This window comes from Varroa destructor, unplaced genomic scaffold, assembly GCF_002443255.2.
Source record: "Varroa destructor unplaced genomic scaffold, Vdes_3.0 BEIS01000004.1, whole genome shotgun sequence".
NCBI classification, from domain to species: domain Eukaryota; kingdom Metazoa; phylum Arthropoda; class Arachnida; order Mesostigmata; family Varroidae; genus Varroa; species Varroa destructor.
Window position 1 is genome coordinate 35,641,441 of NW_019211457.1, and position 144,179 is coordinate 35,785,619.

At 40.9% G+C, this 144,179-nt stretch overlaps 7 protein-coding genes and 2 long non-coding RNA genes across 25 annotated transcripts in view; 5 read left to right on the forward strand and 4 right to left on the reverse strand.

Moving 5' to 3' along the window:
• Positions 1-3,268: 3,268 nt before the first annotated feature.
• Positions 3,269-50,540, reverse strand: LOC147756133 (uncharacterized). The gene is made up of 2 exons (XR_015326293.1): positions 49,172-50,540; positions 3,269-5,130 (listed from the first exon to the last, which is right to left on the reverse strand). It is a non-coding gene; the product is annotated as an uncharacterized LOC147756133 (long non-coding RNA).
• Positions 11,520-58,601, forward strand: LOC111250387 (uncharacterized). Of its 15 annotated transcripts, XM_086986885.1 has the most exons (8): positions 11,520-16,403; positions 18,353-18,413; positions 19,235-19,397; positions 30,029-30,045; positions 31,200-31,389; positions 51,343-51,406; positions 53,702-53,745; positions 54,041-54,232. In XM_086986885.1, exons 5-8 carry the CDS (start codon positions 31,310-31,312, stop codon positions 54,093-54,095), a joined length of 243 nt encoding a protein of 80 aa, XP_086843011.1. In that variant the 5' UTR covers positions 11,520-16,403; positions 18,353-18,413; positions 19,235-19,397; positions 30,029-30,045; positions 31,200-31,309; the 3' UTR covers positions 54,096-54,232. The 15 variants fall into 15 exon arrangements, with proteins under 15 accessions (XP_086843011.1, XP_086843007.1, XP_086843008.1 ...); XM_086986876.1 differs by lacking the exons at positions 11,520-16,403; positions 18,353-18,413; positions 19,235-19,397; positions 30,029-30,045; positions 31,200-31,389 and adding exons at positions 50,612-51,005; positions 52,369-52,508; positions 54,765-58,601 and having other exon boundaries at positions 51,343-51,585; positions 53,373-53,745; positions 54,041-54,561; XM_086986881.1 differs by lacking the exons at positions 11,520-16,403; positions 30,029-30,045; positions 31,200-31,389; positions 51,343-51,406 and adding an exon at positions 54,765-58,601 and having other exon boundaries at positions 18,374-18,413; positions 53,373-53,745; positions 54,041-54,561.
• Positions 36,202-41,938, forward strand: LOC147756134 (uncharacterized). The gene is made up of 2 exons (XR_015326294.1): positions 36,202-38,805; positions 39,067-41,938. It is a non-coding gene; the product is annotated as an uncharacterized LOC147756134 (long non-coding RNA).
• A 527-nt stretch (positions 58,602-59,128) lies between the features above and the next one.
• On the reverse strand, positions 59,129-72,469 carry LOC111250386 (uncharacterized). The gene is made up of 12 exons (XM_022805562.2): positions 71,832-72,469; positions 68,543-68,689; positions 68,004-68,167; positions 66,184-66,262; positions 65,519-65,764; positions 65,016-65,273; positions 64,479-64,562; positions 63,880-63,981; positions 63,420-63,674; positions 61,081-61,356; positions 60,109-60,720; positions 59,129-59,974 (listed from the first exon to the last, which is right to left on the reverse strand). The coding sequence occupies exons 1-12, from the start codon at positions 72,069-72,071 to the stop codon at positions 59,732-59,734; spliced, it is 2,706 nt and encodes a 901-aa protein (XP_022661297.1). The 5' UTR covers positions 72,072-72,469; the 3' UTR covers positions 59,129-59,731.
• A 2,182-nt stretch (positions 72,470-74,651) lies between these two features.
• LOC111249766 (kelch-like protein 12) lies at positions 74,652-97,630 on the reverse strand. Of its 2 annotated transcripts, XM_022804061.2 has the most exons (12): positions 96,958-97,629; positions 90,907-91,048; positions 88,577-88,772; positions 85,349-85,530; positions 84,566-84,723; positions 82,355-82,605; positions 81,303-81,473; positions 80,779-80,900; positions 80,432-80,597; positions 80,211-80,281; positions 79,560-79,690; positions 74,652-79,324 (listed from the first exon to the last, which is right to left on the reverse strand). In XM_022804061.2, the coding sequence occupies exons 1-12, from the start codon at positions 97,353-97,355 to the stop codon at positions 79,186-79,188; spliced, it is 2,127 nt and encodes a 708-aa protein (XP_022659796.1). In that variant the 5' UTR covers positions 97,356-97,629; the 3' UTR covers positions 74,652-79,185. The 2 variants fall into 2 exon arrangements, 1 of the variants encoding a protein (XP_022659796.1); XR_015326282.1 differs by lacking the exon at positions 80,211-80,281 and having other exon boundaries at positions 79,185-79,324; positions 96,958-97,630.
• Positions 97,631-104,556: 6,926 nt separating this feature from the next.
• Positions 104,557-107,861, forward strand: BEAF-32 (Boundary element-associated factor of 32kD). The gene has a single exon (XM_022804704.2). The coding sequence runs from the start codon at positions 105,589-105,591 to the stop codon at positions 106,696-106,698; it is 1,110 nt and encodes a 369-aa protein (XP_022660439.1). The 5' UTR covers positions 104,557-105,588; the 3' UTR covers positions 106,699-107,861.
• Positions 107,862-117,471: 9,610 nt separating this feature from the next.
• Positions 117,472-118,971, reverse strand: LOC111250071 (prefoldin subunit 6-like). The gene is made up of 2 exons (XM_022804705.2): positions 118,630-118,971; positions 117,472-117,787 (listed from the first exon to the last, which is right to left on the reverse strand). The coding sequence occupies exons 1-2, from the start codon at positions 118,816-118,818 to the stop codon at positions 117,572-117,574; spliced, it is 405 nt and encodes a 134-aa protein (XP_022660440.1). The 5' UTR covers positions 118,819-118,971; the 3' UTR covers positions 117,472-117,571.
• Positions 118,972-119,206: 235 nt separating this feature from the next.
• On the forward strand, positions 119,207-122,460 carry LOC111249119 (protein dj-1beta-like). The gene is made up of 5 exons (XM_022802528.2): positions 119,207-119,451; positions 120,834-120,932; positions 121,110-121,166; positions 121,363-121,509; positions 122,241-122,460. The coding sequence occupies exons 1-5, from the start codon at positions 119,209-119,211 to the stop codon at positions 122,400-122,402; spliced, it is 708 nt and encodes a 235-aa protein (XP_022658263.2). The 5' UTR covers positions 119,207-119,208; the 3' UTR covers positions 122,403-122,460.
• Positions 122,461-126,249: 3,789 nt separating this feature from the next.
• Ptp69D (Protein tyrosine phosphatase 69D) overlaps positions 126,250-144,179 on the forward strand; it is a 577,123-nt gene continuing 559,193 nt past the window's right edge. For both annotated transcript variants that reach the window (XM_022805022.2, XM_022805023.2), the window contains exon 1: positions 126,250-126,997. In XM_022805022.2, the coding sequence (XP_022660757.1) occupies positions 126,868-126,997 (130 nt within the window). In that variant the 5' untranslated portion in view covers positions 126,250-126,867. The remainder of the gene's footprint in view (positions 126,998-144,179) is intronic.

The window sequence follows — 144,179 nt, forward strand, 5'->3', positions numbered from 1 at the left end:
ACGGTTTGGAGGGTATGACGGTTGAAGCTATCGCTCGATTCTGTCTTCGTTGACCTGGAAGGTGACTGAAAGACGACGATCAGCGTCGTGCGGTGTCGTCAGCTAATTACATTGTTTGTTCTAGACTTCTAGGCCATTCATTAATGAAATTCTTTAGAGGTCCGAGATGCTTCCTATCGGACTAATAAAATCTCCAGATATCCATGCAAATATGGCTTAGCTTTAGTCTATTCAACACTGCCGGCGAAGACGTTTTCTGTCCTGTCGGACGGCTTGCTTTCGGGCCTCGTGGTCCAATGCTTGCACTAGGTTTTGACGAATTTCATTAACGCTCTCAACTTCGAAAAATCAATTCGAGAACTAAGCTTTGATTGTTACCACTAATGTATATACACTTGATGTTATATGAATTATTATTCTTACTGCCGCGGTCTTCTGATTATAGCTACAGATATATAAAAACGAATTTTCAGAGTTGTTAAATCGTTACCATTCGCTAAATAAGTCTGGTTAGGCTAATACCTATAAACGATTTCACAAACCCTTTAGGCACAAGTACGTTTAACAAAGAACTATTCTAAACGATGAACTTCTGACTGCTAAGCTTGTCAACAAAAAAATAGCACGATTCAGCTGGCAGTTCGTCGTTGATGAACGCCTACAAAAGAAGATCAGAAATAACGATATATCTCACGAGTTTTACTCTTTCTTAATAGCCGAAGCCGATCGATAATGGGAACAAGATTCAGGTTAACTTTCTAATAAGTGAACAGACCTAGACAGCCGGCTCAAACACATTTTTACACTTACTACCACAAATAAACGATCGATCTTTGGACACACAAGTGATGATTTTCAACGCTGTAAAAGGTGCATCGGATACTACGTTGCTATCTACCGTTGCTAATGGACGTTTTGTGATCATAGGCGTTCATCTGTACTTCTTCAACTTATCCAAAAAAAAATTGTTACGCGTAAACTCGACAGTAAATCGACAATAACTAGAGGCATAATAGATTAAGATAGTGACTGGTCTAAATTATAATCAAAATTTCTATGAAATGTGTAGGGCAAAAAAGGATAAAATGTCCGTATTGACAGCCAGATAGTGAGACTCGACCGTTTCCTGATTAGCGGAAAACCGGAATTAACGAAGTCGAAAGAATTGGGCCTATTACCGGTGTGATAATTCGTACGATTTATATCAGGCTAAACTTATTCTGTTATGCGATTGTACAATTTCCACAATTAAGATTTCGTGACAATTTCATAGTCACTACAATGGACATATAATTGTTATTAAAATTATAAGCAGAAAGTATTACGTATAATTTATAAGCGCAAATTTACGTGAATAGCTAAGGAATGGCTTTAGAGTTCATACGAAACAATGATGAATCATGTTTATTTCTGAAGTCATATTGTTGATTAGGCAGGAGGGAACTTTTCACTTAATCAGAGATGTTTTACCTTAACCATATTACAGAAGCTTAAAGTTTGAAGCTGTTTCCTCTAAAATGTGCTCTGTTTGACATAAAGCATGTGAAGCCATTATTGGGTCTAGCTTGCCACGTGAAACATGGAATGTGTTAAAAAAAAAAAAAGCTGGAATACATTTCACATGACATTTTAAAGAAAATCATACAGGACATCTACCTCTTCCTCGTGTTTTTATGAGGTAACACCACTCGAAGTTCTCCACAAGGCGTAATAACTATTACAAGACTTTAGTAGAGCAGGAAAATTCGAGATGGCCTAACATAGCAATGAACAACAAGACTAACTTGGTGTGTGTTTCTTAAAAATCGGAAATACAACCCGACAAAAAATATTCAGTTGCCACGCTTAGGTTAGGTTAGGTGTACGAGCGAACTCTAGTCAACCTGATATAAATTTTCATAAATCAGTCCGAACCAGAACCTGGGTATGAGCGATTCAGATAGCAAATAACTATTGCACTGCTCTAAAAAAGGGCGCTATACGCGAAGGTACTCAGTCCCGATGATGGGTAGCGTAACGGGTAGCTTGTCGATCTACTAAACTTGAGAGGCGCCTAGTGACTCGGGTTGAAATCCAAGCGTGGACACATTTTGTCTCATGCAGGGAGCCAACCGTATGATAGAGTGCTTAACGTTGACATTTACTCGAAACGTCAAAATGTTCGTTTAATAACACCGGCTTTCCAGAAGCAGAGCGTCTGGTGCAACAGAGGTATTTTTCAACCGAATTTCATATTCAACGAAATTGAAATGATAATGATATTGAATATATGAGTCGTCCTTTCCCGTATTCGTTGTGGCAGTCTTCAAACAGCGCCAGGATCCTTGTTTTAGTTTGAGATCGCGGGCTGAACCCTTTGCACTCTCGACAATATGTTTTAGCAAATCGCAGACATTTCTGCTTTTAACAATTGGTCCACCAGAAATGATCGCATAATTTTTGCTGCTCCATGGGTCGAGCTTACGAATCGTTCGAGTCATTTTGCCATGGGCTCGTAAGCAACGGTTCTACAAACACCGTAAGACGAACCGTACAAATCAGTCAGAACCACGTAGATCCCCTTGACGACTGCCTGAGAGTCCGCGGTTGAGCCAACACGGGAACAGAATCAGTATTGTTGGTCCCGAGTAATTATCATTTGGTGAATTTCTCTTCGACAATATAAGAGACGCTTCACAGCAATGTCCCAACACTTCAGGAGAGGAAACAGCTCCTTCTTTCTCATCAAATGAATAACACAAACGTATATATTTTTTTAATTTTGTAGAAGCGTTTGTTGCGCTCGGGAATATTCGCTGTATCCTGATAAGGATGTTATTTATACAAGGGGATTCATAGCCAAGATACTTATTATTGAAACATTTTACGTGATTACAACTTCCCAGATTAAGTAACATCATCAGCACGTAAAACTGTACAAGTATCCATTTTGTCACTGCACGTATCACACACTTTAGTCCTGCTACGATGAGTAACAGTAAAATAAGCGTATTGTGTTCTTCTTTTAAAACACTTCGTCCCTCAAATAAAAGCGAAACGGAAAAAACGTGCTTGTGTATTACTATCGATAAATTCGAGTTGCGGAATCAAATTCTAAAAGAGGATAATGAATTCGAATGGTAGCACACTTCCGTACCTAACATAGAGATCACTTTCTTGTTGGTAAATACTGAAATGGATAAAGCTACGTGTGTAGAAGCTTCCCGTCAGACGACGCACTACCTTTGTTAAGCAATTCGAGTTTTCGAAACAGATACGAAACACACACTTGATAACACTCAACATTTTATTAAATGGTCGAAGTACACGTCCGGTCGACCGTTCAAGTCCTTTGCAGGTCCATAGTCTTCGTTTGATAGAATTCAAATCTCTACGACTGTTCAATCTAACTTTGCTAAGCTCTCCTGAAGTGCTGGAGTTAATGGCAGATTGAAACAGCGACTGAGGTTCTCGGTGGAGGATGGCCCAGCCGTTAACAGATGGAAAACGATGTTTCGCGTTAATCTGTGCGATACCACGGTTCTTCTAAGGAACGTAGCCTTCGTCCAGTTCAGTCGTTGGGATAATCCGCAGTGAGGTGCTTTGAGACTATGTTCAACTCGTATTTGTCGATCGGTGGAGCCTGGAGGTCGAAAAGTCTTCAAGTAGCTAAAAACATAATTGTCTGCATAAATATAATAAAAAATAAAAACATAAATAAGAGTATCTGCATTTTCGCCTGATAGGCTGGAAATATCTGCGGTTATTGTTAGAAATTGGTTAACATATGTTAACGATGTGCTTCACAGGCGGCGGCTTTGCCACTTCCTATTGATTTCTTTGCCTCGGTTTCGATTGAGCTGACAGTCTGATTCGATTCGGAGGCGACAGAATGTAAGCTGGCTGAGGCTTGCAGCACATGGAAACTAAGCTAAGATTCCGTAAATAATTAAGTTGTCAGCATCTATGGGAACCATCACCATATTGTGGATCTGAGTATTATGTCAAGGAGATTTTTAAGCGGGACTAAGAAAAACAGAGAGCTCAAGTTATCATCCTGGATCACACTTGTAGCCTAAAAGAATGGTGACAGCTCCGAAGCCCTGCCATCGATTGTCATCCTGTTTTCCTGGAGAGTAATTTTTATTACGTTAGGCAGGTTTGTAGGAAGGCGGAGTCGACTAGGATGTTTACATTGCCAAAGGATACCGATAGTTCGCTTGACGTTGGCAAGTAAGATATCGGTCAAACGATTTCTCCTGAATCTGCGGTTTTCCTTGGCTTTCATACTTGCACGATCCGAAAATTTGTTTAGTCTCCTTTTCGACAGATACGAAAGAAGTTTATAGCTTTTGCAATCTTTGATTCTGGTCGTCTTTGCCTTCAGGAATGGCGAGGAACCAGTAAGGAGAAGGCAGTCTGGGACAAAGACATTTGTCGAACAAAATGGCCCAGTACTGTGCCAGCCCTAGGGTTACCCAGAGGCCGTTATTTAAGTCGATGAGAATTAATGGGCTAATGGGACACGATTGATCCGTATCATTTGTACGGGTAGCGCTCGGCTTCTTTTATAGAAATATTCTTCTGTTGTTCCAAATATTTTTCCCGCAGGGCAGCACGTGTTTTCCGGCAGATCATCTGGTACGCTTTGCCTACGGGCCTCTTCATGGATTGTAGTGTTGTCAACACATTAAATACATCCTGGGCATGGCAAGGAGGGCTTCAAGTAAAATCAAACCAAGGCAATTATCTTTAGGGGGCCTTGACAAACGAAGAATTGCAACGTCAGTTGAGTCTGGACTTGGGAGCACTTCATATGCCAACTGACAGGCATTTTGCACGTTAGGTTACGTGGTAAAGGCTTATCTCTCGGACGAGCGACAGCCTCGGCGGAACCTCAAGGTCCAATTAAAATATGCTGCTAAGGTAGTGTTCTTTCAAAAATGAAGTGATTCTCTCCGGTGTATTTGATTTTATTGCAGCGTATTCAATGCAATGGTATATATCAGGAGACTTCTTGCAGAAACCTACAGCGCTAAGATTGACTATCCAGCAGCGATGCTCCACTACGGTGTTTCGAAAGGTTGACGCACGATTCGAAAGAAGTTGTCCTAGGCGCGTATTGAGTGTCCTGACACGATGACAGAAAAGCTGGAAAGAGAAAGGCCACAAAAAGCTTATCCGCAATGCTGTACGCTCTTTATCACTTGGTCACACGCCACAGTTGGCACACCTAAGCTACACAAACTAATACCATTGTCTCTCAAAAAGCGTATAGTAAGACGCTCTACTCTATAATTACAAATTACTGAGCTCCGCCACTGGGACGACCATAGATTGTTGGCTTTTTTTTTTTCTACTATTTTTGGCCATGGTCTATGTCCTATGGCCACGATCAAAACCAAACTGAAAAATTGTTTGCTTATCCTCACGAAAAGAACTGCGTAATTAATCAACTGTGTACATATACAAACAGTTGTTAAACCTGTAAATAATGTACCACGATAAATTAGTAAATATATATAAAAAATAAACAAGTAAGCCATTCAAACATTGCGAATGGTTTCGAGCATTAGTCAAACTAAGTGATGATAAAGTACGAGTAATATGTCCTGCCTATAGGTCCTCGGTCTGCCTGAGTTTTACTACAAATAAATATATTATATAGAATAATATCACAAAAAAAACGACCTAATGCTACTGGGCGCCTTAATGCAAGAGCGATTCAAATATTCGAAAAGTAGCACCCAGAAATGACGGGATTAGGAAATAATGCGCTGACTGATTATGTTTTCTGCAATTAGACATCCGAAAGTTATAGCAGAATAAAGACCAAAGCGGGCAGCAGTCATGGTGGCACAGAAGCACAAACCAAAAACCGAAATAAAAACCAAAGGTATAATAGAAATCCAAAAAAATCTGGTGCTCACAATTGGACCGAGTTCAATGTGGATTCTATTCGATGACTGTGCACGTAAGATACAGACGAAAAACAACCTGGCTGGAAATGATTTGATAACTACCAGTCGAAATATCTCAAAGAGGAACAGAGCATATTGAGGGATATGCTTTAAGCCTTAGTAAAAAATATCTCGAAAATAAGAAATACATGCAGTAAAATAGTAACTTAAACTGTTGATTGGGGAAAATTACCCAAGCAAACGTCTTCTTCTGTATGTGGAAAAGATTACGAGCTCAAAAAAGAGAAAAAATAACTTGAAACATCAGAGTTTACGATACAAAAAACTGTAAATACTCAACAATCAATAAAATAATGTAATATAATACACCTTGTTGGTGCCACCAGAAACATTGCAGAAAGTGCATACTAATGCTGCTTACGAACTTGTAGCAATGACTGAAGTCCATCCATCCAAGCTGAACAATTGTTTAGTAAAAGGCGACGATGGGATACCGAGCCGAACGAGCAAAAACGATAACCTCTTTGCTTGCCTTTTTCAATACCTGTGCAAACCCTGTATTGAGCCGGCTGTTTTCGACAACGCATTGTGAAAGGGCAAAAAACAACTAGTGCCAGCAAAAACGATGGACACTTAACGCTTAACAACCTTCGATCAGTAGCAGTTCCTTCTGTCCTTAACAGGCTGCTGGAGAAAGCCCTAAGGTAACTTTACTTCTAGAAGGAGAAAGGTTAAACCAATATGCATTCAGGATGAGGTGAAATACGGCAAATACGACGCAAGCAACGGAAAAGTAGTGTATTTTTAAAATGTGGATGGGGAAAGCAGTCGACGGTGTTAATGAAAAGCCATTAATCAACAATCTAGCTGGCTTCGGCATACTTGGCTGAGGAAGAACGATAATCGGAAGCTTATTTTGCATATAATATAATAATAAATATAGGGTCCTATAGAATTCGGCAATGGAAGTTGTGCTTTTCGTTATGTATGGAAATGACCTCGAAGAGTTCTGCACTGACCTTGAAATTGTGCAGTTAGCTAATCATCCTTGCCACAAGTACTGCAAAGTATGAAGGGACAACAACTCTAGACGGCTATCAAATATTAACTACTGGCTCATTGTAAAATACCGCTCTATGAATATTTTTAGGATACCAGTGGTCCCCTATAGACGTAGCTCAATTAGATGTGATCTTACATAATTACAGATCTTCTAAGTGCTGGATAATGATCTAGGTGAGGCTGTTCTGGAATCTACGTATGGTGGTAATAGTCGTTATACTTAACCATATCATCTACGTTTTCATCAGTAGGTGATTCTAATTATTCGACTCTACAGAACAGGACAATACATAGAAGGACTTAGAAAATGACCTATCGAACTAATTTTAAATGCGACATTCATATCTAAAATGTCAGGCAAAATTAAGGACGGGTCGTAGATGTCTTATTATCCAAATTAGAAACCTATTGTCGACTGGCCTTCGTGAAAAAAATCCATTTCTCTTTAATTTAATCGTGCTTTAATGTGGCATTAGAACGCTCGGAGTCAGCGGCGAGGCAAATATACCACCTCGCGTCAGTCTCGATATAAAGGCCTTAAAAATGTCAAAAAGCAGCGATACAGCTAGGTAGTCTCGCAGATTTTCCAACATAGGTCGGTTATTTATGCGAATAGGTAGAACCTCTACAAGCAGCATCTAAAGGACTTGCTTCAGTGAAACAAGGAGGCCTAGTTACCACCTTATTAAACCAGCAAGCAATTGAACCTAGCGGCTCAGGCGACACGTGACTGCCGACTATCTGACCTCGGAACATCCCCAGTAGCTGGCTATGGCGTAGAGTTCATATGCAAAAGCTCCATTGTTGTAAACTGCGAGCAACCGCCTTAGTGTAAAGCCATGTTTTAGGTATGTTCGTAGACAAAATGGGTTAGATTACCCACTCGCTGGAACAATCTTGTTTATCAAAGACTTGACACACAGATAGCTATGAACCGCTTAAATCACATGCGGGCATAGATTATATCCCATTTGGAATTTTCATGAACGAAATAGCCACAGTTTTGCTAATTAGTTGCTCCAAGTAATTGCTCCAAGATGTTAATTAGCTAGCTGGCACTTAATTGAATTACTAATAAGATAAAGTAAGCTAAAATTGTGTTAAACACCAGTTTGAGACAATACACTGATAAGTGCTCGTTCTTTGCCAAATAAAATTGCATTTCTTAAAAATCATCACAGACTACAAATGATTGACAATGCTAACGACAGTTACCTTTTTGGTAGGTATCGTTAGCACTATCAATTATTCGTCATCGTTCGGAGCCGTAAACCTTTATTACCGTCTAAATAAAATTGCGATCATGTGTTTAAAGTAGGTAGAATTGTTAGTATATATAATTTTAGTACAGAGAGAAAGAGTTTCCAGGCGCGTCGGTGTATCTGGCTAGCTCTTAACGCGTTGTCCAGCGGAACATACGGCGCAGTGTAAAAAAAACAGCGCCGTGAATTTCGCCAAAGACATTTCCGTTAAGAGAGATTCATATCGTTCATTTTCCCACCTTCCCAGCCCGCCACATATAACCCAATCATACGTTCATTTGGAATTCCTGTACAGCTAGTCGGCATTATAGTAAAAACAGTCGAGCTCATCGATTACTGGGACACTTCCACATCTCTTTACAATATGAAATGGGAATAGCATGCCCTTGGACTCGTCATCGACGGACATAAAACTGTCGCTGGCCTAAAAGCGTGCATTTGACGTAATAATCTGGCTGGAAATGGTCACCAACCGAAGGAGGACCGCGGAGGATGCTATAAGTGAACATAACAATGTTAAATATCATTCGTAGCGCTGATCGTCCCCGATAGGCGTTTATCCAGCGATCCGAAGTCTACATTTATGGCATGGGACGTGGTAGAAGTCATTATTATTTAAAAATGCATATATCCAAGGGTTGTGGCAAGCACTGTCCAGTAATGCACTACTTGACATACCCATATTCGCCATGTTTTTCTCGAATTTAATATCGTTCGTAACGAGTAAAATTACTACTGGGTACTCCCTCGTCTTCGAATTCGTTTGCGGTAAAATTGCACTTTATTCCCATGGTGCGCCCTTGTCAAATAAAAGCCCAGTTGCATAGAAAAAACGTACGAAGACGATTACAAATTGTACGTACATACATCACTTAGGAGGCTCCAGATTTCATTACATCATCAATCCTATGTCAAAGATTCATCACAGGAGTTTTTGAGCACAGTCCAGACTTAAAACGCACCCCTGTTAAAACGCCCTGTAGATAATTAATAATAATAATAATAATTTTGTAACTCTCTTCTGTGAATGTACAGCACTTGTAGTTATATTAGGCTTTGCGAACGAAAAACAGCGTACGCTTTTATCGCGAACTGCTATACTTGCCCGTTGCCATAACTGGCCCATGTCATTTCAGTGCATAGTGTATGGAACCTACTATAGACAGTGATCTTGTTTTACCAGAAGAAGAACGCTACCGAAAAATTTGGATGCGCCATACATCCTAGGACCGAGTTGAAAAGACGGAACATGAAAGGGACACACAAGATTCAAACATCTACGAATTCTATTGAGTATATAATAGCGTTGGAACTAGTTCACAGTTATTCTTTATATGTAATCAGTCTATGGTACATTATCCCAGATGCGATTGGGGAATTTCTCACTTTTAGTTACTTAAGTACGTTATTTTCGTTGTTGATACATGCTACTATTTAGTACAACGAACAGTACAGGCGGCAACCATTGAGCCTTATTAAACCGGGCAAAAGGTCATGTTAAGAAAAGGACAGGTTTGGTGTCACTTGATAAAAACTAGGGCTTCGCATAAAGGTTCGGATACTGTATATGTTGTCTCTCACATCTAGCCTCGACTTGGATGCTCTAGAATTACGCTACAACCTCGAGTCACCCATAGGTAATACCGAAATGGCCGTTCTTCTCAGTAAAGGAACAGTCCCGAGAGCTCAGCATGTGAGCCAGTACATTTCGTGCTTTCGAGGCGTAACAGTAAAATCATAAATAGAAAAAATAAAGCAAGCGACGAATATTTGTATCGGCTATTTAAATCATTGAAAACTTTGAATAGTTAGATTTTCATTTCAAAGTAACATTAGCAGACGGAATTTCGTAAATACTCACACAAAGGATTTAACTACCGTAGGCTATGTGACTACCATCCGAAAATAATAAGTTTAAAACGCACAATGACGCTCTGTCTATTGCTTGAAGGCGAGAATGCTGGTTACTGTGACCATTGAGGCCTTCCAACAACATATAGCAAACACAATACACTGTCGGGCTCGATGCGGGATCCTTCCTGAAAATTGTAATGAAAAAGCAAAAAATTTCTCTCGATCTGAGTCCAGGACGCATAGAACCATATGTGGTGCACAACTTGAACTGCTACCGTCGGCAAAACATGAGTCAGTCCATGCATTTCACCAGATAAGCGAATCATGTCAGCCAAAAAAAACGAGCGATTCCGATGACAGTGCCGAACAGATTCAGCCGTAAGCTGCCGTTAATGTTCGCAGAGGATATCAGTGACATTCTTGTTTACGAGATATTGCCCAAAAAGGAAACAAACGATGGTGCTGGATGGATGTGAGGCGTTCGGCGATGACACATGACCTCTTCGCCTTGCCTGAAGTATGGCCTGAATCAAAAAGAAGAAGCAAATAATGACTTCAGCTTCATTTCTCTTAAGTGCAAAAGTCGTGATCTAAGTTCCGATCATATCCATGCACTAAAGAGCTCGATAGATGGTAAGGCGTCCATTTCCCTTGACTTTCTCAAACAAGGCATATCGAGACTAGCTATGGTAATGAAAGTCGTATGTACATAGCTGTTGAGAGAAGCTTACAAAGTTCAGCGTTCAATGCAGAAACGGCATGGGGGCACTCACAATGTACAAGAAAAAATAGTTTTCCGACCTGGTTGGTTTCCCGCATAGTTGGAAAGTCTTTTAGCTTTCATTCTTATTGTCGTATAACCATTTATACATTCGTATAACCTACGGATGCGTACGTCGGCACATAGGAATCAGTTGAATACATACGTCGCCTTCAGTTACACCATTCCGTCTAAGATAAGTGTTTCATTTTACAACGCGTCAGATGTTCTAATTAGTTGTCTTTCTTTATTTCTGTAGGTTGGTGCCTATTGAAGTCAACATAAAGCTCTTGTGAAGCGGAACATCCGCCAAACAGATCCTTCTAGGCACTTTACATATTTATATGTATTATAGCTTATAGCTAGAGTGGCGTTTGTAGGCACACAATGGCCAATCACTATGGCTCATTTCATGCTTCAGTGCTCGTTATTTGTATAACACCAATAAGCGCACCTTCGTAATTTACGAGAGATCCTTGGTTTATTACTATAATTGATCGAAAGAACACGTCGGTGGAACGGCAGTAGACAGAGAGAGACCGCTAGCCAGCCATTGTGTCGATTCACGCTAGTGACGGACTCGTCAACAATTTTTTTCTTTCTATCGCTACTGATCGTGCTATGAAAGACGCTTTTTTTTCCGCAGAATAGCGAAAATGTCGATATGGCAATTAGGCCAGTCGAAGCGCCACGAAGTCGCCCATCATCCGTCGCATGTGATAAATAGCTCGTGCTCAAGCCTCACTAAGCGTATGTGAGTTCGCGTCTGGTATTATCGTTAGCCTTCGTTTTACATCATCGCAATGAAATTACCTATGTAACCGTAACTGTCAAATAATACCACCAACGATAGATCACTGCAATATAAAAGTTCTAATAACTTTTGGTGCTGCTTGTTGCCGTTCTCAGACGGAATTTTACAAAAAACACCTTAAGTCAGATTTTAAGTGTATAACTTCGCCCTCTGCCGTCGGCTATAGTAGTTAAAAAGATATCAGCCATATTTTTACGTAATAGTAGGCCTCTTCCTCTTCAAGTGTTGCAAATCGATTGAAAGCCTCGTTGTTGTCAACGAAACGGTTACGTTCGAGACTCCGGTCTGTTAAGTAAACTGTAGTTCCAAGTATATTTTATCTTGAAAAAGGTCCTTGGTCTTCTGCAAAGGATGACCTACGAATTGACACAGTATAACACAGACGGCAAGAAAAATGACGCTTCAATATACATAGAGGCTAAGTACTGTTCATTTCTAAAGCCACATTGACCGAGATGTGAACTAGATTCAATGAAGATATACGACCAAACAAAATTTTCCCCTATGAATAAGGTTTACTGATACTTTGAGGATCGAAGATAAATAAACAATCTTTGGCTTAGAATATGTTATTTCAAGTGATGCAAAATCCTCACATTTGAAAAATACTCTTTAGGGGTGGAACTTCTTAAGTCAATATTTTGCATTGAAGGCATCTTCGCTACTACTTGGTTTCGAAATGCAGAGCGAATAAATCTATACCGACTGGAACTGTGGTTTAATGATAGCGTGTGTTTTTTAAAAATTTAAAAAACCTATCCGGAAGGAAAAGGTCCAACATCGTTTGAAGTTTTAGTCGAAGATACATGACCATAGCAGAACAACGTCTTCTTGGAAAGTCTATCCTCCCTACTCGTCCCCTATAACATCAGATGCGGTTGCGGCTAAACAAATCAACTTAAGCCTCTTCCGCCTGTTTCTATTCATGCTTCATGAAAATTATTATTCCCAACTTACCAGACAAACGCAGACTGGGCCTTAGTCTGACAGGAACTTGCTAATGCTTCGTTTTACAAAAGAAGTTCCAGCTAAGATGAAATTGTCTCTCATCTACCCGACATTAGTAGTCCGGCCTAATCGTATAAGGACAATTCGGTAAAATTTATTCATCTTCTATATCTAGATAACATAAGCATCATATAATAATATTTTGTACATACATATCTTGCAACAGTTCTGAGAAGACCAAAAACGATATATTTTTGTGATGGTTAAGGTGCCATGGTTTCATGCGAAGTAACATACGGACATTGAGAAGCAAGCATAGTACCTATTACACTGCTCCGTGCATCTGATGCATATGCACATTCAATTAGTTCTGGAAGGCGGACCGGACCAGCACGTAGCTCATACTGGAAGCATGTACTACGTGCCTATTTGTGACATGGCAATCTGAGCCCAGAAGAACGATTGGCAAGCTTTCGTGGACGTACAAAAGGCAAAATTCGGTATAGCTGGTGCAGGATGATTTAGAAGTCCATACAATCGGAAGCAACAATCAACACAGTTACGGTCTTAGACTCAGCTTTTCTATTGAGGAAGAGTAATAATAGCTTACAAAAAAAAAAAGTATATCCCGTAAATACGGGGACCGGGGCAACACGGACGTCAGGGTTTCTACAAAGGACGAAATATAAGTAGCATCGTATGAGCCGGTGCCCTATTGCCACAAAGAACTTGTCCTTCCAGAGTTTGCGTCTATGTTGGCAGACAGGATTAATAAATCCCCTTAAAACCTTTAAACAGCGCTCCACAGTTTCAGGAGAATCACTCAGTAGGAACGCATAATGTGTAACGTTGTAACAATCTAGAAAGACTGACAAAGGAAACTCTTATCTAACCTGGGCTTTGCAGCTCTTCACGGTCTGAAATACCTTCAAAGCGGCACACTTATAATGCTACTTTGTATCCACATCATAGATGTACGTAATAACACAGTGGCTTTAATCCGGTCCCATTGGGATTACGCGAGGCTACATTATCCCGAGAAGGTCATTATTTGCCGCCACCATACCCGCATACACACACACGGGCTGAACATCTATCCGTGGTGGACCAACAATTCGCTCTTCGTGCAGAGAATGGAGTGATAATGAGTCGGACGCAAGCACCAACTAGTTGACCGCTGCCTCACTTGAGGTAGAGACCGAGATCAATAATCATAATTAATCTGGGTGGGCACCATAGAAAAATATTGCAGGCCAGACAAAAGGTAGACACAGAATCTGACATAAATGATTTTTTCGTTGATGCTTTACCCAACGGCCGAACTCCGGAAGGGTTCGAGTTGCATATGTACAAGAAAATCCAGGCCTGTGCATGGCGGCACCGCGAAATATTCCCATTTTCATATTGTCAACTCCCAGAGAGGCGCTATGCTAAGCTTGTTTCTGAGTCTCGTTAGACGCACCACGCCTAATGTGGCGAATAGAAATAATTGTCGTCAGCCATTAGGTAGAAAGGCCGACTAGCCAAACTAATGCGTTTGCAGCCGTGTTCAAGGACTACTATACCTGATATTACGAATGCTATTGGTGGGAAGGGTCCCAAGTGCTAGCAAACCGTTCTTTGGGTATTTTACAGAAAGGGCATGCAGAAAGGGCACCGCATGGAACCAGGCGGTATGAAGAAAATGGAGCGACCTTAAGTGTTTCAAATGGTTACCACAATAATCATGTACGAATCAAAGTACCATTTCTTGCGTGAAAAAACAACATAATTACTAGAATAATTCGAACTAAATAAATAAGCTTAGCATAAACAGTGCACTTTGCCGAATTTCGGTGACTAGGGAAATCGGGAAGCCTATATACGTTTTCCGGTTCTTAGGAGCACTATAGAACGTTTAAACGTACTTCATGTCGGGCTTGGCAATGCATCAAAAGCTGTTCAAGAAGCGAAGTCTATGCTCTTCAAAGACGAACAGCATGGTAAACAACACTGAGTACGTTTTTATCGTAAGCGAAACACAAACACTCGGTCCCGATCTGAGATTTCTCATCAATTGCCACCAAGTAGGTCTGATGCTGACACCCGCTAAGATACAGTTAGCGAATAATGTAATAGAATTTCAAGAACAATGCAGTTGTAAACTAACGCTCTGTGACTTTAACAAATGGCCATGCGTATCTTAGCGTGTCTACCTGGCCGAGTATGAACCGTCATTGATTCCTTGAAAATTCATCGATTTTTTTTATGGCTATCCATCTTGTCCATTGGCTTGTAGTCATATTTCAAGGCGTACACGGCTGTGTACGCATTCGTACCGGCCAAAACCGTTTAAGTTAGCCTGCTAAGGCTGCACATCAAGCTAAGCCAAATTAGGTTCTCAAGAATTTCAAACAAAAATCTAATTAACTAAGCCTAATCTATATGATGCTGTCCCATTTTCAAAGTTCAACAAAAGCGGCAAAGCAGAAATTGTAGAAGATGTCGTAGATAGGAGTTTGTATAGTTGTGTGTGCTACACTCCTGGTAAATACATGCTAATGACCGTCGTAGACGACGTGCTTCTATCGGTTGATGCTTTCCATTTGCAGTGAATCGTCACTGAACACTCAGGAGCCATTACCGAGGCTCACATACATGTGTATTTACATACAAACATACATATGGGACTCTTGATGCTATTCTAGTATTTTATTGTATAATAGAAAGGGCTGCCTCTACACGTGGCAAGGAAAACGGATCTATCGCGCGAGAAGCGTACACAACTGCTGCCGTATGCCCATGCGTCAACGGGCTTAAGCTGCTAGGCTGCATTTGCGAGAACCATTAGCAGCGGTAGCGACGGCATCGCAGCTCTGTTCCTCAGACTCAATTGATCGAAGGATCGTCGCGGTGCGTAAGGAAGCAAAACGCACATAATAATGAAAGAGACCCATGGTGCGAAGACTATAAGGGTATAAGAAAGACTCAGTTGTGCACCATGCGGCGCCAATTTCTATAATAATAATAATAATAACAGCGACAGCAATGACAACTGCAGTTGACTTACCGATTGTCAGTGTTACCGTTATCGCCGTCCATCTGTTGGGTCGGCTTCCTTGTCTATCTGTCTGTTCGTCTGCTCCCGTACCAAGCACATGGACGACCGAAACCCTGACGGCGCGGACGCTGAAGGGAGCGACGAGAAGCCCTGCATACGTGTACGGTTGTCGTTAATTTCAGCCAACTAACAACAGCGGGCATTACTGCACCATGGCACCTTCAGAGGATACGTATAATGGGAACAAAACTGGTCGCTGCTGCGGTGGGAGGACCCGCGTGGACGAGTTGTTGACTGGTTCGTTCGAAGAGGTCGACGGCGCAAACACATCAGACATCTGGCGCGGCTTATGACTGAAAGCTTACGGCTGGACGTCTGCATATCTGCCTGCCTGCCTGCCAGTCAGTCAGTTGCTCTGATTGACTCGTCAAGAATCGAGTCGGGAGGAACGCGGCAGTGGCCCAACGTTAAAACGGGTATGAACTCCTACGACTTCGATCGCTGTGATCTGGAGGACTGAACGGATTTCAGCACACTTATGAAGCTATTAATCGATAATTACGAAGCTAAAATTGAGCTGGATGTGAGGTAACACACGTCCATTTGAATCGCATCTGAAGCACCTCCTAAACAGCGCTTGAGCAGATGCTCCGTTACGACCAGTAGACCTAACGCAGAAGACAATTTCAGAATAATCTGGACATTGTCTTTCGCCTAGCCTTTTTTATTGTTGAGGTCTCGAACTGCTACCCCGCAGCTGAAGGTAAGGACTTCTACTCAAAATTATGAATATAATTTAAATCATTAAACCGTGTGTACTCCAATGAAGTGTTTTAAGGAGCACTTGAACCTGAAACAATACCTAGATGGTCTCGTACAATACCTAGATACGTAGATTAGAGCAGAGTCGAATGAAACGTAAGGCTTTATGTGATAATCAAGATTAGAATATTTAATAATATTAGTTGTTTACAAACGGAAAGATAAAAAGAGCCATTGGATCTGTTAACAGGTAAATTATTGTTAGCATTACCAAAGTAAATAAGCCACATATGAGCAAAAAGATATTGTGGCATCAAGATATTGCTGGCTTCTTAGTGTAGTTGACATAATAATTATATTGGTGCTAATATTTGAAGACGACAAAAGGTCTACCTGGTCACGTAGAGCGCTGCTCAAATAAGTAATATACGTAAATAATTAAACAGGGAGGTTCAGACGATCCCTCGTAGCATTCAGGACTGGTGGCTTGTCTTATCAGTCAGTCACCATAGTCACACTTATTAACCGATTGAAGCAATCTGGACGAGCCTTAAGCTTTTACACGGTCTTTGTTATAGACGGACTTGACAGACATTAGACCACCATCGAATACGGGGTTACACCAAAAATAAACTTCAAAGATAAAAACAGTTGACCCTGACAATGGAGATATTCTATTGATGAGCAGTCGTTGCACCACGAGACAAATTTTTCTAAAAGCCTTTGTTCTAATTCACAAGTTAAGAAAAACGACACGCATTCAAACATATTTTTCCCCGATAGAAAGGAAAGTTTTTCCTATAGGAAAATACTATATTGTTCGTTGCATTAAGATTTACGGGAAAAGAGAACAGTCGTTTTATTGTGACGCGGCACGCATGGGGGCGGCCACACAGCCAAATCGCCTAGGTAAGTGCGATACAGAGCAACGACTTGCGGGTGGCCACCATCTTTTGGAAAGATGTTATGTTTCAACTAGGACAAATATAGTGGCTTACGAGACTTCGAGGTCTAGGAGTTGATGCCTAATAGCAGGTCAGTTAGGTCTGCCACTTCTGCCACTTCTGCCAGGTCAGTTAGGCCACTTCCTAGAGTGACATTTAACAGCTTAGCAGCGCTTTGTAGTAGAGAGGCTAGAGAGAGGGAGAGAGAGAGCTGTTGTACAATGCCGTTCCGACTATGTTAATTCCAGCTCTCTATAATATAGTTTCTATGGACGAACTGGAAGATGAATTCTGGTTGAGGACAAGCAACTGCCTTCTAAATCAAGTCAATTTGTCCGCCAGAGCTACGGAAATACAGCGGCAAATTAACGTTTGTTTGAAATTAGCTGACGAACGGTCGTAAAGCAGTCCGCGAGTAACTTGAGAAAGATGTCGCTTGTTTATGTAATAAATCTGTGTTAGACGCGGATAGTGCGAAGTGAGCGAGCTGATTCATACCTGATACGGACGTATATTCACGCGACACTTGTATCTGCCAGCCTGTACCTCACTCAGCGACACAGTCTAAAAAAACTAGCGGTATTCTAATAGATAGATTTGAGTCGGCTTACTATCTGCCTATATGAACACATAGTCTACCGGATGCTTCGTGCTGCGCTGTGCGATGGGGTATATGTTTGATCTGTACCTCTTGGATTCATATTGCATCGTAGCACTGCGTTCTTATTGTAGACGATACACATACAATGCAAAGTGTGCGTAACCGTAACAATTTTCGGTGTCACTCTTGTCTAATAAACTGTACCCTTGTTATTTTCTTCAAAATGGGCTCACAAAACATCCTTAATCATCATTAACATTGTCAGGCGCCGGTCCCCTATGCGGATAATAGCCTATCTCTGCATACACTCATTGATAAATTCACAACTTTACGACTGCCGGTATGTGTAATATAAACAAATGTTTATACACTGAAGTTGACGCCGCCGTTTCCCCTTTTTCCTAGGCACGCAAGGAGCCCGCTGAGCGATTCTGTAATAGTATGCCGTCAAACGCCGTTAATAATAGTGAGTGCTTTACAACAAGTTTCTACAAGGGCCCTGTAGAGCCCACCACTAACCTTTGCAATATTGAACCTTTTGTTCGGGTCACTTGTTTTTAGTGTAAGTAAACGACGATTAAACAGCTTTGAAGCTGTCTTAAAAGGATTCATCATACGAGTTCCAATGGTTTGGTCTTTTTGTCATAATATGGCATGACAGAGGTGTTTCCGAACCAGTTGCTGAAGATAGGGGTCCCCATTTGAAAAAGGACAAAGTTTAATATTGAACCACCATCTAATAGCAAATTAATTGGTAGAAAAAATAGAGACGTAAATCATACGGTGACTATATGCGCGTCAGTCACTTTATCTTGACTACCCTAGCTGAAATAGCGAGGACGGTCTAGAACCATCTGAAATTACTATGAATTGTAAGCCATGCTCTTTTCGCTTTATATGTTTGATTGAAAGGCACTGTTATGATAATATACATCGTATATATATACTTAGATCGGTAATAGAGTTAGCAGGTGAACCTTCGCCAACACATTTCAATGTTCTTTCTACCATATTACAATTGACACGGGCTATCTATATGCTTTTTTTTTAAACGCCATTGTGTGACGGTTGCATTTCATATATATATGGAGCTAACTAAATAGCGGTTTTACTTAGGTGAAGATACTAGCTCTATAGTGAACACGTACCCCCCAGTCCTCGAACCAAATTCAATTACCATTCAACAACACCAACAACAAAATTTTTAAACATGCTCACATAATTCCTAAATTATTGAGCAAAGGCTGCCTGACATGTTAATCTTATATGTTTATTTATTTATTTCAGTAACGAGGTCACATCTGTACTTTTGGCAGACAAAAAGGGGAGATGTTCTGCAACAGCTACTCATAGAAGACTAGCCAGCGGGATGCGCCTCCTGTTACGTGTGGTCTATTTTACAGTTGGTCGGCCGACTGGGCATGTGTTACCACGATCAAATTGAATTTTGGCAAGTAATTTCACGCTTACCCATCACTAAGTAGTATGCTAGAACATCATTTGCATGCACGGCAAGCAGATTGAGTTTACTCACTATATTTATTGATAAGAATTGTGGTAGCGACTAACAAATGGAAATAGAATTTTCGCTATTCCAATCGTAGGATCCATTCAAGCGTCAGATGTTGTTATTGTTGTTGATGACGCTAAAGACGTGTTTGCCATACAAGAGGCAGCCCTCCCTGGCCGGTGGGTTCTGTTAAACTGAAGGACATTTGACATCTGTCGGCATCTGCTGTCGGGCCGCTGAATAGAAAATGAGGGCCTTTTCTAATCGTCGCCTGGGGAGACGTCGTTCTAGTTTTTCTGCGTTATCGGTGTCCAGCTAGTCGGTTGTTCTGGCCTCTCTATAACGTCAGTGGCAACGATTGCCATGACTATAATGGCAGTACCAGCAATATTGACGAAGGCGGTAGCGACGCTGTCGTTTCTTTCGGCGTTTGGCAACCTGGCGCCGCGCTGGCGTTGTCCACTACCGTCGCTGCCAGCCGCAACAACGGCTGGTAAGTCCGTCAGCCAACCAGCCAGTCCGCTTCTCTGCCTCCCACTTGATGTTTATTTCGCTGATGAGGTTTTCGAATTCTAGCGCCCCTGCTTTTCGACGGTAGAGCACTACAAAGGTGCCTACTACTTTAGGGTGTAGAAGGCATCTAGAGGTGTAGAAGGTTCTATTCGGCAGTTGATGGCTTAGGTTACATAGCGTATGCTAAATAGTTTTTTGGGATGCTATTTGGCGTAGTACTTTGAGCTCGATTCATACAGGTGTACCCGTTTGCAGTGTATATTTGATTGGAACCCGATTTATTCACAGTAATCAACCAGCCATTACTGCCACTGGCTCTGCCGACCTCCTCGTTGCAGCGCCATCGCGGCCGTCATCAGTGCTACCGAAAAAGACGTTTCATTTCAAGTCGGGGGTTTAGTACGAGCGATTTGAGGGGTGCTGGAGAGAAAAAAGGACGTTTATACCTGCACCATTTTCATATGAACGCTGCGCTAGTGTAACATTTTCCCTAATGTCGTCATGGTTACCACAGGGAATGCATCGCGCCATTTGCTGCCGCTAGCTTTGTTTCGTTTACATACATTTCTTACCATGCCGCTCCGAATTAACGCTGGTAAAAGGCAAAGGCGGGATACTATGGGTATGGATAGCAGGAACTGCTGGTGCTGAATAACACAACGGCAGTAATCAAAATGGCGCCGATTGGAGTGCTAATCCCCCTTCTACCCCACTGCTTTCGCGGGTACTGCTGATGCTATTAGTGCTATCTGTGTGGCGTCGCCCCGCAACGTCTCGTCTATCCTTACTGAGCCGCTGGCGACATGACACTGCTGGCTCTGCAACACGAACACTGTAGCTAAAGCACCATCAACAGCATTAACAGTTTGCCCCATCACATTATCTGCTCAATAAACTAGCAGGCAGAGGTTTGCCCGCCTCCCTGTTTGTGACCTGCTCTACTTCTTGCAGTTGGACGATTGCCGAATTGAATAGGTTAATTGGCAGACCACAGGTGGGCCGCATATGGCATATATTTTTAGATTTGCTTTTTATTAGTTTTGTCGTATTACTACTTTCGTTGACCGGTGAACCGTATGAAATACAGGTTTACGAGATCTCTAAAGAAGGAAGGACTATCGTTTGTAATAGTAACGCAAAAGATGATGATACAAACGTAATCTATAGGCCAATGATCTTCCTTGCCAAAGGTTAATTTTTGGATGACAACGCACTGTAAGGGTCGGCGTCCTAGTCCATAACATTCTAATTAGTTCGGCTCATAATGTACATTATCATGACGCTTTGGTCAGCCATTGATTCACTGATGTAGTCGTTAAAAATATGGAGGCTGCTTGATAAAAACTGCTATTCATAGCAAGCCGAGGGCGTCGAACGACTGCATAATCTATACGTGAAAAGAGCCTTAACGTAACCAAGTTTCGTACATTGCTGCTCAGGTGCCAAAGTTGAATTTTACAATTGATCCAATGAACATATTGCCATAAATGACTCTCTACCCTAAGCCACGGACGAAATTGTCGATCACTTAATTTGACCTCTAACCCAACCTCTTCGCACTCTCTCATCTAATTATAGAGATATCTACAAGCAAAGATGGCCCATAGATTTTTTAGCATCCGACAAAAATCTTCGATGGCACAGTAGGGCAGGAAAGTACCCCAGCCCTCCTCAAGTCTTAGAAAAAAATCAACAGATGTCGACGGCTCAGTAATTTTTAGGATCGATTTCAGTAAAATGAGCGAGAAGGGTTTTTGAGTTCTAAAGTAGTAATGTTTCAAGTTTGACGGCCGGTACTGCCGTTAAGGACTGCTTCAGGCGGTTGGCTTCCAGCACAGTGTATGCACAGACGTGTAACGACGATAGGCTTTCAACCTAGGCTATCATGTGCTTTCTAGTTTGACAGGCAAACACCATCACGGGGACCCGATGTAGATCCCATCAGTCGCATCTCAACAGGGTTCTGCTAGATAGAATATAAGTTCGCTTATCAAGTTCTCAACAAATGATGAATATTATATCAGCATAATGGTTCAACTCGTCTGCCAATGAACATTAGAGATACACTAGACGGAGTCATGGGCGTCGCTCGACAGTTGTTTTGTCGTTGACTTAATTCATATGGTTTATTAACCAACATAACATAAAGTATAAGATCTACTTCACCCGTTGCCCTGTTGCAACGATATTATTTGCCTGCTCTAATATATTCACCATATGAGAGATTTTTTTTAGTATTGGCTAAGGTCGATTTCTGTTCTATATGCCTTTGATAGAGTCCGCTGATCCATTGATTCCCTTTCTGTGATGTTACCAAATCTTGAAAGTTACTTTATAATAAGTAACTATAGATTCTACTAAATTATATATATATATATATAGATGTTTTGTTTAGCATATTGATTCCCAAGCCGTCACTATGGCTTAAGTATGTTTTTCTTTTTATGATTTTCTTTAAGCACTAAATAATTAGATACGTACTATATTAAACGAAGACTTAAACACCTGATATGTCTCGATCCGCATATTAATTGTAATTCTAATTACTTGAAGATTGTTTATACTTTGTTAGACATTGAATTTATATATTTCTTGACGTTATAGGTTCTTTCCTTTTTGATAAAGGTCAACTTTACCACTTTAACTTTCCAACTAACATTTTAAATATTTGCCAAAATAATTACTGAAACGCATTTTCTTACATAACCAAGCTGATATAATTAGTTGGGTCTTTGAAGTGTTCACTCAAAGATATCGATTCTAGGTATAAGGAGCTGGCTTGCATTTTCACTCGGCTCGTGAAAATCTATCAATCCCGAAATCCCTTATATAAAGGACCATATTAAGCTTTCGCCCGCCAAGGCTTCCAATGGGAATTTTCAACCTAAAAAAAAAGAGATTTTTTCATTTATTTAGACCTTGCTTGACGGGAGCTTTCGATTAGTATTAAAAACGACCCATTCTACATAGACTACTATGTAGAAATTTGATTTCCATTTTACCCATATAAAAAAAAAAAAGAAAAATAAAGCCATCAAAATATATACATACATATCTTGTCTTACCCCCCTACAACTTCCTCTATGCTTTTTGCAAAAAATAAAAAAGACTGAAAAGGATAGGCATGACAAAAGACGACCAACTTAGCTCCTAGGGATCGAAAGAAGCAACTACGCAATTGGATTACTATTTTCTTAGTAATCCAATTAAGAATCTCAAACGTTTCAGACGGTATCTTACCGAACCGCCAAAAACCTTCACAGAGTTGATCACAAAAGAAGAATCGGTTCAGGTTAAACAAGCAAACAAACGTAAAGTTTAAGCAATATATAAGTAGATGCGAGGTGCATTGACCTTACGTCCTTCGGGTTTATGCTATCATACAAGGTTTATGCAAGGAGGCCAGTCAACCGTCTGATTAATGCCTAGCGACGGTTACGGACGTAAAACTTGAAGCATTTAATCTAATAAGGATCAATCCCTTCATCTGTAATACAATTATCGCTCTTTTCTTTACTATTATCTACTGATTCATCACGCAACAGTCTTTCGCGTCGCCTGCAATTCTTTAAAGCTCCTCTCTTTAGAAAATGCGATTATTCCTGCTGTCGCCTCTATTTTTCCTAACAGTCGCTATTATCATTTTCACGTCCATTGTCTTTTCTAAATGTCGTCCCGGTTTTCTTTCTCGATCAACGGTAGTTGGCCGGATAACTCGTTCAGGCTGCAAAAACAATGCAAATAACAAACACGACCGGATCCACTGACCCGGATCGGATAGGTACGACCCGCAAATGTAAAGCAGACCTGCCTGCATTGCAAATAAGCAATATTCTTATTCTTATGATGCGGCCTCCTATGATCTGTGTGGAAAGCAATAAACCGCACTTAATTTCAATTTGAAAAGACCCAATGCCAAGAGCTTGAAGAAGAAGAAGAAGAATAAGAATCATCGCTACGCTGTCGTCAGATTTCTGTAAATTTTTAGTCAAAGATATATTGCGTAGCTGCAATTCGTAAGCTGCAACTAGGTAAGACGACCTTAGTTTTTATGTAAAAGGGTATTAGACATTTGCATATGAAGGGTGGATGTGGATGAATCGTACAAAGATTGCGATGATAAAGGGGTCATTCGACTAGCAAAAAACAACGGGAAAAAAATAGCTTTATAACACAAAATTAATTATTTTCTTTATAGCAAAAGAATCTAAAATCCCTAGCTTACTAGTAACTTATTCCATCTCAGTACTACAGTTTTATAACCTATGTTACCGTTATCACAAACAGTAGCTATCTATCATTGTCGAAGCTTGGAGGCATAGCTTATTACGGCAACTCGATGACCAATCAGCATGGAGGGAAACGCTCAGGTTCTTGTTGCGTTTGTTCCAAGGGCAGGTCCGAATGAATTCGTAGAAGAATCGTTACCAAATTCGATGGACCACGTATAGAATATACCCCCTGTCAAATTGTGTACTCCAGTGCAATTTTTTCACCTAATAGGGCGTATTTGCGATCGTTTAATTCTGCTATCGTTCTATACTTAACACAATGGATCATTAAGCAAACGATATTCTATTAAACAGAATTCGTCTCACTGAACGGTAAACTTATCGTACTATGAAAATTTCTCCAGCAAGTAATCGCAGTTACTTAGATACTACTACTCATTATTTTACGTATATTATCCGCATACATATATATATATATATATATATATATATATATATATATATATATATAGCCAGACTTAATGCACAGAAACCGTACTTTGGATTGTAATAGAATGAAATCAGCAATACTTTTTAGGGGTCAATAAAATAACTTAAACGAGTGCAATAAATTATATCTATGCATCGTACTAGATTTATTGAAAAGGGGGAACTATGAATTGCCGTAAACATATGTATTGTAGAATCGCGGGGAAACACGCTGAGTTTTTAAAACATAACTCAAAAATGGGTGTTTTCACACTATTAGCCGGAGATTAGCCGGAAGCGTGCATAGCGTTCGCAGACCTAGTACTCATTAAAGCCAAAAAAAACTTAATAAATAAATTTTTCGAGCCATTTGGAATATTTTTGCATTATTTTTCTTGCTGTCCTATGCCTTAAAGGTTGACTGTATAGTAAGCCTTTGTACCACTGCCTCGCACAAAAAAAACGTACCCATCATAAACTGTCTTATCCATGACGCAATTACCCGGACGCCGGAGATCGCCTTCTCTCCCGTATGGCTCGAATGCAACAACTAGCGAGAATTTTGGTAACATCAGCGCATTGCAAAGTTGTCCATTAGATACTTTGACGTACAACAATGTCTTAACATGACAGCCGTCTGATTGCTAGAACCATTCAAAGACTAGCTAACTCAAAAAGTCATGATGGATTGTCACCACCGTCGGTGACACATCTTGTTTATCTGGGAATAGGTGATGTCTGGAATGGCTCGAGGGCTTGCTGGGCTGCACGGCTAATACTTCAGCAGACACGTCAGTGTCCGACACCAAGACCGTGACGTTGCAGTGCTAAATTCCTCGCCCACTAAACTTAGAACTAGCCATGTAAAGCGATGCCCAATGGTAATATAGGCCGTAATAACTTGAAACGTTTAAACACGTAGCCCGTTACCGACGGTAGGGAAGAAAAAGCGTAGCGCCATAGGTAGCCTACTAATTTGCCAGACCCAACATAGCTGAGAGCTAAATAAAATAGACTTCTGGAATCATCACCAAGCCGGCCAGAAACGGCGACCGCTGCGGAGAACAGGTCAAGAACTCTGCGCAGACAAGCAAATGGCAAAATAACGAAATCAACCGATTCGACTGTTTGCGTAAGCTTGATTTACCAAAATCCGGCCCCACCCACGCATGGTGTCACGTTTTCCCTTCAGGACCCAAAGCCTGCTGATTTCGATGTAGAAGCAGACGTTGATCGGGAAGCTTGCGATTGTCACTGCTTTGTACGATACGCGCAATGTAATTCAAGCTAACTGGACTGTGATCTGCTGTGGGTCGTCATCTGACTACGTTGCGCTAAGCGAGGTCTGATATTTTTTAACATATGCACGTTCTACTATGAAGAGTATATAGGATTTTTTCGCTCGAAATCTATAGTAGTCAAGTATTACCTGTTTCGAAAAGTGGTCCAGTAATGTCAACTGACTGAAATTAACAACAAGCTATTACTGCTACTGGATTCCCAGACGAGAGGGTATACATTACTGCTTGTCATCGCCTGACGAACGATGCTAGAAATGCCGTCGGAGCTAATAGTGAGTAGAAAGCTAGTCTATTTACGACTTGAATTTCTGTGAAGGAAAACTGTTGGTCAGTACAACAGCTAGGTTTTTTGGTATATTGTCGACAAGCTGCAAATGTTACCTGTATCATGAGCATGTAGATGCTGTTGATGTAAACTATTCCCGATACTTATAGAAAGCGCATTGTTCATTCTGTCTGTTCAAATCATCGCTTGTGCACTATTGGGAATCGATTCAGCCTCAAATGACTGAAAAAGCATTCATATGATATTCTAAACCTACCGAGTTCCTCCTCAGGGAACAATTTATGTTTAAAATTGCAGCTTAATTCAACATGTACAGACACTATCTGCCAAACATAAACAACAGTAATTCGACAGGGGCTCAAAATATGTTAGATGACAATGGCTAGACGCTAATTTTAACCAAGTGCCAAAATACAGTTGCGGCTCAGTAGAGCGGTTTTGGCCTCACAGGAGCGCCATGCTGGAAAGTCCTGTTGCTTTCACTATCCGCGGTTAAAAGATGACTGGAAGCTGGAAAGGGACGGAGAGTTCATTCGCCGAACGAGCGGCTGATAAACAGGAAACGGCACGCGAAAGCCGTCTACAAAGGCTGCCTGATATTGTCACCTAGCAATGAGCCCCTGCATGAGGCCAAACCAGTTTCTTCTAATGTGCTCATAGGCTGCTGATTTGTTCTAACTATCCTGAAATAACAGATTTGCCTGACGAAGTAGTATATCTCTGACAATCAGTCGATGAACGTAGACCTTTTAGAAAATTATGAACTATACAATTTCATCTTGGTTTTTCTAACATTTTTACCTACAATTGCTATTTCACTGTAATATTGGCTGTTTTTCCCTTTCAATATATGCACTTATTGTAAAGGCACATTTAAAATGCTCACTAATGGTGAAGCGGACAGACTCATATCGGTCACAGTCGACGCGTACGCTGCCATACCAATTGCTAAAATACAACGACTTAAACAACTGGATGTTATTCCTATAGGTGAAGATTGCTTCTAGTCTTAATTAGTCGCATAAGAGTTCGGAAGGCGGGCCTAGCTACACATGTGTATATATCTACATATATTGGCGCGGATAAAATATTTAAACTTTCACATATAAGTGAAGGCCCTATATAAACGCAAAGCGAGCGCCTGTGAAGAGCCCGTCCGTCTCCTCATAACCGGCGCAGGGGAACGTGGTAAGTAAAGTCTTCTACCTAATCGACCACATTTCCCTTGTTTTTGTTTACTGGAAAAACATTACAGAAAAGTTGAGGAAACGTCCAGTGAGCGGCAAGCTGTTTTTGTTAGATGAGCTAGGTGTGAAGAAAGTGTTCTTGGAAGGCATCTGAATAACGGCAAGGTTAACCTGGGACGTGTTGAGCAAACTACGCCAGTGCGACGTTATCCGACTCAACGATAAAAGTACAGCTCGAACCACTTGTGAGCCCACAAGGTTGATCAGCACAAACCTCTACAACGATGCCGACCTCGTGACGCACTAACTACCAATATGCAACGGAAACATTGAAAATACGCGTGTCTTACATGAGCACGGCGCCCTTTACCGTTCCAGTCAAAAAAAGTACAACCCGTACTGCTGAGACCTAGGTGTCTTCAAACTATTATTAGGGTCATTTAAGCGCATCGAGAACTGTCGTCTGATGGCCAGAACGGTCTAGACAGTCGTGCGTTTACAAGGTGCGCAAGCTTGCGAAGAATGTCGCCGAAATGGGTCTTTTATTAGTTGACAACGTATCTGGGGATCGGATTCGTTGCTGGAACAAAATAAACCTGGACCCTATTGACAAGAGAAAAAACGGAAATCACTGCAAATACTACCGTGAGAACGGGATATACGGCAGGACAACAGGTCTCCCATGGGCCTGTTTTTACAAACTGCTGCAAGACACTTTCGTTCTTGCCACCCAACGATAAAGTTGAGCTAGTCTATTATATATACATACCGATCACTAGCACGAAAATTCGGGGTTTTTAGAATGAGTTTTCATGAATAAGCCCTACCTACGTGCTCTGAGACTGTCAACAATGTTGATAGTTAATCTCGTACAAGCGGAAAAATTTATCATTTGGATTATGCACCAGCGCGTATATGAAGTTAACTCATTTTTGAAAGATCGTACACTAACATAGCCTCATAATAGCAATAGTTATTTCTGCGTTTAAGCATACGCAGGCTCCACTTGCAAAAGACGCAATTTTGAGCAACAGGTCTGTGTATCGACCGTTAATTGTCTAGTCAATCTGTTGGCAGACACCTTAGTGTCCGCTCGAGAGCTTCGAAAGATGTCGGCCTCCTAAATGCTGACGCATATAGCGTGGTGATTGCGAATCTAGGAGAAATGCTATGAGTTTACCCGCCATACTGAAGCCCGCGCTCACAGATGGAACGTCGAAGCGCTTAAATTGAGTCGATCACTGTAATACAATAAGATTAACTGCTCTTGGTTTCTACCATCTGATGTGTGAGTCCTAAAGGCATTATGTCTAGTCTTTTTATGCATTTCAAAACGCGCTTTGTAGCGTTAATTTTTCCGCGCACTAGACGCCCTAGTTAAAGTTTATCTGTGTAGTATTTGTTACGGAATATTTGTCAAGAGACTTTTTATAACTATCAAAGAGCTCTTATTCTACCCTGTATATCGTTTATCCGTTGCCTGTGAGCACCCTCCGTCATGATGTCGCCAGTCTCAAGCAAGTAATAAAGAAAATTATAGCAAACAGTCGCTTTTGTTCATCGTGCTACAGAATGAACGTTGAACCTAGCAAATTTGTGACCGATCAAGCAGAACTTTGTCTGCCAATGATTCCATTGGCAATTGTGAGGCTACCGATATGTAGAACAAGCCGGTACTTTTTTGATGTGACAAAAATTGAGCATATAGGGCACAAAGTTGATGAAACTCGATTTAATGCAAAAAAAAAACAAATGATTATGCAGGTATGTAACAGCGTATATGATTTGCGGCATAATGACCTAACCCTTTGGTAATCTCTTGCGCCTCTGTAACCGTTTACTATGCACCTACTTAGTTTCATTGCTAGCTGTATAGCTTTATCGATAATTATGCTTTATATGGGTTTAGGGCAAACTCGAGACGAACTCAGGGTTCCCATGGAAATTCTAAGCAATGGTCACCGAGGAGATTGGTGTAGATTTGTGAAGAAACGCGACGACGAAACGGACGAAGTCTAGATGTCTGACATTGAGATAATAGATGCCTGGAACAAATGAAACCTAGGATGGCAATGGCGAACGTATTCTGCTTAAAAGTTCCCGTACAATGCAAAAGAATTCTCCATGGAATGCGACCCATCAGCTGTGGGTCCCACGAAAAGTTGCTACATAGTCATTAAAAGCATTGACCAAAATTTCCAAATCAGAGAATCCTTATTAACAGATGTCCCACAATAGGAATTTAGCTTTTGGATTAACAACTTACAAATTGTAACGGTATTATATATATATTTGAATATATTTGATACATATTGGAGTATATTTGATACTGTAAGAATCTATCCGTGACCTATAAAGTTTCAATGAACGTCGAAGTTGGTGACCAGAACAGCTGTTAAGTTCATAGGCGTTTACTAAAGGAGCAATCAAGTCCAGTCGTGGGTCACATAAGATTAATTATTACGGTGTATGGCACGTGCAACCACCGTGACACCGAAGGCTATAACTAGGCATAGCATATCACAGAGAAATCATCTACGACATATTGCAGATTTCTAAGACTCATTATGTAAATCAATTTCAGGTGGCTGTGTATTCAAAGTAAGGAACGCCTCTTCTCTCGGAAGCGTTGCTGTTACCGTTATCAATAACGCGAATATTTCTTGCAGCCGAAAAAGACGTACCCCCCCCCCCCCCCCCCTCCATTGATCTTCTCACTTCTTCTCTGTTCGAACTCTGATCTCCACGACCTCGTTCGTGTTGCTTGAAGTCAGAGTACCAGTTTCAAAATAGAAGACATTATTGTCTTTATTACTGAAGCTGCTTCCTAATTTCATATGCTCGTTTTAAGAGCAATAATCACGGTGGTGTATTGCGCTACAGTGTGTGTGTACCAAATTGCAAATACCTTTTGGTCTCATCGAGACCGTCTATATTGCTCTCGTCTAGAGAACTTTAGTAGCAAGCAATCAAATGTATAGTTGTCAATAGACCTGGTCATTCTCGTTGTATACTTTTACCCTGTTAATCAGTCATAATAGCTGTACTGAAGCCTAGCTGGAAGACTTTTAATTTGTGCTAAGCTGGCTGCCAAACTGTGGCTGTGGTGCTTGGCCAGAGCCGCCTTCTGATTTGGGAGTACACACGATATACTGCTCGTCGACAGCTTCTCTTTCCATCTGTACTCTATCGTTTTAACGTTACTGCTATGAACGAGCCGGAGCTTTGGGACGGACATCTGTGTTGGCAGCGACTGTTGCAGCGCCTTCCGAGGGAAAGGGCCCAGACGAGTCTGGTGCTGTCCGAGACGGTCCTTTCACACGTGTTGTGATACGGAAACCTTCCACTCTTTGCCCCTATCTTACGCCCCTGGTCAGGGGTCTATCTGTTTACCCGATTTACCTTCGCCAACCTCGCTTTCCTTCTGGAAGCAACCGTTAAAACAGAACGGGCGGCTAAGCCTATACCTTCAGTCCCCCAGGCTAGAGTTGATCTTTCCCTTCGCTAGACCCATTCTATTTCCTAGTAGCCCTTATCAACACCAACATTGCCACTGCAAGCAGTAGGTATAGTAGAAGGATGATCATCGCCGAAGTCTACACGAACACGGGCTATTAACCTTAGCCCTAATCGGGGATGTCATTTAACTTTTCCTGCTCTAAGCCATAAAATCGTATATATCGCTATTACCAAATAAGGACACCGATAACACACTTGTTTTCCATCGTTGGCTGCCTTCGCAAACTTGAACATAGAGCCAAACGACAGTTCGAGACGCCCTCTGGTGAGGCCACCTATGGTTACTTGAAGCTGACAGCAGCACCCCAGCAACAGCAGTAAATGAAGCCGCAATATTCCCTTTAATATGAGGCCCAGGCCTCTGGTTGAAAGGAAACTAGAATGGCGGCTTCGAGTCCCGCCGACGACACATATTTCACAACCTGCGTGAGTAAATCTAAATATCTATTTCTATGCGCCTCAGTATGCTTACAGCAACAGAAGCAGCAGAAAACCTAGCTTTCAGTAATAATCCCATCACTTCCTCTTTTGTATAGGTGCAAAGTTAGTTAAGCATTGCAAGACACCAGATGACCAACAAGTAGCGTATTCGTGGCAATAACTTATAACACCAATATTAAAATTTCAAGCAATCATTTTAAATGCATATATAAAAACTTGTTAGCCTCATCTGTATCTTCTTTGTTACTCGTTCTTTTCTAATTGCATTGCTTCTTAGCAGATTATATGCCGCAGACTGATCCCATTTCTCATTATCCGTCAGTATCATCATGAAGATCTCCTCGCATCAGCTCCGTATTGAATATATATACCGAACGGCTTTTCTAAATCCGAACTTTTCGGCGCAATACTTTGTTTCTAAATTATGAAGAAACAAAAATTGATATTTCAACAAATTTTCTGCATGTATTAAAATTATTGTTCAAAACAGTTATACGGTATATTCAGTATAACGAGTATATACTTGTTTTACAAATGCGCAAACGACTTCTTGTTAAAGTTCAAACGGATGTGCGAAAACCTTCTTAACAAATCAGCGTGTCGAGGTCGTTGTGCTCACACTTATTGGACTTTAGCTCGATAATGCTCCATATATCAGTAATCTGGCGAATTCAAAGCTGGGCTGTACGGCGGCCATGGGGGCTTGTTCTAGAATACGCTTACGCAAGCAGTTCCGCACTAGTCAGATAGTATGAGCCGATATGCCACCTTGCTGAACCTACTTTAGGCACTTTAGAACACGTCAAGAAACCCCTATGTTGACACACAGAAGTATGCCAGCATGACGTTCACTCACTAACAAGATATCACACCCGGAACACGAATATTAGCCGGGAAATCGCTTTCACCTACGATGCACGTATCTTCTAGATGGTGGGCAGGCCAGTGACTGTTCTGCGATTGCTTTTTGCATAAGTGGTAAAAATCCTCAGAACTGTTTTTGATAACGACTTTACAGATCAAACAGATCAATCGACAGAAATGCACTTTTGGACGGCATCGGTTAACTGTCGAGTTCATACTGGATGTTCCACTGTGCTGCGTTAGAACTTACTTTTACTGCCCCGCCCTCGTAACCGCTTTTTTACTTATAATGCCCCAGACTATCGATGTGGGGTGACAAAGGTTACAGCCTTTGCACGAGTTAGTTCAGCACGACAGAATTGGACAATAGCTGCTTTTTGCTTCACCTGCGAAAACTCCGCACTGTTTTTCCTACATTGAGCTTTGTACTTAAAAAACAGCTAATTTTTTAGTACCACAAATAACGAATAAGTGGAAGTCGGCCTTGGTAAACAGTGTATCGAGGTTTGTCCAAAATACATAAGCAACCCCGTATATATATTTATACATCCCTAGGAGTCTCAATATATTAAACATGTTACATCAGTTGATTGGTGTCGCGCCATTTGCCAGGTAAAATATAATCATTCCGGTGCTTTAAACTGAAACACCTTGCCCTTCTCTCTATCTGTAATACAGCAAAGTATTTTACCATGTTCAGACAGAGCAATTTCGTGTGACCTCAGTTTTGGCAAATGCGTTTATTTATAACTGGTACTAAATTAATTGTTTCATATAGGGTGGAGTAAAGAAGAGACCAAATCCAGCACCTTTTCGGGTTACCGCATCCCATCTATCTAGATCTAGACATACATGACAAAGACCAGAAGCAAATAGTGTTTGAAGATTAGTCCATACAGGGTAAGGGGGCGTACAGATCGGCTGTGATGCTGAGGCTTCTTGCTTTTCTTGTGGAATCGCTACTGCTTCTGTCGGTTTTACTAAGAAACATCGCCGCTCTTTCTATGCGTCTGTGTTCGGGTGTCTGGGTCCTTAGGTTCCTGCTATCACGCATCAATATACCCTAAAGCATAGAACAAAAAAACAGAACACTTTTTGCCCCCTTGTCGCCCCTCTCCTTTTTCTCACGTTTTTTTTTTCTGACGTTTTCCCCTGCCCCCTCTAATACGGACAGTTTGAATTTCAGCCTGGCTACCCGCATTTCTTTACGTCTGCTCCTTCGATTTTGCACGGGACATCAAGCGGAGTGAGTCAGACATAGTAAGGCCCGGCCTGTGGGGGAAGTCTGGTAACCGTCTGCTCGGTGCTTTAGCGAAGAGTACGTACGGTGCAGAGCAAGAATTGCGGGCCTAGGCACGCGAACGTCATTTCCCTTTGCCTGTCATTTTTTATACCACAGTTATCTCCTTCCACTCTGCTCTGGTCTGTGGAAGCCGTGTGCCACCAGCTTCTTCCGGCTGTCGGCCTACAGATTAGCTTATCGACTAGCTCAACGAAAAGCTGCAGTTGAGAAAACCTTCTGTTCTCCGACTGAGCTTCTAGCTGGCTCCTGTGCTCTGCTTTGGGCTGGGTTCAGCTGCCAGAGTTGCCGCTTCTGCAGCTAGAGGGGAACCGAGGGTATGCTTTTGCAGTTGCAGCGTTTACTACTGGTACTGAACAGTGGTCTCGACAGATATACGTGTGCCTCACATGCCTCTTCGGATAAGTGTGTGTGCATGCCTGCGTATCGTTCTGCTAGCCTTCTGGAATGTGGAGCGAGAGATCCCTGTGATCCTTGGCGTCCTAAGCTACCTTAGTCCCGAACGTTACATCTACCTATCCCTGTATAAATTGTTTTTCTGCTGCAGAACAGGCCGAACGGAAAGAAGCCTGAGAAGACGCAAATAGCGCCGGAAAAACCGACACACGAACTGAGAGACGTAAGCTCGATAGACAGGTTTGTCATCCTTCGTTGGTTAATTACGTTAGACGCAAAGCGCGACTTATCCATTTTCAGCTGCCTAGCTATTGGTGTGCGGACCAACTATCTCGTGAGCGTACGTTCTGGTACGAGGTTAGACTCACAGTGTGTGCGCCGGCCTACCTCGTTAGACCTTTAGCTGCTCCCGAAGAAATTTCTCTCTCACTTACTGCTTTGCACTCGCATCGTCTGCGTTTGATGTCGTCGTTGATTTTCGTAGTCGTTGTCGCGCCGCAGCGGCATCTACGATGTAGCGGGAAGGGCCCACTATCATCGCCAGTCCCCAAGGCGGTTAGTACGGCCTCTTCCGCTGCCGTTACGGTCGCTGCTGCTTTTACCAGGAGAACGGCGAAGTGGCAAGGGCTCTCTGGCGGCTAAACTGAGCGTGATCCCCCCTCTCTTTTCCGACACCCTCATTCCTCGTCACGTCAACGGACGGGGAAGGGCTGCCGCTCCCTCAGCCGCACGTGTCGCCATCCGCTCACCGCTGCCGCCAGACCGTCGACGGCAAAAGAGCCGACCCGACCCATAGACAGACACCAGATCGCCACAGCTCGTAGACTGAGAGACGAAACAGACACGATCAGCAGCACCGTCGTCGTCCTTTGCCGTTCCCGTATAGAGCAACGACAAGCGGACAGACAAACCCTATCGTGCACGCAATACGGCGACATAATAACAACCCTAGACGAAACAGACGCAGACACATAAAAAAGCTATAAACATTTGCCCAGTTGCTATCTCGTTGCTTGCTCGCTTGATCGGTTACTGAAGCGCAGCTTCGGCTGCTTAGAGGTTTGTTCATTCTTCCATCCTGAAATATTGTTACTCACTGTTGGCTTACCACTGACAAACTACTAGCGTCACTAGTAGCGATATATATAACCAGATAAGCATACAAATATATAATCTATAGGCACACAACTATAAAAGAGCGGTGGCAGGTTTCGTGTACGGTGAAACAAGTGCTGCTGGTGCCACTGCAAATTGTGCACCTTTGCCAATCGGACAGGGGTCGTTCCAAAAAGCACCAAACAGGCCAGCTAGCCAATGAGGACGACAGGCGGCGGCGGCGGCTGTGGTTTCTATTGATACTTTCGCGAGTAGCAGGTAGGAACCAAGGCTGCGACGGAGAATGCAGTAACCGGTCGGTCTCTTTCGCGCCGAGAAAACCTCGAGGATTTTCCACTCTGCGCCGTAGAAATTTAGTGTACGAAAACAAGTGCGAGGACAGTGAAGTGTGACGAAAGTGGCTGTACGTGCATGCACGCGTATCCTTCTATCTGTGTTGCTGCTGGTGCTACGAGCACCGATCGTGAGCTGATTTATTGCATTGCGTGATGTGTGTAGATATTATGCTATGATGGTTGGCCTCGATTGTGATTGTATTACCATTTCTATATGTACTGCCATAAGAACTGCGGTTGCTATTCGTTATGGTACGTTCGTAGGTCCCACTTTTAATAACAGTACGCCATGTTATTGGCATCGCTACCTTGCCTGTCGGTAGTCCGTGACCGAATGCTAAGGGTCACCACATGAAATGACGTCCCTGTGAAGAAGCCCAACAGCAGCGACGAAATCAGGGAGCAAGGCAACAACAGCAGCAGCGGTAACAATTCTTACCATAGCATTTAAGTGCTGTTGTCGTTCGAGTTCAATCAGCGTCCCTATCGCTGGCCAGCGTCTGGTGTGCAAAGAGAAAGCGGACGAAGACGTCAAATGGAAGATATGGTGATCTCCTATGATCACTACCGCTACTTTTACAACCTCTGTTCAGGCTAGTTACGGATTATCGATAATAGTCGATATCCTTATAATCATTATTACATAAATATTATTATAGACAACAAACGCCACCATCGTCAGATTGTGTGTCTTCTGACCAGATAGTTAGATACTGCTGTTAGGAGTCTACTAAAAATTGGACGTTGGCTACCTGGTTGCCACGGAGGAAATCTAGTACAGTGAGTATTACTTGCAGATACCATTAGATAGCAATAAATAGAATAGAATAGAATAGAAAGGGTTAGGCCAAGGCGCAAGACGCGAATAAAGATAGCGCGGTAAGGGACGCCACCGTCGGCGTCATCTTCTGAGTCGTCAACAACAAATTTATTACTCCTCTTCAACAATAAAAAATACTTCTCGAAATACTGTTAGTCCGCACGACCTCTGCATCGGCAGTTTGCTAGAGAATCTGCCTGTGTGACATATGCGAGGGTATTTTATAATAAATGACACAATTAGATGACAACGAATGTGTCGAGCGATCCTTGTTCGTGCATGTTCTAGTCTGTATGTCTATGCCGTTGTGTGGGGGTTAGCTTCTGATCGAAGTTCAGCTATCGCAAACGAAAGAGAAAGAGCCCTGAACTGGGTCCTGATAATGTATCAGAGTTTCGTTCGGATCACCTGACACGATTGATGCAATCTTCTTGGTTTTCGGCACGGAATTACTATATGATGATGATGATGGGCCTGATTGTGAAATCTATTTTTTACTGCGTAATCTTAATTTAAATTCAACGGTGAGCTGCTCAACGCTAATTAATATACATATCCTTACACTGTTCAGAGCCCTTTATAGTTCTGGATAGCGAAATAAATTTTGAATAGCTTTTCACCTAACCATACATACTTAGCAGAGGAAATTTGGCAGGTACTTACATCAAGTTAAGCTATAACTTTATGCTGATTGAACCTAATCCAAGAACAATGAGTTTACGCGAAAAGTTATCGTCTAGCGCTCAAAATCAGTGCTCCATGATAATTACCAGCAAAAATTCTGCTCGGAGCGCACCATTGACATGGACACAACATGAAGTCAGTCTGTTCTATCATCAAGAAGGGTCAGAAAAGGGAATGTTATCGAACAGAAGAGAAAGCGATTTCAGTGACCATAATGTATTTAAATAGATTCAGCTGTAAGCTGATGCTTATACTCGCAATGGACGTCAGGGTCATTGTTGTTACAATATAGAGCTTGAAAAGGGAATCGTCGATCCTGCCAAGCATTCATAGCTGCCGTAGAGCCTCATAGATACGTCGTCAGGAAACAGACAGCCTGCCAGAGTGGCTATTCGATGACAACGCACGGGCCCATCGCTACGCGTTAATTAGGGCCCAGATCTAAAGAAAAAAAAAAGAGATCGTGTGATCACTGTAGCTTGTGTATTCTCCAGATTTCAAGACTTGAGGTGGACGTTGAGAAACACACCGTATCCTATAGTCGCTTCTTTCAAAATAACGAATCGATCACGACTGACTATGGTAATGCAAATCACTCGTAGTATATAGACAAACAATAGATTAGAACACATTCGCCATATACAAAAAACATCAAACGAATGTGCTTTGAAACTTATCAAGTTCTCTCAGCAGTTCCGGGAGTACCTAATACAAACTAGACTAAATCCATTGATTCAAACTATGTTCTTAAGTTCGCCCTTTTAAAGCTTCTCAAGTTCCAAGGGTCATATCGTAGAACTGAGTGAAACCATGACTGAAATATTCACGACATGTGGAACATACTTTTCGCATTATGGAAGGTCATAATATGTTCATTGTTGAAGAAAGAGGCGACTACTTTCGAAGAAACAGCCGATCGGTCAGATATGAACTTCCCGCTTTTATAAGACAGGAACGAACTTGGGCTATATGTTTTATTACAAACCTTATAATTTGGGTTGGTCATTTAGCAGGAACAATACACAATAATACGTTGAAAATCATCAAAACCTTGAAATTCCGTTTTTACTTTGTAGGTTTCTTAGCGGATAAATTGAAATTCCCGCCTTTTATTGAATAGTCATAAAAGCTAGAGGCAAGCTGCAACATCGAGTTCCGCTCCTAAGCATAGGAACGCTTGAACTAAATGGCCAAGCAAATTCTGTGCAAAAATTGTGTTTAAATTTAGTTTCTACTTTGCGATTTCATTCTAGAAACTTAAACATGAATTTGTTCACTAGTTAATTCATACGAAGATGAGTATCCCCATCTGACCTATAATAGGGGTGGCAAGGAAAACGAGGACGCGCACAAGGCCCCGTTCTGCCTTGACCCGTTTCGTTGCCCAGTTGATCTGACCAGCTGGCGCCAATGGTGTTATCACCGGTACAGCCATTGCCCCTAATCAATCATTGGCCATCGACTGCCCCTCGCACCGGGCCTATGCCAGTGCGGTTGGCTAACGTTGCCTATCACGGCCCACCCCTATCCCCCGACTTGTGGCTGCCGGTATCCCACTATCGTCCAACAACAGTGGCGAACGCGGCAATCACCATCATCATCATCATCGTCGTCGCCGCCGCCGCCGTCGGCGACGATGGTATAGGAGACAGGTGAGCAAGTGTCATCTGGTTGCGTTGCCAATGGTTACATCTCTCCTGCTACTGCTGTGTGTCCGCGGTAGACATGGAGTGAGCGGCCTGACGCTGGATGACTCCTTAGCACTATCACACTCACCAATGCAGCAGGCATCAGTACGTGGGACGGAACGCCGTCATGTTTCTGTTCCGTCTCGCGTCACCGTATTCATTATGACCTTCTATAACGGTTGTATACATCTAACCATGGTTCGTTTTTTTGTAAAATAATGTTTCGAGTTTTACGTCCAGTGCTCTCGTAACTGACGATTTTCCCGCTCACTACTACAACTTCTATCATTATTATTCATTGTCTATGGTGGTACTACTATAAGTAGCTGGCTAGAATAGTTCTGCGATACATATTTGCTTTACAAATATTTTTCTAGTGGGTCCATCAGGTAACCCGTAGTAAGGTCGAATGAAAGTGTCAGAAGGAAGACGGTAACAGGAAACAGCTCTGTGTTTCAGTTGCTGAGTCCATTGCTACGGTTTGGCTCTTACAGCCGTCCCTGGGGTTGCTTTACTTTTCTCAAATGTTTGATATTCCGTGGTGGTAATATTGGCCGTGGCGGACGTTCGTTGTTGTGTCTATGTCATAGTAACCAAACAGCTCATCTCTACCAGCTAAGCGAGCACCCGTCTGTCAACTCGACCGCGCGCCCCCTTGTCAGTTTATTCATCTGCTGTTCACTTGTCGTCATCGCCGTCGTCGTTGTCGTCGCCGTCGTCGTCGTCGTCGTCGTCGTCGTCGTCGTCGTCGTGTCCACGGAAGCGGCAGGCAGCGGCAACAACGACGGACGCAGCAGCTTTCGCCGCAGGCACCAACAATGAACAATTCCCTTAACGCCGGTACCCACGGCTGTAACCAAATGTAACTGCGTGATCATGCTACTTGTTAAGCAACAACTTTAGTGGATGATCTAATTAAACTGATACAGAAGAAACAGTGTTGGCTTGAGCATTGTTGTGACCTTTTTACTATTGAGAGAGGGGTCATTGCTTTCCCACTGCAGTCATGAATGCGCTTTGTGTCTGGTATTTTTCGGAAATTGCCTGGAACTCAAATAAACTTTATTTTCATTCTGATGGGAAAGAAAAGCGACTTCTCAAAGTGGGATTTTGAAGTAGGCGATCTACCCATATATCACACGGCGTTTTTGTTTTGCAAAGTTGGGTTTCTCTTTTTGAATCTGTCTTCAATAAGTGCTGTTTTATTTCTATTGCACGGACGGTAGAAAACAAGAATAAAGTACACACGCACTGTGTCACGGTGATGAAATGGAGAAACAGATTGGCTGTGGATCTGCCTCTGTCTGCGAGAGACGGAGGAAAATATATACATGTAAAAGGCACGATGTTTATATATTCTGAGGCGGCCCGCATGGATAATTTTAGGCACTCCCGTTGCCATCACTATATAAAAACGACGTGTTGCTTCAATAGCTAGGATTTATATCGGCCTATCAGCCATCATTATATATATATATATATATATATATATATATATATAGAAGCATTTGACAAAAATGTATGTATATTGTACACCTGTGAAGCGCAAACTTGAATTGTCAAAAATACTCTCTCTCTGTCTCTCTCGCCCTCTCTTTGCCGTTATATATATATATATATAATTTTTGCTCTTTGTCTAAGTCTATACAAATTATTATAGTTGGATAAAACATCTCGTGTATTGCCGGGTTTTTCCAATTAGCTGAAGCTCGCACCTCAAAACTGATTTTCTGAAGTTACTGTGACGAAACCTTTTCTGCCATGAACAGGGCGAAAGACATCTTTAATAACGTTTCAGGTTTTTAGCCACAATTATTCAGTAGTGTATACTACTATACAATTTTGGACGTTATAGGAAACTTCTCTCGTTCTTTACTAAAAAGCAACAGTAACGTATGCTGAAATTTTTGATAATTAATTTTTTGGCTGGCATTGAAAAGCCAAATAATTGCTGCTATGCTTACTGCTACAAAAATTGCGGCTATTTTTTTTTTGTAAATTTTTAAATCGTCCGTTTTTTGCATAATGTCTTTATTTCTTCACAGAAGTCACTTTGCTATCATGAAATCCTAATCTAAAATGTAGAATATTTTCTAAGCGAAACAGGTGCAAATTTTCGATGAGTATTCCTTGGGTCCTTAAACGGCATAATATTGATACGAGATTTTAGTCATTTTGACCTGGCTGTAGTTAGCAAAGAGCTGGGTAATATGCTAACGGTAGCATAGTAAGAGCTTAGTAACAATAGGATTGTTGGATAAATAACGTGATGATAACAGAACGTAAACATAATCGTGACGTAACTTAAAAATCAAAGCATGATCACGATAAAATTCCTATAATAATAATAATAGTAATAACAATATTACTAATAGTATAGTATTTGCTCAGATCCACCCTAAATTCAAACTTAAATGGTACTTTACTTTCTTAGAGCTTGATTTTTGTCTTCGCACTAGAAGAGCTTCGCGACGCGTTAGAGATATGTAGGCGTTTTAAGCACGCGTTATATTTAGAACTGCCACCAGGTTTAGCTAGTAAAAAAATTCGCATAGTTTACCGTTTGACTAAAATGACATTGACGTAAAAAAACGTCCCAGCGTTACAACTAGCGAAATTTAGTAACTTTATATTTGACCGACCAGGAGAAATAGTAGTTGTATAGTAGAAATTTTAATTGGAGCCTATAATAGTCGATAAGCCATATATGGGAAATCTTATATCTTAGAGAAGATCTTAAGTGAAATCGAATAACACGACGTCAAATGAAAACAATTTACCACAATGTGTTGAAAGTTAAGCAGAACTGAAAATAACACCCGTGAAGATCTACAAACTTAATATTGCTTGTATTGTGTCCCACTATCCTACTTAATATATATATATATATATATATATATATATATATTAAGGGCTTCCATTTCTACCGCGTTTAACGATGAACTCCAACTAAATGCAATTGTTGCTTTTACTATTGAATTACATATATGATAAGGCCTCTTGTACAATCTTACGAATCGCGCTTCTCCACGCATGCCGCCATTTACGTACCGCATTCGGAAGAGCCGGAGACTTTAATGCAACATCCACTTTCATATTAGGACCCTTTCGTAACCGCTCATAGATCGCAACGCTTAGCATCGTACTCTGCGGCGTGACATTTGGCTAAGTTAGTTGCTTTCGGTAACTGTGCAGCAACGGTTCGTAAAATATGCCCAATCCAAAATTGAGAATTTTCGACGTTGAACGTTACCTTCTAACGTTACGATATGCGGGGACTAAGTATTGGCCAGCCAATGAATAAAACGTTTATAGTTCTGGATTTGTTTTATGTGTGTTTGTTCAATCGCTCAGTTCTGCTGAAAGCATGGGTCATTTTATGTTTAACACTATGATCTACGAGAGGCGTTTTGTAGAAGTTTTTTTTATATTAACAAATGCTTATCAAAAAAAGCAAGCCCGTTATCAAATCGATCACTGTCGTTTCGATAGTAGGCGCGTCTGCTTCAGTGGCCCTGTAACGGGCCACGATCCGCTCGCTTTACTGAGCGTGCGCGGCCGCGACTGTTGAAAACGAGGCACGTCAACGTGAGACGACACTTTGCCATGAAATGGTGTCAACAGCAGAGGCAAATAGTAGCGAATAAACCCGTCGACCTTCGCTGCCTCTGTCGCCACAGCACGAGCCCCGTCTGTAGTGGTAACGGTATAGCGAACGTCGAGTCACCTACGACAAGCGCTGGACCATGACGCTGTGCGATTGTGTATTGGTTTTGTTGTTTGCCGTCTATTGATTACTCAATGCGATACGAGCTGCCACTACTGCTCTTAACACTCATTGATGGTGGGCTTATCACGATGCTTCCCATGCATCCCTGTTAACAAGTTAAGCATTCATGATGCAGCAGCTGATGACGATGACGACGACGACGACGACGGTGTTTAATCTGTCCCAGCTCCGGCCTTCGTTGAAATCCATCGACAGCATAACCCCACCATATATAGCTGCAAATGGGGATAGGAACAAGCCCGTTCGGCTACCTAGAGGAACTTCAGAGAGTATAATAACACCACTGGCTTGCGCCTGGGTAACGCTGCAGTTCCATGCGACTGATAGAAGTACACATTACTGTGAGCCCTGAGATTCAGGCAGATTTTCATTATATTGAAATTTACATCCAGTGGCCTATACGTGTGGGTAAGGGTCACATTACGAGTTTACCTTATTTCACTTTACGGTGTCAGAAGACACTCACCCAGTGCTTAGTCCGCAACAAGTCTTATATTTCAGCTATCTATAGCACATATTCTGTATGTTACGGCGAGCCAAAAAGAGAAACAGTCATCCAAAGCTAGGCCATCGGCTCGCCTAATTATGATGATAAAATCATCTATCGGGACAAGAATATCAATCGTTACTGCTGAGGTTAATAGTAAATTAAATAGCAGCCTGCCGGAAGCTAGTCTCATACTTAAACTAGCCAGTTTCCTTATGTGACTCAATTGCTTTCCTAACTAGAATCAAGACATTTGTCGATCGTTATCACAAGCACTTCTCCACGCTTTGGTGACATTCTCTAAAATCAGCTCTCTGAATCCAGAGAGCAGCAGACCTTGTTAAAATACCTATGAGCCTTCTTGTTATGACCGTTTTGTAACATATATTTGGCTCTATGACAAGGATACATATATTTGTAGTTACTAGACTTCTGAACGTTGGCTAAATTTTCGAACATACTCAATTCTGTCTAACGTTTGCAACGTCCTAGAACTGATAAAAAATATGGGGACCGCTGTTGGTATAATCAATTATTATAGAATTCTCCACATGCTACTGACTGAAAATGGCGATATGCCGCTAACAGACATTGTAGTGGTGGGCAACTGGGTAGAAACTGCTGAGACAATAACCAGGACACTGCCGGTGCTGTCGTTATTGCGGTGTTGCCAGTCGTCGTTATGCCAGCTGACCCGTGGCGATTACATCACAAATTCTAGTCTCGGTAGATGGCATTTTGTTTTTGTATGCTCCAATGTGTTTATCGAATTCTCATTGCGAGCAAATACAGTTCTAATCCATTGCAAACGAACGATGCTCATCGGCGTGAACGGTTCTTGGGTCTTCAGCAGCGAGTGGCGCGAGGGAAGACTTTCACACGACGACCAAAACAACAACAACAATCGTCACTGTCTCTGATTATAGTAGAGCCGTAGTTTCAAATTTACTGTTTTATTAAGGATAGCAAATAGCCACATTAATAGATGTGGTGATACTTAGCTTATGATATTGCTACATGTTTCAGTGCAGCCTACTGTTTCCGCTGCGCGTTGCTTGACAAGGGAACCCGCAGCCCTTCGAAACAGATAACAACTATAACTTGTTAATTTCTACTCTGAGGTGGCACGAAATACTGTAAATCGATCAGTTTGTGTTGTCGATTAATTTTCGAGTTTACACAAGATTTGGTCTAAGCTGTCTGTCTCTCGTTGGCGTAGCCGCTTGGAGCCCCGTCGAGTATCGTCAGCGGCGGTCTCTCCACACTTCTTCCGTGAGGGCTCTCCAACACTTGAGCTTTCTCGTTTGTCGTGTAGCCCGTAATGTCGATGTGAGAATGCGCAATATCACCTTGAAATCGGTCGGTTGATAGCGGTAAGAGGGTGGAACACTACAAGGCTTTTCTACTGATTTACATTAAAGACGACCGTATTCCGCTGACAGCCACCTCGCGCGTTGCGTATTCGCACCTCTACGATACTTGCAGCTCTGGCAAAATATAACGCAGGCAAACAGGGAAAGGGCATTCCCTTGCGAATGGGTTGCTAGACAAACGGGCAGACAGGCACTCAGAAAGTACGATTTCTGGGAGATTGGCAAACGAAGTCGTCTATTATTACTATTCACTAAACGACACGTCGTAATGATGAAGGTGTATGTGATGACCGCTGCCTGTCCGTCGCTTCTTCGCTGAAGCTTGCCTTTCTGATGATTTGAAACTAGGCATCATCGCTGTGTCGACACGACGACATGCCACGATTGCTGTAGGCTTGTTCGACGCTCGTATAAAGCAGTAACGCGCGGCACGATGGTCTCGTGCGCCCACATGCCCTGACGACTCCGGTATCGAGCCATTTGGGCAGGAAAAAAGGAGCGTCTGGTGATTATAAGGACATAATCCTATTGTCGTCGTCGTCGTCGTCATCATCACCACAGTCTGATTCAACCTTTCAACAACAGCGTCGGCTCAATGAGCAGCTACAAAATAAGATATGCGATTATTTACAAACGAAATGTTATGATCGACCTTTGAGGACTGTAAGTCGAGTTCGTCGAATAATGATTTATTCGACCTAGTACCTGCAGGCTATTTTAGCTGCGGCAATGGTTTCCTACAATATAATCGATTAGCGCTTTGTTATTATGCGTTTTAGGGATAAGAACGCTTGAAACGCACTCTAGATTTAGTTCGGCTGACACGCCAGCATCCTCCTGTGTAACACTTAAAAGATTTATTGCTGAGCCTATCTCGAGAACTAGAGACACAAAGTGAAACACCCAGGTTGGCCGACAAGCTGGGCGCATCATCGCCTGATTTTTCCTTTTTTTTTTTTTTCTTACAAGGAAGCTAAGGATACGGTGTGTGGCAATTGTAGCGAAGCGTGCGTTGTTGGACTAAAAAGTAGAGAAAATCAGTTTCAAAGCGAGCCACGAAGACCAGATAAGGCAGGACATAGCAGCATCTAACGAGGCAGGCAGGGTAGATGGGATGGATAAAGATATGCCCGTATACTGCCTCTCATACACAGCTCGCGTCATCATCCTCAGTCGCTACGCCATTCTGCCATGGACCGCTGCGTTTAGTCCTATGCGGGACTGACTGAGAGCTTGGAGAATGCTTGCTTTTTTTTTTTAATACACTCCTCTTTAGTGCACTCGATAAGATGAACACTGAGTAAATTAGCACGCTAGCATTCCACAATAATAATAATATCTACGCGACGCTGGCCCGCACCCGAATCACGATTTCGAACCTTATGCAGCGCATGTCGCCCTGAACTGATGTAAACTTTGGGCGTGAAACGCGTACTTACTCTACAGTATGATGTGCGCCATTGCTTGAAGAAGACCTAACTGGGATAAGGGGCAAGGAGTAGACAAGTTCGATTTCGTCGTCTTGTCCTCCCCATCTTACAGCTTCAAGTGAAATTCCCTTCCTAAGCATCTGCTGGACCCTTACAAGGGGATCCGGAAATCGTCGACTGGCCGTGATCAATCAGGTGGCACCTAGAGGCATTCCCTGGCAGAGGGCCTTGACTGCGAGAATTTTATTGACCCCTCTAGTCGGTTAGAATTAGCCATAACTGTTTTGTCATAATGGCTTGTGTGTTTGGTAACCGTAGGTCGGTGCTGCCAGACTAGGGTCGATCGAAGACAAACAATGTGCTTTCTCAAAACAGTAAACAAACCATGAGACGAGTTGGACTACATATACGTCTACGTACGGTCGGAATCGATAGTTAGCCATCTACGAGTAAGCCCAGCTGTTGTGTTGAGTGTAACTCAACGGATGGTGTTTCCTATAAGACAAGACAGGTTATTCATTGTTCTAGACAAAACCCTATCTATTTATCTGTTCATTATATCGAATGCTGCAGCGGGCGCACAAACTAATAATTGGAAAAGTCACTGATGGAACCTTGAAAGTGCAGCTCGTTGCGTAGGCAGATTACGATTCTCGGGTGATTGTATCACAGTTCGTATTCTGCATAGAAAGGATACACACAGTTATATACATACTAGTATACATGTCCCTATAGCAAGCTAACCGGTTTGCACTGCACACGTTTCCGACAGGGAAGGCCGTATGGTACATGAATTTGCACGATGACAATTCAGCATAACGAACCAGCATCCGTTTACGGTCATCTCTTCAACGTTTTCTACTTTCCACTTTATAGTATGAGCCGCAACTCATGTACTGCTTGCTAGAATCGTTCAACAAAGCCTAACGAGCCCCACCATCGAATACCGGCAGAGAGAACTTCAAACCAATGAATACTACGATATATCGTAACTTAAACACATATCATTACTATTATTATTAATTAATAAGTAATAGTTTGCCTTATAAGTAATAATAAGATATGTATTAAAGCAAAAAAAATTCAAGAGCTCTAGTGGTGAAAACAGTCAAACTAAGATACAATTTGACCGCTGCGGTCGACGACACAAACGAGAATTTTAAGAACCTTATATTGACTTCTTCAGCCTACGCTACTAATAACAACATCTTTGGAAATAGGTAGTATGACTAATAGGTGCCGACCAAATGAGGTCGACGCTAATTAAGGGTTACTTCGTTGTCGTCTATGGGGTTTCTAATGGTGGATTGTGGTTTACGGAGGACCGGTCACCAGTAATAATAACATTATTATAGTTTGCTCAGTATAGAAGTCCCACCTCCAGCCGAACTGCTCGGGCAGTTCTACAGTTTTAAAACTCTTCTTATTAGAGCTAGTTGCCCGCGTGGTGCGAAACACATGCCCTATGATGGGGAATCGCAATGGTGGGGGGGAACTGCATAAAAAATGATATAATGGGAGATAGCTTGATAGATTAACGAATAGTCAATGTAAATAGGCAACATAGCAACAAAATACAACAAATTTTTGTGTCATGGAGACTTTAATAATAGCTAGTGATAGGGCCATATGGTAGCACTGCGCGGACCGTATTTCACGGAAAACGGAAGAGCAATTTGAGCATTGCAGATCCAGCGTATGTTATTTTGGCTCCTATAAACATCTGTGCGACATCTATGTACAGAAAATTTTAGATCGAGTTAGTCTATATACAAAGAAATATTAAAAGATCGATGAAATTCATTGTATTCGAGCAGACAAGCAAAAGAAGCGGCATGGCGTTCTCCAGTTTGAACGCTCATAGAATTTGCTTAGATACGGTTGTTGCGCTATGGTTGCAGATATTTACGTTTACCTTTTCAAACCAGCTAAAAGGCTGTTTTTGCGGATCTACCTCCGATTGCGGACGAAGGGGCAAACATAAAAGCGTACCCATGCACTATTCGTCAGGTGCACTATTAACGGCGCGTCAATCATTACTCTGGACTTGGTTTGCATACACAGGAAAAATAGCCCACGTCTGTGATGTTCTTATCCGAGTAAGCAGGATTCAAATTTGCTTGTATTCACAGCCCTTTGACCCTGTGTTCGTTTTCAAATAGGAAAAAACTACGTACGTAAAAGTGAAATTGTATTTTTGAACTTTTTTTCTGGAAATTTAATTTTTAAGCAGCCCGAACTACTGACTATGACTGAGAATAGCACAATTTAGGAGTTACAGCTACCAATCGACCTACGCTGAACATCGAATAGTATCCAAAATCAGTTGGCCATCTTTTGAACAGCTCAGTACCTTATTGAGCAATTGATCAACGTTCATAGAAAAAAGCATGGATCGTCTTGTATCGTCCGAGTTGAAGGTTGCTTGTCTTGCCGGCCTATTGGAACGTATATGCTTATGTAGACATTTCCAGTGTTTTAGTATACTCCTCGTACGTTCCGTTAAGCAATTAAAAAAGAAAACGTTCCTCGTACGAACAACACATGCGATTCAAACGTTTACAGAGCTCACCCCATGCGGGCATTGCTAAGCACTTCCGTCGAATGGCACCTGATGGAGGGTAAAACGCCACCGACTCGCCCCCCTAATGCACGTGATAGATTAAGAGTGAGATGTTGGGTTAACCTCACTGATACGAGCAATGATCTCTATTCAAATGCATATGTACCAGCTTAGTTTGGAGGAGGGCGTTGTTTCGACTTGACAGAATAGACGGTACATTTTTACTGATCCTATTATGAATTTATGAAGAAAACATTCGCCGGTGGTATTTAGGTATACTCCATAGTAAACATCGTTTGTGTGGCCTTTATGACATAGCATAACGTCAATACTGTGACGATGTGTAATGGCTTGACTGCCGCCATCAACCCTATTATAAAGAAATCCTTCTTTGAATTTTACAGCTGTACAATTCTAGTATGGCCAAACGTTGATCAGCAGAGGCAACAGGTATGACTATCCCAATTTGTTTTTTTAATAACAGCCACTTGGCAGGCCACCACTAAGAAAGGACGTTATCTCATTAAAAAAAAAAAATTAATATCGCTTTTAAATATTTTTTACATTGAATAACATTCGTATTGAAAATAATAGAGAACATTTCAATACTTGGCCTCAGCTGGTTATGGATTCTGAACCTACGCGGTTAGATGTCACTGCGATCTTCAAATACAAAAGTCCATTGTCTCATATTACGACCTTAGCTCCTGCCAGTAATTTTTCTTTCGGTGTAAAAATAACTATAGAAAATTTATTGGTTGGCAATGATATATCATTAATAGCAAATACACATCTACCAAAAAATATGTAAAAATACCATTAATTATGATCCCATCACACTAAATAGGCAGACATTAGCTGATACGTATGACAATGATAATGATGTGCTCCCCTGTAGAACTTAGCTAGAAACTGACTTACTCGTTAGAAGCTTTCGAAACCCGGAGAAGTCAAACAATCTTGACGTAGAATTAAGAAAGGCAAGCTGAAAACATACGCTTCTTCTACGCTGTTGTCTAGTTAACCGGAATAAGTTATCGGTAGCCATACATTTGATCATCAAGCACAGTGTATCAAGTAGTCTTTCGAACGCAAATGTTCCCTATTTTTGGCGTTCTCCTGCCGACGCTGTCGCTTTACTATCTCAACAGCAGCAGCAGCAATGAGAACCGATAATACTGAGACTGGCCAAACTGTCGTCGCCTACTGCGTCATAACATGAAAGACACATTGGAATTAGATACGGAAGGATGTATAGCTATCAGGCAACGAATAAATCAAGCAGACGTCATTCCGCTGAACGCTATTTTTTTCCGTATTTTACGACCGCTGTGTCAGGCATTATGCGAGATGGCTATCTACCAACACTAACCGAAGTGTGCCTATTCAAACCCAGACTAGCACGTATCCCTAAATTTACACATTAAAGCATTGTTACAATTAAAAACACATTACTCACTGCACTATCACGGGGACACCCCAACGACCATTGGCCAGTGGTAAACGGCCATTGCACCTAGAAAGGTAGGAAGGCGAGCAGATGCATCGATGGACAAATTAACGAACGAAAATCGTCTCTCACGCTTACCTACCCCTAGATGTCTATTGAGTCCCCGTGATAGCTTAGTGGGAGACGTATTTGCTTGCTAATCTCAGGGATACATTGTGGTCGAATGCTTAACGGCGATACCGGACGTAAAACTCGAAACACAGAGATCTCTGCGAGTTGCTTTCTTTTTATACCATCTTGTTTATAATTCTATTGATACTGATCTGTGCCTATTGGCAGCGGTCCGTAGCTGCCTCCGTCATTTTATAGCTACGACGACGGTGACATGGGAACGACAAAAACGACTGATCAATAACTGCTCAGTATTTACACGACCGGACCTCTTTTACCTTGACCACCGGTGTCGACATCGATTCGAAAAATGAATACGATGATATGAAAAGCCCACATGCAATGGCAACACAGACCACAACGCTAATTTTTCAAGTTATTTATCTACGGCTGCATTAAGTTGAAGTAGTTAGTTCTCTATACTTTCGTTATAACTTACGTAGCCATGAAAGAGAGAATAGTCAAACGTACACCGATATGATTAATATCTGCGTTATAGTTAAGTTCCGCAGCAGGTACAGCGACACAACGAACGTTCCATTTACCTCATTACAATATAAAGCGACAAGGCTAGTTTTTTGTGACAGTTTATACTCATGTAAATTTACTTATCCCTTTCCATACATTCGATGATAGCGCATACACCAAAAATGAATACACACCTAGCATGCTCCTGTTTAAAAAGAGGTTTCGGAGGCTCGAAAGGAAGATCTTGTTTAGAAATGTGTAGTTTCGTCTGCTATGAAGTGCAACGAACGCTGCTCTCCACGCTCACAAGAACGTCACAAAGGGCCAAAAGGACTAGCGCGCCCTAGCCGCCCTTTCCTTCGGCCGAGTCACAGCCTGCGGTGCCTGCCCGCTCGCCCCGGCGACTCTCTTTTCCCGGAGTTATCTTTCGCAGCTTACGAACTGTGCCTAGCTCCCGTTAAACAACGAAGTACTAGCTCGTTTCAATGTAGCTCACCACTGCTACGATACGACGAAGTTACATGTGAGGGAAGAACTGTTCTCATGTAAAGATACAGACGCTAAAAATATCCAATCAGCATGCGTTAATATGTATGCATATTTGTGCAATGTTACCAATAGCAATTTCCTTGATTACTCCGTGTAGCTGGCCAGCATAGGGAAAATGTGAGCTTTTCGGCTATAATAAATTTTCAGTCCTTCCATTTAGCATCACATTGTAGCTTAGGACGTGCTCAAATTCAGCTTTATGTGTGAAATTTAAATGTCAGATACGTTTCATGTCTGCAGGGAGCTTTTTATTGATTTAAATAAGTACTTTGTCGGTGCAGTGTATATCATACATACTACTGGTGAATCGGTAGAGAGTGTAGTCTTTTTAAAAGGTCCGAAGAGAGGGAAGCGGTGTTCCATTAATGCATGCAGAGCTTACTGTGTCAGCCGATATAATGGGATGTTTCAGTTAGACAACTGTCTAACTCGTATCGTGTGTTCTTGCTATTAGGAGTACCGCCAAGCCCAAACTTGCAAAGTTCAACACGCTCCTGCTAGTGCAAGTCGAACCAGAGGTAAGCATCTTCTGGAGCTATCCTCGATGGTGTATACGTGGAGGCTAAAGAGGCATCGTTAAAATACTTATTTTCGGCTGAAGACCTATGCCGCCAGGCTACTGTGACAACCAACTTTCCTAATTACAATCCTAATTCAGAGCCTCGTAACGTATGCTTTGTATTTTAGACATCTTCAAGTGAGTAACATCTTACTAATTCAGTTGTTTTCGGACAGTGTTTAAAAAAAAAAAGAGTGCCGATGGTTTGTGTCTTAAGACTTGAAGTTGAGCCCATCCAAAACTACCAGAGAATCAGCTCATTACGAGCCGGATTTGTGCCAAAGCGTCATATATAATAACGATAAAAAAAAAAGCGCAACCGTTTTAACAGGATGTTCAGACCCAAAAACATTGTAAAATCTACGTTAAAGACCATATTTTTTCGCACCGTCCTTTTGACTTTCAAAAGATTCATGGACATGGATGGTGGAATAGTTTTACTAACACCGAAGCGTATTACTAGTATTTACAAAACATGATATATCGTATTATTGTAGGCTAAAATAAGGCAGAACAGTCATTGGGCCTTCACCATGAAAATGCATCGGCTATTGCTTATAGTATCCTCATACATGGACGTGATGTTTGTATTGCTTCAACCGTGAGCGTAGCATGGTCAAACATCTGTTACTTTTTCTATTTACAAAGCCTAAGATACGCCTGAAAATAATAAAACGTTTTAAAATGGCCAGGGAAGCCCAACAAAAACGAGACGTAGAACTAAGATCCTCATATTTCGACGACTGTTTTAAGGGCTGGAAAAGTAGGGGATACAAATGCATTGAATCTGGCGGGGATCATTTCGAAAGGGGCATCTAGGATTTCCGGTGATTGAAGTGTGTGTGTAGTTGATATGGGAATAAACTTTGCTCATTTTTTTTTTTAGAAATAAGAGGCTGAAACTTTGTCGATACCTTTCAGCGTACTTTTCAGACGGCGAATTTTAAGCAGGAGATATATACACTGCTAGATGGCACATCACTAAAAAAGGAGTATTGATATCGCGCCAGCGAACGAGTAATCAAACGTGGGCAGGACCAGCCCAACAGAATTTCACTGGCGTAAATATGTTCTTTGGAAATGTGTTCGATTTTGTTTAGAAGCATTCACAAATGCCCTCTATAGTTTACAAGGGATTTACGTTTAGGGAATTACAGCACATCTAGACAATAGTTTCCACCGTTACAAATGTGTGCGCGTAATATATGCTTACCACTTGTATATAGTTACATCTTGTGGTATAAAGAGTCAGCCCGTTACCGAAAAACAGTGACAGGTCTCACGTTTATGTGATTTCGAAACATCCAAAGGGAGCGCTTAGTTAGCCTTATTGCCAGTTAGTAGACGTACCAATAGGACACTACCTGTAGTGAAACACAGTTGTGTGTGTGCAAACGTCATGCTACTTAGTCTAATTTCAGAATCATCACACTATAGTCAAACAATATACAAATACACTTCTAGCATCGAAACGTTATGGTGTCCATAGATTTCTTCAACCCCTCTACAGGTTGTCTGGTATGTACAGTGCATAGTAGATTTCAGAGGCACAAAAAAGCTGTCACGGAGTAGGGAATACTTAGCAGATGATAGCATTGGTTATGATTTGCTTGACATAGGTAAAAAGATATCTGTTCACCCTCATAGTCTTCCCGGCAAATGCTCCCACGGCAGATGTTTACATCATGCTTGTTTCATTCCAACTGTCAGTTCATCATTGGTGAGGATCGGAAAGTTTGCCACTGAAGTAGAAAGTGATTGTGTACGGATTAGGCTGTGGCGACTAGCGGGTATCATCTCTCCAATGTCGCCTTAAGGCGTAATCGTTTGGCCTCAAGCAGACAAATACGCTAGCGCATTCTATAAGAGATCTGTTCGTGGCCCGTCACCTTCATTGCAATTAAATCTCATTTCTCCGTTCACAGCACAACAAAACGGAGGGGTTATTCCTTGCTTCTCTTGGATGGTTGCGCAATCGAACGGCACCGAGAGGAATCTGCGTTCGTATGGATGCCGACATCCACATGAATAGCCTATTGGGACGAAGCAAAGAGCCACTTTTAACATCAGTTGTTGCTGCTGCTGGCGTTTTTGTAGCAGAATGACTTGCAAACGATAGCCTTTTCACTGCTCACGCTCCCGTAAAGTACCGTCGCTCCAAGCTGAAAGCGAAAAGTCTGCATACGTTGGGATACTGCGTCGGCTTGTACTAAAATGCCCTTTTATTGTTTTTTTTCAATGATAATGAACACAGCGCGAGCAGAAGCTGATGAAGAAAGAAGAGGAGTGCATCATCACGTAAGTCGACCGAACTGGTCCTCGCAGTCGATTGGTCCGATATGACAAATGATTTGACATAGGTCGAACCGTTGGTCAAATCGGCACTGACTAGTCTATGGACAGTTATGGTGTTTGATAGTAAGTCTCACAAATAGCAAGCCATCAGCCTTTGTACATGTTAATCGTTTGGTCGACTGAGAAGCAGCGTTCTGACAGTATTATTGATGGAGTAGGCGATAAAGGTTCATTGAAATTACTTTAATAAAGCTAGTAATTTTCAATAACATACCTATTCGTGTCTGTTCCTCTGCAGTGCTGCCGGCATCATCATCATCATCATCGGAAACAGTATACAGCGGCAGCCGTAGTAGTGGTAACGAGGTTGTGACAAGTGTACTGCTTTTGATGACCGCTTCTTCCGGTTGGACTAAGGAGCCGCACGTCCCAGCGGATGTGGAAGCGCTCCCATCGCCGCTCTCACCGGCTGCAGTGCTGAATCCTCGTCCGTTGCAATACTCTTCACAGCTATCATTATTATCAACACTGCGACCCAACTTGTCACCAGTAGACATTAACGAAAGTGGCCCTGGACTATTGTCAGCTTCATCAGCCCGTCTCGACATCGACGGCGACGAGAGATCAACGGGCAGCAGCAGTTACAGAGTTAACCAAACTAGTATCTCGTCGTCTTTTTCGGTGTCAGTATCGTCCGATCATTTATCGGAATTCTCTTGCGAGTCGCTGTCAGCGGGTGGCTTGTCGAACAAGGAAGCTTCCGCCTCAAAACCCATGGGGTCCAGCTCGTGTTGCCGTCCTCCTAACGCTTATGAAAAGGTAAAGGCTTCTATGACTTCATCTAATTATTCATCGACAAGTGTCTTTGCTCTTGATAGAAGATTCAAGCCTGTTGTAAAGTCATGTCAGTTTAATTGTCAAGCTATTTCTAACTTAGTCCAAGCTGCCTTTGAGAGAAACTATACCTATACACAGCTAATCGCATTTTGTCGCTTTCAATCGTATTGATTCTGTTCGCACAGGTCCTGTCATTGGGCTGTCCTTCTTGTATACCTTGCGGAAGGTCCTCGTCCGATGCGAGTCTCGCCGTACTGCTACAAGTAGCGCAGCGCTCTCGTCGCTGCTCAGGGCCACTCGACAAGGGGGGGAAGGCGAGTGGCAGCTCCGATACCTTTTCGTCGAGTTCGGAGCGACCCCGTTCTACGTTTGGAGCGTCTGCGTTCTACAATCCTTTTGAACTCGAGCAGCGTCAGCGACACATCGAAGGCACCTTCAGGGATTTTCAAATCCAGTCGAAGTCGGCACGCCATAACATCGAACTTAACCTGCCAACGCATGTGAGGTTACGGCCTGGCGAAGGTCCCCCACCTTCTCATGGGCCATGGAGCGAACGTAGACGTCCTCCTAACTACTTGGATAACTGTGTCCGACCACCGCCCAACCGAAGTCCTTTTACTCCGTCTGCGTCGTCATGTTGGAAAGCAACAGCCACTTTGAAAATAGCCCCAACATCCCAGGGTAGTCATGTGTCGATGCCCGGAAAGAATGGAGGTTATAGTACGAATGACAACAATAGTCACAGTCACACTAATAACAATAATCAACGCAGTAATGCAGACCGAACCCAAGTCACCTCTAGCGGACGAAAGATGCTTTGACACAAGGCTTTAAGTCGATGGATTCAATTCGTATAACCAGTACTAGCTCTATACGGTTTTGTCGTAGAGGCGATAACGCGGTGGCATAGTAATTAATACAAGTTAGGTTACGAATAGCAACAAATTTCACTCTTTGGATTACTGAGCGAGTATTTTAGCCAATGGGAAAGAATAGCACAAAAGACTCAGATCAAAAGAAGACACATGGCATCAAAAATAGGACGATGGCAACTACAGAACACGATTCGATTATATTAACGAAACAATGAAGCTGTAAAAGAGACACATGCTTTCCTCAATGCATAGCGTTCGAATGTAATCATGATGACCAACGTGGACAGTGAACGCGTAGCAGTGAGTCACCGTCACCCCATCGATCGAGTGAGGGTGGAAGCACTTCCGCACGACTGCGCTGTCACAGACAGCGATAGACGGATTACTTAAGAGCATTGGAACGATTATAATAATAATGACTATGATGATCTATGATGGGGACGGTGACGGTGACGTAAAAGAAGACAACGGAAAATGATAAAACAAGGAAGAGCAATTAGCTTCCACAGCTCTGGCGGTCACGTTCTCACCTATTTTTGTTTCCGGATAGCTAAACAGAAGCGGCTCACGGTACGTGCGTATTACCACTACATATGATCCCGTCGAACTAATTTTTTTTGGGTTTACTCCCTCGGTAGAGCAGGTCCCAAGTCGTTGAAAAATGTATGGCTTGTAGCTGTTCAGTGTGAGCTTGCCCTGAAATACAAGAAAAAAATAGCTCATGCATCAAACTGGGGACTACTTAGAACGGATGAACACATAGATACGTACGAGTGGTCAAATAAACGCCAGACGCGACCAAATTCTCTGTACTTGATATAACGGCTAGTAATGATCGCCACGTAAATTAACGAGAGACTCCACTAGCTGCGCTAGTGAAGCTAACAGTCTCTGTTTTGAAAACAATAAAAAGAATCACAGTGGGGCTCGGGAAATTAACGGATCAAGGGCAGGGTAAGAAGATTACTTGTATTATAATAATAGTGATGTTGCGGTGATGTACACGATAACAAGCTAAAGGAGCTTGCTTCGCCGCAGAATCGCGGTGAACAAACAGCATGATTGCCACGCTTTCGGATTCGAAACGTTTTTGTCTACCTTAACAGAGGAAGAGGTGGTCTGCGGTAAGTTGGCAACGAGAGCTGCTGCTGCTGTGGGAAATAGTCAATGCAATTTTCAGAAAGAGTCAACCACTCGCGCGGAGTCGCTCGAAGGAAAAAAAAAGTAGAAGGGAAAAGAAATGATTGTAAGAGATAAGAAACGCCATCGACAAAGCACCTGCTACGGTTCCATGGCGATCAATGCTACTTGTGTTGATTACAATGGAAACAGGAGTATTAGGTAAAGCAGCTAGCATATGATATGTCTGACGACGCCGCCAGAACTAGGTAAGAATAGGTAAGTTAAGTTTCGGTCATCTAATTGCTGCGACCCCGTCGGGACTCTTTATGGCAGTTGGCCCAGAGAGTGGAGCAGAAAGAAGGGGCCGCGAAGAAAATTAAATAGGAGAGATAATACAATTAATCGAAAGAACTGGAAATCCTATGAGGATTGTAACATTGCAAATGCTTACAAACAGGGAACTTACGTAAGGTTTTAACGCTACGACCGAAGCTATAAACGCAAAAATCACACGTTATTATCAACATTAACTAGTTACTAGTACCAATGATGCTGTTACTTTGCTCGACACTTTGTTTGACAAAAGAATTAAATGAGACGAGGTAATAATTTGACCTAATTATTAAGGCGAATAGCTGTGCTAAATGAAGAGCCCAGATCACTTGTATAATATGGTTTTTTCGATACATATAGTTTAACACTCATGTATCCTTAATCATAACAGGAAGCTGCTGAGTATTATATGCCAAGCGGTCACTGATACACAGATAACGAATGAGTGGAATAACGACAATAGTCCATATGCACATAAAAGATAAACAAACAGCAACGGTTTGTAGCATCTATAACGTCTAGCTCACTTGCGGCAATACTTCTATGCAGACTCTTGCAGGAAACGGCAACAGTAACTTGAGGAATGGTGATTGTGTGCATTTATACCTCTCTCTCTCTCTCTCTCTCTCTCTCTCTCTCTCTCTCTCTCTCTCGTGAGCTACTTGTATGTGACGGTGATAGTGATGATTATCACGTTGAAATAACTGTTTCAATGAGAGCCTCACGTGCCTCCTAGGATGCATCACGCAGTCCCCGCTCGCTTCCCTTTACACGACCTCAAGACCATTAAAAATAATAGCTCATAGCAACCGCAATAAGTAGCGACTATTATCTTGATTCTGAGTTCGGTGATAATATCAATGATGGCAACTATGATGATGGATTATTATGTACAGGAAGCTCACACCGACGTAATTATAACTATAACCGTAAGTCCGTTGTCGTATTACTTCCTGTAAGTATAATAATCAATCGAACGTCCCAGTTATTTATTATCTAATAAGAGCATCTATGCGAATGGTGTTATAACCTTGATAGAAAGCGATTACAATATGTAATGATTTTGCCTATCCCAAAAAAGTTCTTAATCTGCTTCACAGTCGACGGAAGCAGACTGAAGTCGATTCTATACCGAATAAATAACCGATCTAATAATTCAACACGACCTCAGGAACGAAGTAATGGTGCACTGTGCCGTGTTCCAGTGTAGACAACTAGAGGAAAAAAAAAACAAAAATTAAATTTGAAGGTGTCGAGTCTTTGGGAAGACCGTCTCGGCGGGTTCAACAACCGCAGTCTTTAGAAGAGTTTCAGTGCACGTGGCCATATTCGGGCACTGGGTGCCGAGCCAATGTTCTGGATACGTTGGCTTTTTTTTTACAGATTGAGTGTACATTTTGATAGCGTTTCCTTTATAAATGGCAAATCATTGAAGCAGAAAAGCAGCAAAACAGAACGAGGTGTGACAATGTAGCAGAAATTAAAGCGCAACACTAAGCATTACTACTGTTATTACATTAAAAAAAATTAGAGCTAAACGATGATAATAATAATAAATGTTAGATTAGACATCCGAAAACAGACAATATACGAAGGCATATAACCTTCTAGTATGTAAACTTCCAATGTAAATAATATCAATAATAATGAAATGACAATACACACCAGGGAATAAAAAAATTCGAGCGCCAACTTCTATTGTGCTTTAGCTAAATATATACCCAAAATTTACTTTCGTTGCGAGCCATGACTGTTCCACAAACGATCATTTTATGCAGAGACTGGACTAGACTCTATAAATTAGTTATCAAACGTTTTCCTACTCATTTATCGAAATGTGAAGAAGAGTCGTTGGTCCTAGGTAGTAAAAAAAAGGCTGTTTGAAACTGATGCTGTGCACTGCTACATTTGATTGAATAAGGGTCGAAGCTTTGGGTGTAGAGGCTATGCTTCTTCAATTTTTACAGTCGCTGATTTAAGTGGCGTTATTGCGTATTCAAGATTATTGAAAAATAATTCCTGAAAACCTAGACAGGAACAATAAGTTACGAAACCAAAGCAGTGTTGGTGCTTTGGTTTCGTAACTTATTGTTCCTGATATGGTAAATTTTGCTTAGATTAACCAATTGGATAAATGTTGCTTTTACCTAATGTAACTTGATTTAATTTAAAATATTGATGATTCCTTTTTCATAGGGTTCAAAAATACACATACAGTGTGCAAGACCATGTAATGATATCTTTATTTTCCGATATCGATCACAATGCGCCAGCGACCAATATAACCGATATCCACGGGGGTGTTGCTTCCATCGTATCAGTTTGTGCTTCATAACTTTCTCAGTCCCAGCAATTAAATCTGCTGTTGGTAACACGCACAATTTGCTCATGCCAAAGCAGAGGCATGAACTTACTTTATCTATCAATCTTCCTTTAACCAACCCCAGAGATCACGAGTTAACACTATTATCTACCAACAATGTTATCCATTGATCGTTGCTCTTGCCGCTGAGTTTTATATATTAGCTTGCTATGTATTTTGCCGTCATGAGACGTCGATTGGTTTCTATGAATACGCCAAAGTTGAACATTCTAGTTAAGAGGTTGTGATAGTCAGCAGTCAGCGGTGTGCGTTATATAAAGACCCGGGTGTATCATCTGATTGCACGACGGTCAAGTGTTAGGCACCTCACGACAAATGCAAAAAGAAAGTACGCCGGTGGGATCTTTTAAAGCGTAAGCAATCGGTTACTTAATTGCCGTCAGACGACGATCCGTGGTGTTGACGTCGAAGCTTCAGAGTGTATTTTGGGGGTCAAAATTCAACGTTCGAGCATTGTTCCCGGTTGTGTTTGGCGAGCCCTGAATTTCGCTAGGTTATTCTCGGCAGTGCTAGCACGTGCCTCGGCATCCTCGAGTTCCTCTTGGCATTTTCGATACTTGCTCATGCTGAGCGAAGCGATCTCCTCAGCCTCTTCGATCTGACGCTGATATTCGCGCGCTTTATGTTGCATTCGGTCTACTACGTCCTGCAGCCGCTGGTGGTTCTTCTGGTCCTCCTCGATCTGCAACGATTGAGTGGCGAACAGCAGTGCTTGTTTAGTTTGCTTTGCTTTGCTTTGCTATGCGATCGATTGCTTTAAAGAAACGCATCATGATATCTACATGGGTAAATGTAAGTAAAAAGTTCATTGCCAACCTGGAACATGAGCTCCTTAATACGCCGCTCGTCTTTTCGGTAATTTTTGGCAGTATCTGCATGCTGTCGCTTTTCGGTCTCCAGCTCAACAGTAGCTTGGTGAAATTTGGCCTCTAACGCCGCGATCTGCTTACGTCCGGCGGCCAACGCCGCAGCCTGGGCCAGATCCAGTTGCTCCTGCAACTCACGAACTTGATGCTCATAATTTTTGAGTACTTTCTCCAGGTCTGCCGAATGATGCTGCTCTTGTGTCAATTCGTCCGCTAGACGTGCACAATCCACCATCGCCTTCTTGGCAGTTTCTTCCTGTTGTCGCACGTTGACGATTGTCTCGTCCAGATCGCTATGCAGCGCAACCAGTTCACCCTCAAGTTTCCTCTTTTGCAACGATAACGTGGCTATCGCCGCGGCCGTCTCGTTGCCTTGCGTACGCAATTCATCCACTTCAGCCTCAGCGGACTTTCTGCCGCGCTCAGATTGTTCGAATAGCTCTCTCGTTTCTTCGAGTATACACTTCGTTTCGTTATAGCGGCGCTCGGCTGCTGTACAGGCCTTACGCATTTCATCATGTGCCATCTGCTCCAGTTCCAACGCCTTTTGGGCCTCATGAACCTGTCACAACGAAAGGGATATCAGGACGAATATGAAAGATGCCTTATGTCACCACGTAAGTGCTTACAAAACATAGAAAATAAATGGATAGCTTGCTATTACAAAATTTGGAAACATCGAATTACGTAAATTAGTTTGGGATGCCAGTGAATCCGTCGGGAGTAAACACCAGAAAAATGGCGTAGAAGGCTCGAAATACGTTTCGATATTATAACAAAACTATATAGAGCTAACGTGCTATAAGTCAAAACACGGTCAGAAGTCATTGATTTTGATAATAATAATAATAAGAGAGAAAAAATAGAGCAAACTAAACGTGATAAAAAGCAATTGTATGATAGTCTTCAATACTCTACAGACCATATTCTGATATCGACGAATCGTCGCTTGTGCTTCAGTTATGGATTTATTTACGTTCTCAAGCTCGATTTCCATTTTATTAAAATCGGCCTCAAGAACCTTCTTCTTGTGGAGCGCGTCCACCTTAGCACGGGCTTCACTCTCCAGCGCCGTTTGCAACTGGTCTAGCGCCTTCTGGAAGTTCTTACGAGCTTCATTGAATTCTTGCTCTTTCTCTTGCAGTCTAGTAGCGCAATCCTGACGAATTTGCTCTTTCTCAACCTCAGCACGGAAAAGCTGAAACATAAAAAAACTTCACAATATTGGTTTTTTATCTAATTGTGCATTTGACTCAGTCAAATTGCTGCGGCTCGGCATCCCTCTTATCACACCGTAACCTGAAAGATTTAAGGGACCCTACTTATACCCCATAGGGCATACACACAGTGTATCGAATGAAAATCCTGTCTGAACATGTACTTCATGCATAAACCTAGCAAAGGCTTCTTTTTTATATCGAAATAATCAAGATAAGTCAAAAAAAGCGGCTTCCATATAATTCTAATTAATAAACCTTTAGTAAGCCAACCAAACATATCCGCTATTCTAAGGCGGGTTATCAAGACATATATAGTTCTGTAAAACTAAAATTAAGGGTGGCACTTCTTCTTTAAGTACGCGCAATCGACGCATCGGTCGTTCGCGTATCGTCATGGTGTTATATATTTTGTTAAAACATAACCTTTAGCTCCGGTTTAGACATCGGTAATAATCACCAATTTTTTCGCAAGATGCGCTTGTGTTTCGTCCATCTCAACAATAATTAGCATTTAGACGCTACTCTTTTTCTTTACTTCAAGATCTGGATTTCGCAGTGTAATGTATAGAGTATGATTGGTTCAGCTTGTTATAGGAAACAGTTCAAAGTGTCAATTGGGATCTTTTAACATAGAAGTACATAGAATCGAGTTGTGTCGCAAAGAAAAACATCTGCTATATGTACTGGGTACTTGAAAGAGAGATATATATAATGATCTTAATTTATGACCGTAATATTTAACTGCATTCTAAGGCCTAAGATTTACGCCACACATGTTAAATTTTCACGCACGAAATGTGACACGAGGCGGTTTTTAACAGATAATTTTAGACCACTGCGTCACAAGTTGCCTTGCCGCTTAAGACAAATTGTGTTGCATTAGAGTTAAGCTACTAGTCCCCTTAGCGGGTAACGTGTTTCATGTAGCATAGGAAGCTAGAGCTGTTAGGATGCTTCCTCAGAATCGTGGCTAACCGGGTTATCACGCGTTTGTCAAAATGGCCGTTTAACAAGCCCAGGTTTGCAATGGTGTGGTTAGTTTAGCCAGACGAACATAACTTGATTGGGTATGAAAAATGGAGCATAGTTAATTTACTCAAGTTTTTTTCAGTACATTTTTTTTTTTGAAAATTTAACATTTGAAACAAAGGTTAGCTGTCTGCTAGTCCGAACCAAAATGAATTGTTTTTTTACAATTGAATAAATTTAGCTCTTGCTTGTATCAGTTAATCAACTTACTTTTTATGGTCAGCGCTGAGAGTTATACTAGGTCGGCCTGTTTCGCCAGTAAACTTTTTTGTGTTTGCCTTTACTGTGTTCACTCATTCCTAGCGCTCGAAGAAAACCACATATTTGTCGTTTCTTATATCTTTTGTATTGCTCATATATACACCCATTTGTAAAGCTCAAATGCTCCTCTACCTATTCAGAATTACCCAGAATTTATATTAAAAAAAAAAACAAAAGAAAAAACAAACAAAAAAAAAACGAATTTCGAGTCAAAAATGCCACGTTAGTTTACGTAAAATGAATATTAGCAAACTTTTGTGTCGACACGAGCTAGTTCCGTATACATAAGTTAGCTCCTGCACAGTATTTGCATTATCTAACTTAAAAAGTGTGCTGTGTCATATATACTCGTATTGTCGTAGTCCCTGTGCATCGAGGAATACGTGTTAAGCATTAAACACAGCTTTGGCAGGATGATGCTTTGCCAGACATTTTAGAACGCATATACAGTATAGTCGAAAGCTTTTTATTTTTCTATTAAAACTTGACTTTGTTTTTTCTTCCTGCGCGCACGAAGTCACATTTGGCCAGCGTAGTTGTCTGTGATGCCCGCATCTATAATATAATAGAGTGCCTTATACCTCTAGTTTCGTTAGGACAACGTTCTATTACAATTCGTTAGAATATATATATTTGAAGCGGACATGTAATCTTAAATAAAAGCCAACATAAACTGAAAGCAGGCCGGTGTCTAGAATAACGAAAAAAGTAAGTTAGACGCAAAGCCGTGGACGATCTTTTCTAGACTGACCTTATTTTCCTGTCGCTCGATAGTAGCATCGGCTTCCTCGCAAGCCACAAGCGCATCGTCCCGTTCATTTTCAAGTTTTTTTCGTTGAGCCAACAGATTCTGGATCGTGCTGCCTTCCTCTGCCAGCTGATCTAGTACATTTTTGAGTTCGTCCTGAAGGCTCTTGTTCTCACGCTTTAGCAGTTCGATATGCTCAAGTGCCTCATCGTATGTGGCCTTTGTCTTGAACAGTTCTGTAGAGTAGTTCCGACATTCCTGTTAGAAGTAGATGTGGCTTTCATTATTTCTCACTTAACAGAACTCTTTTCTTTTTTTTTATAATATAACATGCCAGATTATTTCGAAACAAGCGATTATGCGGAAAAGTTGATCATTCAGCGTGTTCATTCAGAGCTTGCAAGACGTACTCCACGCCGACGGGTACACTAAATTAGGTATTAAAGTACCTGACAATTCATACCTTTTGCGAGGCATCAAGTTCGTGGGCGAGGTCGTCAGCCTTAACTTTCCATTCCGCAATAGTCTTGTCGAATGCCTTTTGTTTCTTCTCCAATGTAATTACCTAAAGCCAGTCAGAATCATTGCCATCTCTATACGTTACTTTTTCTACAATTAAATATTTCGAGTTTCATTTCTGGCACCATTCATTTTGCGCGCTACAGGTATTTACCTGTGAACATAAAAGGTTAACCGAAAAAAAAACGTTTGTTCAATTTCAAAGCTTTTTACTGCTATGATGCACTACTACTTCTCTGCTGATAGAATATTATTTATAATATGTAGCAACTATAGTGATTTGTCCCAAAAGGAGAAAGGTTAATTCTGCCAGATATCAGACCCCCGTGGACGATGCATGTCTCGGCAAACGATTGCATACAATGTAGTTGTTTTTGATACTAGCCTCTCATGTTATTCAAATATAAGTTCGTGTGATCGCAGTCAGTGACAGGTTACGTATTGTAGCCCATAGAGCACTAGAGTTAAACAGGAGAGGCAATGTCAACATTCTTATTGTACCTTACATGCTCGAATAGTTATCCTAAATGATTCAGGACGTACCTCATTTCGTAGGTAATCACACTTCGCTTGACTGTCGCGGAGTTCTTGAGCTAACAGAGCTTTATTTTTTTCCAGAGCTAAAATCTGTAAAATCAAAATATTGACGTTCGTCAGATAGTCTCTGGTCGTAGCTGTACGTGCAACTCCACTCGTTTGAGAGTACAGCTCTCAAAAGAAACTAATCAATTAGTACGAGACGAAGCTTCTGCTATAATTATTCATACTGGTAGATATAGTTGAACGAACAAAACGCAAGCCTTCTTATTAATGTAGTTTCTCTAGCGTTTACAGTCATTGTTTTCATTTAAATTGCCTTAGGAAACCCAGATATTGTAGCGTTCAGCTTGACACACCCACTAGGCTATATTCTGCACTTTTATTAGCATACGCTGTACGTATATCGTTTGCATGTAGCGGGGTTTTACTCGCGCTGAGAAGACGTTTGCGTTTCTTTGCAATACGCATAGGGTATCAAGTCCTCCTAAAAGCAAGACTTGAGTGAAATTTATCTATGAAGCGTTTCTGCCTGTTTCCAACCTTGGTCTCGTGAGTTGCGCACATCCCACGACTCTCGTGGAGTTGTATGACGAGTTTTTTGTTCTCCTCTTCAAGCGGTGGGATAGTATTTATAATCAATTCGTTGTACTTAGTTCGCCATGCTTCGGCTTCGTCAGTGATCTTGGCTAGATGATGCTGCAAATTAACCTTGGCAGCTTCCTCTTCTTGAAGCGATGTCTGAATTGTATTAACCGAATGCTCGGCCGCACGCTGGCGACCTTCGGCGGCCACTCGTTCCTATACATTCGTCAATATTTGAAACAAAGTTAGCATGACTCAAAGAGAAATAGGCACAGCATACAGTAGCCACCCTGATTGGCCACCGTCGTCGTGAGGCGCCTATACATATTTGTACGAATTAAGAAAATGATATATGAGAAGACTTATACTGGCTAACAACTGAGACTGCTTCAGCAGTTGCCTCATTAACAATGCTGACTGTAAATTTTCTACGATGAATTGGCATCGATTTTATAAATTACTCTGTTCTCGTGATCCGCCCTGCGTGTTGCGTCTTCTGCCTGTGTGGCCAGCGCACTCTTGGCCTTAGTCAAACCACTGATCAAGCGTTCCGCTCTATCAAGTTTTTCTTCAAGTTCAACTTTGGTCCTTTCTAACTTCTGGCGCGAATTATTGAGGTCGTTAACTGTGCGGTTGGCTTCATCTAATCGAAGCTGCATCTCGTTGCACTGCTGAGTAACGGCCTTCATCTGTTGTTCCAGTTGCGCCTGTGGGCGACACGCGGAATGCGTTAGCCCTTTGGATATCTTAACAAATGCATTTCTAAGTAACCGGTTAGTCACTATGTGTGTGATATAGGCGCTTGACCTACTTGATCAGAAAATAAAATCGATGGGCCTTCAATGGGCTGAAAATCTGTCTAAATAGGTACTTCGATATAAAGCTACGTTTTTTTTTTCGCTAGCGAATGACATATTTACTAGGCCAATGGGAACAATTTTTAGACAGACCATGCCGATTTTATAGATAGAGCAAATAGTATTTTTTTGCAATTGAACTATTAAGAAGCTGCATGATATCGAAACGATTGAAATAACGATAGACTAATTAATAATAATAATAATAATAAGACTGCTAACATTGTATGCTATACGAATTGTAGCATTATTATGTTAACAGTACAGACCTGATGTTTAGTGTGATAATCGAGCAGTTGGGTCAGATTGTTAACTTCGGATTTCAGGCCCGAACGCTCCCTGTCAATCCTGCGAAGATCGGGAAAAGGTTTGTTATATCTATTTCTGCTTAAAAACCATTAGCCAATTTGACATGTTGCTTGCTACTGGCGTATAGGATGCCGCCCGTTCGCGACTAAGTACATAAAAATAGGTTCTAACATAAGCTAAATTATATAGGAAATTATTCGTTTATGATATTGAACTAATTCAATGTAACGCCTCAGCTAGCATGTGCCATCATTTGGACAATTTCGATCCTTCCCGCCAAACAAAAAGTTGTGTTAACTTACAGTCTCACAGTGGTGGGCAACAGCGCGTCATATAATTTCGTTTGTTTCGTACTACCATTTGGTGTAATTTGGCTATTACAAGCGGGCTCAGTGGACCTCGAAATGGACCACATTTTGAGCTACGCGCCGCTAACAGACAAAGTTTGACTGGTCACTATTCGAAATAAAAAAAAAAAATAAAAGCAGAAAAAATAGTTTAATCTTGAAAAATCAACGTTCAGAGGTTAGATTTCTGTTCTTGGACCGTTTCATTAGAGACAGCGGAGACGAACAACATAGATACGAGAAAAAAACAGCAAGGTAGCAGTATAATAAGTTGCGTTTATAATAACCGCCTATCATTATATATAATATTGCGTTTAAACAAATGATATATTGTGACTTTACTCTGCGTTCGGACGCTAGTAGACCAACATTGTTTAGAACAGTCTGACCACGATCGTTTACTAGTCTAATTTATTCTCTTTCCTTAAAAACTGCCCTATTCCAGCAGCAATAGCATCTGTCCACGGACTAATAGTACGAACAACGGGGTCATAATCTGGGTGTGCTGTGATCAACGCTACAGCCGACGTGGGCAGGGCCTCCATGCGCATTCAACCCGCGACCCTCTCTATTCATATAGGTCCTCAGGTCTTCTTCTAGGTTATGCCTAGCTTAGACGAAACGTATCTAGTACTAGAAGTAATAATATCATAAATATGTACATTCGTTTTGCCTGTAGCAATCAAGCAAAGCCAATTTGGTTTGCTTTCATAGCTTCCAATTGAGGTAAAGTAGATGAAATCAGGGGTCACCCACTAAGATCTGGTCCTGGATGTTTGACAGGTGACGCAAATTGTTTACTGTCGCTGAATAGCAAAACGAAATCAAGAACAGGATCAGTTCCTATCGCTCGCTACCGTTTCGGAATGATCTTAATGATTAAGAACACTTATTCACTTATTTAGTCCTCCACTAACTGAATAGATGTCGCAGATTTTCTGTCGGGCTCTGATGCTAAACATGGCTTTAGACGTCTGACTAGGAGCAGGAAATGAAGTGAGTCCACGCCGAGATGTGAACCGAAATCACCACGTATACCCAAGTTCCTAGAATTTCTAAGTGCCTCTTAAAGGCATCAAAGACTATCAAATTAGGGATTAAGTTTGAAGTTATTCAACCAATATTTATTTACTTGACATGCTATGTAAATTCTGACATATTTAAATACGCAACGCTGAAAACAGCAGTGAGCAACGTCAACGAGCTGACTTTATTCGGGTTGAAAGCAGCGTAATAGCAGAATGATCATATTTACCTATGTCTATGTTTAGCAGTGCTGCATCTATCTGTATGCAAATTTTCGTCCATAAAAAATATATACATCAGCTAAATTGACCTTAAGGATCACTAGTTATTATACAACAAGACGACAGGATGTCTATAAACGTTCGTCTATTTGTTTAAATGGGCATGTTTATATAAGTGTTTCGTACTTGGCCTTCGCTTTGTTGAGCTGGTCGATTTGATCGGTGAGCTCATTCGAATGTTCGTTGTGTTTTCGGCGAAGTGCCGAAATGTTCTGCTCGAACTCTAGGTTAACCTCTTCAAGGTCCTTGCGTATTTTTGTCACTTCCACTTCCTTTCGTTTAAGTACTTCCTGAAATCGAGCGCAGTACGACGCTGAGCTGCCTATATAACTATCGCCACACCATGATTTAATCAATCTGAGAGAAACATATATTCAGAAATAATTAAGTGATACAATACGGTATGTTGCCATGACAATCTCGACGCATCAATTGCAGCCTCAGATACTGTACTGCGGGTATGTTGTTAACAAGCACATGACGAATGCTAGCACTGCCGGCAAAATGTGTTTCTTTTTTTATTCTTGGCTTCTTTCTATCTGAATGCATGAATGAAACGCTATAAGATGCGTCTACATGTACGAAAGCTCTAGCACGAATAGGATGCAAATGCTTGTGAGCTTCATTGAAAAAGTCATGCTAAATCAGAGTCTACACAACTTTACCTGTAGTGATTTTTCGTTTCTCTGCGCTTCGAGCAGTCGATTAGAAATCTCATCTAATTCTCTTCTTGTTTCGGCCTGTTTCCCTTCCGCGCGGATTCTCCCCTGACGCTCGGACTTCATCTCTTCCTCGAGTGCCTCTAGCCGTTGCTACAGAACGACAAGGTTGATCAACAGGGATGTTACCGATGTTTGCTAGCGCCACAAATACAACAAACTATGAATATCCGTGTTTACGTAGTTGGTCTACTGTAATTATAGTTTTCATGGGCTACTAGGTCCGAGCATTAAGAAATTGTGAGATGAAGCTAATTAAGATAGGCACTTCGAACTGTTCAATCCTTCAATCAATTTGGCTCGCCTTTTTAAAGATGCCGAGGGAGGCGGCCCGCTCGGATCTACGTTTCGTCGCCCGTCTACTAGACTGGCTTTCCCGTTCCGTTCAAAGCGTTATAATATATTTCCTGTTTAGTAGGTGCAAACGTATTAAATTTATAGATTGAGACTTCCTCTGTGGATTCACTAGTTACGGAACGGCGGTACATTGAACTGACCTCATTCGAGTTCGAAGAGTTATTAAGGGCCATCAAGGAATCAGGTCAGTGTGAAGCCGCTTCACTGTAGTACCCCAGCAGAGTTAATTAAGCTTCGCGAGGCTTGCAGAGTTTATGCAGTGAAATACGGAGTCGTTTCCCAGCTGAGAACTCCAACGTCGATAGCAACTATATTCGGCATATTAATGTGGTATGAAAAGAGGGGCCCGTTGTGGGTGTGGAGTTCATTTGCAACGAAGTATGCAGCGGATCACGAATGGGGTGGTCCGATGCAAAACATTCGGGACTTATAGGCCAGAAATGGTCTATTCAGTAACCTACTTCTATTGATCAGCTGCTGACGAATGAAGACAAAGATACATTGGAAGTGATCGGACGACAGCTTGTCTGACTATTAACACATGCCTAGAAGATTGGCGCTTTAGCAGCAATGACAGACAGAGAACTATACGTGGATAGAGCGGCCTAGTCAAAAAGACAACTGCCTAAATTTTACAGCGAGGGCCCGTACCTGAGGGCCTTACAGACCTGCATGACCTTTTTAGTAATGTCAGATTTAGCCGCTACAGTCTCATTCATGAAGGATCCGAGTTTTTGGATCTTTTCCATGAGTTGTTCTTTAGCTTCGCTATACAGGAACCTGCCGCGCCTGCTTATTCTTGTGCCGTACGTCCTCTTGGGAAGTGGCTGGCAGCCGCAGTTAAGAAATACAAAATTCTGTGGTCTCGGCCAAGGTTCGTCGAACGCTGAGCTATTCGATAATTCCTGCTCTTTGGCCATAATGGACGCACGTGTCCTTTGCGATTTTTTGCGCATTTATAGACTTGCAGTGCCACGATTGTCGGATGAACGCCTGTTTCGAAATAACGTTTCGTACGCAACTATGTTATTTATTGTTACGCTGGTGAAATTGAGTTACTTACCATTGGTGACAAACGTAGCTTTCAACTTGGCGTTCTGCATATAGATTACTAATACAGTGTCAAAGTTGAAACGGCGCCTACATATTCTAACGGGAATTCTCATAAATGCGCAGCTGATATAATATATGTATGATGATGATTTTGTCTAGTTTCTCAATTTCTATCACAGATATCGGAACCCAGTGACGGTTGCTACTCGATGTTTATGTTGGCCACGTAAAAAAACACATTACTTGCTCTGGATAACTAAATTGTTTGCATTTTATTACGCCAGCATCATGTGTCAAAACTCCATTTCAAGGATCAAGCGAATTCCAGAGTTACGGTTTGCGTCGTTCTGAAGCATCAATCAATAGACATCATGAGAAAGAAAGCTGTGTTTTAACGAGTTTTTACCTTAGCTTACGAGGTCTATGTATTTGAAACGTTACAGATAAAAATACGGTTGGGGCGTATTTATTGATGCCTTGTAGAAGAACCTAATAAAAGGCAGGATCTGAATATCTATTGGCCTAGACCACATTCGTCTGCTACATGTTACATTTTCTGCAAATAAAACATCAAAGATTATCAGAAAAAAGTCCTTACTTGAGTGCGTGCAAAAACCTTTTTTAGTCCACCGAAAAGCTATTGTTACCCTTTAACCATAGATTAGCCCTATGTGAAAGGCGCCAGTTAACCAGTCATTGGAAAATCTAATCTGCCCAGCAACAGCTGACCATATCTATAAAGTCACCAACGCTAACGCTCGTTGCTGTGCAATGAGACGATTTATTGATGAAAAAACATGGACAGATACCGCGAGACCTACTTGCTTTTTATAGCATTTTTTAGAGGAACATCCTGTCTTAGAACGGCATCCCCATATGCATAGCTCAAACAGCGAGTCTTATAAAGATAAAAATCTGATTACCCACGTTTATTTGTATCAGCAACAAATAAAAAAGCTATACCTGCAAAATATATTATTTGTTTCCTACATATAAAGGGCTAGCTGTTTATGAAACAGAGTTACCACGTCTTCTCTGCGTATCGTGCATATATCATGGGTTTCGCTATAGAAATCCTATTCAAAGTGAAGTCGACCGGCCGACCGTACCTAATTGTTAAGTGAAGAGTGATGAAGACTCCTTCTGATTCTGCACCATATCATAAATTGGACGTGGCAACAAATTTCATACTAAAATCAATTAACTAAATCACTATATCAGTCACCAGCTACAATGTCTCGGCAGAGATCAACAGCTGAAGAAGCTGAAAGCTTTTTTCCTCTCTGCGTGGATCGCGCAGGTTTTTAGAGGGTAAAAAAGCTGGGCTCGCATGGGATCGGCACACGGCTGAGAATTCTGCACAAAAATCGTTTCAAGTGGGAATTGTTTTTGGCCTGTTTTTTAATTAACTTAGCTCTTCGCTGCAATGTCCGGCCACCAGAGAATATTCTCGATTCAACCTAGGGTAACACGCAGCCATACGTGGAATACATACGGATGCCACTAGGTATTGTGTATACATATATATTGATCAGAAGTCGTCGGGGAAGGGTACCTATCTTCCTATGCGGCTAAAGTGGGTCTTTGCGATCACGAGAAAAGAGCAGTGTCGAAGTTTTGATCATTACGATTTGGACCTCATGTCATAGTCACCCGAGAAAGACGTTGCATTAATGAAAAATTTTTTCCCTAGTTGTTCCAGCTGCAGCAGTAGTTTCAAGGTACATATTGGTCATAAACACTGATTTAAACATATGAAAATATGCAATCCCATTTTCGAATATTTGTATATTTTCATTATTTAGCAAATTACGTATATACTCACGTTATAAAACATGTGCACCATCGTAGGGTTTGAAGCGAACACAGGCTGCTGTAAGTCGCGGGCGAGTTGTTTCGACTCTTGAGAAAGCGAATAGTTTGGGGGGACATAGGCCTCATGTTTCTGGAATGGATAGAATGAGCCAGAAGCCGGTGTATTTCTAGCCGCCTGAGCGGCAACCGGAGATGCAGAGGTCTGTACTGTCCCCTCTTCCCCTTTATGAGAACCTTCCTCAATTTCCATTATAATCAAAATAGTTAATCTGCTGTACGAGTTTTGGTAGTTGGTAGAAGGACTGGTTTCAGTTCACTAAGCACTTTACACGAAATTATAGAGAAATAGCCAAATGCAATTCGTTCCTGCTGAAAATCCCTAAGTCTGCTTTCAAGACGACTATTTCCAGACTCACGACTCTACAGTCTTCGAACGGCTGCAGTAGAGCTTAATCAGAATCCTTTCTTCCTCTGCCGAAAAGCTTTTTTTTTCCTTATATATACGGTGTTGGTACAGTGGTCATTGCGGGTTTTCACTAGCAGTTCACACTGCAAGTTATTGCTTTAGGGAGCCAGGTTAAGCGCAGGACGGCTCCGAACGCGAAAAGTCACGGCCAGTCGGGGCCAGATTTGCTCGAAAACTGAAGTTCTCGCCCAGGAGACAGCCTAGTTCAATCGCAAGTGCAAGCGGGTGTGGGTGGCGAGACGGTCGCGAAGAAGTGAGGAGGACACCGTAAAGATGACTAAACCACCGTTTAGACTCTGTGCACATTATCAAACGTATATACATACATCCGAGACAACCAGTAGGTAAATGATGGTGACATTCGAAGAGTTTTAGGGACACTTGAAGTAAAATGAGCGACTCCAACTGTTCGTTTAATTCGAGGAGAATGGTGAAGTAATTTTGAAAAATGCACATATAGCTGAAAAGACTAGTCTTTACTGAGCCAGCAAAGCCGAAGTAGCTCGAAATACTTCACGAGCCTAACAATTTATCCAGAACGTACCGCCAGATCTTCCATTAAATCAGCTAACCGTCGTTAACTTGACATGAAATGTTCGATTTTACATCTAATGCTATACTGCAATTTAAAAATGCTCATAACAAAAAGGATAAGAAAATTACAGACTATTTTTGTTTATTTAGCTCTTCTTCAATATCTAATAGCGGAAATTCTTTAATTAGTCGTATAACGTTTCGAGAAACACCAGCCAACTATACACGACGCTTATCTCGCTCTCTCTCTCCCTCCCTCTATATATACATGCATATATAAAGGTAGGGATATATATACGGCGGGGGGAGGGATAGTGTATACTCATATATGGGTTGCTGCCTTCGCTTGGTGTTTTTGGAAACGCTATACTAACTAATTAAAAAAAAACTGCCGCCGTTTCACTGTAGTTTTACAAAGCCGACGGATCACTGTTTACGCGAAAGTTTCATGTGAACACGTAAGTGCAGTTATGGTAAGGGTTATGTAAAGTTTTTTTCTTCTAGTATTTATGTGTGTACAAATAAACGTATTGAATGATCCGTGCAGCAGTTTCGATCCGTATCAAGTGATCGAGAAAGTACGAGCCAATTAGGACCTATATGTCTATAGAAAGTATTATTGCATGATGCGTAATTGGCGCTGCTACGCTCGATATGTTTGCCTCGAGTTAACTGTTAACTACACCCGCATATGGCTGTGTTAGAGAAAAATATCTGGTGAAATTTTCACACGATAGAGAATATCTGCGTTCTTTAAGTGTGCGTCACTTAGAAGTAAATGCCTCTTACCGATGAACCCAAACAAAGTGACGATTTTCTTTCGTGACACGGCAACAGGGCAGTCATTGTTCCTGGGATTTGAGTAGGAGTTCTAGTGACACAACAAGGAGTGTATATTTAATTAGATTGTCCAGACAATTGACCTAAAGGCCACGCTTGCCATAAATCTGGTGCAAAAATGCGTTGCAATTTTCCGACAATCAAGCTATTAGGTAAATTTGCTCAAACGTACCCTAATTTTTGACGAACTATTAAAGAACAAAAACCAGACATTTATCTCTCGACACCTCAAGCAATACGTAAAGTAGAATTTCTAAATTTTATTATATCGCCATTAATTGAGATTGCATTGATTGGAAAGCTTTATCATCGGCACGACCTCTCAGAACGACATAGAACGAGTTTTCCTATGCCTCCTCACCTAGTAGCCTCCTTTTATTCTATGCTGGCCTAGCTCGGCCTGACAGTATCAGCCACATCAGTAGCAGCGTTAGAACTCTCACGTCTGTGTCACATACGGGGTTTAGTAAATTTTGTTGAAAAAAGAGCCTTTGCTGCACCATGGGCCTTGCCAATATTGCCGGCACCAGAGGCCAGAGATTGTCCTAGGCGCCGTCGATGGTCATGAGATTGGCATCCGGTTCTCGAGCTGCGCAAGTCTTTATTCCGTTTTTGTGACATCGTTTTGAATCACAGTCTATGTCTTCTAGTTTCCTCCGCCCCCGCCCAAACCATTTCCTTTAATCTGGGCCAGCTCTGCCTGGGCAGGAACGAGCCACCGGCGAATCAAGCAGCTATCGACAAACGCCAGAGAGTATACGATCAGACTAAAAATATTTACGTTCTATAGTATAACATTCTTTACATTTAGATCTAATGGGCGCTGTCTCAGGCATTAATGAACCGTAAGAACGTAGCTTGACCAGTAGTTATGATAACCTGTAACCCTGCTCTCTATCCGTCATGCAAAACATTTCGTTGAAAACTGTGACCGTCATGCTTTAGCTGCCATAGGGGACAATAAAATAAGGAAAGAGGAATATCGAAGAATACGCGATTTAATAGAACAATACTTTATTTCCATTTGCATATATAAAATAAATTTCAAGCCAAATTAGTCTTTAGAAGCAGGAGTAGATCGATCATTTAAACAAACTGAGTTAATTGATCTGGCTTGCTTCGTCGGGTGATACGTCCAGGTTAGACAGGGCGATACCAGCTATGGGAGGGCGCGTTCACGTTAAGCTAGGCAAAGGGACAAGAGTCCCAGTTAGCCTGTCGAAAATGGTATCTTAAGGTTCCCGCACTGACGATTCTCACAGGGTGTCAACGATCTATATTTACAATCTGCTATATAAACAATAACTATTCGGTCAGTCAATATAAAATGCGTGAAAAAATCACAATAGACACGTTTTCTATATCAAAATGGCGCTGTTTTATAAAGATGCAATATTTTCGAAATACATATTCTAGAGGAATGACGGTAACCTATGGAAAAGTCCGGAAATCTGAATGATTTACAAATCATCTCGGAACTACAGCGGCAGAAACAGTTTACTACATAAGATTGAAATTCCGTAAACGAGATAGTGTTAGGACCACCGTGAGCCGTTAGCTTAAAACCTGCACCAGGCCAGAGATGTTTAACTTCGAAATGGATTTGTGATATTAACGTCAATCAAGAAATTTCCAGGAGTATGGCGGAAGCCAACCGATCTATCCTGATGTTTACCAATGTGAATCTTAGTTTGGTACAGCGAACTTCAACCAAATGAATAAGCTATGGAAACTGGGCGAATGAGTGTTGTATGAGTGTTCCTATTCTAAATACATCAGAGGTACGTGTTTCCGTTAATTAAGAAAGCAGACCTAAGTTATCTGTTTACAGTTAATAGTATTTAAAATGAGAATATTTGTTCTTTAGCCGCGCAGTTTGGAGAATGTGCAATGTTGTATTAAATGGGGAAAATTGTCACTTTTTCCGAACATTGTGTTAATCTTACTTTGTACATTCGATGCCGTACTAAGAATCCGTTCTTAAGTAATACGCAATATAAGTGTTGGCCTATTTGAAGCTCTGCGTACTTTCGTATGATAATTGCAAATGGATGGGCTGAACGTAACCGCATCAGTGGACATGATTCGAAATTAAACGTACAATGACATTAGCGGATGTTATTCATTCCGGCTTCATGAGTTCCAGTCGGTCAATTACGGCTGAAGTGTACTTAATACAACGGGAGGTGGCGATAAACAAGCTACGCATTAAACAGGCCAAATGATTGAGAACTCAGCTAGACTAGTCCCGTTTAACGGCAGCGCTCAGTCTTACACCGCCAGAGAGGGAATGGCTGTAACAAAAATGCACGAACTCCCTGTCATCTATCATAACCGGCAGACATAACTCTGATAATTCCTTTTTAAATCTCGACCTTTTTCTTTACCGATATCAACATAGCTTCGATATTGCCCTTCAGCCCTTTATAGGCTCTCGCATCTTAGACGTCTGCAGCGGCGAAAGGAAGCATATCGAAAGTAGGAGCTATATTCATTTGCCGTAGTAGTTTCGTGCAACTAATGAAGACCTTAAATTGGTCCGTCGAATAAGAACCGCAGAGATATTGACAGACTTGCTCGGCTTGTTCGTCAACACATCTTTCTGCCCAATGCTATTTCAATTGACTTTGGCTCCTGCGACACGATTTGTCGAACAAATACAAGCATATGTTTACGTATTGACCTTACATATCATCATTTATTACTGTTTCAGACGGAAAAGATCAAGAAACTGAGCTTCACAATTATCATTTTAAACGTAAGACTCTGCAGTCTTTGTTTATGCGACGGGATGGTTTTTTCTCGTATAGCTGTGAATATCCCGTTGGCTCACATGCAAGTAAACATCGATATTAAATAATACGAAACATCATTGGACTCTCCTTTGGGTCGTTCCATTCGGTGCGTCTGATGACAAAAATGTATTTTGCAAATTGATCTAATATGTTCTCTGGCAAATATGTACAGAAATACTTGTATAAAACGTGAAGAGCTACTTATGGCTCAGCTTGAAGCAAGTACTCTTTGATAGTGTTTTCCACGCTTGTAACAGACCGTATACACAAAGTAGTGCAAATAAAATTATTTGCAAAAAAAATAACACTTACAGCGTAATAGTCACTTAATAACATAGCCTACACTTTTTCATGTTAATTGACAAAGCAACGATCGAACCCCTTCGCAGCGGATATCAATTATACTGTAGTTCATAATACTATCTTACATATTTTAGATTACGTATCAATTTATTTAGTAGATTCACTTGAAGACTCGGTCATTTTTTCTCACCTTTGTTGCTATAAGCTCTATGCAAGGGGATGTTACGGTGCTCCATTCACAGTCATTATGATTTTTGTCTATCGAATTAATTCTAGATGCGTAACGGATGAGCAGGACTCATAACCTTCGTATTTAAAGAATATTCAGTTTTCAACTTGAATTGAACAAGCGGCACTTTTCCCACTTGAGCTATCACCACTAACGCAGTCGGGGATACCCTTCGAGTTTTACATTGCGTTCTTGTCGGCCACCAAACGTCTACTTTCGTCCATCTCAAGTTAGTGTTAGAATCACAGAGGAAAACACGAGTATCTCAGGGCGTCCGACTAGCAAAGACTTGCGACTTGCGATCTTCACTATTTTGATTAGTTGAGTGATTCACGACTGTTTTCGGTTGCGGCATCGAAACGGGCCATCCTAGTTTAAAAAAAACAATAGGCTTTTAAATATTGGGTAAAAAAAATGCCGCATTCACTCGGTACCAGACACAATAAATCTCTAATCGTATTACAGCAAATACTCGTCGTTTTGATTGATAACATTCTGCGGTTTATCGATGAAAAACGTCAAGAAGTAGTTTTCGCACCTCCTCCATTAAAGTTAAATCGACATCATTAAGGGAGTTCCGCAGATACCGAAACAGGTCATACCTGAATGGTGCGAGATCTGGGCTATACAGTGGATACATTAAAATTCCCCATACAAGTTTCCTTAATTTCTCCCAAAGAGCTGAAGGCATATGTTTAGGCAGATTTGGACAATGGGAACCGACGCCTCTTGCGTTCACTAGTTCGGGTCGAGCTTTTTTATGGCTTGTTGTAATCTTGCTAGGACAGAAATCCAAATATCGTTCTTTCAGGCGACGGAAACTTACAACGCACATGTCCTCACAAAATTATTAAACGCATAACGTCGCCTCGATGTGGGCTTCGTCACAAATTGCAGAAAACTTTTTTTTGCGCATCAGTGTACTCCACTGTCATCAACCGTGATCGGTCACTTTAGAAACGGCCTGATTTCGTAGCGTTCTTATAAAGTTTATAGAAGTACGGCCGAGTGAATTGTTTTCGTGTGGTATTTAGGCATCAGGCTTTCTTTTTCTTAGCCAGTTTTCCCCAGATGGTTAAACACTGTTTGGTTAATGTTGATAGAGGATAGTCCGTTGGCGATATTATGGCTACCCATATGTTAATACTGCTGAAATTTCATAACTTTTCTCCGTAATTAGTGGATCAATGTGAAGAGCATCTTTCACATTGAAATTTCTAGAACAAAAACGACAGAGCTGTGGTTGGGCCATTTTTTCCGGTAACGCGTCTTGATTATAAACAACCCACATTATGGGCCTGGGCAGCATTTGTGTTTTCATCGTGACAAAGAATAGTCAAATATTTTTATAGAAATTTCACGAATCGTCAGGGAAATCTAGTCTGAATAAAGGCGTCTCAACACACATGCTGCTAGTATTAAATCTCAGCTTTTGAATAACACCAACGCTGACGTGGTTTATATTGTCTGAGATATGTGACTTCTAAATAATTTAGCTTTGAAAACAGTCGGCAAACCAAGGTTATATATTCACTGATTTGAGGCCATTGACCATAGTCATCGTCGCAGTCATGCGCCATTTTGACGACTGACATAAACGAGCCTTTGCATTGGACTGGAGAAAATAGAAACGCTTCAGAGTTTCAGCGAAGATCGAATTAGAAATTTGGCCATTTCTACTCCCCTGAAATATATAGGATATGAGTTTTTTTTCTGTCCTATTGTTGTAAGGACATAAATGAAAGTGGGCGATCGTTCAAACGTCACGTTTAAACAATTTCTCCTCGTCGACAAATTTACGATGCTAGCAAGAACAATGCATCCGCATTTTTGATGCGTGACGGACGTATTATATATGTTCTTGTTTGAAATTGTATTGCACTGCATAATAATTATATTCGGTTGCGAAGTAGTTCTTCAGCTAGGAAAAACGCATTAACCTGTTAGCCTACACATTTTCATAATGGCAATACAATAATTTAACAGTGCAACAATCAGCTAAACAAGCGGTAACGATGCCGTGCGGCATTGCTATAGGGATTCAAGTGCCCTCGGAACGTTTACAGTCATCACAAGTGATCACTGCTTTGATGTTTTCAGTTCTGCAAAGCCACACCCCGTACATTCATCAAACGTTTCCCCGCTATTGGGCAAAGAAAGAAAAAGATCAGTGCCACGAATTTCGGTTATTTTTCGGTCAGCAAGAGTTTTCGAGTTCGGCAGTCAGTTCCGCGTTTAAGTGTCTGTTCTTGTAGATCAGCTGAAGCAGCGATCCGGCGCAATGGGTCACTCCGGCGCCAGCCCGTTTTTTACAAATCTGATGAGCAAATGACCACCTGCGAGAACCGCAAATAAATTAAAGCCAATCATTAGAGTAAGTTTCATTCAGGCGCAGCAACGCTGCCAGATCATAACAGGACCTCCCCAGTATACTGTTGAAGTACCGGAAACAACTCTCTTCCATATGTATCTATCGTTGCCTTACGGAATAAATTCATCGTGATAATTTCACGCAGGCTCGATTCTAGTGCGAACGTCTAATGAACGTCCACGACATATAAGGACGCTCACTTATTTTGAATAGGATCGTAGATTTCGACAGAATCGAGGTACTTCGTTCCATCATGACCGCCGACAGCGTAAACACGATTGGCTAGGGAAGCCCCGCCAACTCCTCCTCTCGCGACGCACATTGGCGATACCTGCGTTATTTAACACGAACCAGGAATACGTAAGTTAGAAAAGACAATTCCAGAGTTGCTTGGCAAAAGATATCACTATTAGGTAATGCGAACTGGATGCCTTTTAACGAACCTTTTAGTACTCGCAGGTGTTGCAACGATAACATGATCATCTACCGCTACGGCAAAGCAGACTCTACACATAATAAGCGTTTGCTCGAAAGCTCTATGCAGACGGGCTGCTCGCCTCAGACAATTAAATTACTTAAAATGGGCTCAGTTGACTTTCGGGAATCCTTCCTTTATTTAGAGCTCAAGCTTCATTTTGTGTTGAAACTCCATGTTGAAAATATATTGCATTCTGTATTTCATTTGTGTGTTTTTGTCGCCTACAAACAATCTACTTAGCACAAACATGGTTAGTGAACAAAAACTAGCTAACAAAAAGTAACTTTTTCCTTTATTCTTTTCCAAGCCTAAAAAACAAGGAAATGTATGGCCCGAGCTCAGTGCCACTACCCATAATAAAGGAGTAGCCTACCTGTGTCCATTCGTCGCGTTCCAAATCATATAATTCGGCAGATCTTAAAGGTACGTTGTTGTCAAATCCCCCTAATGCGTAAATCGCAAAGCCAAAAGCAGTTTCGATTATATTGGAATATTGCATTGAATAAAATTAGACTCACTGTCGAAACAATGATTACTTGAGATTACTACAAACGTTTCGTTTATCGTATACAAGGCAGAGATAATGCAACTTACCAAACACGTAGATATATTTGTCGACGAGGCCAACGACGGCAGCAGCTCCGGCGCGTCGATGCTTCATTGAGGCAATATAGGTCCATCGATCAAGATGTGGATCATATTTCTCGCATGTAGACAGTGAGGTCTGTCCTACGTTTCCTCCAAACGCATACATCGTGCCCTGAACAAAAGAAAGCACGCCAAACTGCACCTCTTGCGATAGTAGCGTTGTTATACTAAAACTATCGGAAAGCGTACATATATCATTATCAGACGCGAATATGTCGCCAAGTAATCAGTCAATCTCAGACTCTCGTTTGTTTATTATTCAAGTGTATGATCAGAAAAACGCTTGTAGCTACCTGTACAGCCACAACAGCGACACCTCCTCGAGGCGTGAGCATCGGAGCGACGGAGGTCCACGAATCATTCATGATGTCGTAGCGTTCCACTTTGTTAAAAAAATTGATATCGTCTAGACCACCTGTACATATCAACGCGTTACAATGTATATATATATGTATGTATAAATTCTTATAGTTATGAAGCAAATCTATATGTGAGAAGCAAGTAATAGTTGCTTTATGACAGGCATTCTCGTACTCACGAAAACAATATCAGCTTATTAGGTGAAGTACGTCTGATAACGTGCGTATTGTAAGGCAAGTAAGCACTCTTCAATAAAATAGAATATGTATGTTTACGTATCGTACGCAAAACCCGTTACTTAGATATATTAGCGTAGTAAAAGGGCAGTTAAGGAACACTAGAACATAATTTACTGCAAAAACCGATGCTAGATGTGTCGATGTCTATCACTAAGCATTATTATCATGCCCGTCTGGTAAGGTCAGCATGCTACCATAATATTGCAATGGTGACTGACCGACAGCATAGATTGGGCCGTGGTCAGCATTCAGAGCGCACACACCGAGCCCTCTACGAGGCGTCCTCATGGGCGCAAGAGGACGCCACTCATTCAGGTTGGGCGCAAACATCTCACACGAACAGAGGTGACGGTTGTCTTGTTCACAACCACCCACTGCGTATACCTTCCCTGTAACAGAAAAGTTGGTTAGCCCTTTACGCCATTCTATCAGATTCTAAATAACAGCTAGCGTACACAATCCGTACACAGTCGTGAGGCAATGAAGCTTGTTTTTTTTCTAGTTCGCGTAACTGAATGAAACCTTATTGCATTTGCATTTCTCGATTACGGATAATTCTTTGGTCTCTTTTATCAGCTCATTTCTATCTTCTCCTGTGAAACGCTAGATCTCCAATGATTAGTCTAGATTAGGAGCTGCACCATGACTACTGAACATCTTGGCTCTTCGGCCGTTCCTCAAACGAAATGTTGTCTTCTGACAAAGCAATGAAAGAAAGGTTTGTAAACTCAAAGCATAGCTGTATTTCTTTGCACAAGCTATGAATCTGTTGTATTGACAGGATTGAGGAGGTGAGTGGAACTCATGGCCGGCACGGCTTCTGGGACGTTATTGAAGAGCTCACAAAGAACATCGGCGACAATTGTTGGTGATACTTTGGAGGTGGACTGAATGCGGCAGAGACCCAACGACCAATGCCTAAATGAAACAGCAGTTGACGACCAACAAGGCAAAACTCAGAGAGATTATTGCTACAGCTGCTAACGGGCGATTGGGAAATTAACACCCATAAACTAATACGACTGAAATCGCTAATGCAACGCTCGGAGACGGTCATGCAATGTATTCAAAAATGATGCAATGAATATTGTCAATCAGTCGATTTTCAAATCTTCCAGAAGTTCAACTCATCCTAAGTATCGATCGAAGCACGAGGACGTGCAGGTGTACCTTTCTACAAAACTGTGCATAAAGTGTCTCCATTTTTTTGGCAAAAAATTCATGCACTCCTTGCTTGAATGTATATGAAATTCTATATATTACAACTCACCGGCCACGCTGCAAGCGGCAACGTGTCTCCGACGAGTTGTCATGTCCACCCCGCGGAACCAACGATCATCGAGAACGGAATAAAATTCTATGGATGCGCATGGTCCGCCTGTCGTATCCCTACCACCTATACAAAACAGAATTCCTGCGTAACTCTTGCGCGGCTCAAAGCGATCCGAACTGATTGGAGCTTCACCAGATAGAAGTGATGCACGCCAGAGTTGATAGTCCTTTGCTTGATCAATAAGATTTCTGTAATGATTTAAGAAGATGTTAACTTTGACTTTCCGGTTGGTGGCAAGTATGACCAAATTAAAGTTACTCAATCGGCAACCAACTCTTTAGAAAATATTGCTTTTTAATAATGACAACGCCCATGATTATATTTTAATTAAACGGCTAAGCTTCCTTTTGAAGAAGAGGTTTGGGATTTTTTGGGAGTAGCTATATCAGACTAAAACGTACGCTAAAATTATAGCTACCTCGCTATACAAATAGGCCAAAGATTGCACGTGAGTTTCGTTTTTACGCGTTTGTACGCGTTTTTACATCTTGGTAGTGCAATAATTTACGGGTACCTACATAGAAGCATTATTTAAGATATTAACAATTAGACTGAATAGATTCCCAGAGAAGGGGGATAATTTTGATATTCTGAACATCTCAACAAGATATTCTCAACAAGGCGGAGGGATTCGGAGTACCTTCGCCAAGGAATTTACTTTATCTGGCGCAGTGGGGACACTTGACTGAGGTAATCCCAGCCCATCTACTTGTCAGCACATGCCAGTCTTTTCTATTAACCCGTAATACTATTAGGTTGGATACCAAGTTCTCCTGGTTCTTTCATTGAACGATAAACACAACATTTTCAATTCCTGTACCAGAAAGCTATTATGTGATTCATTCTTCGTCATTACTTAGCACTTTCCTTCATATCTCTATCATATAGTATATGCCTTCTCGTTGGAAGGTAGCTGGTTTTGTCTCACAGAAGTCTACGCTTTGAGTTGAGCTATAGATTTGCATGAAAGCTAGGACCACGAAGGTATTGCATCGGATATTTTTCATATCCGATTAAAATTCGTCGGCATTAAGCCCGGAGAGAGTGTAACAAATCTTCCTGTTCAAATCCACGAGGGCACCTTTGGCGATACTTGTCGTAAGTCGCCTTGCATTGTTATCGAACGGGGTGACCTCAGCTCATCTCGGGGATCTTTTTCTTTTGGATAGCCCGGTTGACGGTCAAATAAATATTCCGATTAACCGTCTGGTACATACATAGGAAGCAATTCCCAACAAATCAAGCCCTTGCTGTTCCACTGCACGAGACGCATAATTTTTTTTGATGAATATCTGGTTAGACTCTCGAAGGACCTCTTTTGTAGACAGGAATCCCACTCTGGCTCTTGTAAACGTAGAGACATCCCTTTTAATTACTGGAGATAACTCTGTGCAGTGTTCGGTTATTGTGGCCACGTAATGCTCGACATCAAGTGAAGTGCAAGGAAACGTAATTCCTTGTTGGATATAGAGATTTCATGAAGTAGCCAAGGTCCAAGTTTCTGTGTATGCCAAAGGATTTGACGCGGCTAACGATGGTCTTCTAACTGCAAACTATTTAGTCGGCCAATTGTTTGCCGGCCGTCTTTTTTCAGAAGTGCTTTTAGATGGTCATCCAAAGCAAAGGGCGTCCTCTAAATGCGAGATGCCCTTTTCGACCTTAGTCAACCACTTCCGAACGGTTCGTTCAGCGATAGCGCCATTATAAAGTACCGGGTCGACCAAGTACATAGTACAGGAACTATCTATTCGGGTTGGTTCAGAATAAAATGTAAAAGAGGAATTAATAGTTGGTAGGTATTGGCGTAAGCAAGTCTAATTGTCGGCGACTTGTTTCGGCCATTTTAGTTTGTATGAAATAGGCTTTGTCCTGGTAATGTCCGATCACACGTAGGTAGTGTTACAGGAAGAAGATACACAATTATCAAATTTTCTATTGTGTATTACCCTGCTATTGTTTTCTTTGCTACTAATCTCTAAAAGTGTTTGATAGTATATTTATATAAGATAGCAATAAACGTATACAATCCTTGTGCTATATAGCACCGGTATAATAAAATACGAAGAAAAATTCACCTAATTCAAACTAAAAGACAAGTCGAAGGACTAGTTATTTACTTTCTAAGGGTTTCGACTTGCGTCAACCTGCCTGCAATCGATGTTATCATAGAAGTCGTAGAGGACCGTGTTACGTAGGTAGCACGGCGGAAGCAGTGGTAATCGGATTTTCGATAGGAGCCGAGCGACGAGTCGTTGATCAGAGCTACGGCCACCAACTGATAGCCATTTCAAAACACATTCATACACCTGTAAAGACAGACAGGCCAGATGTCACACCCTACGAAATACCAAGAAACAATCTAATAGGGTTGGTTCTTTTCTAATAGAACCAGCAAAAGAACGTCGGGACTCGTTGCCTTTCCCGATTTACATTGGAGTGAGGATTTTTTGGTTCTAAATAGGTTCTTCGCGGCCAGTTGTAGAAGCTTTATAGCAAATCGTTCATCTTAATTAAGTATACCTTTAACACTAGCCGCTAATTGTTCGATTTTTCTGGACTAACAGTGTGTCGCTACGTGCGGCAATGGAAGCGTTGATCACATTCTACACGTATTTCTTAAAATAGAATTTGAGAAATTTTTCTAGACAGGTTGAGTATGACGCAGCGACAAAATACACTAATGTGGATTAATTTTTAACTAATAAGAAGGCCACTACAAAGTTTTTTCTGTCACCAACGACGCCTATTTTTATGACAGTTACATTTTCAGATAGTTATGCTGCAGATAAAAGCATATCTAACAAAAGATATTCTTTCAAAAGTTCATCTTGTAGCCCAGATAGCAGCGCGCCTTTGTCCGATAGGCATGCTGGTTACTAAGGCTACTAATGATGCACGACGAGATTTCTTTCTCAGTTCTTATAGTCTTACCTGAATCTCACTCTCGACACACAGCTTTGAAGATTCGAGCAATTGTTCCAGGACCAGTGCGTCAAGGTTAAAAAACTCCTCCCCTCCGCAAGTAACAATTGCTGGCCAATTGCGTAATATAAATCGTTGGACAGCTTCAGATAAACCGTGTAGACCGTGAGCTGCAGCGAAGTGCCATATGCCTTCAAAAAAAAAACGTTCAAAAGTTTACCGCTGGTGGCAATTCCTTCCTCATCTTCTGCAGTGTTTTAGTGTATCACCAGTATGTGTACACTGGAAGCAGTGATCATATAAGTTCGACTTCGCCTATTGAAAAATAACCTTCGATCTGTTTTTGTGCTTATTACTTTTTTTAAAGGGGACGTGTTTCAACCAAAATTGAATGTTAGCCGGATAAATCTGTAACTTGGGTACGGGAACTTGAAATAGTGGCTTCATGAAGTACAGTAGTTTACAACAACTATATTGTATACAATATTGTATTTATGCTATGTAGACTCTCAAAGAGGAACTTCTAAGTTGAGATACCCAAATTTATCCACTGTCCATTGCCGCTGTTAATAAATCAGTATATAAATTCCTCTAATGTTTTGTACATCTGGTTGTACTGTTTCCAAATATCTTAAATAACGAGCTAAATCAAGAAAATGACGTACCGCCCATGGCTTGATTACTACTAGCCAGTGATAAATTTAATCATTACGACAGCTCACAACCACAGGTTTCAGGTGCACCTAGAACTAGAGAGCTTTTACGCGGTCTAGGTCAAAGGCAAACATGTACACACTTCATTTCAAGCTAGAAGAGACCGGCAATCTGAGGCATAACGATACCACGGATAAAAACTTGCAGCACTTACTGTTTCACCAAATCTTAGCTTCTTCTGCGGCGTCCAAATGGCATTGGGGTGATTACGAATATACCATTTACGTTCCTGATTAAGTGACTTGTTATGAAAATCCATGGTTTGCTCGCCATTGTTGTTGCATGCTAGTGTCCTTCGTCTCAACGTCATATCAAATGCTGCAATCGAACGATTCAGAAGGCATTTGATAGTCCACAGGCTATTTCTCCCAGTCATCGGCCGACACTCTATATAGATCCACGTAACCGATGATCCACGTAAAAGTATAACCGGTATTAACTGTACGCGTGGGGGGTGCGTCTTGCGGCATCGTCCGAATCTAGCTGACAGCACCCTCGCCACGCACCGCACGGCCTGATCTGAATGTCGGTGCCATAGCTGAGCCCTGAAGCCTTCGGGTTTCCCTAAGTGTGTAGATCCAATCTAGGAGCCTATTGTTTTTAAACCTCTCTTGCAAGACACCCCGTCAGCCAGTCTGAGCTCGGCACGCCACAATTAAACGGACCAGAGAAAAGCACCGCATTCATAGACAGAGGACACAAATGGCAGCTACGTATAGGAGCCAAAACAACTATAGTGTGTGCTCTCTATGGTCGCCCAAAGGCAGAGCTCTCTGAAGAGATGTTTCAGCAACGTTCACGATTGAGTTGTTTAAAAGGATTCCCGTCTTTTGAATGTGTTGCTTGAAATGCTTCATTCCGAAATACAAACCCGATCGATTTCTGTCCACTCGGAACAATGACTATAAATGAGAATAGGCAAGCACCTTACCGATTACTTAGACAGAAATGCGTATCAGAAGTGAATACGCTCAATGTTAAGGTGTCTTTCTATTAATCTGTGATATATTTAATATTTTGCATTGTAAACTTATGATGTCCCTACAATGCATGTTATTGAATTAACTGGATTTTAACTATGCTACCCACTGTAAAAGCTGGGCGAATTCCGAAACTACATACTGTAACGCGTCTTGATATTAAATAACTCTCTTACACGTTGGTGTAAGAGTACGGCTGCAAAGCCAATGTACACGAGCCGTGCACATGGAGGCTAACGGAACTTTAGGTCCATGATTTTCACGCACATGATTGCTAGGGGCTTAAAGGGATGCTTCAATGGGTAACGTGTCATTGGGTCGTTCATTATAATCCGATCGTGTCATACAGCAACTCAAGCTAGTTGAAAGCAGACCTCCCAGAGACAGGAAAATCTTAGCAGATAGGTAGCTGCTATGATTTGCCGAAGCGTTGGACTATGGGTTTTTCTCGTCAGATTCTTTGTATCGACAGTCCAAGCTTTACACACTCTTCGCTCGTGATTGTCCTCAGTTACTGAATACCATACACACTGACGATCTAACCGATGAACAGACTGGTCAGGTTATTTCTCCGATTGACAACCAGCACACTCGTATGTTTGTACCACCTCCTTCAAACGCTTTCAATGCGATAGTACTCGAGTGCAGTCAGATAGCGTTTCACTGTCATGTCAGCGACGTAATATAGATAGGCGCGCAGCAGTTGAAGCAGGCAATTAAGCATGAAGGTAATGAGGCTGCGGGATGAGAAGAGTGTCTAATAGACAACCATGATAATAATAATAATGGATGATGTGTACCGGTGCTTATTATATTAGTGACGCGTCTACATGCAACATTCACTGGCGCAATGAACATCGGTGCGTTCTCTGGCAAAAAAGACATCGTCTAATGACGATAGCAACAACGGCAGCCATTACCTCTGCTTATTCCATTCACTGCCATTATCATAACGACCGTTATCATTGTCATGATAATATCCTTCCTTCCTTTCGGTAAGAAGACGCGGCAAATCCGAGGCCCGAATAGAGAACCGAATTAAACGAGACAAATGAAAAGGAGGGGGCGTAAACAGAATGGAGAGCGATTCGTACTGAGCCATATCTCCGTTACCTCGCTGAGAGCGACACGCGCGAGACAGTTAAATGAATTCACTATTTCTGTTTGCCGTGTCTAGTCCAACTCATGTTTTCCCTTTGCCTGTCCTTCAGTGAACAAACAGAAACAGGGTGTTTAGCATGATTAATAATAGCCAGCGCCTCTTCATAGTATTTAGCAGAAGTCACTCTTCATCTACGGGTAACCAGATGGCTGAATAACAGCATGACATATGCCGGATGAGACAACATCGCAGAAAGGTTACCTTTCAAGACTGCCACACCGAAAGTAATTATAGAAGCGTGCCGTAGCAGTAGTGAATCATCGTGATTGTAGACTGCATTCTCGTATTTGGCATTTGTACTGTTTATATGACATGCAAGGGATAAAGCATCCTGAAAATGCCAGTCTGACAAAGGCAGCAGAGCACCTGAGCATCGCTTACCTAGACAATTATTATGTGCGAGGATTTTGTCCTTGATATACTGGCAGCATGCAAACTCGAGATTGTCAATTTGAAGTACTGAGGCGGCGTGTAACAGTGGTTGAATCGTCAAGGGACTGAGACGAATCTGTGATGAATAGGCATACTCGATGATAGCTGCCACTGCGTTTGGATTTAGTTCTTGAATCTCCACAACCTGAAATACCCACCAGTTGAAAACTAAACGTATGAAAAGTGTACAGAGTGATCTGCTTAAATTTGCAACGTTCTTTTTGCTTTGCTCCTAAAATTGTATCTAGACGAAAACAGCTAGCTCAACTTCCCACCTAAACTATGGCTTCAATTGAGGGCCTAAACTATAACATTTAACAGCCACTTTGAAGATGTTCCATCTCTAATCAATAGACAACTTACGTTTACGAGTCGAGCATGAAACGATACTGAAAACTGTTGACTCAATAAAGTTTAATTCAAGCGCGTTTTACGTGAGAAACTGAACTTAAATAAATGTTATTCCGGTAGCAGGCCAAAAAATCGTCAAGATACAAAAGTTTAAGATAGTCAAAGAATGCCCAAAATATTGAAGCTCATTTAGACGACCAAATTGGCAATAGGTACTCCTATCGAAGACGAATGCTGATTTTTGTATCAATGATACGGAATTATCAGAAATTACGTGGAAACAGGAAATACCTCGTAGCCCATGGATTTGTACACGAGCAAGTGATGGATACAGTTTGAAAAATAAGTTTCTTAGAGGGCTGCCGAGAAAAAGGTAGATGTTGCTTAAATGGGGAAACGCTACCAATGTTAGCCGGAAGGACATATGCGAAAGACGAGGCTGAATGCGCGCATTCAGTGTTTCCCATAGCAGTGTATTAAAGGTCCTAAGAGACGGGAACTTTGAGGCCTTCCTAGTCGAGGATCGGTAAAGGGAAAAAGACTATCAAGGATAACGCAATTGTCAATTCTCAAGTTCTTCAGTATAAATCCTATTAGGCATCTACTTCATGACAGTTTCTCAGTTGTTCTGACACCCGCTTGTAAACTGGAAATCCATAGAGAATGAATGAATGAATGGATGTCCCCCATGACAAATAACCCCACAAAATTTGTCCAAAGAAGCGCGAAAGATTATTCTGTAAGGTAGCATTGTTTAGTATATGTCTATAGTATGGTAGGTCTACGTTTAAATGTGGATCAGTAATTGATGAGGATTAATTTAATCATGCCAAATCCGTTGAATGATTTTGGTGACAAAATAGCTACAAGGGTGCTTGCCTGAAAGAACTTTGCTATAGTGGACAATTCTAAATAATAATAATAATAATAATGATAGGAGTAACAGTAGCAGCTCCTGCTGCAAGCATTTGTGACACAATTAGGCTCGAACGGTCTGCTTCTAAAGTGTTCATTTTCTATTCCCTTTCCTCCTTTACTGAGATTCTAATCTAAGTGTACAAGTAAAACCGCTGGAGCTCTTCAGCCCTGATATTTATCTAATTATTGTAAGTAAGGTGTGGGCTATTTCCGTATATACCGATACCATGCGTTTGGATGAAGCAATCAGCTACTGGGAAATGAGAGTCGTCGCTAAAATGTAACACGCGCGGTAGGAACATGGTGATACGTGAAGTTGATTGATCTAGCGATCCGTGTACGAGTTTTAGGTTGACTGGTCAACGATCCTCTTGGTAAAGATATTAATAGGCATCAAGAAGATCAAGGGCGAAGCGTGTCACGGCAGCTTCTGGTGACCACTATCTTCCGCGTAAACTAAATCTCAATTGGGATCCAGGCGAAGAGGTGCATATGTACAGCGAATAAACTGTATTATCGCTGGGATGGTGGAGGAAGCGATGGTTTTTACTGATTGCGAACTTAGATCCTCTCACGATCATCGTTTTTCCTATATGTGCAATAGAAGCTGGCGGTAGCTTGAACGGCTAAACGTCTGTCTGAAGGAGACTAAGGGTCGCTGCTTTAGGTTCACCAGCCATACACATATATGAATTATCAATTTTTAGGAATATGAATCTATCCTACGAATTAGTAAGAAACATGTGTGTCTATTCTAACGGTAAATCGCAAGCAGAAAAAAGATCGAATACCTTCAAAAGGTGTGTTGCATGCTTCTTTTATTTAGTTCGTTTGTTACCACTAAGTAAACATCTACTCCATCTTTTGTTCCTAGATTCTTAGCAGTGCTAATTTCTTTGCTTACGTACGTTATGTAGAATTTATGTGTCGTCATCAAGCGGGTACCTCTGAAACCATGATTATACAAAACGTTTTGGTGCTTTAAAAGTTTACGCATATCCTAGACTTACCGTCTCAACGGACTCTCGAAGATTTGATGTAAACATAGCGTGGAAATACGGTGAGATGCAGGCGAGAACGAGACGGTGACACGAAATGTCCCGTGAGTCGGTTCGAAGTATAACGTCACACAGCACCCCCTGTTTGTAAAATCTGCAAGAGGAAGAGTCGCATGGTGGATACGCATATCAATATGGACATAAAAATAACGATTGAATACTACTTGTGTTTCATAACTGCATTATATCAAATCAAAGAGGTCTTTATTGATAGGCTCGTCGAGAAACGACGATTTCTGTCGATAGAACCAATCACAATATTGGCGAATGAAGATCCCAAATCTATCCATCCGTTCTGTTATAGTGCTAAAACTCGGTGTCCGTGCGTTGTTGATTTTTTGGCTGAACTGAGCCTTACGGCAATTTATTCCATAACCCTTAAAAATTCTGATTAATTTTCCAAGTTTTAAGAAATGCACACAACAATCAATCTAGAAGAGAAGTATAGATTTTACACATTTTCGCGATTAGTACATAGGTGATTTTTATTGAAAGAGTCCATAATGGATGCGGTAGATCTTTTCAAATGTGCGACAGTTTGTTCTCCTTGTAGAAGGGCGTGATGCTAGCTTAGTCAATCTGCGTAATAGTTGATAAAGTTGACCAATTCGATAACTATGCTCGGCTGAAGGAGTACTTTTTCCTCTATGGTAAAACTGGCAAGATAGAATAAAGTATATCACCTCTCCAGTTTGAGAACGGGATTAGCTATTCAAGGACACGGGGTCGAAAGTAGATAGAGCCTCAGGCTGGTGCGGCGCGCACGTTTTGAAGTTACTTTTACACATATAAGGTGTGTCTTACGTGATTTTGTACAGATAATTTTGAGATAATCATGCGTACGAGCGTATAGTACATTTAATATCTTAGTAGACTGATTGTTCTCGAGCAAAGGGGATATAAGGGCGCATTAATACGAAAGCGGATTCGTTCCAAACCAATATGGAAAGGGATAATAGAATAATTGCACTAAAAAAATGGAGCCATTGATCTTAAGTAGAAAATTGACTTCACCAAAAAATATGATCACTCTAGCGGGCATAATATAACAGTATAAATATGGCATAGAATAGTATGTTAGAACTTGGACGCATCGGAGCAGACGGATGAAATATCTCTAGCGTAGTATTCCAATAAGACAAACGACTATGTAAAACAGGAAACCTCCACTGGAATAAATGTCCCTATGGGGGACAAATCAAATTAAGAAAATAGCATTACTGTAATTAGACTTAATAATTGTGTCTGTCCGATTAAGAAATCCATCTTTGAAATCGACCTTTTGAATGTTTCTGTATTGTTGTCTATGTCTATCTAGGGGTGATTGACGATGTATTCTAATACAAACAGTGTTCAAGTCGAAACTACAGCTTCAAAAATTCTATGTAAACGAGTAATATATTTTTTTCCCAAACACTCTCTGAATGAAACACCGAAATATAGAAGGAAAATGTCGACGTAAAGTGCCACCTTCTTGCTAGTTTTCTTGGATATCATTGGATCGATCTCAACAAGCTGAGTACATCTTTTTATTTGAAAAAAAATAAATAAACAAATAGAATATATAAAAAAAAAAGCCGATACTTAAATGTTTTGCCATTTTGCATAGGTGACAATGGAACGACAATTTTTTACGTGGAGGCCTATGTGAGGGCGATTAACGATTGAAGGCTCTCGATGAGTTGAATCGTAATAGGATCTGCATTTCGATACTTAAAACTCAGTTTTTGAGTCAAAAATTAAATTTTATTAATGAAAGCTTCTTTATAAGAAATGCAATTTTTGTTATGAATTGATAGATCTTGCTAAACAAAGTAAGAATGCCGTGCGTCTTCCTTGGCTATTCTTCGGTATAATAAAGGCAAGCAAGACATTGTGATTTACCTCGCCCTGTTTATCTCATCTCGTAATAGGACAAAAATCTATTCTGAAGGAATTAAAATTGACCAAATTTTTTGCATATGTCAATTAGAAAATTCCGATCATTTATATGGCAAACGTGTCGGCAAAATAGTTTTTTTAGAAAGTGTTTTCATGAAGATTTTTTACAACCAAAAAAAAAATGCTTTACTTAAGGTACCATTTTCGTAGCGCTGATTTTTTGCGCCAATCATATATTTCGACGCAAAAATACAATGCACCTTTTAGTACACAGATCGGATATTTAGGCATAGAAAGCGTTAACTGTTTAACTTCAGTGACACCATATGAAGAGTTTTTTAAATGGAGATCTCTTTTGGGGGGCGTTTCGTTGTTATAATGGAAAGCTTTCGATGAGCGGAATTGAAATGTAATTTGTGTCCCCATATCTAATTTCCAGTTTTCGGAACGAAACTACTATTTGAGCATATGGGAAATTTCGAATAGTGTTGAATGTACGATGGATATTTTTTGCGACGAGCTAAATAATGATGCTATGTATGTTGCTGCACCTTAAATTAACACTTTGTCGTGAGAAAAATAAAAAACCGAGTCGATCATATTGGTTTATCTTTGTAGCAATGAGTCCCAACATGGTTTCGGTGAATTCTAGTAAACTTCAATTAGAATATTAGGTTAAATGTAACGCGAATCAGGTCCGTTCATGTAGGCGTTCATGGTAGCATAATTGCAAAAAAGGATTAGGTTTAGTAGAATAATATCAACGTAATAGCTGTTGGTGTGTCCTATAATGTGGAATAGACTGGGGGTAATATTAATAAGTCAACTAAATTAAATAAATGGCATATTTACTTATGTACAATAGTATGTTTAGTGTAAACAAAAATCAGTCAAATATTACTGTTCTATTTCTATAAAACGTACCATTTTATATCGTTTAAAATAATTGTTTTGCAAATAAATGCTATTCGTGAAATTCAACGGCAACCGTGAGCGCAGTGATGCTGCTGCAGCTGGACCTTTTGTCTAGGTCTAAACCAAATAGACCGCCCATGTCAAAATGGGTTAGCGGACTTAAATGCTGAGCTGTTAATAGGGCAAACGTTCATCTACATCCCATAAGTAGAGTCTGGTAAACAAATTTTACGCCCTAACCTACCTACTAAGTGTTGTGGAATCGGGTGGCAAGACTTTCCAAGGGTATAATGAACTCGCTAAATTAATCACATCTTCTCTTTGCAGTTTAGCCAAGCTCGCCATTAATACATGCCTGAATGCCCCTCCTATAACATCTTTGTCATCCACTGAATTTCTCACCGAGGAATTCATTAGGTCCACTGCACACGTAGGAAAGGCTTACATACTGTTATTCCGTCTAAATTTTAAGTAAGCACTGCATGTAACCGCCTACCCGCTAATACTAATATTCAGCTTACTTCTTCCAGCGTCGTTCTAGCATCGTTCAAAATAGTCTAAATTACTCCCTTATTTGAAGGCAAGGGTAATCGTTGTAGTCCAATAAAATATAGATCTATATCTGCGACCCGTTTGAAAAATGCGTCAAACGTCAGTTTGAAGTGCACATATTTGGCACAATTTTTGCTCTCAATTTGGCTTCCTGTAATAACTATAAAAGCAACATCCACTTCTGCAAGAAGAAACGCCTTTCTTGTAGCCTCGAGTGCTGCCGAAAAAGCGCTTGACAAACCCTGGCTGATGTCGATCGCCTCTTATGACTTTTCTCTCGTCATTTGCGATCAATTGAAACTTCATTTGACCAATTCTTTCCTCACTGTGCACATTAGTATTGCATATACTAGCTAGTAGGGTTACGCGAGGTTCACTTTTAGATCCATTTATATTCATCCTTCATATGAATGCACTGCGAATCCTGTGTAAATAAATTGCGTGCCGTTTATTCTGCCAACGACCTTACTTTGGTAAGACAGAAAATTATTCCCTAACACAAATATCTGTAGATTCGAACGTTAACTAACAGAATATGTCTGTCTTGAAGCTTTTTAATGCTAAATATTAGGTAACCTAATCAGCATTTATAGGACAATCATTTAACAAATCGTTGTCTTGGCTTGACAAAAATTTAACTTTTTATTTAAATCACGCCTGACATCCTCTTAGTATTCAAATATGGTATCCAGAATACAGCATAATACCATTCTGGCTACCTTTGGACCACCAAGATTATCAAAGCTTCTCAATGGGCAGAACATTTCCACTTCTTCACAATCATGTACGGTGCGAATTTGTTGCCGTCACGAATAAAATGACGTCTGATTCCCAAGCCTGTCAGCCTTTAGGACACCCTTTCAACAATGTTAGCTCAACTGACCGCTCGCAGAAGCAACGTACTACCTTCCGCAAATTATCGACGCAGATATAGTTAGAATTTCTACCACCCTATATCAGCTGCATCGAAAACCAAAACGTATCCGCTTAAAATTACTAAGATGCTTGCCGTGCAGCTATTTGTTGCTGACAGTATCCTGTTGTTGTTGTTGTTGTTTCATGCTACAGTTACGTTACATTAAACTATCATGAAGTTCTAGGCCGATGTCAACCTGTTAAAGGTTGTATGTTTGAATAAAGTTTATTTCAATCCCAAATTTTAAATGCTTTTCTGCTTACAGCCAGTTGTATTTGACTGTGGCCCAGTAAATGCTCATATTTTTTACATGTTCAACTTTTTATCTGTTGGCATCTGCGTGTTTTTCTTCTGATTAATTCTTATTATAATTCTTTTAATTGATAATTTAAAATAACAATAAATTTTGCTCGATCTGATCATTTATTGCCTTGATTCCCTTACTCAACATTCGCTCAGCGCCATAATGACAGCGAACAGCGTTTAAATAAAGCAAGAGACAATAGGCTCGAAGTATATCCTGGACTTCGACTAAGATCTATCGCCGTCCGTTTCCTGTTCTCTAGTTTTTTTCCCCTATAATTTTATGTCGTTCTCATAGTTAGGCGTTGGAAATCACGAACAATACTTTCGATATGTCCTTTTAAGATCAAGGTAGCAATCTCATAATGGAGTGTAGAAAAACGAGATCATCCTTAAGCTCAAAAGGCTCGTACCTTAGAGCGATGCCTTTGAGCTTAATGGGCCATTTGACAAACATAGGTGTATAAAGCCAAAATATTAAATATCACCTCCCAGAAATCTCATCCTAAGCACGCTTTCGTATCTCCTCGTCATTGTGATTCTTTCATATGAGTAAACCCGATGCGACTCAATGCATGTCATCATGACGGCGAAGGATCGCTTGGGCTTCATATGAGTCACGTAAACAGGTTTATTTATTTCTAGAGGCACGGGGGATTTAAGCGAAGATCAAAAACAAAGGCTTCACGACGCTTGCATCTCTTTGGCCATTCTAGCACCGAGTGTGCTGATCCCTATGACGAAAATGCATATTCTTCAATAATGGGTGAGTGCAACTGAACCAATGGGACTTCACCTTAAAACAAATGTACACTCGCTGTAGCTTATGGTGTTTATTTGGTGGCTTAGCATAGGTGCTGATCGCTGCCGCTCCATTGGTCCTGGTTCCATTATATCTAAAGCGTACTTTCAATATTTGGAAAAAATTATGCTTAAAAAGGCAAAGTTGTTAAAGAGAGCTAGTCGTTCGTAATGGATCACAATGCTAAACCTTATATTGCAAGAATCGTGATAACACAAATGCAGGAACTACGCGACGAGGCTCTTCCTCATCCACCATACTAACCATGCATTGCTTCTAGAGATGACCATTTTTTCCAAACTCCCTACAGTTCCCTTATAGAGTAAAATTGCTCAAACCTCGACATGCCAAAATTGTCTTTCAGAACTCTCGTACCCCAGATTTTTACAGCTGTATAATAGATAAATCACTGTCCAAATGACAGAAGTCATGAACAATAGTGGGCAATATTTTTATAGAAAATTCACTCTCCCAGATTTCGCAAAGTAGAATAACCAAATGCATAAAAATCACGTGCTGATATGATCAGAAGTGTATAAATTTTTTGCCTGTTTAAGCAGAAGGCATTTGTAAGTAAAGTCACTAAAAATTCTATAGCGATGCTTATTTCGTTAAACCCGTAAAAGAAACGTACCTTTGGAGGGTTTTAAAAGATCGAGTGGGCAAGTCCGGCGCGACGTAAGTTAAGCTTTCAACATCTTGTGCTGTACGCACAGTTATCTCCGGAGACACTTCAATGGCACGTATCGGTGGTTGTGGCGGATTCTCTGTGGACAGCGTGGAAGCAGATGCTCGCGCGTATGAAGCGCGAACGGTTGTAGTGCTAACCGGAACAACTTGTGACGCCGTAGGCGCCATAGTAGTGGTAACCGTAGTCGGCATAGAGGGTAAGGATGCTGCTATTGGTAGGGGTAAAGTTGCTTCTAGGGGGTCAGCTTTTAGTTCACAGTTGGTTGAATCACTGCTCACATTTTCGGGCCAGAGAAAGTCACTTGAGCGGCTGGTGCTTCCCGAGGCTGTGCGCGCCCTCATTGACTCGTCATATACGGCCGTCGTCGTCGTCGTCGAAGTCTAAAGCCACCACGCTCGCTCTATAATTAGTTTACGTATATGATCTATAAGCACAATGATTCCGTGAAACTAAACTAATTACTGTAACCCAGGCGCAAATCCTATCACCGCTTTTGAAATAAACGATGTTGGCATGAAATCAAAAGGATCCCAGCGTTCACATAGCCCATTATGGAGTTCGAAAGAGGACCCGTCTGGGGCAACCGGAAATGGAGGCGGTGGTTTCGAAACCGGAGGATGGTGCTTCTTGCATTCAAAAGAGCAGGAAAGGGCAGATTGCTAACAATAAACCCAGCTGAACACTTAGGAATCCATGGAAAAAGTCCTGCAGGTAGGAAAGGGTAGTTTAATGGTGGGAACGGGGAGAGAGCAGTGGGCTTCGATCCGAGGGAAAGAGTTTGATTTTGAAGAGGGAGAGAGGCAAGCTCCCTCATTGAACTCAAAGATCGCATGTAATGGCACTTCACAGGGGATGTAAAGTAACATTAGATGCGCCTGAGGTGAATATATCAAACGAGAGAGAGAGAGAGAGAGAGAAAATGTTTGCGCTGTTGGAAATTAATAGATAAGGCCTTAAATAAGGCCCACAGGGTCACTTCGTAGATATAATTTTACAGATTGCTTTTACTAAACACAGAATATCTATCTGGTGAGCGAGCTTTTCTCCTAGCTGTTGTGAAATCATATCATCATCATCAGGCTTATCAATGAAGTGCTACGTTCACCTAAAATGTTTAACATAGCACTTGACTTTTATAAGTGCAAATATAGTGGATTAAATTATAGGTTCGTGCCGTTTTTAGTAATCGTTTTCCTCCTCTGACAGTGTGTAAGCTGTGAGGTCCATTGCTAGAACCTTGCAAGCGCTCGCACAAGCTCTTTGGCTGCCAAATCTTTTACGTTGACGGCACAGATATTCCGGACTGCTTAGGCAACTTTTTACGCGAATAAGAAAGGCTAAAAACGCTGCTTTTGTCAATCGACACAAGCACTAAGGCAAGTATTATTATAATAATAGCTTACAGGACGCAGAAGGAACTTTTCAAGGGTGTGTAATGCTGGTTCGTCAGCAAACCTACGATTGGCAAAGAACTACACTGAACTTATGATTGAAACTAGTATCTCAACATCCACTATATGTTCTTCTTAAATTTCTATACATAATAATAAAGGAAAAAATAATTGTTGCTACTTAAATGAAAAACAATTTTCATCAATGTCAGAACCGATTCAGTCAGCCTATTTAGTATCGATGTAAAATACGTTGTCTATTATCACTGAGAGATGGTGCGTACAATGTTTCGTATAACTTAGTAGCATATTTCGAACTTCTGTGTGCGATGCCGTAGTTAAGCGCTGCTACAAACGGTCAGGATCCAGCATGAAAGAGGTACGCTTCACCCTTGATCTCTAACGCGAAACCGCTCCACTTAATTCCAGGCTAATAGAGAAACACGTTATCACTACTATCATACGTATTTGAGTTCTGCGAACCAGACGAAGCCCAGGGACGTTTTGTGTTCTCAAATGTGATGATGAATGAGAAAAAAAATTTAGAGAACTTTATTTCTTTATACATGAAGTTCTCATTGCAAATTGCTCTTGTCACGTCGGGCCTAATTGGCGAAAATTACCTGCGTTTGCCTTGCGCCTCTGAACCTATCTCGGCTCACAATTAACCTAATGTATAAACAACCCTTGTTTATGTAGACAAGCGATTTATTAACACATTTCTCTTTGCTCATAAATTCCAAACACGAATTTTAACAACATTTCGCTAGTATGTAGGGTGAGAAAATCTATAAAATTCCAACTGTCATCTGCTAATACAAACTTTTAATCTTCCGGAAATCTTTATATTTCTACTCTTAAAAATGCCAAACACGAAGCTCTGTTCATAAAGTTTTTTCGTCCAGCTTAGGCAGCTTACGTCAATCACCTTATTTGTTTGAATCATTTCCAAAAACTCTCCAATATGTATAGATACGTATATCTGTTTTATATCAGACTATCTACAAAATATAGATATCACAACGATTATTCGATGGAAAAAAGATGTTGCCACAATACTGCGACAGTATTTGGACTTGTTAAACCGCATACGGCTACTTAGATAGTTCACGTTCACGTTTACGTCCGATACTGTAGCAAAGAGTTGCCACAGTCACATTTGTCTACTTGTAAAGATGCTTATTGTATAATAAAAGGTAAAAAGATCAGATTCCGTGCTCAGTCCACTCTGTATCAGTGTGATAGACATAATATATGGTCTACACAGAAGTTAATTTGTGTTTTTTTTTAGTAGATAAACGCGCTGCTCGGTTAAATTCGAACAACAAACTAATTTGCCGTCTCTCTTCGCGACCTCTTCCTATCTCTCGATCAAAGTGTATATCCCTTCTCGTCAGAAATTTTCAGGTTTCATATATCTAAAATCTTATTCACTGTTAGATATACGGTTACTAATTTATTTCGTAATCATCCATCCGAGTTAAATCTGGAAAGTATGGTGAATGTAAAATGACTTTCCACCCAGATTTTTACAAGGCTATCCTTAGCGTGCGTGAGCCAGTGCTGAAATGAAAAACGATGACCTTATTTCGTCTACCGAATCTTACTCGTTGGATAACGTTGTTCAATCAGGCCTTTGTAGATTGTCTTATTCTTCTCAGACATTTTTCAGTATATATAACCCTCCTAGTCCCGCCAAACGCAAATGATCACCTTTTGGGAGGAGAGGCTTGCTTTAACGACGGGTTCTATTAATTTTACCTTTATTTTATGTAGGCCTAAAGACAGCACTTCTTATCGCTGGTAACAGTTCTGCATAACGAACTGTCATAGTGGCTGCATGTTGCTCGGTGTCGGACGAAGTGTTGTTGGGAGGTGAGATGAAGCCATCACTCTCTGTGACGTTCATTCTGTTCATGGAACACCGAAGTTCCTAACATTTGGATGAACACCATAAATCTAAGGTGCTTATCGACGTACAACAGTTTATTTTTCGTCCCATCCGCGAATCGTTAGTTTGCTATGATCCTCCAAAAGTGTCCTCAACCGGTACCGACGCTTCTTGCATCACCAAGATGCCACTCTTGAACTGCGCAAACCACTTTTAATCAGTCCTCGAAGTTATGGGGGTCTTCACCGTACCCGCCATTTAATACGTCATGCTATTTGACTTCGGCAAAAAGTTAAAGGCAAAAAGTTAGTTGCCAATTTGAAATATTCGGAGCCTACACCTAAGATAAAATTTCGTTCACTGCATAATGAAATTATAGCCGGCTTTCAAAAAAAAAGAACACTTCTAAATAACGCTATATGCGTTCCAATCTAACATATGCATTTATTAAATTAATTCAGTATCTTTTTCTCTGGATCTTTATAGAATGCATAAGGCCTGTTTCTTAACTTAGTGCAACTTATATACATGAAAGCAAACATCTAGTTTTCACCATTTTATATCGACCATAATAAGGAATTCGTAAGAAAAAATTTGCAACATTTTCATATGAATCGGTCACGTACGGAACTTTATCGCTGGTCATACATAGCTTGGCATCAGTTCCGGTTCAATGCTGCTATCCAAATAACTGATTGAAGCTACTGCATAGACGTCGCTATAGTGTAGCGAGAATACGCCACGCGCACATCGTTTGTTTATATATATATATATATATATATATATATATATATATATATACACATACATACATACATATAGTTCAATAAACATACAACAGTACAAAAAGAAACCTTCACATGCCATACATAGTAAATCCAATGCTGACAAATCCATGTATTGTCTGTATTTACAAATCTGTTGCTTTTCCATTTATTGATTCCCTATTGCTTATTATCATCTACGTACCCATTCTACTAACATATCTGCAAACGTATCACGCCGTTAAGCTAAACTTCCTCACATTTGAATCGACATCGATTCCTTATCGATGAGTTATTACCTATTTCACTAAGTATGTGGTAACACACCAGAAAAAAATGTGTCTGCCAAGTTGCCAAGAAGGAGCTGTCACATTGCCAGCAGAACTTTTTGTACCTCGTGGAAGATCTACAATGGTAAGAATATTTCATAGTCACGATAACATTCGAGGCGAAGCTAATACGCGTGTCCCTGTTTGCGTGAAACGCACTGCGTGAGCCAAAGAATAACCCCCTCCCATTCTTCCTCTTTTGAGGCAACACGCATTTCAGCACTTCATTGAAGACTATATGATCAGGAGCCAATCCTACTGATCTGCACAACTGTTCACCATCATTTCTATAGCGAGCAGAAGGCTTTGGCCGCAGATCCCTTCGATGCGCTTTGAGTTGTCTGACAATCACGATACTTTTTTTAACATACGCATTTGAAGGTGCTACTTACCCATCATTCTGCTTGTAGCCAACATCAAGAGCAAATATTTTACAGGATATATTTGTGACGTACGATCATTTAGGCTTTATTGTCAACGATGGTGTCATTTGTGCCACGTACAAATGTACCCATGAGCCAAAGAAAAGCGCTGAAGTAAGGGGGAACTGAAGGTAGAAAAAAAGGCCACGTTCTATATGGATGTCCATCTAACATCTTCTAGTTGCATACACTGGGGAAAAGTGGACCAAATGTCTACTAACTTGCTATGGGACGTATGTGCATATGGGTTCGTGACTGGATTCATATAGCTTAGAACAATGCCACTTTTCTCATGGAAGACCAAAGGGAAGATCAAAATGATTCTGAAGATTTTCGATGCCTCCAAAACGAATAGGCAAAGCTTAGTATTACCCCAGTCTCGATCATGTTTGCTTCTCCTCAAATATTTGACAATTTTTTATAACTAAGGAACAAACGATTTTCATATATTTAACAATATTATATGCCATTTGAGATACGTTGAATATGCAGGCACTGTTCTACGGCTAGTAAAGCCTCTCTGTATTTTGACGCTATATATTCAAAATGCTGCTAAATGTACCCTAATTTTAATGTATTTTATTTATTAAACAGCACGTTCTCTAAGCGAGTAAGCTTGCTGCGTTGCGTGGGGCTATATAATTATTAATAGTGCGAAAGTTAAGGCTTCTTTTTATTTAATCATTTATTCGGTAGAATAAATATTGTTATTCCGTTAGAAGTTTGATGATCTAAAATCGATAATTTGGTTTTATTTTTTGCGACTTCACGCGTAAGTTCGAATAGAGTCTTTCTCTGTCATACAGCCATTCATAACTGTAGTAGTGATTACTTGAAATGCATACGCTAGTATTTTTAGTTTCAAGATTTTTACTTTTGCCTGCTCTATGAATCTCTAGCCAGCTGCAGTAGTCTCTGACTTTTTAATTACTCGATTTTGGTAGTGCAGTTATAAAACATAAGTAATAACGATTTTGTTGAAGGCTTTCATGTGTATTTTGCCTACAAGCAATGTTATATGAAAATTGTTCAGTTGAAATTCAAGCAGCTTTAAAAGTCGAAGTGGTAGCAAAAAAAGGTAACAGAGGTCTCTGATATGATGATATTAGGGATTTACTAACGGATTAAATGCATAGCCAATGTATCACGTTGTGATAAACATATTTTTTTTAATATATAGAGAGACAATATCCGTATCCGTGTTATGGATTTTTAAAAAATTAATATCGTGCATAGGTAGCAGTAGTTCTTGCATCTTCTTTGTATCACAGTTTGACGTGCTCGTTTGCTAAAGGGATCACTTTTTCTATATTCGGATATTGAGGATTATCGCTGCGTTAGCATATACATATCAGCACTAGAAATGACTATGAACGAATAAATATAAACCTGCGGATATCATTTAAAATTTACTATCAATGCGGTAATAATAAAAAAAAAAATGTATTACCCAAAAATATTGTGCCATTCAGTTATTCTATTAAACGTTACAGTGAAGTGTACTTATAAATCGAAGACGATCAGGAAGCCTTTTACTGAGATATATACAAAAAGGATCCGGTTTGACAATACATCGATGGTATGCCAAGTTACGATTAAAACTAGACAAAGACAAAACCCATATGCGGCTTTACCTGCTTGCTACAAGCATTAAATATTTTGACATAATTTCATTCAGCTTCACCAACGAACTTTTTGCCGTATGCAAATTTGAGTCTTCATATTCTTAGCATGGTCTAAATAGTGTCGTTAATGGCATCACACTCTCGATCTTCGATCCTGAGAAGAACGTCCGAGAATAGTTGATCTCCCGCCGAGTTATATGCGTCTGTGTAGTCGATGCGTCGTTCACCTGTGTGCGAGGTCGTTCTTATCCAGCGACACGGGAGAATACGCCCTGCAGCGCCCTAGTGATGGCATCACCATCGTCGCAGTCGGTGATACCATCAGTCTTCAAATAACCGAACAATTTTCCCTTTACCCTTCGCTTGTTACCAGGTCCATGGACTGGCCCCGTACCGCGTCACTGCGTGACACTCCAATGGCGTTTCCTGCAGCGGTAGGCAGCCGCCGTGTTCAACATTTGGACAAGACAGCATAGGCCGAGATGGCTTTCAGGAGAGAGGACCGCGACAACGTTGTTGTTTCCCAGTGATATCACCGCCTCTCTAAGTTTCCCTTTGCCCCTCGGCGTCCATCCGTTAGCTTCGACTAGCCAAACCGTTCCCGGTACCCGGCAAGTCAATAGTAAACCTAGAGAAAACCAGTAAGGCTTCAGTCTTATGAGTGTGGTCCTCAGTATATTCCTTGTACATGGGAGGGCAGGTATCTGCAGTATACTCACATCCCTACTGTGGTGATCCCAAAGGAAAAGCGATTGGCACCGATGACCACCAGCATAGCCGGCATACGACAGGCAGGCTGCCAGCATCGCTTTATGGGTAGTTGGTAGTTAAGGGGAAAAGTAAGGGACCGATCAGGAGTAAGGATAGCACCGGGGAGGAATGTATGTATATATATAGGGTTTTGTGGGCTACTTGTGGTGGCGATGGTGGTTCGTGAAGCGAAAGAGTCACGCCGGCTCCATGCCGCTACCCTCACCACTCACAGACTCCTCATTGTGCGGTGAGCGAGCGGAATAACCCCCGTCCAACTAAGGCACCCACACGCACGCTCTGACTATCCGTCCTTCCGCTCCCGGTTCTTGAACTACGACTCGCCTAGTTGCATTCACGATAGCGACTAGTTCGTAAAACAAGTTTGCAAGCTGGCCACGGTTTCTCTAATTATTCAATTACGCCTCGTGTGGCTTTTTTTATATTTCTAAGAAAATCCTCCAGGTCGACGGGTGAACTGATAGGTAAGTCAAGGACAAATCGTCCATGTTTTAATAAATGTGGCAGCCTTGTTTGTTTTGGGGCAGAGAAGGGTAGTACGATAAACAAACAGTTGATATATGTACTGCCTACCTCAATATCGGCGTTCTGATGGAAACAGAGGCAGAACGAACGGCCCGTGGGTGGGTTGATTGCGTGCAAGCGCAAGCGGTTTCGTCGAAGAACCATCGAATTCACTTGCACAGAGTGAGTTGGCCGATGGGGGCTTCGGGGCTATATTGGGGGTATGGGGGCACCAGCACAGAGCGTAGAGTAGCAGCGATCGATGCGAAGGCCGCAGCCGACTCACGCCGAGCGGCGCAGGCCGACTAGCAGGAGCGCCCAGACACGCTCACTCACTGCACGAGCTGCTCAGCAGCGGCAGCTCATTCACTACTAGGCATCCAGAAAGAGACCCAAGAGTAGCTAACGGCTGTGGCGGCGGCATTAACGCTGCGCCGCGTCCCTCCTCCAACGCAGGAAACTCCGCATCCTCCGCGTCGTCTTTGCGTCGTGAGCTCTACTTGACGATTGACTAGCTGCTCCCAGTTACCTATTGTAACAAGCACACTGGGCGTTTCGCACTCTCAACACGATACACCACTAAGCTAACAGATTTCATCCTTAACGCCTTCCGTTACTCCACCCAGACAGATCATATCATATCGCTGCATCATTTGGGAATAGCTACTGTAAGTGTGAAGTAATTTACCCGATAAGCTACCCCAATTTTGCCACACCACATCCCCGCCCGCTTACAAGTATCATTGAGTGAAATGTGTTACGTGCCAAATGCAAAGAAGGGAAATATGCTCTCATATGTGCTAGCTAGTTAAATTGCGCCAAAAACGTATCGGATTGACATGTGGTGAGTGGTTCAAAGGAGGATGCGTGTTCGGAAATGAGCGTTACCACTGTACCTATGACGCTTATTACGCCAGTGCCGCCTGCCGTGACGCAGGTGACCGTTGGGGCTAACGACGGTGGAGGAACTGCCGTAGATCCCTATTCGAAAGATGCAATCAATCAGCTCTTTCGTCGACAGCCCCAACGTTTCAAGTTTGTTAGCAAGTTTAACGCCAAAAGTGTGTCATGGAAGGACTTCGAGCTAGTCTACCTCGACAACCGGCTCAAGGACTTTGCACGTTGTGTGCACTGTAAAAGCTTTGTAACGTATTCGAGCAAGAAAGGCACCGGTGGCATGCTACGTCATCGGTGCGTCGGCAAAGATGGCCCAGTGCAAGGGGAAACCCCAGCCAAAAAAATTAGTCTTGCTCCAAAGCCGCTCACGATCGTTACTGCGCCACGTACACCAGGCCAGCGTCCCGCTGGCCAACTGTGCACTCTGCTCAATTTGCAAAGCCATCCAGGCCAGCCAGGCAATATACAGACGATAATCTATAATCCTGATCAGGGCAACGTGCTCAACCTTCAGAACCTCACAAAGCTCGGTTTGGCCGTACAAGCTGTCAAGGCGGGAACTACAGCGTCCGCAGCCGCTGTCTCGGGAACAACGAGTGCAACACCTACAACTACCGTATCGATAACGAAGGTCGAGCCGAAACCCGAAGTGAAACAGGAGGTGAATAGTATAATCAAGGCAGAAAGCGCAGAGGTTGCCATCAAAGAAGAGCAAGCACCCATAGATGAGGTCGACGAAGCAGATGGAACCAATAATAACAACAACGACGACGTTGAGCAAATTGTATCCAATGTTGAACTAAACGAAGACGTCAGCTACGGGGAGCCGTCTTGCGATTCCGAAGACGAAGATAATTGTCAAGCGGACACGCGCAATTCAGATTATGGCCTTATATCGGCTCCGGCAGAAGTTCAGCTAGCGGACCTGCAGGTAAAGCACGAGCTCGAGCAGCATAACGCCCGAATGGAAGTATTCCGCCGGCAGCTCGAGGTGGCCGACCTACAAAAAGAGTTCTGGAAAACCAAACTTAAAGCACTAAACAAGAGTTCGAAGACGTCTGAGGATGACGGAATACATTCGGATGACTGATTATCATAAGTCATACTAGGTTTCGGGCTTGTTTTGATTATTTGCTCCAACAAGCTTGTATGATCCTACCAATTCATGTGATTTAGGAAAAAGCATAATAACGGTAATACAAACCTGTGTGTGTACACGTGCCAAAAAGTACTGCGATGGGATCAGAGAAGGGATGGAATCTATTTAACAGTCTATCAGCATAGCATATTAATAAGTACGCGCCAAAAGGTGGAAAGGATGATTTTGACTACGCGCCATTGTGCCATAAGGCAAACGAATCCATAAGGGCTAGTATGCCATCATCACAAGATTTAAACAAGTAGTCATTTTGCAATATTTAAGTGTTTAAAGCACAATTGTTTTCGCCTTTGTTCATTACTTCTTTTTTAAATGCTTCGTTTCCCGTTGACGGCCGAGTGCTATGAATTTCTAAAAAGCTTTTTTGCTCACTAACGTCCATTAGTAAATTTCGATCTCGAATTGAGGTTTTCGAAAATTGATATATTGTTTCTCCTAACATAACATTATATATAAAATTAACAAGTTCAAACTGTAATCAATAATCACGTTTTAGGACTTTACTGAATATTTTCTTTGTTAGCTTTTTAAATTCGTTCTTACCTTCTATTTGGTTTCTATTTCTTGCCCGATGATTTCTATATTAGGTATAATCTGTATTTTATAAAATCCTACAATAGTCGTATTTTAAAACGTCCATACATCCACCTTGAGACCGAATTCGAGGTAAAAATATGGTTGCAACTAAGCGATGATTACAAAGTTGCAGGGCAACGAAAGGGCTTCCCGACGTTATATAACACTTAATAATCTGCAAATAAAAAATTGGACAAACAAAGCACTACACAAAAGAAACGACCTTTTCTGCACCGAACAAAGCAATCAGGGTACAGACTAGAAGTAATAAAGGCTGAATCTCCAAACGCTGACTAAGCGAGGCAAACTCGAACCCAATTTGATTGCAAAATCAATGAGCTGAGTTATGAAACTTGGGTAATACTAACAAAAAGGCCAACACATTGAAAAAATAGTATTCACTACGACAACTGAACATAATGTGTCATGTGCAACCGAACAACATTTGTCAGCAAATGTGATATATATATATATATACTGGTGTAAATAAATATTTAATAATATAGTGTACATAAAAACACGATTCTCTTTCTTTTTTCTCGTTTGGCGAAAGCATTGAAGCAGCTTCTGGTCGCCTGGCTGACCACGAACGAAAGAAATACGACATTCATTTACTGTATGGTAGATCATAGCAGAGTTCTTGCAGTATCAGTAGATGGTCCTCCATCTGAAGTAATCACCAGCTATAACTAATTAAGCGATTATAATTATTTATTCCTACATTGAAAAAAAGCTAAAATAAACAAACTATGATTCGCTATCAAGTATCGAACGCCTATTTCATGCTGTTAACACTTTAAAAGATCGCGTCATCTCCTGCATCGTGTATCGCACGTTCGCTAACCTCCCAGCGTATTGCTTTGAGTCCAAGTTCTTAGAAGTTAAAATTGATAAGTGATTTTTCTAAACTATGCTTTTAAAATGCAGCTCATTTTCCCTTTTAGCTCTAGTCGGCAAAAAACTTATTAAATGAATATTTTTTACATAAAAACAACTCGCTTAGACTAAGATGAAATAGACTTCTGACGATTAATTAGAGAATGCTCTATATCAGTACAATACACACTATAACAAATTATATTGTAGAATTTGGTATGTTATACACTGCACGCAAAACAAGTAGGTAAAACATGAATCAAAATCGTCAAAAAAAGGTCAACTCAAGTACAAATAGCTTAGTGAGCCTCAGTGTACTACTTTCTCTGCTGGTCCATACAATCTATCATAACCTACACTACCAGATGACAAAGTGCCCCGTTCTGTGAAGCCAGAAATTGTCATTCAAGTATTTTGGTGAATTTTCGAGTCCTTTAAATCTAAACCTTATAGAGGGTCTTTTAGCTTGCTTCATGGAAACCTTCTTTGGTTTTTCAGGAGCCACTTGAAGACTGGAAACAATGTATAAAATCGATTTGGGGTAAAAAGGAAGCCTTTAATTTTCGTAAGCGCGAGAAAACGTTGCATAATAGCTGGCCTTCGTTCAAATTCCGACAATGATTTTCGTTATAACGAGTTTGTTTTTGTTGTAGCAAGAAATTACTTTTGTCGTTGCAAGATAAACGCATGCCCGCTACCATAAACAGCCCGCTAACACGTTTACGGATTTGAATACCTCACCCTGCATGAGGTGAGCCAAAGGTCTCTTAACAACTTGAAAAGTCACTTACTAGTTGTAAAGTCTTCTTGTTAGTTTGGTTAATGTATCAAAAAATGCACACAAGATTGCAAGGGGCGAGTTGGATTGAGCAACACAATGTACGAGAAGAGAGATTTCTGTATTCCTATAATGCTACGTTATAGGTATACAAGAGGGTGTTCTGATATTAGTAAATAATGTTATTTGACTGATCACAGTAGACAATTTTGTAGCTGTCCTATTTCAGACATATACAAATGATCTGGCATCAGATTATTATAGGATTATAGAAATGATATTTACGTTTCCCTTTGCTTGGATAAAGCTAGTCTTTACTGCAGTAGTTGGCATACGTTCTGCCTGACGGATGTTAAATGAGTGCGGACTCCCATCTACTAGAGGAGTCAAGATGCTTTGCGCTCACCCTGTACGCATCTCATGTATATCTATATATAATACTAGGTTGGAATTATGTTTCAAATAATAAAAGTTAGTTATTTTTCGAAAATCCGCCACTTTCCAAATCCGACACACAAGATAGCGCCATTTTGGCTCTCATTAGAAAACAAGATTAGAATTGATGGAATTGAACTTATACCGGAATTCATATACACGTCTGCGATCTAAAAGGACGTAATCAAAGAATTCTGCATTATGACCAAAGAAGACTCTTGAATCTTCGTCTGCAAATGAATTATTGACAACGAATGAATCATGATGGCAACTAACTACCCGAAGTTGGACCTTGTCTGAAAAATAACCAAATATGTATATCTGTATGAGGACTTAAAATGTACGTCAATGCAAACGAATTTTCTTTAATTTCACTTCGTTACCATGTTAAAAAATATCCAAAGCGAAACCAAAAAGACCCTTGTTAGCCAAATTCGTGTAAGCTTAAAGACATTGTTTATACCTATGAAAAGAAGGCTCGAAATTACGGCGTAGGGATTGGTAAAATGCACATCTGATCGCATACATAATCCTCTAATTTTTTTTATAATGATTTCTTCTCGAACTCTTTGAACTAAAAGAAGCGTTAGAGTTTTCGATGTTTACGATTACGGTCGATTAAATACATTATATGATCAATGAATTCCAAATGACGATAGAGATTATTGGACCTAGAGGACCTAAATAGATTTAGGCATCTTATAGAGCCATATACGAAGAAGTAAGAACATGTATCCATTCGTCGCTGATAGGAAACATTGACAACAATGAACTGTAATGCAGTGCATTCCGCTAACTATCCAAGTGCAACGTCGGTATAGTCATAGTGAGTACCTATGTCTTTTTTAACTACGGACAAATTTATAACAATGATAAGCTGTAATTCTAAGCCGCTTATAGACTACCATGGATATTCTTTTAAATGCTAGCTGGCATTGTTATCGTTAGCGTGTATAAAACGAAACCAATAGTTTTGGACATATACATAGCGACGACTGGCTCGCAGGCAAAATCTCCCATTAGCAAAGTCTTAGTTATATAACAGACAAGCCAAGGAAAAACTAAGTTCTTATATTATTATAGTTCATATATAGCTTTAAGAAGATTTGCTGAACTGTAGTACGACTGCAGCCAAACGAGTTCTTAGGGTACGCTCCTGTAATCTGCTCGCGAAGTGCGAGATGAAATTGATGTAAAAAGTTGCATCAGTAGAACAAAGCCCAATCAATAGACGCTCAAGTCGTGTGCGGTGCTTGTCATTATAGCTTTTGTTGCGTTATTACGTTTAGGTTATATATGGATTCGGTTATGTTCGGATTCTTATATATATTCGCTGCAGTTCTCATAAAGAGCTCAATGTCGAAATATAAAAACATTTGTAAGTGCTATTGCTAACTTTTTGCTGTTACCCAATTATAGTAAAATCAAGCAGGTCTCTTCCAGGCCATTCAAGCAGTCCATCCTGCAAGCGAAGCTATGAGCAGCCTTGGATATTCGACGTTATGATAGCATGCGTATATGCAGGTTTCCTAAGTCTAATTAGTGTCGTTTTGGAGGACATCATTCAAAATAAGTCATACGTACATTAGGAAACCGAATGCACTCCTTATTTATAAGGTAGTATTATAGTCGTAGTTTACTTTGGCGTGCACCTAGTAAGGCCTTAATAATACCAGGACGCGAACCGCCGACAACCACTGGAAATGCAAGTCTCCCATGCCAAATTTATGGTGTTAAGACCAAGGTTTTGGCGCCGCTATGACAATTTGCTTAATCAGTTGAATTTAAATCCAGTCTTTGATTATTCGGTTGTATTCCCGGTCATATATCAACCATATTCTATGTTAACTACCGGCCGCTCTTGTACAATTGAGCGACTTACACAGTTTGACAAGCTATTTTTTTAAACGGCTTAAATTGTTTAGTACTTGAAGTAATCACTATGCTACCTCAGACCGTAGCTCATGCGTAGCACAGGTAAAATGACAACAATGAAGTTCGGTAAGTAAGATGTTTGCCAACAATTTGGGCTTTACAAATGAATACTATGTTGTTTCTGTTTAACTATGCTTGTTTTTTTGTTATTTTGAATAGCAGCTTGTGACTAGAACAAAGAAAAATACATATTATTTAATATAGCTTCGAAGTATCCTTCCTTATTACTTACATTACCTCAGCAAACTTTCATGTGGCCCTTCTTATTACTTAGCAACGCTCTAAAAGCGTTTTGGTAGCTATATACATACCGATATTATTTATGGCTTTTTCGGACAAATCGCCATTTATACCAACAAGCTTCACTATTGTATATAGGCAAGTAAAACGAACTTCTGTGCAGTGAAGTCGTTGCTCAAACTGTGGCCCCCGACTCCAGCAGTTACTCCAGTTTGCAACTTGACGTGGTCCTGCACCGTTAGTCGTTTGTCCTTGAATTAAAAACAAATCGATTATTGACTAATACCTTAAAATTACTTCGTTATGTACAGCAACTGTCATTGTCCAAGTAGACTTTTTTTTTTTTTTTTTAATCTAACAATGGTATTGAACTAAGTTAAATTTGACCATGTCATCTAGTGAGACCTAAGCGCCGTAACGGAATAGGTTAGACCTATTGAATAGGATTTTGTAGGTTGAACACAGCATTGATAACCTAAATTAATAAAAAACATAGTTTTGAAAAATGTTGGAATTTTCGGCATTGTATGATTTCTGTCCTATCCGACGGATATTTCAGGTTCCCACCTTTATTTTAGTCATAAATTTCTATAGATTTATGGGTTTGTTTGTCAGTTAAGAGCTAAAATGAGGTCTCCTGACGCTGAAAGGTATTAGTATTTTTTACGTACAATATGGACATAATCCTTGATGATTTGAATACTAGAATAGATAGACCAAACGAGTTGCGGACAATTATGTTTCTTTAGAAAAGTTTAGGTTTGACATAATTACGGATTTAGTATCTTCTAGATCTAACAGCCGATGGGGTCGTCTGTGGACTTATATTTAACGAACGCCCATAGAGATCAAGTCCAGTTCACGAGGCTTAATAATTCACTTTTTCTATATATGCCGATGACCTTGTTCTGTATAGCTTGAGTTGACACCACCTTCCAGAAATATGTTGATAAATTGAGTTTAGTCGTCGACTTGTGAAAGATAAATGCCATTAAGTCTCTTCACGGAGATCTTCTTCTAAAGACATTTCGGTTCTGCAAGAAGGTGGTTCAGTACGTTGATTCCTTTACTTTCTTAAAGATAACACTGCACCCACTGGACAGTCATTCAAAGTACATATTATCCAAAAAAACATGAACTCTAGTGGTAGCTGCAGCAATAAAGGACCTGAACACGTTCATACTACAAACAGCCCTACCCTGTTTCGACTTAGAAGAAGCCCTGTGCGTCGCGTTGAAATACCGTTAATCGGGAAGCACCTCAAGATCAATCAACTCCGCGATTTCGACCGCGTGAAACTGGCCTTTTACGCCTGGGATGCAGCCTGAAATTTTTCATTTCAGCAAAGAATGGTCTTGTATATTTGCTCGCCAACACGCCACTATTCGCCGAACAGCTCAAGAAACGATTTCAGTTTTCCAACACAAAAGCTTACTGGGAACTTCAAGAGAGAGAAGTATATAGAATAATCTACATTGATCCGAATTTTTACCTGACGGAAGCGTTCTATTAGAATTATAGCCTCAGCATTAGCCACCGCGTTGTGACTCGCGATAACATCTATAGGTATCTCCATGTTGTGTATTAAACATCTGTCGACCACGACCCCAGACGATCGCAGACACGAGGGTTTAAATCCCTGACACTGTATTCAGCATTATTCAACAGCTTTTTTTCGCAAAATACTGGCGCGTTCACATTAGCCAGACATCACAAGGTCCGTATCACAAAAGAGACAACTACAATGGTATGCTCAAATGATATTTCACAAAGAAGCATCTACGTTTTCCAAGCATTCACCTCTGAAATAAATCAGTCACCATTGTATTGATATCACATTATGTCATATTAATTTAGCCAAGATAGTTCAATTGAAATTTCAACTATATTAACTACACATTTCGAGTTCCACATCGGGTACCGCCGTTGGGCGTTCTATAATGCGGCTGGCTCCTAGCTCGAAACAAAGTGTCTATTCTGGGACTTGGACTTATACCATCCAACATGCCTCCGGACAACTATAACGCAAACACGTTATCCACTACGCTATTACGGGGATGCCATACGACCATTATAGAGAAGCTGGGCTGTTAACTTGGCACTTATTTGCGGCATTCGCAATCACACTACGTACTTGAGAAAAGCAAATGACCGGATGCCTAATAAGAAGTAGTAAAATTGTACCGCTTTTTTTCAAATGACCAGAACCCTAGCAACGATCGATATAACAGCCTCCTAACTACAGCCCTCAAATACTACATCGTCCCAAGAAGGCCACCGCCTGGCAGACTATGGTAAGACTCCTAATGTTCTCGCAAGAAAGTAATACGAGCAGAAAAATTGTACAAATTCTAACCTATTGCAAGGCTACTGGAAGCTAAAACTAAAACAGTTTTCAATAACTGTCTCAAGAGTGGCAACATCAAATTTGAAATAAAAAAAAGCAATTTTTTGAGGAAACAGCAAAAATGCCTTCTGCATGGCTGCGAAGTACTATTAGCTATTCCAAGCTGTTCAGTCGGCCCCGAGGGTCTACAGGCCTACTTCCAAACTATTGTCGATGCCATGTGCATTGTTGTGGTCAACATATTTTACCACACGTCTGTCTGGTTTGCCGAGGATTTCGGACGATTTGCAGGTTTCAAAGGGAAGATTGTTTTTCCCGCAGTCGAGTCAGGAATCTTCATACAAGCACGAAAAAGGCATACGGTCCTGACTGGATTCACAATGAACACGTAAAAGAAGAATTTTCGTTTGTTTATGGCTGGATAATGTTATTAAGCCCACGTATATGGTAAAAAAAAATTAAAATATTGAACGACGTTGACATCTTAAACCGAAAAGGAGTCCCAACAGACCCTAAATCGTACGAAAGCATAACTAAAAAAGCTATACCTACAGAATCCTTTCTGTGTAGCCAATACAACGAGAAGACTTTTACCTAGAGTATCTTGAAGCGCTACCGGAAGAGCAGCATTGATTTTGGCCAGGCAGATCAACAATAATGGGATACAAGATATTGTTGGATAGGGCAGAATGGAGAGCGCGCTTCGGTGTCTTTCATTCGCAGCAATTTTTTCATTTAATATCCGTTGCTTTTAGCAGTCTAGCCGCTCGACCCCGGATCGAGGTTCATTGTTTTACACAAACGCGCCGAACAGGGTTAACCGCTACTTTATTAGCATTTAACACAGATATCGTTCAAAAGAACACAACGATCGATGACAAAGTGACCAAAAAATATTGCAGTCACAGGATTTGTACAAATCATAACACTTCCCTACCACTCGTATTCTTGATCATCAACAAGTGAGTTTAACCCCGTATGACGATGATCTTGCAATATATAGTGTGGGCAGGCGTTACTTATAGTGGGCACTGGTGGTGTTGAAGCGATTTGTAGCTGAGGTTTCACTAGAAATAGCAAAATGATGACAGAGACAACTCAATTTAGACGAAGATGGGGACTTGCTAGAAACGACACCTTTCCACTTGATGACGAATCTCTTAAGTTCCTCAACCCATGAACTTACCTCAGTATCACGCTGACGCTAATAGGACGATCATTCAAGGCCTACATCGAAGCACAAAGTTCGGAAAACCATGACTACAGCGCTCGCAATCTAAAAATTTGAACAAAATGTCAGCAGCAACATGAAAGAAACTTTCCAAGCTCAAGTTAGCATTTACTGCTCTCTATGCAATTCACATCATCAGAAGGTACTCAACGCCCAATACGTTGCAACATTCAAGTAAGCTAAGTAAAGCATATTTTTCAAGCAAGCGTTATAACTGCGTACGACAACAAGTAATCGACCAGTAAGCGTATCTTTTGGCTAAAACGGCCCTCCTCGTTTTCCAGTACCTCCGTCAGATTTAGAAACTGCTTGAAAATAAAGCGTGCGCTGAACATGCAGAAGCGCAAAAACAGATTAAGACCGAAATAGACATATATTTTTTTCACAATCTCAGGAGGAAGCAAACCAAACAAACGACATATGCGACATACACGGGTTCTATTATTTCGTTTGTCAAGTAGATCCTGCACTTTTAATTGTCAAAGTGGCACGCCGGTATCCGTACTCACATATGGTTAGTCTATGATCTAATATTTCCATCTTTAACCAACACCAGATATGAAGTCGCTGAATTGTGTCAACGCTACGAACAGGATTCATTTTCGTAACATTATGCGTTTGGCACAGCAAGGATTACCCCTACTTCTTATATACATAGAGACATTTCAATTACACCAGAAGTGTAAAATGCAGTGTTTTTCTCCTTCAATCCCTCGCATGAAAGCTGCGCTGTGAGCCTAATAGTTCTACCGATTTTCAATTAATTCTAGCAATGAACTGACCTCAAAGAACTAAAAGCTTGATAATTTTGCATGTTTGAACAAGTTTTTTCGTCAATTTTTTTTCTTACTCTTGGTTGCACAAGATGTCACTTCGAGACCTGCTCTCACATTTAAATAAGTCACACGAGTGGCTCATTCTCAAATACTCCTGTCTGTCCACCAACTCAAACTCACTATCAATCTGGCAACGATTTAAAACTACGCCATTAAAAAGGCGACAGTTTGTTGGACCAAAATCCGTGCTTCCGTATCGACACAACCAACGGCTGAAAACTGACCATTCATACTCTTTTCCTTTTAAATCGAATCTGCAAACTAAACGTACTTTCAGAGCTAAGGCAGTTCAAATTAACGCAACATCGAAGAAAACTGTATATTTGTACGCATCGGTCCCAACGATAGCGTAGCGGGTAACGTGTTTGCCTGAAGAGTCTTGGAACGTGGGGTCGCCCGGGTTCAAATCTAGATGTAAAGACCCTTCGTTTTTTGCTGGGACTCAGCCATCTGAAGTGACGCCCAATGGCTCGAGCACCGGAGGTACAATGTGATAAGCGTGTTAAATAAAACTAGTAAAACTGAATAAGTGTGCGTCACTTTCCATTACATATTGAAGCACTAGAGATGCTGTTATCGTCACAACAGTATAAAGAATGGTCTCACTTCGTGCTCCTTCTATATAGACTTACAAACGCGTCACGCCGTACAATTTATTACTTATAAATACGTTAGGACTTTTTAAAATAGCTATTTTTTCTAATACGAGCATGATTTTCCCAGACATAACGTTTTCACCTTAAAAGTTTCTCAGCTAGTCAGTCCAACCCACAGAAGATAATTAATATATGTACCGTATGAACAATTTCGATTTCATATGATTTTATAGCCGCGATGTTTAAGGCACTGTTTAAGCTTGAAAATTGTTTAAGTGGACGTAACGGCTTTTGAAGAAAGGTTTCGTACGATCATCCTGTTCACTCCTCCTTCTTTCTGGAAACATTCTTTGGGTGTATTGAAAATTGTGACTATATATAGAAGAAACCCACAGAATTAAATACTATAACTTTATCATATCATACCTAACCCTATTATACGTAATGGAATGTACTGTCCACAGAATAAACACCAATTCGCAATTAACACTAAACACAGATTAAATGTCAAACAAAGTTCTATAGTGGCATGAATTGTGCAGTACCAAATTAAACATCCCCACACTGTGTGCTATAACTATGGCATGTTTAACACATTTTCTCAGAGAATTAGTCTTGCGATACCAGAACATTAGTTTTTCTCTCAAACGGTATATCTGAATACTGAAAGCTATCCTCAATCCAGGTCAAAGCGTTGATCAAGGACCGTGATGGATGTAAAAGTCTTCTTATATTCAGAGCCATATGACCTCCACAAAACATGCGTGCGTAATTCATAGCTTTGGCAGGATTACTCGCCTAATGATTAATATTGATGTTTTTATAAGAGTTGTGTCAGGAAACACAGCTTGAGCTCACTGTTGAATAGTTACTTGAGAGGTGTTTATTTATTAAATCATAAGTAATGCTGGTAGCGTTTGTTTATAGAACTCAATAACATTAATGACAGTTGAGCTAATTTTGTTGTTGCAAAGCTTCCATCTTTTCTTGAAATGTCTGCTGGAGCTTCCGTATGGTTTCCTTTTGTGAACTTTGCTTTTGTTCAAGTTCCTTCAGAGTGGCCTCTTGACGTTTCACTTCCGCATTGATGTAGTCAATTCGTTTCTGTACGTTCTTTTTCGCATCATCTTGACTCTGAGAGATCAATACAGGCCCGACCAATTTGAGAATCTGCATGGTAAATATTCAAATGTTAGCTTATTATTATAACAAAAAAATATGACCAACGGTTTAAGAGGGAAAACAGTATAGTAAGAACAAAACACTATACTAAGAGAACAGAGTAGAACTTTTCTAAAACCAAAATCAAAACAAACAATCATAGTATCATTAAGTAGACGGCCCTTACGTCTACCTCGAAAAACGTTTTTTTCTGTTTTTTTTTTTTAACTAGAGAACACCAGTTAATACCCTTTATCGTCGATAGCAACATTTGTGAGAGATTACTTAAGAAATCGCATTTCGGTTATTAACAAATATCATATCCAATTTTCTCCAGCGTGCAATATATATATTTCACAAGACACTGCTTTAAAGAAACATTTACACTTCACATTAATTTATATTTATTTTGATCATCTTAGCAGACCTTTCGGCTTATCAGTCTATTCATTGGGCTAAATTTAGTCACAAATATCGTTCTTGCAGTCCTTTTATTCACGCAGTTGTTTTATGCACAATCTACTGGTAGCAGTTCCCGAAAAAAAAATAGTTCTTCCATTTGACCAAGTGTCTTATTAAAAAATTTATAGAAAGCCGTTTGCAGCATAATAAATTAATACGCAATTCATTTATTAACGTTATCTCTAGAATGTATGAATTACAGCAATAGATATAATACCACTAGTATAATTAATAGCCGTTCTATAAATAACAAGCTACTCTTTTCATTTTTAAACCTAATGTGCTAATTAATGTTCTTTAGAGTAATGAATGACTTCAAAAATGTCTACGTGTAAATTATAACGATATAAAAGAAATACGAGTTACGTGAACGAACGATCGAACTATACCTTAGCATCATCTTTGACAAGATTTAACTCCGAATAAACTGACTCGTTTTCATGCAGCTGTGCTTCGAGAGTTTGACGAACACGGAGCCCTTTCTGAAAATCATTTTGCAACCCCTTAAACACATCGGCCTCGCTCAGGATCTTTTTCTGCAAGTCTTCCAGTTCCTTGGGAATTATTTGATGTTGCATGATGCTCTTTGCCTAAGCAAACAAGGAATGGCAAAAGACTTCGAAACCTATTATATTAGGCACGCCAAATTTAAGGTCCTCAAGAAACTGCTATTCCCAACCAAATGCATCTTATCAACATTGGCAGACGTCTAACCAACTACGTTCTATCAGTATGTTGTCCTCCTGCTCATTGCTTGTATTCCGCTATTTAAAGACTACTAGTACGTCTTTCATGGATTATGTTCCGTATCGCATTTTACCTCATGAAACAAAAATGCGCGACCTCATTGAAAATGACCTACTTAAAACCTTACTATAGGTTAAGTTAGGTTATTTTGACTTTGTTCCTCTAAATAAAACATTCTAGCTATACTCTTTTCGTGTTCCGTACTTCCCAACTCGTCGGAAATGACAGACATGATGGATTTAATCATTCGTGCTTTTCCACATTTACTTAAGAGTCGTACTCGAGCAGGAGAACTTCTGAAGTCATTCAGAGCATTTGGATGCCCGCATCCTGTTCGTATAGGTCCTAGAAACTTTACGACTACTTCTGTGACCATGGCTAACAAAACTGCTTGCGTGCTGCTTGCACAAGGGGCCGAGGAGATGGAAGCTGTCATTGCTATCGACTGCCTGCGCAGAGCCGGCGTGAGTAGCATTTTGCCATAAAAGCGTCCGAGAGAAACCTTTTGCACCCCATGATGATACTTAACGCAGGATAATTTCAATAATTCAAAAATCATCAGCACTATTATATACGTTAATGTATGGTCCTGTGGTATTCAATCGTTTTACAGATATTAGTGTTATTATTGTACATTTACATAAATATCTTCCTCTATTTACCGTCTTGTACGCTTATGAAATTTGTTTGTATCTGTTTGGGCGTTTAAGCATCACAATCTAATGAAATAATGAAGTGTATGAGATGGTAGAACTAAACCTTCCGATTATGTTGAACTCAGTTTTCTCAACTTGAAAACCGCTAACGCGGGGCTCGTTACGCGTCCTATGGCCCTTACACTAGAGCATATAATCTACAATATTAATTACTCACATTTTTAGCAGAGAATGATATTAAAGTATCAGTCTGTTGTCAATCGGCTGTTTTTCAACACAATGTACTAAAGAAAATAATTCGGTTCTAATTGTTTGATTCAACTCAATAATTAGTTAAAGAATTAGCCATCCTTCAAGCTAGACTGCTTTTCTGAAGTGACATAGCTCGGGTAATAGTGGTTGCGTCGGGTCGATTGAAATTTGATTTGAGATTTGGCAGTGGTAAATGTCCTAAAACTGTTGGAATTCCTCTATTCAGGCATACGATATAGCGCCTTGAAGACAAGTGAAACTTCAATGCCGCGAAAGTTTGCTCTGTTTCGAAATTTTGTTACGATAAAGGCATAAATGTTACCCAGGTTTATAAAAAGTATGTGCCGTTCATTATTAAGATACGCTATCGAAATAAACGGCTTTAAGATGTTGCCGTTTTTGCCTTTGGAATTTCAACGTGAAAAATGTTTCTCATGGTGGTCGACTGATTACGGAAAAGTTGATGAAATCATTACGAACGTAAAGGAAAATTAAATGTTTTAAGTTGATTGACACACGAGTCGACGTGAAAGATCATTCGTGAAAGTTCTACGATTTTATCAGAAAAATAACAAGATTGCTGATCAAAGTGAAGCATATTTAGCTTAGTATATTTTTTGTAATGTATTCTTTGATGTAATGTAAGTTTCGCGTTCAAATGGAACGTACTTCGAGAACCTGATAGCTTATATAAGGATGCGACGACGAGGGAAAACAACGAAAGGAAATACCATTCGCACATTAAATTGGCGATGAGAAGTAATGGGTCACGTCTCCGTTTGATCTACTGCGCGAATTAAAAAATTAGAATAGTTTAAAGAGGCACAAAATTTAAACGAAACATTAAAGTTGAATTAGCTAAGAATATTGCAAAATTATTCTAGCCTCCCTAAAATATGACATGGTTTCTTTTTCGTTTTCTCGTTGTTTTCCACCAGATAACTGTCACGGTTGTTGGGGTCGATGCAACCCAGGTGAAATGCAGCCGTGAGGTCACGATCGTTGCCGACAAGGCACTTGCCGACGTGGAGAACCAGGTACGTCATTACTTTTTGTCAGTCATTGCACCTGTATCCCCTTTTAACTATAAAATAGTTAAATCTACCCTGAGACAGAAATGACAGCAGAGAAAGTATCCTTATTTCAAGTGAAAAGTTTCATAGGAGTAGTAATTATCGTAAATAACATATCACATTTTATTATTTTGTATTCAGATATTCGATGTGGTTGTCCTTCCTGGAGGCCTCCAAGGAGCGAAAACGCTCTCAGCAGTAAGTTGACTGTTTTTATTGGACATTCTCAAGTGACTACAGTGTGCTTTCGAATTATGGTGCTTATTTCTTTAATATGGAGATGCTAGCAGATTCATGGAAATTGGAACAAGACTTCTTGCAGAACGGTTGCTGTTAGACCAACCTTTGACCAATTTTAGATCGAGGAAAACCGTTTCGCAAACATTTTTTTCAGAACCCTACTGTCGGGAAGATGCTAAAAGTTCAAGAAGGCGCCGGACGCATCGTGGCGGCCATCTGCGCTGCTCCAATGGCACTGGCAGCTCACGGAATCGGCAAAGGAAAGAATGCTACAATTTACCCCACCATGGAGAGTCACTTGGTAATAAACTGTCGCTTTTAGTGATACTTTTATTTATAATCTTATAGTCTATAAATCGATCCCCTGTGGTTATAAGTCCAGACGGTGACACCATTTTCGCGTGTAACAGAGATCTTCTGGACAGTACGACAGACGTATCGTGCCATATCTAAAATTACATTTTTTTGCTGGCGATGTTCAAATAATAAAAATGATTCATCATTGGATATGCAATAATTGTTTGAAACAAAATTTTCCTATTAACAGTAATACTGTATGTCTATGGGTTATCACCTAATAAATGTCGCGGCAAAACGAATTTCACCCATTATTTAAGATCTCCGCACTACTGTTTGCCAAGTAATACGTATATACGCATGTTATGGTGACACTTAGCAAGCTGTTTTGGTCTCTGGTAATGAGTAGGACTTATTTATTTAATTAATTATTATTTATTATTTTATATATATATATATATATATATATATATAATAAAGAAAAATTTGTTTCTAAATAATTTCTTATTAATTAATTAATTAATTAACTAATTAATAATAATAATATATATATATATATATATATATTATTATTAATTAGTTAATTAATTAATAAGAAATTATTTAGAAACAAATTTTTCTTTACCATTAAAAAGTTTGATCTTGTTAGGTAAATTCGTTAGACGTTTAGCTATATATAGGCACACCATATTGACGCTGCAAGAAATCAGATAAAATCAGCGATCTCTATTTCAGCCGGGGTACAACTGCAAGGATGACAACGTTGTGGTGGATGGCAAAATGATTACTTCTCGTGGTCCTGGCACTGCGTTCCAATTTGCACTCAGAATCATTAAGGAACTTCTCGGAGAAGAAAAGGCGAAAAGCGTTGCCAAGCCAATGCTAGTCGATTTTTAACAAGCTTTCCTATGTTGTCATGCAAAAAGTAATAAAAGTAGCAGTTATAGTAGAGGAATTTCACTACTGATTCACTACTAATGATGAAACGAACTATAAGCTAAGCAAGGTATTTAAGCAATGTAAATGAGGTGTCAGCTCCACACCAGACTCCGAAAGGGATATGATAGTTGTCTGGTTGGCCCTGCATGCGATGTATGATTCATCGCTTCCATTGTATTCATTAAAATATTGGCTTCGATTGCTTTGGAAGTTTTTCATGACCTTCGTAAGATCCTTCTTGCCAAGATTAGGCGCTAGCGTTTACTCGGCAAACGTACAGATATATAGAACGCGCTACAAGATTTTCATAGCAACTCCACAGCAAATAAGGTACTAATAATTCATAGCAGCAGTTCCCCCTATTTCATGTTACCTCATTTGTTTGTAATTGCATTGAACCAGAATGAGTATCTCTTGTACCACATCAGTAATAGCGTAAGGTATAGTAATATTTGCAATCGCTAACGCTGTCAATAGTTAAAATATTGCAGAGCAACTAATTGCCCTTTTCGCGCTTGTGAGTCTGAAGCAGTCTCTCCGATTGCACAACGAAATATGCGCACCGAAATAGTATAAATACATTTGTTTTACTTCATCGGAAAACGTATATATTCGCTATGCAGCTCAACAGAGTTTATAGGAAATTCGTACTCACTCTTCATATCGTTGTCTTTTTCACATCGTAGAGCAAAATACCCTGCAAGGAATCCTGTTCTCTGCATTCGTAATGCGTCGGTTTACCAATTTCGTATCAATGAAATGCTCGGTGAAACAGCGGTAGGTGATGAAAGGGATGAAGCAAATGCTGAGTTCGAATCAAGCATTAGACAAACTTTAGTCTAATTCAGAAATGGCAGATTTCCGATGCCAATTCGCTTTGCACTAAAACTAGAGTTAATAGGCGCTTGCTTGTCCGACAGAACCTGAGTAACATCTTCAATTTTCAAGGAACGATCCCGAGATTAGAATCTATTAGATACAGCTAAGTGGAGATTGACTTACTTTCTAATAAAGTTTACGGCATGCTGTGGTGGTGTGCAGAGTATTTAGTTTGATCTTCTTTCGTAATAAGCTAACTAACTTATTGGAAACACGAACTTGACTTGTGAATGTGACAGCTATGTTGTTAACTATGTAACTATTAACAAAAAACAATTGCACGACTGTTCGGGTTTAGTCAAAAGATGATCACCCATATGATTATTATGTATGCAAAAAGCAGCTTCTAAGACTAAAAGAATTGAAACGGCTCGACGCTGATCATTTTATAACAAACTAACTGTAGATGCCAGGTGATACGCAATAAGGCTGAATTTCATGTTCATTTACGAAGACTAACAACAAACAATATTATCTTAGCATGGATGCGGAACAGATGCTTTTGATCGAAAACTTTCTGCAAATGGACAAGGCTATAATACTAGAGGCAATTCAACCTGCGAGACTCTTAAAGGCTACACTTTCCCTTTTTTCTACTACGTTGGCAAAGCGTTTGATTGAATTAAGGAATATCATACGAAAGCCTAATTAATTTTAGCCCTGCCGATTAATCTCGTCCTCATTTTGCTCGCTCGCGTGTGTTGTATTATTAGGTCATTATAGGTGTACTGCAACGCTGTCATCGTTCAGAATCAGAGTAATATGGGGAGCATGCGAGTGATACTAGACCCGATGAACTACGAACTGAGAATGAATCTACGCATTTGTTACAGACAAAGGTCATTAATAAAACTGTGATTTGGATGTGGGGATCTGGAAGCGCGGTCAGGCATGAAAGCGCAAGCAAATCTTCGGAAGTCAATTATAATGCGCAATATGCAGTACATCTGCAACTGGCATTGCAATACATAATCTCTGTTATATAATAATATACTCCCGACGTTATTGAACTAGAAACCCAGTAAGGATATAATATTACTACTATTATTAAAATAGATTTAAAAAAAAACTACAGCATACGTACGCAGTTCGATGTCGAATTCTCAACATATCTATAAAAGATGACGTAAGTTGCGTTACTTCCCCTATAGGTAAAAGATGCGCGCTGTATGTGAGACACGTTTCAAATTTTCTATAGGCTAATTGGGTTACTTTTAAGGTGATGACAATGCATAGAAGATGCCGCAATGCGCTTCTTAAGGCTGAATATATAGATCACACGACTACGCCAACATTATCTGCAATGGGCCGTTCGTGATGCCACTTGCACCCGAGCGCCGAGTGGTCCGTTGCGATGGTGATTTGATATTATTAGGTGAACCGCAAGAATCATGAGAGCGGGATCGTTTGGCCAGCTTACAAGACACTGCGGGAAGCCTCGATGTCTGATTGACATTTCAAGACCACTGCGAGCAGATGATATATTTGACCGGGAGTGGTTAAGGCTGCAATTAGCACTACCAAAGCGTGACAGTATTGTAGATCGGTGCAGACGTATACGGCTTCTGGCGCGACATTTTCTGTCGTCAAATGCTGATGCTTTCCTTCACTGCCAGTTCATTCATTTCTGGTTTATGTAAAGTACGTGGTTTTCCTTTTGAGGAGCACGTACCTTTCTTTCCTTCCATTTTCGCAGGTATGCAAAGTACGGTATTTGTGTCGATTCTATTGATCTGTTTGTCCATATTCCCATAGATAATAATGCTACTGTCATCACGCAAGAAATTTTGTGAGCGGCTATCGTAAATAAAACGCAGACGATTGTTTGACTACGTCATGCGTTGTTGACTGGATACAGAGAATATAGACATGAATACCATACTATATACCCAAAATTGAGTTTTTGAAGCCTATGTAGATTTACAGTTTGATACAAGCTCGCGCATGTGGTTTCTTTCCGGTTTGCGAACTACGTTCATTAATATATTTGAAAGTCCGTTTTCTAATATCTATTACGTTTGACACGATGCAATACACAGATTTTACCCAGAATTTTTATTATTAAATTATCGGCCCCAGCTTAAAATAATATTGACTATCTTTGTGGTTTGTTTATATAATGTCTATTACGGACGTGTAAATCTTAAAATCTTGAACATGACTCTTTTGAGAATAACTTAAAGTCAACAACGAATATATTCTGGGCGATAGGATGAATACGTGACCGTTCTAGGACAACAAATTGATCACCGAGTAATGCCGAACTGATTGTTAAGCAGGAAGCTTTCTTAGGTCGCTTCTGCCCAGTGCCCATTAACACTGAAGTACCTTAGTCTACACGGTAATAGTTCCTCATTCTTATCAAATGGATGTGAGAGATTAGATCATATATAATGAAAAGCTACTCTATTAATTAATCATGAATCACTATATATCACATGAATTATAATCAACTAGGTGGTAGTCGAGCGTTTTTTTTTTTGAAAATGCATCGTTATAAATATGCTCGAGGCCAAGCGTTATTTGATGATTTTTGAGGTGTTGTAGTAGCAGCAAGTTTAGCAAGGCGTAGTAGGCAAGCAATCGGCTGATAAATTGGAATTCAAAAGCTAAATTGTGTTCCATGGGGCGACCAAAAATGATCATTCGCTCATGAGCATATCAGTTGGGTTAGTCGATATATGGCTTTCGCATTTCATTACGAAACCCTTTTGTATTGCGTCGAATAGACATGACGACGTGAGAGAGAGAGGCTGACGAGGCTGCTGCTATACTGGCTCAGAACCTAAACAGAGAAAAGGCTAAGATCCCAAAACGTGAGACGCACGTGTTCCCTCCGCGCACATTTCGATGAGGAGTCGCCAGGTGGCGCTGTTGCGAATGGAGGAGCCGGCCCTGCTCCAGCAGCTTAAACGGGCCCGCTGGGCCTTCCAACTCAGTTGGTCTGATGCCGGCATAGGGGAGACACGCGCGGTCTTCCACCGCTTCGTTGAGTCAGTCGGCAGAGCCGCAAAATCTAGTCATTTTGTCTCGAACGCTTCTGAATTACATACATGGACAGCAGCCGATTGGTGTTCTTGTCGTATGTACCAGTATTGCCGTAAATTGTCTGGGTGAGACCCTATCAACAGCAGTAGTAGCCGTAGCAGTCGGTGCTGATAGAATACCGCACAGAAGTATAGTGCAAATAATTTCCTATTCGTTTCCACACTATAAAAAAAAAAGTGCTGTTAAGGTGAATGTGAGAGTCATCGTTTTGATTATTTTGAGAGAACTTAAGTGCCGCAATGCCAGATAAAAAGTTCGTGGACTGGCCAAGGGTGCCTGGGCAGGGCGACGAAGTTTGCGGGTGAAGCTAGCTTGTGTGCGGCCATTCGAAAAAAACAAATAGAAAAACTTTGTTTTTTTTTTGTTCATTTTGTCTTGTAAGCTTCGCTATTGGATTACAGTGTTGTGTTTGTCTGCTTAAGTTACTCTCGCTTCGGCCCAACTTGGAGTGTGAGTGCGTGTGATCGGTGTGAGTGCCCGGTGCCAGTGAATTGGCATGGGGCACTATCAACCCCGGCCTCAGGAAGTGACCCAGTCGGGGTCGCTCCGGGCCACTGTCACTGTGTTCTTGGGATATGTAGTGCTCTATCTTGGATTACTGTGCTCTCTCATCGCTCGAATATCAGGTATTTTAAAGGGCTACACCGCCGCATTGCTCAAAGTTCATTGTATGTTACACACATATCTATTTATAGGAGTGGCGGTGGGAGCTTTACCGTAGCACATACATATGCAGCGTTGGGCCTTTGGTATGCTACTTTTCGTGAATCAAGTCTTTGTTTACCAAGTAGCGGCTCACGAACTCCTAGTTAAGCTGGATGATATTCAACGTAATTGTAAATTTGCTAATTATAACAGCTGTGATAGCCACGCAGGCTTTTTGATGACTCAACCCACTGTATGCTTTTGATATAGGACCTATCTTTACCGATGGACTTCTTTGTATATATTTTTGGAAATATTCGTTATGTGCACCATCTATTCATTGCTATTTGAAAGCTCACCCGAGCTTTCGCCTGTAGGCTTATTAATCTATAAGTATGTGTAATAGGTAGGATTCGTAAAACGTGCATTGGTTGAATGGTTATGTTCGTTCAATGTAATACGTCGAGTAATAGAAAGAGATTGAGTTGTCTCTTTTCGTCCTAGATACAATTATTTATGAAAGCAACGTTTCTTCGTGATACATAAAAGTGAAAAATCATTTTACCTATTGTATTTTAAGTATGGTTTAAATATGTCAATACACATATTTAGCGAGGTGCTCTAGCGGTCTCAGGGTAATGAAATCACGAGTGGGTTATGCGTACGAGGTTACGCTGGAAAACTTTGAATACCAAACGCATGTTTACTACAGATAATACTAGTTCATAAGAAGACTTACATAATGTAAACTGGTAGTACGAATTTGTTCATGGACAACATCGAAATAAGCAATAGATAGCTTCGTATCCATTGGCCTGGGTTTGGGCGGAGTAACTTGCATTAGTTGCCCTACGTCTATTATATAAATAGTGATCGGGAAGTACGCTCAAAGCTCGCTTGGTCTAGTAATGTACATTATTCCTTTTGCTTATTATCATATGATTTATCTACGTTTTAGCAATTTATACTTGTTTAGTACAACGCATAATGCTTACCTCGGATTTTCATTGCTTTTATAGCTATTTATGTCCACTGATGTGGCAGGAGCTATTCAGGCCAGCGCCGTTACAGTAGCTGAAGATACTAATGCTATGTATTCACTATGATTCACGTAATCCCGTTAGACCAGTCTAAGCGTCGCTATGGCTATTATATGCTTTTAAGGCTAGTATGCGAAACATTCATTGTATTGCCGATCGCAAGTGACTTGAGTTGAGAGCTGCCCTAGATCCGTCTGGAGCTAAATTCACCTAGTTCTCCTCCGATTTGTTAAACCGTAACAGTAAACTGAACAAACATAAACAAACCATTCAGTGGCCCGAAACTGCAGCAGCAGCAGCAGCAGCGCCACCATCTGCCGCAACAGCATCAGCAGCATGCTGCTATAAACATAAATACAAAAGACTCATCGATTGCTATTATGAAAGCCACAATCGTCGTTGGTGCAGTTGCGGCAAGACTACTTCCGGCGTGGTGGTAAGAACGGGCGGAAATGTACTGCGCGCGTTGTAAAACGAACATTTGAAAGCTCAGACAAGCCTAGCATTGTTAGCAAGGCTGGCATATTATTACAACACCACATCGTATCGCAATTCACTCTTTGCATAACAGGACGCTACAATGTATCTCGACAATTTCCAGCAGAAATGGAATACGATGTCATTCGAGAGCACAACACTATGTTCAAGTCCGCAAGATCCATTTGAGACAAAAGCACTACCATATACTAAAATTTCTGTCGAACAAGTTCCGCTAATTTACTGGCAGCTGTATGATATAACTTGTTACTGCCGTATGCTCTGAAGAAAATGGTGTACTACCTCTACCGTCACTGAGCCGCTTAACCTATTGACCATTGCCTTTCAGATTAAAAGTCGTATAACAGAATCTATTTTCTTGTCCCCCGGGGGGGGGGGGGGGTATTATTATACTTTTAAAAATAAATATTTCTAAAAATGCTAATAACCATATATATTCATACTGTGTGTGTACATGTAAGATCAAGAAACACAAGAGTCACATTGAAAAGATTCTGATGGTGCAATTTCGATATATCGATGGACTTCGATTTAAATTTGGAATGTTTTTAAATTTTATATTATTTATATGAAGTAGCCAATCTTGCACAAACCTGGCTATTCATAGTAAAGCTTCTCTAATGACACCCTGCCTATGATTGAGTGTTCGTCTAAAGTGTTCCAAGACACGGTTATAGTAACCTCCAATAGGTAAATATCATTTTTCGGGCGCCACAGACCAAAAGCCATTCTGGGTTGGCTGCTCGCCTCAAACATTGTGATCATCATATTCCCTACAGGTAATCTTTTGTCGGGTAATTTACCGTTTAAGTTATTTACCAAATGAAAATTTATAGGGAACTGCTCACCTATATGTGCCTTGCGAATGAATTTGAGGCGTAACGATAAATTCATGGGTAGTGCCAGCCCAGGCAACCAGAAAGCCGCTTGCTCCCTATATGTATTTACTTATACCCTTTCTTTGTTTTAACTACAAAATTAGTACTCTAGGTAAACGCCCTATGCACATTTGAGAATCAATCGAAAGCTCTCAGAAATATAGCAGGTGACAACTGCGGCCGTTGCAGTAACCCATGAATTAGAGCTGCTTACTGATGTTACTCGAGCTAGAGGGAGCATATTTTTCAAGTTGTTAGGATTTGCATGAAAAAGAAGTTAGCATGTCAACACCCATGGGTCAATTGCTTAAACGTTAAAGACTAATTATATGATACGGACTCTACCTTCGCGCTGGCATAGATCGTATGTACTAGCGAAGGTCGGTCGTTCTTTCAATGGCAGCACGAGAGTTTTGCCTCGAGTAAGTAAACGGCCACAGTTTGATCATCATACTTCGTGATACTCGCTTAAACTCCGGTTGTAAATGAACATCTCCGCCTATTACTAGGTATTGAATGTTTATGGAATGTCATGCACTCATTTGGTTTGTGTGTTGCATGGGCACGCTTGCTAAACGACCATCCCTCATACATGCATGTTGTGGAGACGTTTTGACATCGGATTCGCCATTCAGTCACAGGCCAACGTTCACCTGCATCCGTATATACGGCAGAACGCCAATGTTGATTTAAGTTTTCACGTACATAAAGGCCTTGCTTGCCCTTTTAAGTTAAGTAGGTGTCTGTGATGATGTCCAAGTATGCCTTGAATATATGCGTACGGGTTTAACTCTTTCCGTATAAGCTGTAAATGTAGACGAAGAGGAAGCAGCGGACAGTATTAGCACACGGGGCCAGTTTCAGATTGAAGGAAAATATCACTGCACGAGTTTCAACTTTTTATATAACACATACACCATTCGTTAGTGGAATCAACGAATGAAATACGACTTATCGAACATTATTATGTCTATAAGAATATTTATTAGTTATGGGAGTGAACATCTTAATTCCTCTAGTCCTTGTAATCGGCTTATGCGCGTCGCTCCTTTTGAAGCTCCTATGAAGCTCAAACGAACGAAAGAAGCAGCAGTACTATTTATACTCTATCTAAGTATCTATTTGAGATTCTATTATATAATATCAGCCCATTCAAACCAATGACTGGGATTCGAAGTGATCGGCTAGCCCTTGACAAGTATGGCCTACGGCTGCTATATAAATCTGGACACAAAGCAGTCGCATTGTTTTCTGCTCTTTTTTTGTTTGGTAAAAGGTTCAGACCTATTTCGTCCACTTTATAGGTACCATAATGCGCTGTTTTCGCGTAATATTCTTTCTACGCATGATCAGTAACGAACGATTATTGGTCTATCAGTCCATTCCGGGTCTGAGCAATTTGTCTTCTATTTACGAATCTCCTTATGATCATCATTATCATTAAGGAAAAGACAGCAGTGATTTCATACGTGAGTCGTTAACTTCGTGTGCTTACGGTTAACCTCAGCCTAGCTTCGCTGGCATTGTGTCAGTTGATCTATCTGTTTAGATGATAGACTTGTTGTGAGTTAGTCGGAAGATTCACTAAAAGTCAACGAAAGAGTGCTCGCTTTTGTTAGCCTCACAATGAACATTCACGTCGTCGGATTACTTAAGCCAACTACCATTATTCAGTTACAAGCTTTAGCCATAGTCTGGCCCGTAACCATAGTCTGCCACTAACATTGCAATGAAACTTACTGTAATCCATTCCTTTATTATGATTGCCGCTGTAGGACGTTACCTGATTCGGCCTCGTTTGAGGCTCGTCTATTTCTTTTGCTCAACGTAATGAACAAATTAACTCATAGAGAAACAAGTCACTGTTCTGTCGCTCGAACGCGTCGTTGTTGGGAATGGTTTTACAGTTCCATGTTCAGGATTGCACGGGGTACGGCGGCGAGGGTTACGACTTAACGGCCGATAATTTCTGCCATTTTTTCGACCAACGTTGTCCCATCAGTTCAACGTAAATCTAAATGTTCAACGAACTGCGGGAATTGATTTTGTCCTAGTCCTGTATTGAGACGAATTCTTATAGGTGGACGAGCTTCAGATAATCGAGATTGCACAAATGTCCTTATGCAGATGACTGTATAAGGACATCGAATTCTATTGTTTCTGTGAGTCACCGCAATCGTCTTCAGTTTGTCAGAGACCAAACTTGCCGCATGATGAGTGACAGAAGCAAAACGTATTGGCTACGACAGACCTTTCGCCTCAGCAGCAAGCAGAATATGGCAGCTACGTCTGCTGCTGACGAAATAGCATGGTCAAGAAAGCAAAAACAGGCAACAGCAAACGACAAATATGGCAAGTCATTTGTTCTGTTGGGCAGTCCAGACAACTGGGCAGGCCAGTGAATTTGTCTTTTCCCATTTTCACTCCTCATCCTGCGTGATTCGGCCCAAATCAATCTCTACCTACGTTGAACAGAATCAACATCCGAATTTTGTTAGCACTACCATTAGGTCTGCGTAGTTTGAAAACTGTTTTTATGGCTCCAGAAAATTTGTTGCATTTCACACGGATTTACCACGAGGCAGTTATCAAGCGCGCAGGCTATTTGATCAGCAGATGTAAAATACTTTCTGCGCATATATAGTCCAGAAACACCGACCAGAAGCGCTGGATTCTATTCTTATTGCAAGCTGGTGACCTTACAAGTAGAACAAAATCGTTACACCGGTCTCTTATATATCGAACTTGCCATAACTAGCGCTTCTCCCTTACAATGACAACTATCGCCTGACTAATTACAAGCCTTGGTATTGTTATTATTAGTTTGCAGCATAGTCTTGCAGCCTATATCTCCACAATAACTGTCTCCAGGCATGCCTTTTTCAGTATCTCCTACGTTATCATTTGAACCACCTTAAACGATGATTGATTGTTAGAGGACGAACACGTTTGGATATATATTCATCGTTCCAGTTCCCTATCCAAACGACTGTGCATACTGGTTAACTGCCGTTGATACGGGCGGTCAAGGGGAAAATTTACCGAATAACTTGATTTAGTTTTTAGACGGCGAGGCACGCATTGTGTTTAATATTATCGGAATATCACCGGTCCCTAAAGATACTTGGGAGTGCCACTTGCAAAATTTAGACCCAAATCGTTGACAGATTTTACTAGGCTTTGGCCGATTCTCAGTACAAAAGCTATAGCTACAGATAATCGCACAGTTAAGCTTATGGATCCAGGTTATAACAGCTACTCGATATTCTTGTATCCGAGTAGGCTATAATTAGACACAGATTTGAGGAGCTACGCCTGTACTGCTCCATATCGTTACGTTTATCGTTAAATGTAGAACTAAATAGTGGTACCCGCACCAACACGTTGACGGGGTATAGTAGACACCCACTCGAACGAGTAAACGTTTAGTCCTTATGGAGACCTTAAAGACACTTACGGGTTTTCGTATTGGCGGTGCAGTGAATTTGGACAGCTCCAACGAACCGCTGATCTTTAATTGAAGCATTTTGTCAAAATTAAGCGTTCTTGTGCTATTCAAGTATTTATATAATAACTAAAAGAGAAAATGCAAGGCCCATGGTCCTAGGCGTCCGCGGGAGGAAGGCGGAAAAAAAACATTTCATTAGTTTATCTGTGAGTTCGACCGAGCGACTAGATGTAACCTTCTATTATATTAAGTACGTAAGAAAACGTATTGGCAGCTGTTTCTTGTTTACCACTTTGCAGGTTACGGTTAAGGGTTTAAGTGAAATGATATAGAATAAGTGGCTTTGCAAAGACGTACGTATTTTAACCAATAGCAGGTGGCGTGTGGACAACTATAGGCCTGCAGTAACTTACCAGGCCCCATGCGCACAGTGCTCGACGCGCTAAGTGTGCGTATGTAACGAAAATTGTATAATGTTTTCTTGTTAATTGCTTAAAATGCAAAAAAAAATTATCTATGATCACCAGAGACATAATAGTTATTATTATTATTATTCTTAGTATAGTTGTTGCTTTTATTTTCAGATGAGTATTTTCTGTGCCGCGACGGTAGCCCATCATTAACACGGTAGTTCGTAACAATATTGATCGCTTTGTATTGCAGGTATACTACGGCCCGGTTTGGCCTTGAGCGCTACAGGAAAGGCCGCTATCGTTGAGTCAATTATGATCATATTATAGCATGTATGCAAAATTAACTTTAGGAACTCATCTGCGTTTTTATGGACCAAAAAAGTAAATTATGCGATCCTTGTTTGTGCAGTTTGCCAATCTGTGAGCCGTTAGATTTCAAGCTAAATCGTTACTTCAAAATAAATCGTTTGTTTAATTAACAACAGGGGAATATGTTATGGCATGGTTTATTACGGGAAAATATGGCTGTTCGTTCACGTTTTTATACGTAATCGTCATTTCGAGAAACTAGTGACGGATAGCAATAATCGATGTTTTAAAGATAACAACTTATTCCATGCTGCATAGCAGACATTGATTAAACACAAGTATCCGGAAGTTGCAAAACCGAATACCTAGATAGATCTCAATGCTAAGTAAGCGGTAGCTCGAAACGTTAGCGCAACGACGATCCATACCGTTACTGACTCATTACGAAATGACAAAAGCGTGACTGTGGGCTTTCTAGAATCATCGCCCTATGCGGTAACGTGTTTACATCACTCTATTCCGATACATTAAAGTCTTAGTTATAAATATAGAATCGTCATAAAAGTTACATTGACGTCATGCAACAATATGATACATTGGCAAGGAATGTGATCTATTGATATTTACAAACCCTGCTTGTACCTAAGTTAACTGCTAATCGTTTTCAAAATTTTAAAGGTAACTTTACCTTTATTGCGAACATTCGGTAATAATTAGATAATAAATAGGAATTTTTTTGCGTACGATTCAAGCTGAAAAAGATTTAGTGAAAAAATTGCTAATTGTTTTATGTTGTTTTTCGACAGGAACGAGCACTCTTACTGTTCGTATTATACAAGACCTAATTAAATATCACACAAGGTATGAGCATGCCTTTATACTACTTTTGATTAGGTGATCTGATGCCAGGAGTTTATCAACTTTCTAAAACGACCCATGAAGAGACCTACATTAGAAATGGGTTGATAGGAATTAATGAATGAAAGGTTATTTTCGCGTGCCCCTATTCAGATAAATGTATTCCTAGCTCCTATAGTGTTTCTATACTGTTATATGTACTACTTCCCCACTACCCACTTCTTTGTGGATACGATATCTTTTCTACATTGAGTTTAACATTCCAGAATCAACGTCGAAGCTAGCATATGCCCGCCTGCCATCTGCGGCGGTACTCTGAGATCTGAGCTGGGTAAGCAATAATGCTATAGCATTTTTCTGCGGAGTTTGTTTTCAGAAGGCTCAAATGTTCTTACTTTTCATTGTTCACACCTCCGAAGTACTAACCGAACATTGTAATTAATGTACACTTTCGATGATATATTTGTACCCGAAAAATAAGACCAATGACGAATAAGCGTCGGCGAAAAAGTCTGTGTCATAAACCTGTGCTGCGGCGCGTACCAATATTTACATAGATATACATACATATATGTGTATGTATATACATATATATATATGCATATATATACGTACATATATATGTATACATAGTTGTACATTCGAATTCTCAAATTAATAACATGAGTTTATCGCTCAGTTGTTTAGCCGGTGTCAAGTAATTTATTCTGTCTATTTGCAACGAATTTAAAGTAGTTCCACCGCGATTCGGACCAGATATTTTGGGGGAATATTTCATACTACGACCTCTTAGATTTTGTAAATGTAAATTTTAAGCCACTTATGTCAAAGTGCAATTTACTGTTTCGCTGTTTCTGTGATTTCCTAAATCAGCCGCAGTCTTTTACGATTTTTGCCCCTTTTTATCAGGCGAATCGTAGGGAGCTTCCAGTCAGGTGACCATTGTGGGAGCAAGTGCCATGCTCGTGACAAATGACACTGGCAGACAGAGTCCGTTCGCGCTGGAAAATGAAACACGTGAAGCCAAAAGTCCACATAGGAACATGGACACGAGATGACCATCTGCAGCTACGTTCGCTTTTCGAAGCTATAATACGAGCTCCGTTCCGCTTTTTGTTATCAGCTTGACCTAGCGCTCCTTTTAGTTCTGGCGGCCACACCCGAAGTCCCTTTTCACCAAAAAATTTTGTTGCACCTTAATTACTAAATCGAATACGGAATCTACTGCTGGGTAACTGTCTTTGGGAAAGCCATCGCAGTAAATCTATATGATGATATCAAAAGCCAATGCGGTAAGCTTTCGCGTAGTGTTGGAAGCATCGTTTGATTCGGTATTCGTTAGCACCCGACTTCGAAGACTTGAGCCCTGCCTTCTTTTTGTCATCCGCTATCGCGCAAAGTGACGGCTGTTACTTGCTCAGTGGCCTAAAGTTAGAAAAATTACAAGAACCAAGCTCAATACATGCGTGTATCGCCAAAGATAGCATTAGCTTTTCTTGTTCACTGGAATTAATGGCTGACTTCTTGAAATCGATAACCAATGCATGAAAGCCAATTAGTTTATTAGACTGGAAATGTGCTCGCGCTTTTTTTTACTCTCTCTCACCTCTTTTTACTGTGGGGATAATAAGGCATTACTTTGCGCTGGCCTCGTCATTGTTCGGGACTTTCTCGTACCTTTCCACTAAACCATGTCTGCTGTCTCATCAGTTAGTAGCGAGTTTCGTCTCAAAAGTTTTCCTGTCTCGTGTCGAAAGTAAGGCCACCATGGTGATTGCCCAGTGAACGGAGAAAGTAAAAATATGTCGGCACAAGGTTCAAAGAACACGGAGGGTGCAACAGAACTTTTCATTCGAAGTCCAAAAAGGCAGCTTTGACGATGTTCGCCCCGTGTGGCCTCGTGTCGTTATGAAGCAGACTGGCCTGATTTCGTCTATCGGGCCTTTTCTCTCGAATAGCCTGCTTGACTCAATAGAACTGGGCTAAATGAACGCGCGAATCAATGGTCTGCATCATGGGAAGCAAGTTCCGGTGAATCAGACCCTTGCTATTTAAGCATATATTTTTTGGGAGAAGGTTTATCTGAACTCTAAACATTGGCTGCTTTCTTGCAGCCGGCTATTCTGATCTCTGATACGTGTTGACGTACAGACATCAACTCTTTCTTATAATTGGTGACGATTCTCTGAGAAAACTAATAGTCGCGTAACGCTCAATGTTGATATGCAGCGTTCAGCCATGTTCAAATTCACAAGCTATAAGTTTCTGTGCAAACCCATAGAACTTGAAGTAGTTAGCGACGCGCGTGTCGCCTCAACCCATCGGCTGTGGCTATTTGTCGGGCGCTTTCCTTCGAAAGTGTTTTCGAATGGTAACCGTCAAACGCGCAGGATCGGCTACGAAGGGTCCTCTAAGTCTGGGGTACGAAAGCATAGCAAACTACCTTTGCGCAGCTCTTTGCGATCACGTCATTACCACACATAAAACAGATCTGAGCTGTTTCGGTAGCCGTTTGGCTGCGACCAAATGCAGAGTACAAAAGGTGTCAGAAATGCACTTCTTGCCACCTGGAGCATCCGACTTTAAGGAGTTTGAAATTGCAACTGGACAATATTGCTATACTACGTTGATGGGGCAAGAAAAGCTTTCACGAACGGTATATCGGAAGTCAACAACAAGCGAGACAAAACGGAGAAGAGAATTTTTTTGAAGCGGGGGCACTTTTACCCCACCCAATACATTAGTAATGAGCAACCACAAAAAAAAGATTGTATACAAAAATAACTGTGACGCACACAGGCCAGCAGAACAATGTTGATGGAGGAGGACGAGGAAAAGGACGACAGCGTCTAATCAAACTCCTCTCAGTAAGAACCTTGAGGACACTTCAATGGAAAGCAAGATGAAATGACGAGGTTCGTCGTCTGCTGCATTTGTCAGTTAAATGGTCTCGTATATTTTTATTATTATAATGGTTGGCAGCATGGCTGGTGTGCGCTTCTATCGCTCTGCATTCAACCCTAATTTATCATCATCATTCTTATTTAAACGGCGTGTATGCTGATGTATCTTTGATTAGTCACGGAAACTAGCTTCGTGGGTGATATATGGCCATTAGCATTTCACAGCGACAAAAGTATGTGTTCGGTTATATCCAACTCAGACGACCGGATACGTTTTAATACTATTATTAAGTTACAAGCTGATTTACTTGCTAATATTGTATTGATTTATGATCTCAATAAAGTACTAACAAGGTGGTCTAATGTATGTATCTTTAGGTGCCCCTTATTTATTTAGAAAATGTTGTGCAGCGGAGCCCGTTGTGATCGACCCGTCCATCCTAATATTGCCGCGCGATTGTCCCCAAAGCTAGAATGTTTGTATCAAGACGCTTTAATTAGCATAAAAAATCAACATAGAAATTTGTTAACTATCTGCAGCTTATTCTAGCTTTACAAAACAGGAAGCTTGTTTGCGTTGAGACTAGTTATAATTTTTCCGTATTCTAGAAGCTCGTACGCATTTTATTAGATATGGAAGCATTTTTGCCTAGGCTCCACTTTTAGGTTTTTATTCGAACTGGGAACTCTTAATCAGGTTATTGTAGCGATTTAATAGATAAGTCTCAGCGTGGAGCCAAGTTCAGATTACCGACAGCGGCGTCCGAAGGCTGGATACACGTCCTTAAAATCGATGATTACTCGTGGTCATGAGGGCGAACCTCGCGAAGCAAAGACAATAAAAAAGAGCAGCGAGAAAAGTGTTGCCTTTAAATCTAGTCTACATTTGATTAAACATGCTAATTCAGTTATTAAGAAGCACTTGTTGGCACCCTATACATGAATGAAGCCATTTGATTTAAGGCTAAAGCGACAAGTATTACGTTCTTTTTATCCTGTCTAGAAAAAAAAACCCAATCATATTCTAATATGTACGCACGAGCCCGTACGTGTAGATGGAGTGTCCACTATATCATGCACTGGCGCGACTTTTAAATTAATAATTAAATCAGTTCTACAAGGGTTACAGTATTTTTTTTCGTTTAATCCTCTCCTTTTCTATGGGGGCGACGGTATTTTTTTCAAAGAAAAAACGTCCGCTTTGTTTCCTATTCTGTTTCGTTTTCACGGAGGCGTCGATGTTTAATAATTGACACTATAAGAATCTGCAAGCACTTCCATCTGTTTCAATTTTTTTAGACGCGCGCCACAACATCGACATCTCAGGTTCAGTAGCAAGACTCGTTCGTGCTATTGCTGGCAATCGACCATTGTCGGGCTTTCCCTTCCCCTGGCAATACCAGAAAGTCTTCTTCGATGATAATAACAATAGTTATCATATCTTAAATATCATTCTAACAAATTGCGTTTGATCTAAAAGAAGAAACATTAACTGAGCTACTCGAGCTCAGTATAGCAAATGACGGCCATTATAACAGAGATCAGTATTAATAACGTATTCATTTATATCTCGTTCTACGAAGAATGATGAAATGAATTGTTGCTAACTAAATCTTTTAACAAAGAAAATGACATCGTGTATATACATGATGCTAAAGAAGAGCTTGCATTACCTTGTCATGATAAATCGATTCTACCAGGTGCTGATCCGAACTACCCCACTGCTCCTAGATCTGGCGACAAATATTTAGGAGGATCCCTAGGTTCGTCAATTCGACATATAACAATGCCTTTCTTAAAGCAAAAGGTTTAGCAGAAGGAATAATCTGATTCTCATCGGTACAGTTTTTTTTCCATAATTTTTACTAAGCATTTATTTATTGACAAAATTTGCTTGAACGCTATCCTATACTATAGCCCATCGTTGAGAGATGTGCGGTAAGCCGGGTCTGGAAGTCATCTCATTTCTAATCCTCCTTCTGTTTTTAATAGCAGAGACAGCTGTTTGGACACTTGTTCACTAGACAATTCCCTATAGTTCTAGTTACAGCCGCATATTACCCTACGTAAATCAACGAGTTAATGGCGCCCCAGTTTTCGTAACTCGTCGACTATCCGCCTTTTCGTTTGGAGCGGAATGAATGTTGCCTATAAAAACGAAGGTTACCTGTGCCGATGCGGAACCGGACAAACAGCAGAAGCAACAACGAGGCGTCCCGATTTCAGTCCAATTGGCGCATTTTTTTTTTGCACGATTCACGCGGCCCTATCAACACTCTTTGTCCTTGCGATTGGAGCATCATGTTTTGACATCTAGTATACAATTAAAGGTTCACAAAAGCAGACATTTTCATTGAACCAGCAACTAATCAGACGGTTATAGTCTATTTGATTAGAACTAGTTATAGGATACTCTGAAACTTCTGGTATGCATTGGCTCAGTGCCTTGCCAAACTTAATTGTGCCTTGAGTGACCCTTAGAAGCGTGCACTGCAAGTTAAAACTTGCACATAGAAGAATAATCGGCACATAGCATCTTTTCGACCATGTTTTTTTCTTCGCATGATCGTAATCCAGGCACTACATACATATCTGTGCTTCAATTAACTCATTTGGTGCTATACAGCTTACAGCCATAGTTACTCCTGAGTAATAGAAACACCTATACACAATTACCAAGTGTAGCATCAACCAAGTTACTTTTTCTACGACCCTCGACTGCTTCCAGAAACAGGCATAATGTTACCCAATACTACACTGCTTGTTAGTTCTTTAGTTTATTTGCCTTCAATTGGCCTATCCATGTATGTGTGCGGATGTACGTGTGCACGTATAGGGCAGGATCGGAAAACTAGATTCCTAACAGAGCTGGCTAGCAGTATCGGTACGCCCATAATGAGTATACTAATCGAACTAAAATATGAAATAACAAAATAATTTGGATATGTGTGTGGCGGTTTATTGTTGTTACTTCGGCAATGCTCGTAGTATTACTAAAGGCCCTTCTCAACGAGACGGAGCCGAAACGCGCTAAATCCGCCTGGAACGATTATGACGGCAACGGTCTTTATTAACGGCTTTTATAGATAATGATAAATCGATAGAGAGAGAGACAGACACAGATGCACATACCCACCTGTCTGTACAGGTGTCGTCGATTCTAATCAGGTTAATTCACGTTTCTCTTTGTGTTTGAAGAAGAACATTTAATTAGTCATTATCATCATCATCATCATCGTACGGTAATGAACGGCCTGAAGCACAGAACGATATTTTCTTAAAACATATTCGATGACGGCTGATGTCTCTGAAATAATCTGAAGAATATCCCGATTATTTTTAAAATAGGACACTGGCGGGACCCTGAAAGGGGCCACGGCCACTAGTATTGACAAAAGCCCTTCCAGTCGAATAGTTAACATCACAATACTGTGCGTGAATGCTAAATGCTGAAGTATATATATAAGCAGAGATATATGCTTCGACTTTGGACATGTATTGAACCAAAAATGCCTCTAGGGCTGTCTATGTAGATTATAGAACTTTGTCAGTATTGCGGCGGAAAACATGCGGCGGAGAATATGATACATATCTATCTATACTTAAATTATAATGGGTGTTACTTCAAATTTCTCTACAGCTGTTCAGATGGAAGTTTGTAACTTTTGCTGATTTTTTTGCTTTCCACGTATATATGTTTGTAACGCATTCAATATATTATCTTATACTGTGCTTGTGTGCGAATGCGGTCCGCATCAGTTACATTGAAAGGTGGTCATTTTACGCCCGTAGAATGTACCATCCAAAAAAAACACCTAAAGGGTGACACTTGCACCATGTTAAGCTGCCATAAAAACAAATTTAACAATTAAAATACTGTAGACTCCATGGTTTAATTTTCTGTTTGCTTAAAAAAAACCTGGGAACGTTACTTAAAAGTCTATCTTCGTTGTTTCTTCATTCGAACCGTGAAAAGCAACCACGTTAGTAAAATGGCAGTAGGCAAGAAGGCATAAAAGAGGCAGAAAGTCTTCGGAGATAAAAATGCGTTGATTACGATGAGGATCACTGTCATCGTAATGGTAATGGTGATGATGATAGTGACTCAAGCGCGCTTCGAGAGGTAAAGTGTTTAACATTCAAAGCTCCAGTCAATCTTTCTCGTCGGCCCACCGTCATCGGCGTCGTAGTCATTGTGACTGCGTCATCGCGGCCGCCGCCGCCACCGTCATCGTCGCAACAACCCAGTTAGCGACAGTTAACTATGCAGGTGCCAGTATTATTTGTGCTTCTGCTGAGGCTGCCTGAATTTCGGTTTCGACACCAGCGAGCTTCGAAGAAAAACATCGACGTTTCAGCCGAGCTCCGTCAGCAGCGTGCGGCCATAGAGAGCTGAGCAGCGACGGTAGCAAGCGTGTGTTTGATGGTTCCGCAATTGCTGGCGAAGGTATCGCTATGCAATCGGCCGTTGGCAAAAGAGCAGAGAAAGAAAAGACAACGAAAAAAAAAAAAAAAAAGAAAGAAGAAACAAGTGAACTCCTCGTAGATCAGAAGCGGCAGCGGAGCCACTGACGGAACGAGCGACGATAACGAAGCGCCGATGCTTTGCTGTCGCTCCGGCAACGCGAAAAGTGAGTGGGGAAAAGCTGCCAGCCAGCCAGTCAAACAGGGCCAGCGAAGCAAGGCCGGGCGAATCTTCCGCAAGGCAAAACTCAGTTGAAACAGAAGCGAAAAAAGTTGAGTTGAAAAGGAAGTGTTGCAAAAGAACGAGACCCTGCTCGTCTACTTTGTAGACGAACAAAACAGAGAGACGGCCAGACGGAACATGAGGCAATTACGAGTATATAGTGTTCACGCAGCAAATTGGGAGCGGTAGCATTTCATGCGATGTTTTGGCGATAAAATCTTAAATAATCTGAAATGAAGACGGATCTACACCCTTGCACTGAACATACGTCGCCTGCGGATTCGCATGAACATAAATACATGTGAAGGCATAAAAAGATCGGAACTCGTTGCTTTCGGCATGCTTACTTGTTAGTGATGCTATTGTCGTCTTAATATGCCAGAGGGCAAGAAGAATTCATGTAGAGTAAACGCCATCAATACGATACGTACGGGAACGACTGCTCCCGAGCTGAGGTGCGGAATCTTGTGTGAGTTACGCCAGGTCTATCTGGCGGTAACGAGCAATGCTAGCTTGGGTTCGAGCTAGGACCCGCAGGTAAAGTGCACGATGACGGACGCAGTACTTGCTCAGTTATGGTGTCGGCTATGCGCGAGTTATGGTACATGCAAGTGTCTCTCTTCCTAGAAATTAGTAGGAAGAGGGGGCCTCCAGTAAAAGGCGTAATATTGCGGACGCTGTACATTACCAAAAAAAAAAAAATGAAACAATGAGGCCGCCATTGTAAATGCATTGTTCGTAATGTCATATGTATCAGGAAGTGTACAGATGCACTGTCTGATTTACGAGTCCGAAAAAATACGAAAACACTGCGACCGGTATTTGTTGCCCTGCAGTGTGTTATTTTTTGTTACACAGAATTGGTAGGATTCGTAACAACAAACTAATAAACACTTAGAACGGCACAGGACCCGTACAAAGTAGCTTCGTTATTCATATGACTCTTGCCGAACATTTAAATACGTTAAATGTCATCTACAATAAAAAATACGCACTACTATAAACCCTATTGTACATGTACAGGTAACAGTAAACGACTGATAGAGAATTGTTTCCACACACGAGGCGCATATGTATCGTGTGCGGTCGCCGTGGACCTTTCTGACTCTATCGGTACGTTTATTCAGTGTATTTTATATAGTATTTCCTAGCAGCAGGATCGTCGAGATAATAATACGAAACGTAAAATGAGTAAATATAGGTATGAGCAGACGAATTAAAGCATAATTAGCAATAGTGATTGAAAATAAAATAAAGAATATGGTTGTTGTAGATATAGTAAGTTAGCATACTGCGTGGCCCGAGATATTGAATACAAGAAGAGTGCACGAAAATTGCATTCTGTGTGCACGATTTTCTCGCTCGGTAGATGTGTTGTGTTTGTAACAGTTAATGCCGAGGCCAGTTGTAGGCGGTTGCGCATGGACGAAGTCGCTGATACACACTTTTCCTTTAGAAGCACCGGAAACATAAAGATAGGGAGGATGAGGCGCACGCGTCGTCACAAAGCTGCAACAATTTCAGGTTTATTTCTTCCATAAGCCTGCTTTCTCGATCGTTTTTCTGTTAGTCGGATCTCTGATTTCTGTTCCCTTCAGCTTCACCGTCCGCTCTTAACCTGTTCTTATTCCTTTCGTTCAAGTGCCCCACAAGTGATACTTGTTGAATACTGCTAAGCTTTTTGGTAGCTATAATATTTCAGTTTGTAGCCGTCGTACTATATAATACGTGTTATAAATATTGCTACAAGTAAAAGGCAGACACTGACAAAAACGTGCTTATGGAATGGTGTTATGGTTTTTGTTCTTATTATCAGATATATTAACTTGATAATTCACAGACAGCGTTGTGGCTCGCTGAGTATGTCTTTCCGCTTATAGAAGCCGTAAAAGGAAGTTAGCTACAATGCGAGACTGAAGCCATTTGCATCTGCGGAGGGGTGGCTCTCAAGGCGTATGCGTCTGACTTTTCAAATCGCATTTTACGCTACTGTCATAATATGAATATTTGTCCAACGCTCGTCCATGAACTCATTTATATTGATACATTCAAAAATTACGGGCGATTATTCTGCTACTAATATCACGGGTCGAACATAGTGAGACGTACTATAGCATCTAAGCCAGCTG

Excerpts from the sequence above, each read along its gene's own strand:
- LOC111250387 (XM_022805564.2), top strand. Across the intron at positions 54,562-54,764 it reads CTCCTAACGCTTATGAAAAG|GTCCTGTCATTGGGCTGTCC; the intron begins GTAAAGGCTTCT and ends CTGTTCGCACAG.
- LOC111250386 (XM_022805562.2), bottom strand. The coding sequence starts at position 72,071 with ATGGAAATTGAGGAAGGTTCTCATAAAGGGGAAGAGGGGACAGTACAG. Across the intron at positions 64,563-65,015 it reads GCGCAACTCACGAGACCAAG|ATTTTAGCTCTGGAAAAAAA; the intron begins GTTGGAAACAGG and ends TTGATTTTACAG. Across the intron at positions 63,675-63,879 it reads AACTTGATGCCTCGCAAAAG|GAATGTCGGAACTACTCTAC; the intron begins GTATGAATTGTC and ends TACTTCTAACAG.
- LOC111249766 (XM_022804061.2), bottom strand. The coding sequence starts at position 97,355 with ATGAGGGCGCGCACAGCCTCGGGAAGCACCAGCCGCTCAAGTGACTTT. Across the intron at positions 82,606-84,565 it reads TATGATAACATCGATTGCAG|AAATCTTATTGATCAAGCAA; the intron begins GCAGGTTGACGC and ends AAATCATTACAG. Across the intron at positions 80,901-81,302 it reads CGGCCCAATCTATGCTGTCG|GTGGTCTAGACGATATCAAT; the intron begins GTCAGTCACCAT and ends TGATATGTACAG.
- BEAF-32 (XM_022804704.2), top strand. The coding sequence starts at position 105,589 with ATGAGCGTTACCACTGTACCTATGACGCTTATTACGCCAGTGCCGCCT.
- LOC111250071 (XM_022804705.2), bottom strand. The coding sequence starts at position 118,818 with ATGCAACATCAAATAATTCCCAAGGAACTGGAAGACTTGCAGAAAAAG. Across the intron at positions 117,788-118,629 it reads TTGTCAAAGATGATGCTAAG|ATTCTCAAATTGGTCGGGCC; the intron begins GTATAGTTCGAT and ends TTTACCATGCAG.
- LOC111249119 (XM_022802528.2), top strand. The coding sequence starts at position 119,209 with ATGACAGACATGATGGATTTAATCATTCGTGCTTTTCCACATTTACTT. Across the intron at positions 120,933-121,109 it reads TTGCCGACGTGGAGAACCAG|ATATTCGATGTGGTTGTCCT; the intron begins GTACGTCATTAC and ends TTTTGTATTCAG. Across the intron at positions 121,167-121,362 it reads GAGCGAAAACGCTCTCAGCA|AACCCTACTGTCGGGAAGAT; the intron begins GTAAGTTGACTG and ends CATTTTTTTCAG.